At 35.3% G+C, this 139,400-nt stretch overlaps 14 protein-coding genes and 1 non-coding gene across 23 annotated transcripts; 9 read left to right on the top strand and 6 right to left on the bottom strand.

Annotated features, from left to right (window-relative positions):
- Positions 1-3,633: 3,633 nt before the first annotated feature.
- On the top strand, positions 3,634-6,520 carry LOC119636639 (N-alpha-acetyltransferase 35, NatC auxiliary subunit homolog). Of its 2 annotated transcripts, none has more exons than XM_038032129.1 (7): positions 3,634-3,730; positions 3,841-4,240; positions 4,315-4,867; positions 4,954-5,135; positions 5,201-5,739; positions 5,794-6,295; positions 6,356-6,520. In XM_038032129.1, exons 1-7 carry the CDS (start codon positions 3,720-3,722, stop codon positions 6,494-6,496), a joined length of 2,328 nt encoding a protein of 775 aa, XP_037888057.1. In that variant the 5' UTR covers positions 3,634-3,719; the 3' UTR covers positions 6,497-6,520. The 2 variants fall into 2 exon arrangements, with proteins under 2 accessions (XP_037888057.1, XP_037888056.1); XM_038032128.1 differs by having other exon boundaries at positions 4,315-4,888; positions 6,356-6,517.
- Positions 6,521-6,540: 20 nt separating this feature from the next.
- LOC119636285 (programmed cell death protein 2) lies at positions 6,541-8,987 on the bottom strand. Its single transcript, XM_038031587.1, has 6 exons — positions 8,884-8,987; positions 8,457-8,739; positions 8,298-8,392; positions 8,155-8,239; positions 7,065-7,507; positions 6,541-6,823 (listed from the first exon to the last, which is right to left on the bottom strand). The coding sequence occupies exons 2-6, from the start codon at positions 8,640-8,642 to the stop codon at positions 6,541-6,543; spliced, it is 1,092 nt and encodes a 363-aa protein (XP_037887515.1). The 5' UTR covers positions 8,643-8,739; positions 8,884-8,987.
- Positions 8,988-9,484: 497 nt separating this feature from the next.
- LOC119636433 (protein tamozhennic) lies at positions 9,485-14,037 on the top strand. The gene is made up of 6 exons (XM_038031764.1): positions 9,485-9,970; positions 10,472-10,660; positions 10,744-10,943; positions 11,007-11,274; positions 11,338-12,434; positions 12,490-14,037. The coding sequence occupies exons 2-6, from the start codon at positions 10,537-10,539 to the stop codon at positions 13,393-13,395; spliced, it is 2,595 nt and encodes an 864-aa protein (XP_037887692.1). The 5' UTR covers positions 9,485-9,970; positions 10,472-10,536; the 3' UTR covers positions 13,396-14,037.
- A 3,218-nt stretch (positions 14,038-17,255) lies between these two features.
- LOC119636434 (SET and MYND domain-containing protein 4) lies at positions 17,256-19,771 on the bottom strand. Its single transcript, XM_038031765.1, has 7 exons — positions 19,357-19,771; positions 19,090-19,285; positions 18,666-19,019; positions 18,360-18,602; positions 17,934-18,269; positions 17,540-17,879; positions 17,256-17,450 (listed from the first exon to the last, which is right to left on the bottom strand). Exons 1-7 carry the CDS (start codon positions 19,670-19,672, stop codon positions 17,256-17,258), a joined length of 1,980 nt encoding a protein of 659 aa, XP_037887693.1. The 5' UTR covers positions 19,673-19,771.
- Positions 19,772-20,208: 437 nt separating this feature from the next.
- Trnat-ugu lies at positions 20,209-20,280 on the bottom strand. Its single transcript has one exon. It is a non-coding gene; the product is annotated as a tRNA-Thr (tRNA).
- An 11,874-nt stretch (positions 20,281-32,154) lies between these two features.
- On the top strand, positions 32,155-65,284 carry LOC119636808. The gene is made up of 6 exons (XM_038032447.1): positions 32,155-32,732; positions 52,546-52,643; positions 63,063-63,460; positions 63,516-63,659; positions 63,726-64,607; positions 64,665-65,284. Exons 2-6 carry the CDS (start codon positions 52,566-52,568, stop codon positions 65,074-65,076), a joined length of 1,914 nt encoding a protein of 637 aa, XP_037888375.1. The 5' UTR covers positions 32,155-32,732; positions 52,546-52,565; the 3' UTR covers positions 65,077-65,284.
- Positions 59,003-61,669, top strand: LOC119636809 (persulfide dioxygenase ETHE1, mitochondrial). Its single transcript, XM_038032448.1, has 7 exons — positions 59,003-59,149; positions 59,209-59,392; positions 59,582-59,792; positions 59,867-60,011; positions 60,908-61,274; positions 61,349-61,467; positions 61,553-61,669. Exons 3-7 carry the CDS (start codon positions 59,604-59,606, stop codon positions 61,606-61,608), a joined length of 876 nt encoding a protein of 291 aa, XP_037888376.1. The 5' UTR covers positions 59,003-59,149; positions 59,209-59,392; positions 59,582-59,603; the 3' UTR covers positions 61,609-61,669.
- Positions 65,285-67,886: 2,602 nt separating the features above from the next.
- On the top strand, positions 67,887-83,643 carry LOC119636810 (extracellular superoxide dismutase [Cu-Zn]). 4 transcript variants are annotated; one of them, XM_038032449.1, is made up of 5 exons: positions 67,887-68,434; positions 73,908-73,985; positions 74,048-74,272; positions 74,347-74,597; positions 76,861-77,068. In XM_038032449.1, the coding sequence occupies exons 2-5, from the start codon at positions 73,914-73,916 to the stop codon at positions 77,051-77,053; spliced, it is 741 nt and encodes a 246-aa protein (XP_037888377.1). In that variant the 5' UTR covers positions 67,887-68,434; positions 73,908-73,913; the 3' UTR covers positions 77,054-77,068. The 4 variants fall into 4 exon arrangements, with proteins under 4 accessions (XP_037888377.1, XP_037888378.1, XP_037888379.1 ...); XM_038032450.1 differs by lacking the exon at positions 76,861-77,068 and adding an exon at positions 77,135-77,255 and having other exon boundaries at positions 67,894-68,434; XM_038032451.1 differs by lacking the exon at positions 76,861-77,068 and adding an exon at positions 83,555-83,643 and having other exon boundaries at positions 67,901-68,434.
- LOC119636812 (leukocyte surface antigen CD53) lies at positions 80,176-85,615 on the top strand. Its single transcript, XM_038032453.1, has 5 exons — positions 80,176-80,266; positions 83,555-83,743; positions 84,868-85,185; positions 85,243-85,415; positions 85,550-85,615. The coding sequence occupies exons 1-4, from the start codon at positions 80,204-80,206 to the stop codon at positions 85,390-85,392; spliced, it is 720 nt and encodes a 239-aa protein (XP_037888381.1). The 5' UTR covers positions 80,176-80,203; the 3' UTR covers positions 85,393-85,415; positions 85,550-85,615.
- A 683-nt stretch (positions 85,616-86,298) lies between these two features.
- Positions 86,299-86,820, top strand: LOC119636709 (39S ribosomal protein L42, mitochondrial). Its single transcript, XM_038032270.1, has one exon. It carries the CDS (start codon positions 86,358-86,360, stop codon positions 86,733-86,735), a length of 378 nt encoding a protein of 125 aa, XP_037888198.1. The 5' UTR covers positions 86,299-86,357; the 3' UTR covers positions 86,736-86,820.
- A 991-nt stretch (positions 86,821-87,811) lies between these two features.
- On the bottom strand, positions 87,812-98,136 carry LOC119636207 (protein dopey-1 homolog). Of its 2 annotated transcripts, none has more exons than XM_038031439.1 (12): positions 97,888-98,136; positions 97,312-97,589; positions 96,959-97,140; positions 95,942-96,896; positions 95,571-95,884; positions 95,204-95,513; positions 94,214-95,141; positions 94,047-94,155; positions 89,191-93,986; positions 88,935-89,130; positions 88,521-88,872; positions 87,812-88,447 (listed from the first exon to the last, which is right to left on the bottom strand). In XM_038031439.1, exons 2-12 carry the CDS (start codon positions 97,462-97,464, stop codon positions 88,226-88,228), a joined length of 8,517 nt encoding a protein of 2,838 aa, XP_037887367.1. In that variant the 5' UTR covers positions 97,465-97,589; positions 97,888-98,136; the 3' UTR covers positions 87,812-88,225. The 2 variants fall into 2 exon arrangements, with proteins under 2 accessions (XP_037887367.1, XP_037887368.1); XM_038031440.1 differs by having other exon boundaries at positions 95,204-95,510.
- A 5,119-nt stretch (positions 98,137-103,255) lies between these two features.
- LOC119636378 lies at positions 103,256-105,115 on the bottom strand. 2 transcript variants are annotated; one of them, XM_038031693.1, is made up of 4 exons: positions 104,885-104,976; positions 104,662-104,790; positions 103,976-104,597; positions 103,256-103,904 (listed from the first exon to the last, which is right to left on the bottom strand). In XM_038031693.1, the coding sequence occupies exons 2-4, from the start codon at positions 104,754-104,756 to the stop codon at positions 103,737-103,739; spliced, it is 885 nt and encodes a 294-aa protein (XP_037887621.1). In that variant the 5' UTR covers positions 104,757-104,790; positions 104,885-104,976; the 3' UTR covers positions 103,256-103,736. The 2 variants fall into 2 exon arrangements, with proteins under 2 accessions (XP_037887621.1, XP_037887620.1); XM_038031692.1 differs by having other exon boundaries at positions 103,258-103,904; positions 103,976-104,790; positions 104,885-105,115.
- A 1,556-nt stretch (positions 105,116-106,671) lies between these two features.
- LOC119636610 (nodal modulator 1) lies at positions 106,672-110,974 on the bottom strand. The gene is made up of 7 exons (XM_038032083.1): positions 110,829-110,974; positions 110,001-110,544; positions 109,687-109,941; positions 108,994-109,630; positions 108,756-108,934; positions 107,745-108,691; positions 106,672-107,689 (listed from the first exon to the last, which is right to left on the bottom strand). Exons 1-7 carry the CDS (start codon positions 110,972-110,974, stop codon positions 106,801-106,803), a joined length of 3,597 nt encoding a protein of 1,198 aa, XP_037888011.1. The 3' UTR covers positions 106,672-106,800.
- Positions 110,975-119,260: 8,286 nt separating this feature from the next.
- On the top strand, positions 119,261-128,408 carry LOC119636190 (protein eiger). The gene is made up of 7 exons (XM_038031410.1): positions 119,261-120,131; positions 122,438-122,605; positions 126,523-126,887; positions 127,293-127,397; positions 127,486-127,586; positions 127,660-127,770; positions 127,832-128,408. Exons 1-7 carry the CDS (start codon positions 119,946-119,948, stop codon positions 128,200-128,202), a joined length of 1,407 nt encoding a protein of 468 aa, XP_037887338.1. The 5' UTR covers positions 119,261-119,945; the 3' UTR covers positions 128,203-128,408.
- Positions 128,409-130,980: 2,572 nt separating this feature from the next.
- LOC119636189 lies at positions 130,981-138,859 on the top strand. Of its 3 annotated transcripts, none has more exons than XM_038031407.1 (8): positions 130,981-131,081; positions 134,037-134,329; positions 134,753-134,977; positions 136,411-137,374; positions 137,436-137,605; positions 137,680-138,119; positions 138,188-138,286; positions 138,369-138,859. In XM_038031407.1, exons 2-8 carry the CDS (start codon positions 134,110-134,112, stop codon positions 138,564-138,566), a joined length of 2,316 nt encoding a protein of 771 aa, XP_037887335.1. In that variant the 5' UTR covers positions 130,981-131,081; positions 134,037-134,109; the 3' UTR covers positions 138,567-138,859. The 3 variants fall into 3 exon arrangements, with proteins under 3 accessions (XP_037887335.1, XP_037887336.1, XP_037887334.1); XM_038031408.1 differs by having other exon boundaries at positions 130,986-131,081; positions 134,104-134,329; XM_038031406.1 differs by lacking the exon at positions 130,981-131,081 and having other exon boundaries at positions 131,924-134,329.
- Positions 138,860-139,400: the final 541 nt, after the last annotated feature.

Here is a 139,400-nt window from a genome sequence, read left to right as displayed (position 1 = left end):
GGTGTTCTTTTAATTTTGATTTATTTCAGCTGCCAAAATTATTTTTAAGAATACTTGAAAGAATTTATTTTTTATAGCGAACTCGAGGAAAAGGGTTCACTAAATTTTATAATCTAATCTCTGAATTAGATAAATGAAACTTTTCATAACAAAATTCGAAAGTGAACACAATATCCCGAGTTTAATTTAATTCGGCTGCATTGCTTTGATTTAGAAAAGCGAACTTTCGAGATTTTATCGTTCATAGAAACAGCAATTAAGAGTGAACCTCACTTCAAGCATTTGCCTCTATTCTACTCGACAATTTAATTGCGGCTCTAACAGGCAGTGGTGGTGGCGGTAGTGGCGGTAGTGGTGGTGGCTATGGAAGTTTCGCCCCAAATCGAATATAATATTTGTATTTGCTCTTGTTTTTTCTGGCTTTTTCTACTCTACATTCGATTTTTCTCCTCTAAGGACAATATTTGTCTTCAAGTTACAATCTGTAATTTTTAGGGAAATGTGTGTTACATTTTGAAGCATGTTTGTAAAGTGTTTTTTTTTTTTTAATATCTACACATATACATACACCTAAATTTATTTAGATTTCAGGCCCAAGATTTCGAAATTGATTTTCTTATATAATTATCTAAAAAAAAAATAGTTTGTGGAAAATTACAAATAGGTTTTTTAATGGCAGGCATAAATTTTACCAAATTTAAATAATAAAAAAAAAATAAATAATTTTTTTATGCTAGTCTTTTAATAATAGCAATCAATAGTATACTGTATACGCAGACCGTTATTCGCATCGCGGCGTATCGAAACTGTGTTTTTAACGCAAAGTTTTTATTTTCCTATTTTAACTTAAATATCCTATAAATTATGTCGAACATAATTTAAACTTAAAAATAACATTAAACAAAAAACTACGTACGATCTTGTGTCGAGACATTATTCGCGCTATATCGAAATCAAGTCACAAGATACGTTCAAATAAAGCAATGCAATGCCAAGTCTTAAGGTGTAAAATTTTATGATGAACCTCCTATGATGGAAGATTGTTCCATATATATGTATATACAAATGAAAATGTAAGCTAACCTCAAGTTTTTATAAGAGAAAGAAATATGAAATCGAAGTTATGGTCAAATACAAAAATTAAAAATATGTTCAATAAATAAAAATGGCGATCACCATCACGATCACAATAATGTTTATTAAAAATTCCAACCAATCTATCTCCCATTCTCGAAATTGTTCGAAACTCCCCTCAGTAACGATAAAATAAATATAAAAGACAAAAAACTATTGAAAAAACACATGTCTTCTCACATTTTGAAATCATATTGCATCAAAATGCGCATTTCTACCTTGTGGCAAAAGGGAATGAAAATTTGCTCGATACCCGCCTATAAAGTCAGCTTCGTTAAGCAGAGCTTGTATTGAGCGGAGCTTAAAAACAGGCCAGGATTAATGGAAGAGCAAGTGTACGATTGAAAGAGTAAATATACATACAATCAGCCAATCGACTTTACAAATATTGAGTTTACGTGATTTGTCCCCCGGCACTCAATAGTACGTCAGATCACTCAAGGCGTCACTCAATAAGTACGTAAGATCGCTAACAAAACAATAACTTTTAGGCAAAATTTCAGTTTATTCGTTAACATAATTTCCTTCAAGGGCAATACATTCGTTCCATCGCTTTTCTAACATTTCTATGCCTTTCTTATAGAAGGATTTGTCCAATCCTTGAAAGTACGCCTCAGTAGCGGCGATAACTTCTTCATTGGAGCCACACCTTCTCCCGGCGAGCATTTTTTTGAGATTCGCGAACAAATAATAGTTGCTAGGAGCTAAATCTGGAGAATACGATGGATGCGGAAGCAATTCGAAGTGCATCTCGTGCAATTTTTTCAGAATTGGGGTCGACTTATGATACGGTGCATCGTCTTGGTGAAAGAGCACTTTTTTCTTCCTCATTTGGGGACGTTTTTTTGCAATTTCGTCGTTCAAACGCACTACTAACGCTATGTAATATTCGCTATTAATGCTTTCCCGCTTATCAATGTAATCGGCGAATATTATACCATGAGCGTCCCAAAATACGGACGCCATAACCTTCCCAGTAGACTTCTGTGTTTTTGGTCGCTTTTGACGGCTTTCGTCGGTCACTGAAGTATAGTGATGAATCCATGTCTCATCCATTGTCACATATCGCATGATAAAGTCCTCTTTATTTCGCCTAAGCAGTTCCAAACAACGTTTTGAATCAGTAACACGTTGCTGCTTTTGATCTGTTGTCAGCAAACGGGGCACCCACTTCGAACAGAGCTTTTTCATGGACAAATGTTCATGCAAAATAGTGAACACACTGCCTTCTGATATCTTCAAGGCGTCAGCTATTTCGCGCAGCTTCACTTTCCGATCTTCCAAAACTATTTTACGAACCTTTTTTACGTTTTCCGGAACAACTGCCGATTTTGGGCGACCAGAGCGTTTTGCATCATCGGTGTTGGTACGACCGCGTTTAAATCCAGCATACCAATCAATAATAGTTGATTTCGCTGGTGCAGAGTCTCCATAACGCTTATCGAGCCACTGTTTGGCTTCAACAGTGTTTTTCCCCATCAGAAAGCAATGCTTAATTAACACGCGAAATTCGGATTTTTCCATTGCTTTGAAAGGTACAATAACAGCGTTTTAGCGTCGCTAAAACAAGTGCCACCTGTACACTAATTGTGTGAGAAGAGTATCAGGAAATTTTAACACGTATCCTTCGAATGTTGGTACTATCCAGAAATCATATGAGTCTGTCAACAGTGTTACCACACATGTGACCGAAGACTTATTGAATGATGTATTGTATCTTTAAGACCTGGGACTTATTGAGTGATGCGTTGTATTCCATTCCTGATATCGTTAAAGTGTCAACTATGTCTCACACAATTTCACACTTTTATCTTCCAAACGATTTTGTGTACTTTCTTTATGTTTTCTGGAGCAACTGCCGAATCATGGCGACTAGAGCGTCCAGCAACATTCCCGTTTCACCGCCTTGTTGGAGCGGAGCCTAAATAACACCCGCCAAGCTATTCTTTTCCTTTATTTCTTCGCTTGGAAGGTATTTTTTTGCCGTTGAAAGACAACGCTTTATCTATACCTGAGATTCAAATTTTTCGTTGTTTTAAAAAGTACAAAAGGGTCGGTCGTCAATAAAACAGCTGCAATTTTTTCTTCATTATTTTCTTCAACTCAGAAAGTCATCGACGGACCCAATTGATTGACCGCGGAAAGTGTAATAATTTCAAAATGAATAAGACGTTTTTTGCCTGAAGCTGTAATAGTCCTAATGGTCCTAATGTCTTGAAATTTCGCCACACTTTGTCTAAATCTCACATGGATTTCGTCAATAGCGACGACATAAATTTGTGCTCCTAAGAACAGTCGATCACAATTGAATTCAAACATTATAAACATTCTGAAAACTCTATACAGACTTACTGTACAACAACATCATTTCGTTTGGTTACAAACGGAATGAAGACATTAAATCACAGGCGTATGTGTAGCAAATGCAACGAAAAATTCACCAGAACTTGAAACTTTGAAACCCTGTCCGCACACCGAGTCAGCTGATTGCTATTAATTCGAAATTTTTTGGAAATTAAACTGCAGAAAGAAAAAAAAAATTGAAAATAGAAAGACTTGTACATGAAGAAAATCGCTATTTGGGAATGCATTCGGTGTAAGCACATATGTGATTACTTTTATCACACTAGAATATTAATTAGAGTATATAGTACCCGTTTAGGCAAAATAAAATATCTTTGTGCTATTTTTTCCTTTCTCTTAAAGAATTAATGAACTGGGTTTTCAAGCGGCGGCAGCCGCGGCAGCTGCTGCGGCTGTGACGTCGAATATGCACTTTGCTGCAGCTGCCGATTCGATTGAATCAGAAAATTTAGATCAGCGGCCGTTCTCGATAGAAGATTGCGGTTTTATGGATCCTGAAATGCAGCATACAATGCGAACAATAGATGATGCCAATGAATATCCCAAGTTCGGTTGGGTTGATATAACTTCTGAGTTTATGTCGGCGTGCTCGGAATTAAATTTAGGTGAATTGGCCCAAGACATGTTATTTGGTCTATTTGAGGCTATGTCAGCAATTGAAATGATGGATCCGAAAATGGACGTGGGAATGGGCTATAATCGCAACGATACGAAACCGCATACCTTTGAAACGGCAGTTGACGTAACTTATATATATATATATCTGTTCCAATAAGATGACTAGTAAAGAATTTGCTTTCTTTTTTCTGCGTTAAGGCTGGCGTTTTAAAGCTAAACAATCTCTCCTATGAGGATCTGATTGGTATCTTTGACGCGTTGTTTGCTTGTATGGTTTCTTGGCTGGAGGGTAATTCCATGGATCAAGTGCTATTCACATGTTTGTATTTACACGCGCCAGCTAAAATTGAAGACAAAGCATTGCGGTCCTTTTGCCACGCGGTACGCCATTTAATAATACACATTAAAAATATTATTATCTCAAGTAGCGTTAACGAAGAAGAGGACTTTCAATTATATGGTAATTCATCGCTGTTGGCCAACGAAGAGTCGCCGTCAGCGTCGTCAATTGGCGGACTGTTAAAAGAAAGTGAAGACGAATTGGTTAGACATAGCAAATCATCGAATCAGCCCGAAGATATAATGGCCGTTGTACATCGTTTACGTTTTATGCGTCATTTCTATCAGTCGTTGTATTTATTTGACTATGCCATGACTAATTCCGTCGATGAAGGCAATATCAATGAGATTTATAAACATTTGAATGCTTCCTTAGAGCTAATACCGCAAATCAAAAAAACCATTGAAAAAGGTACACAACCTATATCGGGCTGTAAGTAAGATAAAGAGAAAATAACCAAAGAAAGGAGAAATACGATGATTGTTTCCATATTTAAGCCGATTGTCCTAATCCAATGGGCTTCTCGCCGCGCATTCATGATCGCAGTCAGCCGCCCACGTTTCCTCGTAGTGTTAAAATGCGTGATCGCCCCTCCAGCCTAATGTTCCTAGAGGAGTTAGTGCAGCGTTTGAAATATTCATGTAAAATTATACGTATGCGTGATTACTATACTGCTTTGGTAAGCTTCTAATAATTCGGAAGCCATATTTTGTTTCTGGCGTAAATTTTTTCACGTTTTTTCAGAACTTTTTTATAGAATTCAGTCGTAAGTCGGGCCACTGCATATTATCCCGTAGCATTCTACAGGGTTTGTTCATTTCGAATAGACGTCTGATTTTTGGATCGATGCAAATTAAAGATTTTCTTTGGGATTCGGTGCGCGCTTTCAATAATCCACCTGTAATGAATCCAAAAAATGCTCTAGCTGCTGACCGTGACATTCAAGTGATGCTGGATAATTTTTTTAAATACTGCTCGAGTACTTTTACTCAATTTATACGAATTTGCGGCTTCAATCGGGCGCGTCAACGCGATAAACTGGCCCGTTTCATAGAAAGTTTTGACAGCATTCAAGTAGAGGCTGCTAGGCTCGACTCACAACTAAGTTTAATGTCCAGTGAAAAAGCGGCTGAGGGCAACGGGGCAGCCGCTACAACACTAAAGCATAGTGCGCAATTTGCTACTTGGGTTTTATATAATTGCTTTCGATCGATGATGTTATATTTGATGTCCGGTTTTGAATTGGAATTGTATGCGGTCCATGAATTTTTATATATATATTGGTAAATACTGCGTGTAACAAAATCGCTGAAATTTTATAAACTCTGAATTTGCAGGTATCCCTATGAGCTTTTGATTGGCTTCATTGTTTCTGCTTTAACTCGTACTGAGAATAATTTGTTGGTTCAAGAAGAATACGCCGATCATCAGAGCAAACTTCAGGCTGGGTCCAATAGCGGCGGTGGGTCGAGTAAAAATCGCCCAAAGAATAAACCAAAGAAGAATAAAAAGCAACAAAAACCTTATCGACAGGAGATTGTCTATTATCATGCTATGCTTAGCATGTGTGGCGGATTTTATAAGGCGATAGGTGCTTTAACCAAAGACGGTCGCATACGACAACCTATGCCAAAATTTGACAATGAAGAGATACGTTTTAATCGCCGTTTCGCTCCGTTTGCAAATCTCACCAGCCCTCCGCCGGTAGGCTATGAAGAATTTAAAACCTTTCGCGAGCATATGATGAGACCTCCATCATCAGAGATATACTCAATAGCAGCTAAACACTTCAATCAGGCCCGCAATGCTTTGGAATCAATACAAAATCCTGAACAAGAGGTTAAATTACAATATTCATAAGAAAAAATTCTTTTTTAAAATTCTTTCTCATTCCGCCAGATTCTCGATATGTTGCAAGTGGCTAAAATTAATTATGTCGTAATGAACGTTTTAGCTAAAGGGCACCAAAAGGATTTGAAACGTCAACCCGATTTTGATTTTAGTAAACATCGTCATTTTCCTATAATTAAACTTAATTAAAATAATAATAATATCCATAAATGTTTATATATATAATAGAAAATTTATTTGTTCACATTGGAACTGTGATGATTTGAACCGCAAGCAATATCAGCAATTATATCCTGTTTTATAACGAACTCTTCAGCATATCCCACAGGCAAAGGGCAACTTCTCGAACAGGTATATATGGCTAGCGTCCCCCAATCAATGCCGTCATCATTGAGATAGTTCAATAGTTGCGGCATAATTTGAAATTCAAACTTTCTCTCCCCACCGCAATACTCGCAAAGCGGTATTTCTTTCAATTGGGAAGCCACAGTTTTTTGTACATCAGTTATCCACAACCTGTAAAAATGGGAGACGTTGACGCAAACGATACAATTGATTTGGCATGAATATGAAAAATAGCTAGGTTTGGCATGAAAATGGAAAGAAAAATATTCCTAAACTTAAAATACATTGCAGCTGATTTTGGCTTAGCTTGACTTTTCAGTCAGCGATATCAACCGTTGACTCCACAAGTAGTTACAAAAATTATATAAAATAAAAAAATTTTTTGTAAATGAGATTAGGTGGTTGCACTTACGGTAAGCCATTACGTTTATAACGTATGATTTGTTCCGGTTCTTTATTACATTCCTTACGAAATTTAAAGAAGAATTTGTCGTCCATTAGCTCACTATTAGCTGCATATTTTTCCAAATCAGAATCGGGCAGGTTCTGAAATGTTAATGTTTTACAGGACTTTGACAGTTCTTCGATTGCTTTAGAAAATTTCTGCTCTTCGACAGCATGTGGCTCGGTTATGTCTTCCTCATCGTTCATAGAATCCTTTACGATCTCCCATTCATCGAATTCAACAATTGATAGCCTATCACAAGATTCGATTCCCCCGATTTTTGAGCAGACTGGTTTGTGCAGATCACGGTGCACGAAAGAACAGTAGTAGCCCTCACAGTAGTCACATTTAACTGACGATTTGCAGCCGCAAGCCAAACATAATTTATGTTCCTTAGGTAATATCGCCGGCTATGGGTATAAACATATATACAAATAAATAAAGTATAACAAGAAATAGTCGACGGATTGGTGTCTTTATAGAAGCAACAGGTCTACCGAAAATCTGTTTTTAGACTAAATCCTAATTACCGAATATCCTCCGAAACCTGTTATTGAGTTGAAAAGAGATTTTCCGCAATCGTACCCAGAAAAAGATCTTACTCAAACATAGACTTGACACTACCGTCATCGGTTAAATACGATCGCCCGGAGCATGGCTTATCGGGAAGATTGATACCACTTATTGGAAAAGTCTCGAACCATTTTCTGCACATTCCATCAGAAACTACACCTTCACCGAATACTTGCATAAATTTCTTCAATTTCCCTTGTTGGATTGCGTACAAAATATAATGGCGCAAAAGACCATTATCAGTAGCCACAGATCATGACCGCATCACACTTAATATTGACGCGAACTTCTTCGTTTTGATTCTTTTTCTAGGTTAGTATGTATACATGTAATGATAAAAAGAAAGAGCCAAATATGTGTGAAATGAATGTGTGAATACCCGCATCTTGAAACTTGTTGTGGATGAAACTGGGAGAACTTTTCGGTAGACCTAATATATCCAAAACATACGTTAGTAAAAATAGGTGCTAAAGTTACTACTTACTAAAGGTTCTCCAGTTTCAAGAGGAGGTTCAGCAGCGTAAAACTCATTTTTTAAAGGCAACTGGCTACGTAAAACTGTTACTACACTATGGAAAATCAAGAAAATGTAAGGAAACACTTTTGTTTTTATTCGTTATCACTCACCTCGCATTATTACGCACATAGCATGTTTCACTGCGGCATATGAATACATACAGCATTCTATGGAAATTATAATCATCGTCGAAAGGTACGTACAGCTGGAATCGATTTTAATTGGCCAATGTAATTAAAACTCCACAGCAAGCTTTGCAATATCTTTACCTGTAGCAAAAATGCTTTCGGCTTTTCACATTTTTTGCAAATCATTTTTTCCTGAGCTGGCAAGTCATCTAAATGTAACCAAGCTGGTTTACCGCCAACCTTGTTAGGAAAATAACGATTCGATAACCAACCGCCATCAATCTTTTCCAAAAAGCCCAACTCTATTCCTATTTCATTGGCTTCCATTGCTTTCAATGAACTCAGTGAAGGTGTAAAAATAAAAAATGCTTAGCGTGGTGTGATAGATTTACCGAGGTGGCCGCGGAGGTGGTGACTCTGATTACTGAAAATGAGGCAACAACAATGGACGCTATGTTATATTAATCAGAGTTTATTTTTTTTGGCCGATTTCTCTTAAGGTTTCAAGCTTTAATTAGTTCATTATCTACTATATTTTAAGTATATTTTAAAGCTTAAAAAACAATACCTCTCTTGATTTCTTGAAATTCATATAAATTCACGAAAGATTCTATTTCCTCCCCTTCTCAGAGCAAAATTTTCTTTTTGTCTTTGACTGTATTTCTGAGAGTAAATTTATTTGTTGTACATTAAGGCAGCAACGACTATGGACAAGCATTTATATTTATTTACATTTTGTCGAGTGAACTCTCATTACCAATATAAAGTGAACTTCATTCATTTATAGCTATCAGCTTTTATATACATTGTAATAGTGTGCAAGTAAACTTGATGATATGTAATACGAAATAACGATAAATAACGATTTTGTATTCCGTTTTTGCTGAAAAAATTATATATATAAATTTTCAAGAAGATAGATAGCGTTCAGATATATTAACAAAGTATTTCGGTTCTGATTTCTAAACGAAACGTCTCTTAAATATTCACATTTTGTTCCTTTCCCATTGTTGTGTTATGCAGTGTTGATAAAACGCTTTGATATGTAGGTTTTTTATTTTCACGAAGATATCGATGCGATAGTGTTTGTGAAATTCTTCTAAAGTAAATATTAAAAGTAAAAAAAATTTACGCAAAAAACTGCAACGTAGGAAACTGATAAAAATAAAAATTATAAAAATATTTTTGGCAAAAAAATTAGTTGTTAAATTTGTAAAAATTTAGAAATAAGACACAAAATTGGTTATATACAGACGCACAGCAACAAAAAAATTCCTTGGCATTTTGTAGTAGAACGAAGTGAAAACACGGACAAGGAAATTTTTGATAAAGGAAGGAGAAAAGCAGATCAAAGGAATTTAACTTCGGAAATTATTATTTATTTGATAAACAATCACGAAATAATTAGCAAAAAAGGGGAATAACCTGATGATATAAAAACACCAGTTATATATTCTCGAATGTATCAAAGATTTAACGAAAACTATCGACTAAACTGCAAACACCGGCGCGGCAGCCCATTCATTCATTATTCATATCTTCTTGCTCAAAATATGAAGTGAACGCCGAGCTATTAATCATTTAATTTATACTTAAAAGAAATTAGCAAAAATCGAGGCGTTCAGCAGAGAGTGTCAAGTTTGTTTTCTTAGATGGTAAGCATTGGAAAATAATTACGGCACAAATATACTCTTAAAAGATTAGTTATGTAGTCAGTTTGAATAGATGCACAAATTGTCTACGTAAACATAATTTGCGGCAAATATTTATATCTATGGGATAAACTGAAAATAATAAATAGAGCGACCTGTACTGCTGTTTTTAGCGATGAGCCTAAATAAAATATTATGAGCACCCAACATCTCAACACATAAGTACGCGACTTGCTGACCATTTGAATCATTGCCAACAATTAGCATTTAGTGTAGTATTTTAATAAAACTACTTTGCATTTAAGTACGTGTGTTGTAGCTCGCATAAAGTACACTGCAAATAAATGATGGAATTGGCGAAATAGAGTACAAAAAAAATAGTGAAAAACTAGTAGGTGAAGTACGTTTTGTCATAAAAGCCATTACGAAAGCATGAGAACATAACCGATTATACCTTTATAACTTGGGGCGATTTAATTGAGATTATGTTATTGACAATTCCAGATTTAAATCCGAAGAATATTATATACGATTTGCCATAAAAATAAAGATCGAGCTTTAGGAGGAAAATGTCAGATTTCGTATCCCGTGACCGAATAAGTAATCTTTGGGAAGAAATACTTAACAGACATTGGAGATATTTGGATGCAGAGGAAAATGTAGAAAAACTGGAACAACGTATTAAAATCGAAGGTAAGAGAGCTAGGCTGTTATTATTTTCCTTTACAATATTTTAAAAATTGCTGCAATATCGAATCTGTCTCCCCCTTTTTTAGATTGTTTTTATAGTTTCCTAAATATTGTTGAGCCTGATCGCAAATTTTTTTTACCCGAAACTTCAACTGTGCTGAGAAATTCGATTCGTGATCTTCCGAAATTCTCTATAGACAAAGCGCTCTCAGCATTTGAAGCTATTAGTCAGTATGCAAATAATTTATATACAAAACCGTGGCGAAAAGAGTTCCGTATTTTGAAGGTATTCTACGAACATGCAAGAAAAAAAAAGTAATATTTAACGATAGCAATGATGTTATTTCAGATGTATTCGGGATTTTTTCAACATGTAATTCACTCATGTCTCTTAGATGTTGAAAAATTATTCGAAGCTATGGGTTACAGTCGCGTTTCAGATGATTTGCTGATTTTAGATGGGCCAATATGTCCTGACCAAGTGGCAAATGTTTCACGTGACGCTATGGCTGCCTATGTAGAGCTTCAGATTCTTAAACAAATCTTAGGAGGTCTTAATGATTTGGGGTTAAGTTGCAGCTGGTTAGAAATTTATCGCTATCGCGAAAGTCATGTGTGTGAGTATCGAAATCTTTTCAAAATTTAAAATAAATTTCTAATAAATATATCTTTGTTCATAGGTAACGTCGCGGAGGCAATTGAGAATTTATCTTATTATCGCAATGAGGATAATTTGCCAGTTGATAATTACAGCTATATAAAACTAAAAAAATCTTCCGCAAAGCCTTCACCAATTGCTACACGACTGCGTAATCGTGGAGGGGCTTTTGCGCCTCATTTAGCAGGTGATCCTAGGCGGGTTGGACCAAACATCCATATTAATTGTTATCCCTATCCTTGCATTAACCAAAATCCAGCCACAATGTACAACAATTTACCTTGTCGTCCGTCGCTGGACATACAAAGCCCTCATACGTCTCATTATAGCGAACCCAACGCCTTAGCTACTTTGCCTCAGCATAATTCACTCGTGAATTCACTTGGCACTTGCCAAAGCGCCGTATATTATCCATATCCGCCCTCTACAAGTTTCTACGATTCGCCATATGAGTACTTGGGTTCGCCAGTCGACAACGGCTTTGCATATGCTACCGTATCACAAGCCGGATACAATGGATATAATGTTTCTGGCAATCGTTATCCTTTACCATACAATATTTCCAATCAGTTCGATAATTGTAATGCGGTTGAGCCAAATTACGCTACCATAAGGGAGAATCGTTCTCATCCGCCAGCATCAAAGGGACATTACGATTGTTCAAATAACCCAACCGCCACATGTTATACTTCGGTAAATTCCTCTGCTACAACACACAATGGTCATCACATTAGTGCTAATAATTTACAACGTCAAAGTTCTTATCCTCCAGATCAGTTGATTGATTTTGATGAAAAGAATGATCAATTCATTAATAAGCAAAATTACGCCCATCAGACCAATGATGCCATGTACGGTAAGGATCGTGTGACTGATATTAGACGTTTGGCCTGCCGGGATTTTCAAATCGGTGATGGTTACGTTCAAAATAATGCTGACTTTTCCTCTATCAATCAGCAATGCGGTCATGCTTTCCGTCAAGGAAAGTTACAGAACGATGACACATATATATACGCTTTGCCAACACCGAAGGAGAATCGCACCCCTAGGAACAACTTGACGGCCAATGATGCAAATAATCGTGAAGATAGCTACCAAATGAGAAAGAATCCAAAGCATGTAAGTGTTAAACAAATTTATTGGTATTGTTACTCATCTTTTTTTATATACAAAGGAGTGTTTTGAGTCAGATTCTACTATGAGAAGGCTTTCTCCACATAGCGGCTCTACTTCAGAACGTGACATGTCCGATTTATGCAGTGACTCAACTCGTGATGAAGCTACTAACAATGCTTGTGGCCAAGAAGGTGGAGACGAGAGAAAGCATTCCTCTCCTACCCAGTTATCCAAAAACCAGGACGGTTTTGGTTCTTTCGAATCATGGCATAATGTGTTTCAGAATTTGCAACCAAATGGTCATTCGAGAGACGCTGGCGATGGGGATGATATGTTAATGCAAAGTTTAGATTTGGATTCTCTTAATTTGGCCAACGATTCATCGACTAATACCGCCAGCACTGAAAGAAGGCGTTCTCAATACAATAGTAGCACCAATGAAAGTAAACCCATACGTTTAGCTATACAAAACGGCGATAAGGCGCGCACTCTAGAAAAGACCCATAAAACTGCGGGCAAAAAACAGGAACCTGAAACAGCGTATAAGTCAACAACTAACGACAATAAAAAAATTAAATCTGCCTTAAAGCAACCAAATAAACAAGAACATCAGGCGAACAGTAAAAATGGAAAGGTCACAACAACCACTTCAGCGGCGGCAAATAAGAAATCTAACAAATCATTTGCAGACAATAAAAGTAACGAATTGAAAAAGAATGGGAACAATAATCAGGCAACAGCCAATCAAAATCGTAAACCAATAATAATGGAGACGAAACAACAAACACCTTGTACCACTGCACCTATAACGCAAGTAATTGTTACCAGTCCACAAGAGTGGAATTGTCCGTTTTGCACGTTTCTTAATCTTAATAGTGGAAATATTTGCGAAATTTGTTTCAAAACTAAAGATTTTCATCAGGACGCCAACGTAGTGGCTCATAATGCACCAACTTGCGTTTAAAGAAATAAATAAATTAAACCGAGTGAAAATTATTATTTTTTTTTCTCTGAAAATTGAATTGTGTTACAAATAAGTTGTGTCGCTGTATCTAATCTAACCTTATGCTTCATTTTTATATGTATTTAAAAGTACCTGTGAAAGAATTGCTTCACAATTTTTTGATTTCCCGCCAAAACTATATTAAACATTAGTTAAAATAGTGAATAAATGGTTTCTTGAGTAATAATTTAAGCGAGAATGTGCCGCGCAAACAACGCACGTGCATTTCCGAGCCCAACTGACTTACATGAACAGTGATCTGGGTAAATATATCGTCATTTTGATTGTAGAAATTTTCTTAAAAGAAAAATTAAAATAAAACAAAAGGACGCAGATTTTTAAAACAAACATACACGTATACAAGTTAATAAAGAAGGCGACATGGAAATTGTGTGATAAACGACGAACGACGCCGATTGGAATCTAATAACAACATTTAAATCACTTTATAGGAAAGCAAAAGAAAAAAAAAATGCGAGTACTTTCCTCCTATAAAAGCATCGGATAAATTACCTCTCAAACAAATAATTGTATGTAAAAGAAAATGAACTAACTAATATTGATATATAAATATTTATGTATAAAAAATGTTTGTGAAAAAGATTTCTTGCCTTTCTTTTCTGTCGGTTTTTTTTTTTTTTTTAATTTCCCTTGAGATATCTCCATGCTTTGTTTTTGGCTAAATATACCGTTTATTGTGTTTAGAAAAATTTTATTAAAATGTATTTTTTTTTTTTTTTGTTGAGTTATTACAATTGCATTGATTTAAAGTAGGAATTTTTTCAATTTTATTCCTCATATAGTCAAGGCTTTCGAGTAAACGATTAAATAATTTTTGGAAAACATGTAACTAAAGTGAATACTCTATAGAGTATGAGAATCTTCGTCACTTGCACAACAAAATATGATTGGATTTTCAAAAGTTTCCAATTGCTTTTATTTTCACAAAAAAAAAATTTTTTTCCATGAAAAGAAGAAGAAAATTTATCGTAAAGAACTCTTTCAAAACGATGTCATATAAGAAAATTTTAGAAGAGATATGGGTAAAGCGTTCCTATGTAAAGCGCTTTATACATGTATTTGTGTATATACTCCACTCGAAAGCAGACGTACGTATCTATGTACATAGAATGAGAAGGTGTTTATATGTATATATAGATGATATATAGAGAGATGTGTATCCATACATAGGTGTATAAAAAAATATATATAAACACATAAACACATACATACATGTGCGTACAGCAGGCTAACGCAACTTTTCACAATTTCAGAGACAAGAGCAGTATAAAGAATAGTGGTTAGCATTAAGAGCATCACTCTAAATCTCACAGCAGAATATGGTGTTGGGCTTAAGCCTTTTCATAATCATTTTCTTTGTTTTTCGTTCCTATTGCAGCGGTATAAATGCCCTTTGTGGCATATATAATTTTTAATATAATAAATCGCGTCTCCTTGCACTTCTTTGCAATTTCGGTTCCAATGTTTGCTTTCCTCACTCCTGACCGGCTTAACATAGTACTCACGTTTTTGACATTTTAACATAGATTGGACGTTTTTAACATGGATGGCACGTTAATGCTATTAGTGAATTAATTGCATTCAGCATATGATTTCAGAGAACATTTTTCTTCTTCTTCTTTATGGGCTTTTTTGAAAGAAAAGAATAACCTAATAGAAATGTAATAAGTTTCAAGAATTAATTACATAAACATTAATTTAGGAAATTAATTATCTCATTAAACATTAATCATCGATCAGGTGTGTTTCCCAATTCCTAGATGATTGCGCATTAAAAGCAAATCCAGGAATTGATTAAGAAAAATTCGTTTAATTAAGCTTTTGATAGTGAAAAGAAAGAATTTTTTACTAAAAATAATTTTTTCTCAGCCAGCTCTGTTTTTCAAAAGAAATGACAGACAAGCAGACAAGCTTACGAAAGTTTAACTTTATGGGCGATGCTGTAGTACCTTTATGAAAACGGAAAAAATAGGCCGCGTCTACCTAATTTTAAAATGCTTCATAAGTTAATTTTTTCGAAATCTTTCGAAGGCTTTGCTCAGTGTCGAATTCGGTATGCACTTAAGCATCTTCGTCTGTTCGTCTCTCCATCTGTCGGTTTGTCCAAGTGTGCGGTATCTATGGTAAACATCTTTCCGTTCGCAGAAATGAAAATATCGCCTACAAAATTGCAATATACGTTGAAAGCGACCCAAACCGGTCAAAGAGCAGAAGTTTCCACTGGATCTAATAAAACCCAATAATACTAGAAACCTAAATGTACTTGACACGTTTTGGAGAATGTCCCGTTTGCAATGGATGGACGGACGGACGTGACTTTTACGAATCGGCTATTCGTGACGCATAAAGTGTATTTATACAGTTTCCGCTTGAAGTATTTCTCAAGTCTTAAAAGCCAATCAAGTCGTGAGTGTAATTGAAATTCATTACAGTAGCGTTTTGTTTCCACTGCGATGCATTGGGAATGCATTTCAATAATAATTACAGCAAGTATTACATTATATTCAATTCATTTAATGAGGAAATTGCGGAAAGGAAGAAAATGAAGAGTAAGCGTTTAGTGTTTTGAAGAAATTTTTATTTCAACGATTCTAAAGCTCTTGTGCGCTTTCGCATAAATTGAAATGAATTGAGAAAAAGATTCACTTGCTGCGAGAAACAGACCCCTCTTTAAAGGGGCCTTACCCTTACAAAGACAGATTATTCCTATATGAAGGTAGTTTCCGGTATGATTCGAAGGCGTCTTTTATTTTCTTAATTGCACCAAAAAAGTTACTTAAAAGGAAGCAACTGTAATGAATGAAAGATAAAAAAAAATTTATTATAACGAAATTGTATTATAATAAGTAAATAGATAGAAGACAGAAAAATCAGTTTAGGATCACTCATTACTAGCGAGTAATGGTTCTTCTTTATTTTTAATCCATAAGTAAAGTAAGTGTAAAGCAGAGAACGTGTGGTTGTTAATTTTACACAAGTGTAAGTGAAAGTAATTTTTTTTGAAAAAGTATAAAGAAAATGTTATTACGTATAATAAAAAAAAAAGTATTATTTTAAAGAGCAAAGTACACCAAAAAGTACATCTATAATTACTAAGATGTTAGTTAAAAAAAAAAAGAAAAGAAAGAAAGAAAGAAAAAAAAAACATTAAACAATGTGGAAGAGAAAAATGTGCTTTAAATATTTTATAAATCCACATATGTGGTAACCAATAATAAATCATGTTTGATTAAAACAATAAAGTTTTGTATGTTCGCTTAACAGCGAATGTTATGATTATCTATATATCGATCGGCGAAAAATGATGATAAAATTTTATGAGATTTTTCCGTTCATTTGTAAGTTCCAGAAATAAGTATCAGAAAGTGAAGTAAATGAAAGGCAAGCTAAGATTTATGGTCTATAGTATAGCTTATCATGTTCGTCTGTTCGTCCGTGGGTACTTTGCCTGTTCCCTCCTGGATTGGATGATTAGGTTAGATCTCTAAGTGAAAGTGCTATGAATTTAATATCTCCGCCTTCCTCACTGGTATTCATAATTTAATAATTTGCGAATAATTTGTGAAAGTATTTTTCAGATAGACTTTGATCAAAATTTTGAAAATATCCTACATATATATATATACAATATATATTGCATTTTCCTCAATTTTTCCCTTATCATAGGTTAGAGACGCGAGAATAGAAAAGCGTAATAATTGAAGGCGCGGTAATTGAAAGAAAGAATATTTAAAAAATTATTTTTATTTATTTATTTATTTATTTTTTTTGTATTAACATTGTCGTTTAGTAAAAAGTTGTTAATTTAAATTGTAGAAATTACCAAAGTGTAAGAGGCAATCTTTAAGATATTGTTGGCATTGACAGAAATCTGGAAAAGGCGGGGCGAGCACTTCATGCATGATCTTCAATAAATCGATAAATTTGTTTAGAGCCTTTGAGTATTCGCCAGCTTCGTAGTAATGTTTGGCCGTGCGTGTCATTGATTCTGTGTCCTGGAAAAGAGAGAAAAAAGAGAACAAAAACCCGGTCTTTCAAGTCTTGAAATCCTAAGAAAAAGATTAAAAGCTTTATCGTATAGCACCTGCATCACTTTCAGGCCCTTGAATATGTTGGTCATTTCACCGCACGTTACACATTTAACCATAAAATCATTGCAAGCGGATGATATCTCAATTATTGCATTACATTTATTCGGAGCATCGCAACGAAAACGTATAACGTCCGTCGGTAGCATGTCAAACGTGGGCCAATTCTCCAGGCAGGCATCACAAGAACAATCAAACCGGTACAGATCTCTGAGTTTTGTTTGCCTTTCTTCTCGCATTTCTTGCGTGTAAATTGGTCCGTAATTTTCGGAAATTGGTAAACCGGCTTCAATTGGTTTCACGGTATTTATGTGTATTGTGGTACCGCGGAAATATCTGAGAAGAAAAATTTGTAGTTTTTACGAGTATTCCGGAAAAGATTATACCAACCTGACTACGCCCGGATCGCAAGAGTGATTAAAAAGTGCCAAGGTCGGGTAAAGAGCGCCGCCAATAAAAGCAGTTCTCTCGCTTCCGTCTCTTTCCGATTTATGCAATTCAGCCACTTCGTGAGTATTGAATTGTAAAAATTGTAATGTACGCAGGAGCAAAGATGTAATCGTTACAAAATCTTCCGATTGGCATTGCTCATCCAGGTAACCCGACTCTTGTAGACATTTGCTAAGAAAGCGAGCCATCAGAGCATGTTGAAACCAATTGGAGGCGGTACGTGTACTTTCATGGCGAACTAAGTGAGCAACGCGAAGGTAATTGGTTTTGGGAAGTCTGTTTTAATAATTTCACAAAAAACAGGAAAACCTTTCTTAGAAGAAATGATCCAAAAAAAAAAGTACTTTTTCAATATTCTTTACTGACTTTAGGATCTCCTCTAGAGAAAGCTTTTGATCAATATTTTTCGCAATCTTAAGCAAGTTATCCTTGTCTTGGCTAGCCAAGATCCTTAATGCCATGTGACAATTGATTGAAGCTCCTGATTGCCAAATCGTTGGCAATAAACCGCATTCATATTTGTGATAAGACTTGGCAGCTCGGCTCAAGCATTTTTCCGAGCAATAAATGACATCAGCGCACGAGGGACATGTCACGGGTATGGGAGAGCTACAAATTGCCGAAAAAAATTACCCAAAAAATCCCTTTGTAGGACATAAGTGTTTTCAATACCGTATAAAGCAATGTTCGCAATGAGTTTTAGAGAATTTTTCCAGTAGCACAGCCACAAAAGGCCTTTCTATTAGAATCTCCTCGGCTACTTTTATATCGGTCGCCGCTTTAGCGAAGCGTCCTTCGTTTGCGTTTTCATCGAATTTCACTGCCGGACTTAATAATTCTTTTTCATCTCGAATAGCCAAGGAAGGCACAGACTCAGCAGTGAAACCGTTTTTCTTTTGATATTCCGCCTGTTTGGCAGTTTGCGGATCCTTTTCTAGCATTTTCATCATCGTCATCGCATCCAAATTCATTTTGGATCGTCTACCTTCATCCAACGTAGCGTCATCCATTGCGGTTAAAAATTTTCTAGAGCGAAAACCTACACATCAGCCCCATACAATCTTTATCAAAAGCATGCAAAGAAATGGAAACTTACTTGAAATAAGTTATGCTATTTGGATAATTTCTTTTGGCCAGGAAACATTTGGCTTGACGTTCATACAGCTTGTAGAGCATATCCTTCGGGTAGCCGTAATCAAGTGAACGTTTGACATCAATTAATGCTTCATCATATTTGTCCAGGTGATACAAAGCAGCCGACCGATTTGCCAATATAATGGATTTTTCGAGAACTTTTTCAAAAGATTTGATTTAAATTTATTTGTTCTAACGATTAGCCAGATGTAGCCATTGCACCGCCTACCTTTGTCTGCCGGCAAAGCTATGTAGCTTTTGCTATAGAGGATCATAGCTTCCAGCCATTGTTTTGCTTTAAAGGCCATGTTGCCTTTTTCTTTGAAATCAGCTGCCACGTCAGCGTTTTTGCCTTCATACGATCGTCGCACGTTAAGTGCGTGATCGTGTTCTTGCAGGCCCGATAAACGATTCAAATATCCGATACGTTCCAAATCATTATTACAATGTTTGATGTTTTCAACTTCAAGATCAAAGTCTTTTAAAGTATTTTTCAAATTCAAATAATAGGCCGTAAAGAATCCATCATTTCTATTTAAACTCATTTTTGTTGCTTTCTTTTTTTTCTTCTCTCTTCTTTTTTCCTTTCAGTTAACTTATGCAAGCGCAAATGAACTTTTCAGCAAAAGAACATTAGGTAGACTGCGAGGCGGTTAGAAAAAAAAAAAACTATTTTAAAATGCGCTAAACGAGCGAAGGCATAGAGACATCGAGATGGAGGAGTAATTAATTGCCGATACATGTTTCTATCGAAACGTGCAAAGAGAGCTGTTTCTCTTCAAATTATTTATAGCTGGGTATACGGGACGTTAAGCAAAGCAACATTCTTCAGAGATGCTTTCGATTAAATCATTTAATGTTTGTTTTAGATAAAATCAGGAAAAAAAAAAATACTGGCCAGGGCGCTCATCAATTTCTACTCAATTGTTTGATTACGTTTTGTGGGGGGATTAATGCAAGCAAGGAAATGGAAGAATAAGCTAGAGCTTAATATAAAAATTATTTTAAATTCTTGAAGAGTTGAGAGGTAGTTTAAGCAAAAAAAAATAAAAAAGAGAACCAGTTGTACTGGAATCCCGTGTGCCTCCTGTGAGGATTGAACTCACGACCCCTGGTTTACAAGACCAGTGCTCTACCACTGAGCTAAAGAGGCTTTTTGGCATTTGTTGCACAAACAATAACCTAAGCACATCGCGTCCCCAGCTAACAGATTGGTTTCGCTTTGTATAAAAATTCATTGTCAGTTTTCATCTTTTATTATTATTATTATTATTATTATTTTAATTTCAGACTAATGAATTGAATTCTTAGACTAAAAAAGAAGACATTGAGCACTAGCAACACAGGCTATCGGCTCTTCATCTTTTAATTTTTCCTCTTTCACATACCATTAACTGCCTAATTAGTAATTTCCAGCAATATAATGTCATTTGGCGTAAGTGGGCCGTAAGAAATGCATAGTCAGTATACGAGTGCACAGGGTCTAGATTAGATGCCTAATTACGGCGTTGTTTGTAAATTTTTTGCACAATATCGCAGATTCTATTGCATTTTTTTTATACTCCCCTCGACCGATTTAGAGTCATTTCCTAAGATGCTGCCTGACTGTCCGCCTACCTGATGTCTGTCCATGTATTCTTGCCATCAAATAGCTACTATTTCGAATAACATATATTTCGACTGAATGCTTAGAATTGGATTTTCGCAATGTCCCCGCTGTTGCCAAGTGTAGATGCTTCCTTGTGGCCTCAATTTTCTCTAGCCTTGGAAATCATCTTCCTTCTATCCATACTTTAGTGATTCGCTAGCTGAGCACTTACATTTCTTATGAACTTAAACTGAGTAGACTTTAGTCTCGTATTTTTTGTAACGCGGAAAAGCACATTGCTGAGTTCCTATGCTCCTACGTCGCTCTGTACTTCTGTCGTAATGAAGACTAAAACTTGAAAGTTTTATTTAGAAGGATCGGCTTAGATCGATGTATATGTTTTTAGGTATGTATGCACATATACGCCCAGAAGAAGAAATATATCATATATATATATATGTTAAAAAGACGAAATATATACATGTCGGGAAGGACTCTGAAATGAGAGTTCTTGATGGCTACAAACATGTCTTTCATTTATCAAGTGGTTACTTGAGAGAGATTTGCATGTCATTGAAAATCGTTTTTGGTAAGGAGGCAAATTTTCACTTCAATAGCTTTGTTAATGAGCAAAATCGGACACCACCACAAATTCAAAAGTCGTTTATCGTCAGCAATATGTCCGCATTCAATGAGTAACGATTTGTTGCGGTTTATGGTGCGAATGTCATCATTGTGCCGTCACTCGTTTTTGAAAATATTGAAGGGCAAACGGTTACAGTCAATTATGGGCGATATCGTGCCGCGCTAAAAAAGAAAGAAAGTAATAAAGTGGTGACTTTGCTGGCAGCGGCATGTTTACTTGCGTTTGACACTTCGCCACATTTACATAATTGCGGATAGACATGAACTTGGACATGGAAAACAGATTCTAATGATGGTGGATTAGAAACGTGACTGTACTCGGTGACCTTTTCAAGTGGGTACCCCATAGTGTGTCGCTCACGTACGCTCAATTTCCCATCAATAATTTAGTAGAAATTTTTGAAACAAACGCACAAACAATATGTGACGTAGATAAGATATGCATTGAATTGAACGCATTGAACGCATTGAATGCATTCATTCATTACCTTGTTATTGTACATTGCAGCAGACATAATATCTTTAGGGATGTTAAGTTAATGGGGAGATGAACGCACGAACATGTAAATAATAATAAATAACAATATTGTTTATTTAGGGTGAAGGACGACGGCGAATGCAGATCGCAGCGAGATTAGAAATCTGAGTGTATTGTTGTGGTAAGCGAAAATAACGGGGTGGTAGCGCGATGTGCGGCTACACTGTGGATTAAACAGAACACAATTCGGACCTGTTAAACATCATCGGCCGGATGAATGAGGTGCTCATAAATTTATTAACTTTAATATCTTATGTTACTTTCGTTGTCTTTTGTTGTTTGTTGCTGCTTTCTTTTCCTATTTTGCTTTTTTTCTACATTTCCTTTTTTAAAAAACACACACGCTGAACATACGCTCTCGCGTTCGCTGCTCATTAAATATATGAAATTGCTTTCCTATTATTACGAATTGTAACAAAACTTAAGGGTGACTACGCGCTATTATAACTGATAATCGTTAAAGTAAAGTAAAAGCATTTTTTTTTTTTTTTTAAATGCGTCAAAAAGAGGATGACAGCTGTGTTCGGTTGGCCTATCTACTGCTCGATTTTTAATGAGTTTGCTGTCAGTTTTCTTTTTATATTTTTTGTAACAAGTTATGTTTGATTTCATTTTTTTTTTTAATCTAAATGTTGAAATATGTTCGTCCTCTTAAGTAACATAAGTTTTCAATCAAAATTGATTTATTAGATTATATTATGCGGCATAAAAAAAGAAGGGGTAGGAATTTCTAACAAATGATTAATAGTTCAGGATGGATGATGGCTCATAAGCATATTGCGTCTGTGTTAGAACATTGATTTAACTGGGGAGGGAGTGATATGTTTTTAATATAAACAGCATTAGTTCGGCTTATGTATGTTTAAATTTCGTTAGAAAACGACTGAGAAAATATTGTTATTATTATTATCATTATGAATAGTTAATAAACCGACTTTTTAACACACTTATGTCCAAGTAGTCACCGCCTACAGTCTATTTAAGATACATAACGGTTTCTTCTTCTTCTTCTTCTTCTTCCTGCACCTACAAAAAAAAGGCAGAGAAATAATTGACTTTGCAACGCTTACCTTCACAGTCTGTAAGGGATATATACTGCCATGTGGACGTAAAAAGCACGAGCACACTTTATCCTAAGGACATTATAAAATGGATTTTAGCGAGATTTGTAAACAACAAATAAGAAAATTATATTAAGCAGTAACTCTATCTTTTACACTCGCTACCGTTGTCTGTCATGACTAAAAAAAAAAGGAAACAACTAAATTTCCGTACTCTATGACATCTCGTGGGCGTGGATGATTTTTCGATTTTCGCAAAATGAAAACGGAAATTTATATCGTGTGTTTATGGGTCGTGGTTTATGGGCTAAAAATCTAAAAAGGCTGAATGTACCCAATCGGTGAAAGAATACGCTCTTATTACAATATAATGGCGAGTCCATTTTTTTCCAGTGCTTTGCCAAATTTGAAGCAAATGTTTCTGCTGTTGCGAGCAATTAAAAAACAGGTGGACAAACGACACGGCCAAACATTTGTAGAATCAATCGGTTTTGACACTAGTCAGTAACATGTAGACTTCACATAGCCCCTGAAGCTTGTTTCTGGGTGCTGCTAGCAAACGTTTTGATAAAGGAATGAAATTTCGATATTCTGTAATATTGAGTAGACGAGGCGCATTTCTCATATTCCCATTCGCGGGCACCCATAGAATAAAAACACCAACTTTTGTCGTAGTAACTGTTGTTGCGTATAAGTAAGCGGTTCAGGTAATGTTGCAATGTGGTCGTGTCCTTTGACCGTTTTGGCTCAGTTTCAATACTATCAAGGGCTTCGAACCTTTGCGCCAAATTTGAAACCCTTGGTGAGCTTTTTGCTTATCAAAGACATTACACAGACAGACGGACGGACGTCCTTAAATCGGTTTACAATTTGATTTTGATCAAGAATGTATGTAATTTATGGGGCCTCTGAAGCGGCCTTCTGGATATCCTAAACCTTTTCATAAAATGAACATATCCCCCATTCCTCGGTGGACGGGTATAAAAATGAGAAAAATCCTCTTTCATTTTAAAATACTTGTATTTTAAGTTATGCTAAAAAACTTTTAAAACGTTTGAGTAATTAGAACACACACACACAACAAAATGTCCTAAAATAAAAACAAGTTAAAATCGTCGCTAAATATCCGCGGCTTGTGCATTCGACGAGCTTCTGACAAGTCTCCTTAGACAGGTAATATTTGTGATTAGGAAGCTTTGTTTGATTCATCTTCATTTTAACAGCACGCCATAAACATTCAATGGAATTAAAATCGGGACTGCGTATTGGCCATTTCGATAAACCTGCGATGCGAAATCCAATCATAACCCTTGCCGGACGATTTGCATAACAATTCTCTTATCTTAAAAAGACTAAGTGCTGTAAATTTTTCAGAAAATCAAATACTTTTTCTTGGTTTAAATCGCCCTTGCTTGATATTTCTAAAAAATTGTTTTTTTTAATTTATTTTTCATAATATTTTTTGATTTTATGGTATCAGAAACGACGAGCGGGGAAAATAATTATTTGCTTTTCCCGTCGGTAATGAGATTAGATAGCCTTTATATCTGTTAATTGCGTTGAATACGAATGCTACTCGATTCGTCGACTCGATAATCGAGAAATGTAATTGGCAAAGGCAAAAATTAAGATAGCGTGTAAAAAGCCGAATATTTAATGTGTCACTGATACTTCACTAGCTGTATATTTCTGGCTAGCAACGGTAAGAGGGATCATTGTAAAGTGTAAACGGACTTCGTCGGTGTATTATCAGTCCGCCCGTTTGAGTATTTGTTTTTATGCAAACTCTGGATTGTCGCGTGGCTCGAAGTTAGATGGTTACAATCTAGTGTAAGGCGGCTGTGTTAGTGGTTTTTTTTTTGAGGTAAATTTCATTCATTCTTTCTAGTCATTGCTCTATCACTCGTCTAGTCCTTGCTCCATATCGCGTTTATTTCTAAAGTTTCGTCGCTTTTACGAGCGCCAACAAGAAAGCACGTGTGAAAGGACCTACATGGAATTTTATGCATTTCACAAATATATTTACATATATATTTCTATATTAATCAACTGGGTATATTACCGCATTTTATAATTGCTTTTCTCGCAGGCTTAGTGAGAGATCGGTTTGATTGTTGTCGTACATTAGTAGAGCAAGCTAGAGTGTTAGATAAAAGATTTCTTTTCTGCTTCTAAGGCTTTTACATGGATGATTTCGTTAGACATCTTAAATGCAGCGCATATTTTAGATTCGATTTAAGCTATTAAGTTTCCTGTTAACCCTAACCCTTCCGTCAATCAAATAAGACATTAACATTACATTCACATAGACCAGATGTTGTTTTTGGATGAACATGAGTTTAATTTCAAAAGAAATTAAATTGTCCCAAATCTTTAGCGGTATTAACAATAAAGTCAACCGTTACCCCCCCTCTGCTGACGTAAAGAAGTTAAGAAAGAATAATGATGGGATACAATACCAATTTATCTGATCATTTGTTCACGTTCATCACATATGACATTTTTTTAATCAAACACACCCAACGTTGTTGTTAGAAAGTTCACTGTTGAAGCGTGCATTATAATCAAAAATACATTTCGGGCATTGGGAATACCAAAGTGAAAAAAAAGGCAGCTGGATTTAGGTGAATAGGGTATAATAAAAAAACATAAACACATTATTAATAGTATATGTATGCGTGCGCGTGCGCGTGTGCGTATGACTGTATCTATCATTCAAGCCAGGCATGCGCCTTTTCTTTTACTTTTTTTTTCACCAGTAAAGTCATCGAATTAAATTGTGTTTGACTTTAGTTCTTAATTAATTACGTTGTGTTGGTTTTTATATTCCGCACCCAAGGATAAAGGGCATGTTCATTTTGTCAAAACGCTTGCAACATCGAAAACGGAATCTTGGATACCACATAAGGTATATATATATTCTTGATGAGCATCAAATTCTAAACCGATTTAAGCCCGGTTGGTATTGAAATTGAGCCGAATCGGTCAAAGGACACCACCACAGTACTAAATAACACGAGACACGAGATACTATAGAATATTGAAATTTTACTCTTTAATCGAAACGTTTGCAGTGCGCAGAGAAATAAGGTTCAGAGCCCATATAAACTCTGCATATTATTGATCAGTATCAAATCTGAATCTTTCGAGAAATGTTTGCAAGTCCCCCTGCCTACCTGATGCTTAATTGCAGCGGTAAACGTGCCCATGACCGTAAAAGTAGAGACATCTGCTTCAAACTGGGGCAAATGGGTGAAAGGACCCGCCATTGTGCTGTACCGCGGGAGAGTTTTTCTACCGATTGAGGCTTTCTAGGGCTTCTGGATTTTTTCCCCATAAAAATTATAACGGATACACGATATATGTTTCCACTTTTATTTTACAAAAATAGAAAAAATGCCTGAGTACTCTTCCTTTTTTAGCGTTTCTTTGAATAATGGTGATGGGTATAAAAGATTCGGTCGCGACCGAGTATAATCTTTCTATTTGCTAATCATCGTTTCATTACCTACCACAAAACTAAGAAAATTTGCCAAAAATGATTAACAATTGTTTTGTTTGCTGTTTTACTTGTTTTTTGTTTTTTTCTGTACCGCACAACAACAACAATAATAATAATAATAATAACAACAACAACAACAATATTAATTCAGTAATCATTGAAGAAAAAAGGTGTAACAGGAAATTGTCGGATGTCGCAATTAGTCTATAGTATGCAATAGCATTAATTATTTGCGTATTGTGTGTCAATGAGTGCGGTATTCAGTGCGTTCTGATTATGTTATTATTATTATTATTATTATTAAAAACTAGAAGACTGAGAGAGAGACCCAAATGAATGCATGTGGTAGAGTATATCTATATATGGCATTAGACACTGAGATAATTGCATAGCATTAAGAGAAATATATATTGCATAAGGAAATCAAGTGAGGCACCCTTAAATTCCAATTTCATTGCTCGCTGCATCAGGTCTCTGCTATAGTCATAATCTAAATGGATTTTTAAAACCACACCTTCGCGCTTGTTGCGTCTCAACGGATATTTGAAAAAATTGAAAAAAAAGCAAGCAAGCAGAGAAAGGGTTAAATGCCATTTAATTAATTGGCTTATCGGCAGGAAATCTTCAAAACAAACGGATAACGGCATTAATTCTTTGCTTAGACAATGAACTCGGTATAAACGCTAGGGTGGTGTAAAATTTCAAGTGTTCTTTCTGTTTATTCCTCTTCATTTTATTACATTTTTCAGTGCGATTCACGCGGCATGGAAGCACACGCATTACAAATAATTTCTAAGAAAATGACTGGTGAGTGATCGCTCTTTGCTCGCATTCACATCGAAACAGATAACCTTCATGTAATTCTAAACCACAGGATATGAATTTCAAATTTATTTTCTTAAGAAAATTTGATCTCAAAAATAAATCAAACTTTGAAGGCAAATAATTAATTGAAAAGTATGTATATATAAGCGTCGAAGCTTATCTTGAATAGCCGCTATATCAAAGAGTTTTATATCCATTAGATGCTTATCAGTAAGTCGTTTAAAACAGTTTCCCTTGCAATTTCAGATCGGTAGCTGTTACGTCATACACTCCATCAAGGTACGATAATAGTCTACTTGTTGGAAGTTCGGAAGGAGAAATGACTGACTTTGGAAGTTGCTTGGGTTCATTCGTCCAATGCAAATTTGGCAAAGTCCAGGGGCCGGGTTAAGGTTCGCAATACCGAGTACGCTCCGTCTTGTGAACTCAGGACTCGTTGTGACGAGTGGGGAGTTTACGTAAAGTGCGCATTTTTATAACCCACAACTCACTTGTTGTACATGTGAATGCGTTAAGTTTATGCGGATACCTGCAACACACAGACGAAGGACTTGAGATACATCCAAGTTTTATAATAGCGATCGGTTCAGAATTACTCTCTGACTTGATCTAAGCATGTCTGTCCGTCCTTCGGTCTTGTTTTCGTGTGTTCACCCTCTAGGCCGGATGAAATTTGATACACTCCAAAACGTTTTGACCCAAGCGCGAACGCTATTGAATATGGTTCGGATCGAATCGCTTTTTCGATCACTTCCTATGTAAGGCTTTATTTCGAAAAGTCGTTATATGAATAAATGGAATCTATAGTGTTTTCATGTTCGCACGCGGCTCTGTACGGACTGTAGTATTTTCACTCGTTCTTATTACTTTCGATCGTCAAATTGCTGTCGAGTAACATACTTAAATTTGCGGACGAATTTACTCTGTATCGAGAAACATAAACCGGCCCCAGATTTTTCTTTTAGATAATCTTCAACAAACTTCAAGAGATATAAAGAATGCACATAGCGGAACAATCCCCTGCTTTAGTTACGTCTATCTCTAATCTTACTGCCATGTGCCAGCCATGAACTGACCTAAGTGCAATATATGTGGGACTTACGTCAATAAACACATTTTTTTTATCTTTTGAAGGTTGTTTTTTCATATAATTCGGCACCAAGTATGTTAAAATACTAATGGGGGCTTGGCCTTACAGAATCCTGCATACATTTATATAACGACTTTTAGGGTAAAATGCTATATGGTAAGTGGTTGAAAATGTGGTGCGATGCGAACTTTGTTCCATACCATTCGTCTTGAGGCTAAACCCCGCGAGTGTACAAGTTTCATCAAAATGTCATAAAAATTGCGATCTGTAGATTGAACAAAAGAAAGCGAGGCAGACAGACGGACAAGCTTGTATCGATTCGGAAAGTGATTTTCAACCGATCGGTTTAATAAGAAGTTGGTCTATCTCAAGTCGTTGTTGGTGTTGAATACGTATACACAAATTTAATATACCTTTGTACCACAAGTGATTTAGGGCTTATGTGTCACAGTTTATGTATATACTTACACAGCTTGTTTAAATAAACAAATGAAATGAAACGGTAAATAAAGACGATAACAGTTTAATTATTCCCAGGATTCGGTAATGTTGTGTGATGTGAAATAGAGACGACGGCAAAGAAAGAAACAGTAAAGAAAGCGGTACCACAAATTGGAAAAGTTCATAAGCAAGAAGATTTGAATGGGGTACAGCAGATAGAAGCAGAGGAACGTTGTAACCCGTTTTCCCATGAGCGACATACATAGAGAGTTTTCAGTCCTACCTTCAGTGGCTAGTTACCTTAAGCGCAAGAAACTTAGTTCTGGATTCCCTTATATGCTTTCTCTATGGCTACAGCCATAGAGTTAGTTCATCATTAAATTAATAGCGCAACAAACTTAACTCCCGTTCGTAGCCTTTTCTACAGAGCTTTTGCTACTTTATTGCTCAATTAATTACACAAGTTATACGCGCAAACTGCTTCCATTGGACGGAGAGTAACATGAGAGGGTAACATGTCCTCAATATGCATAGTGAAACTGTGTTCCGGATAGTGCAAGGCCAAATTTCGCTGAACTGTATAAGAGAATGTTCAAATCCTCTCAGTGAGGGATTTTGAAACAAACTTCGTACCCTTTAGTTTTTCTCGCTTAAAATTAAAGTCATCTTGGTCAGAAAATCTTTTCAGTTATGGCCGTCATCATGAAAGTGATGTAAATACATGAAGATCCTGTAGAGACAAGTCATTCTTCTGCCTTAGAGCACCTTGTGCTGTTCAATTTTAAATCTGCTCTGCCCATCTATTCTGGAAGGGCTTTGCAACTTGTATGGGCTACAATTTCGTCGTGATGAAATTTCACCTGATCATGTCTTTTGATACATTGCGCACGTTTTGGGTTTAATGACTACCTACGGGTCGTCGTTCACCGTGTCTTACGCGCCAAAGCCAAAGTAAAATTGCAATGTGTCCTCTGAAATAAATAATGAAGACAATGATATCCCATATCGTTCGCAAGCCATCGTCTGATCCGCCTTTGAATGCTAACTTTTCCTGTTACTGCGTAGCATAAACAAACAAACTCTTTAGCAATGCTCTTCTGCGGAAAGGTAAACTTTCCCAAAGATGGCGTTTCCTTCGCACATTGCGCAGTGTTTGGAAAGCTCATGGGGCACGACGTTGTATACATTTAGGGAATACAGGCTTGATTGTCTGCCAACAGATTTAGGTTAGTTCTTTGACATGGAGAAGTCGTGTTACGATAGCAGTTGCTCTTCTTCGGAAGATCCGCTTACTCTTATTGGATTCGGTGGTGAAAGCAAGCAAGGCGAGGAATTTGACAATTGACAGATCGCTCTGTGTGTTTAACGTCTGCACCTGGCTTTATGCCTTAATCAGACGGGTTGCCTACAACCATAGGCACTTAATTGAGTTGAGTGATCACCCCCCTGGGGAAGAGCCAATCCTTTAATAAGGGGGCCTTTCCTTTTTATTAATAGGCCAAAGGGAAGGCCATCCGTCAATTCCTTTTTTGTATCATTAACTCTTCTCTTGAGAAAAATTTTTATTCCGTTACGACTTTATGAACAAAGTCCATCACACACCCGCAGGCATACGTGGCTTTGTGAAGCGAGCCTCCAGACCCCCGTGGTTCCTAGTTTATTTTGCAAAGCCTTTGGCATACTTTGGGCGGTTGTAAAAACAACCGCACTTGCATTCGGATTCTCCATACATCCTAGTAGCCAACACCAAGAACTACTTTTCTTCGAGATATATAGGTCTCGGGTATTGCATTCTTCTACGTACTTAATACCATTCAGAAATTTCCTAGGTAGTAACTAGCTATTGAGTAAAGAGTTCATCTTCCAGCCAACCCCTCCACCGTCTCTCAGAAACTCGTTGCCGAGTTAGTAGCCCAAAACCTTAAACCCTTCTTAGCCGGCCGAAGCCGTTGCCCGGGGGTCACCACTGGGAGGTGAGGGTTTCGGCCGTCTATGCTCCCCATTAAAGCATAGTTTATCTCCCCTTTGACAATTGACAATTGATTTGGGAACAATTTCCTCCTAAATTTTCAGATTAGATCCTGAATGTTGTGCCTGTTGCACGATATGTCTAACTATGAAAGCGGAGCTTGCCCGTAGATGCCTCTAGCAGCACATGTAGATGACACTCGTGTCTGAAGTTGTGCTTTTTTTCAGCTTGGACATCCAATAGCATTAAATAATCTTAGTTCCAACACCTATTGCAAGGCCAATCTATTCTTTCAGGTAATGAAAATATCAAATAGCTGCCGGATTAAAGTAAGTCTTGGAAACGTTTGGTAAATGTTTTTGCGAAATATTGTGTTAAGTATCTATTTATCACATACAAAGTGTGTTGAAAATTTCGTATTCATTTTTTGGCCTGAGTAAGTAAATCGTGTTTAATTTCTACTATTTTGGCGAACTGAAGAATTAGTTAATGAATCTGTGCACTCAATTTCATGGTAAACTTCAAATTATGATACAATGGCAAAATAAATAGCTGGCGTAACGGATAGCGTGTCAAATTGCACTGATGCACTTTCATGCATACGCATATATATCCAGTCGATTGGGAAAATTTGCATATTTCCTCTGTTCGTGAGCTGTTAAAGGGGCAGAAAAAAGCCTAAGAGCAAGAGGACACTTATTCTGTTTGTATCATTCGGAAAGTTTGTAAAGAGGCATAAAATTTGAGGTTCTATCTAAGCCTTGTCTTTTGCCTTTTGCCATATTATATGGCTGGGCCCTCTTGGAATAACAAAATAATAATAAAGAATAATAAAGAATTTTACACACTTCCCTTTTTTGAAAATGCAATAACCAAGTGAAACAAATCTCATGAAAACGGGTTGAATGCGAAAAGTTTAACTGAAACGCCGACAACATTCGAAATGTAAACAAATAATAAGAGAGAGAGAAAAAAAAAAACACAAAAATAAATAACAAAAATATACAATTATCTGATGAACAAATAAAAAAACAACGACAACAACAACAACAATAACGACAAAGAAAGATTAGAAACATTAGGCTTGTTTGTTCACACCGTAAACTCTTCTCATGTAGTCATTCAACGACGGAAAACCGCCACCCCAAAGATTCATTATTAACATGTGAACACAAAACACTATTAATCTTCTGCTCTCTGCGGTATAACGTGTGCATACGCTATATGCTATACGCCGCTACGTTCACAAGCGATAGGAAAACACAAAATAACAATTTTCAAAGAGCTCTTCAGTACGATTTCGTTTGTCAACGGGCGATGTTGCGCATGTGAGCGCCACGCAAATTCATTTAATATAAAAGAATTGATTAACATGCGCGCATGCGTACAGTTTATGTAATAGTTTTGACGTTAATTTGATTTCAATGAAATCATATATCATTTCTTTAATATTATTATTTTAAAAGAATGTGTTTTAAAGTTTATAATTAAAAAAAAAAAAAAAAAAAATTCTGGCAGAGCGGAGCTTAGTAGTCAAATGTGTTATTGTTATGGCCGAGTAGAAGACAAGTATAATATTTTTCAGTTTTAAATATCTATACAATTGTCTAAAAATAATTTCATTCGTAAACGTTAATAAACAAAAGCTAAGATTTTACTTATTACATAAGTCAATCAATTGCTTTTTAATTTTGAAAAGTAAATGCTGTGCATGTGCGAGAGAAAAAGAATTTGTTTTTATATAAACTTGGACATTAATGAATTAATGAATCAATCGGTATTTTCACAATACAACGAATGTGTTTAGAATCTCTTATAAATTAAAAAAAAAAAAAAATTTTTTTTTTTTTTTTTGTTAATTTGCATTTACGGCGTCAGGAGATTGATTAACAATTAAAGTAAACTGAACTTGGATTTAAAAGTATTTGTAATTTTGCTCCAAAACGGTAAGTTTCAATGATATTGTGTAAAAAAAAAAAATAAAAAAAAATAATAAATTCTAAAAGGAATTATAAGGTAATGCATAATGAGGAATGTGTTACGAATTTTCATTCGGTTGAAGGGTAAAAAACTTGTTACCTAAAGCATACAGCAAGGCGCGGGCGCACATGTCAGGTTGGTTGGAGCCTCTTACTATTTTCATATTTGTCGTGTGCACCGCAGGACAAAGTTCTTCACTGTAGGAAACAATTATCGTCTCTTTTTGGGTACATTAAACATGGAAATGGTTTTAAGAGATGCACGTAGCCAAGTAGTTAACTCATTTGCATCATTTGATAGACTAATGCGCAAACAGGAACACCAAGAACGGACTACTGCCGCTTATTAATTGAGCGGATCAGTTTTTCCAAGCAAACCGTGCAATTAGAGCAGTGATGCAAATCACTCAGTGCGGTAAACCATTTTTTAATTACTTTCGGTGTGTGGTCACTCGCTAAAGTGAATCCTCGATCGGTAAAAGCACAACATTTATCGATCAGGCACACATGTGCAGGGCTGCGGTCTTCCCTATCTGTATCTCCCCGCTGCTAGCTGAATTGCCAGTTACGCCTGCTCTTCGTTCGTTGAAGAGAATTAAGAACCAGTTATGTCGACGGCATGCACTACGCACTGAGGTGCCTTAACATTTTAGTCTTTCTCCTGTTACCTCGACGGAAGGCAGTAATTTTGCTTCATAGGTTCGCAATGATATCGTTATCATCCCTTCGATGGTTTCATCTCCGTTTCAATGCCATGGTTTCCTAAAAGCGATTTACAATCAATAAACTTACAAAAACTAGTTCGCATATGAATTTATTATATTTTCAACTCTTTCACTTCTGCTTCACCTTCTTGCTGCGTTTCTATTTCTTATTGTCGAAGGAATTTTTTCCCAAGAAATTTAACAACGTGACAGCGTGACAACGTGTAACGATATAAATTAATTGAAATACTTGAAAAGACCGAAACTTGAAAGGAATACAAAGCAAACGTTATGACATAACCTAAAAAAAAAAAAACCAAAACCAACAATTAAGACGTTCTATACCTTTGGGTATAGAATTGTATTGTGATATATGGGCAGTCCGTACCACGAACTGATAGGCGCATTGTACCTTTATTTACAGTATGTGGTATAGCAAGGGAGAAACTTAATTCGGCCTAAAAGGAATTTTTTACGCTTAGTTATAGTCTGCGATGAAACATATAAATAACATTTATCTTGTTCATATAATCTTCCTTCACCTCTATCCTTGAATATTTTCTGTTCGAAAGTCCCTGTCCTGCTGCATCTCTTATAGACGGAATGCCACGTTTTACACATTACGTGTTTGTAAAGTGACGGAGAGAACGGCAACAAAAGTTATAATTCTTCACTGGCGCTTTTTTAAATAATTTTAAATAAATTAGAAATCAAGCGGCCATACATTAGGCTGCATGTTCCCAACAGAAGTTCACTTGACACACAAGCATTCTTTTAGCTTCGTTAGGGGGAATAGCTCGAATATTCTAGGACGACATTTTTTCATTTAATGAATTTTCTCCATACAGATGCCAAGAAGGTTCAAAGCATCTGCTAAGTTAAAAAAAAATTCTTTTCTGGAAAATGTACAGTGATGTTTCCTCATAAACTGTATTTGTACGCAATTTTTTCCACAGTCTCTATTAACATCCGGAACAGTAGGCGAATATGTAAGAGTCGCGACCAGCAAGTCAGTTTTCGCGAGTTCAAGTGCGGTAGAGTTTACTTTGGATGTCGCTGTAGGAAGTGCTCAATTGATTGGGCCCGCACTCACTAAGATCTGGCCACCACCTGCCCATCACTTTTCTTTCTGCCTCTTTCAGACCGGCGAAAAAAAAGATATATACTCAGATAAAAAATAAGTACAAACACGGGAAACGCGGCGTACCATTAAATATCCTACGACACCGTTCTTAATACGTAGTAATGTAGTTATTCATGTACCGACTTCCCAAGGTAAGCATTTGTATTGGAAGTGATAGCATTCATGTTTGGGTCAAGACAATTTCATCAAAATATCTTAAAATAGAGGCCAATGGGTTCACCATAAGAAAAGAAGGTGGACAGAAGGACTGACAAGCGCAGATCGATTCAGAAAGTTGACTCTGAGTGGCTCGGCATAATGAAAACTTGGTCTATCTCAAGTTCTTCTGGACGTCGCATATAAATACTTATATTTAAAACCATAAATACAAATACAAGTACAAGGGTATAATGAGTCCAATGTGTCCAAAAAGTAAGACCAATTGGATTTTTTCTTTTTAAATCTGTTTATTATTTCAAATCTGATCCACCAGAGTGGCCGCAGGCAAAGAATCTCGACTAGCAACTCAATTGTCAGTCGTGGGCTCAAATCTCAAGTGCGGTACAGTTTCTAATAAAGCCGATAGATAGTCTTAGACGCTAGTGACTTTAGTCTTAGAATTTACTTCTCTGGCTAAATTAATACTAACATAATAAAATAATAATAATATTTCAAATCTGTCTCGTCGCCTTCAAAAGTAAACCCTTCAAACTGATATAACAATGCCTTTTAAGAGCTTGGCTCGGCGCAAGGAATTCATCGAAGAAAACTGTTAACATCACATTGACGTGGTTTTTGCGGTCTTGGCTCATCTTTTGCACGATATTTGCTCGGTTGAGCCTATGTGTAGATCTGAATCTCATCTCCCGCAATAATGTGCTTCACCACTAATTGATTGTCGGAAATCATCTCCTCACCCACATTATAAAAATAAAAAAAATGCACTTATGATGTGGAATTTGATGCAAATGTCTGTCAATAGTGCTATCAATTTAGAAAAGAAAGGAATATTTTTAATATCCGATAAAGACGCGCCAGTCCAACTTGAATATTGGTCTTACTTTTTTATCATAGCATTAGAAGAGAACTTGTTTGTAATCATTATAATTTATTTATAAGAAGAAGAAGAAGAAGAAGAAGACAAAAAAAGAAAGTGCTCATCCTACTTCCATAGTTCTCGAAATTATTTCTTTACATTTTTAATGGTTAAAAATTTTGTTTTTGAGGTTTTTCAACTAATGCCGCCTATGCTTTTCAATGCGAATTATGATCACCACGAAGCGTGCATGTTCTCTACGCTTCACTTTTCTCTTCCGTAAATTCTTTTGTATTCGCGAACGAACGAACGAACGAACGAACGAACGACTGTTCATTAAAACAAAAGTGAATTAGAAAAATAATCGTTTCAAATTTTTCAATAACCTATTTTTAGAGCTTCTTCTTCTTCTTCTTCTTCTTGATATGAATTATTAATTTTATAATAGAATGAATATTTGATATTTTCAATAGTTTCTACATTTTCTTTTTTTAATTCTTTATTATTATTATAATATGTCTTTGTTATTTAGATATAAATTATATTAAAAGAAATTTATATGCGATTTCTCCTCAATGCACATAAGCTATTTTGGAAGAAGTAAATGTATGCAAAAGACGTAAAGACGTATTTATTGGAAGAAAAAAAATAAAGAAACCTGTTGTCGAATTCATTCAGATTAAATCATTTTTAACGGATATGTCAATTTCGAAATATGACAACAGCCGACTGGAGTATAGCAGATTTAATGCACATGGAATTCTCTCTTAAGTCAAATTATGACTTTTGTTGTTTTCGCCGTTCTGTTGTGCAGTTGAAAGCCTTCAAATTATGTTTATTTTATTGAATTTGGTTGTGGAGGCACACACACATACACACACACACATAAGAGACAAAAACACTTTCGCTTCATTTAATAAAATTAGACCAAACCTTAATAGGCGTTGGACGTTCGCAACAAAATTTAATTAATGAATAAAAATAAAAAAAAAAAATAAACAAAAAATTGGAAAACATTTTCTGTTTTTTTTTTGTCTGTTTTTTTTTCTTGCAGCCAAGCTTGCAGCCAAGCTTACAACTGCTTATAAACACAAGTTACATAAGATCGTTTTGTAAGTGAAACTAAGCAATTATTACTTAGTCGATTAAATAAATAGCTTCAATTACTTTTTTTTCTCGCTAATAATAATAATAAATTGAATATTCACACAATCTTTGTATTTTATTAATCGATCAAAAGATTTTATGTAAATTTTATTTAGTTTCAAAACATTGAATGGAGAAGAAATAGCGATCCATTAAAATTTCCGAGCTTCGATTTAAATGATTTCTGTAATAGATCTTTACATTAAAAGCGAAAGCGATAGTTTAAATTTAGTGTATAGATGTTTTGAAAAGAAAGTCTTGCAGTGAAACGTTAACGAATTGTATGAAAGAAAGTTTTCCAAAAAAGGGTTTGTTAAAAGAATTTCTTCCCAGCCATGCTTTTTTATACGATTATGCGTGTAAGAGCTTGGGAGGCTTAAGATTTTCGCATGCGTGGAATTCGTGGAATGTGTAGACATCACACACTCTTCTGCATTATGATATGAAAATGACTCTGTGAAGAGAATTCTTTCTTTCTCTGTTTTGTTCGTTACTCTACTACAAGTTCACTGCAAAAAAAATTTCTTTATATCATTTATTTGCCACTTATTGTGACTGTCTATGCGTTATGTAAATAAATCTACAAAGTATGGACTTGAAGGCTGCCGGATAACTTGGATCGTATGCTAGCGTGTAATGAAAATTCTTTTGCACTTGAGATTTGAACCCGCTACCTTTGACTTGCCAGCCGCGATCATTTGTGTGCTCCGCTACCCGTGCGGTTTGTATAATTCGTTTATCACTTTTTAGTGCTCATCCTACTTTTACTTTATTACAACTTGTATGGTACTCTTTAATCTTAATTATTTGATACCCACACACACATATTAAGGGGAAAAGCGCTATAACTTCGTAGCGTCCCCAATATATGATATAGAAAGCGCTCTCGCTTATTCACTTGGCGTATTCTACGCCCCTAGCCCTCGTATTTCATACCTTTATTAGGGGCATGTTCTCAGCTACTTCGTAACATCCGTCGTTATTAAGGTAGAAAGACGAGACTTTTCCGTGTCCTCTGTTCTACTCTCCTAGTCCTTTTATTTTAGGCGTGGGTGCTACTTCACAATTACAATATTTTGTCCGCCCGTGCCGCTGTTTGTGGAATGATGTGTATATTATAGCGCACCTTCGCCCAGCTAAACATTAAACGGTTGTTTTAATGAACACAATATAACAAATCAGAGTTTTGCTACTGACCCCTGCAAAGCTAGTGACTTAGCTTGATAACGCAAACGCTCTGCATGCTATGATAATAAGTCTTAACGTAAGCAATGGATTATAACTGAAGAGAGCGCTTTTGTAAAGGAAAATAATTCTTTTTGCAAATACTAGATTTTAGTTGAAATAATAATCGCATTCATAAGCAGGTCTTTAAGATCGAAATTATGTGTTCCTTATAACCCTACTAATATCTCATTGTCTCCTTGTCTGCCTTGTGCTTGGAAGCAGCATTAGCAACTGATCAGGTAAGGATCGCGACTACCAAGTCAGTGTTCGCGGGCTCGAATCTCAAAACGCGGTAGAGTTTTCTTTGGTCGTGGCTATAATGGATGCTCAGTGGGTGAAGGCATAAGACTGCGGCCACAACCCTTCTATCTTACATAAATAGGGAACATTCCCTGAGTGGTCGATCACGTCGAAATAATAATAAGAAGAAGAAGCATCATAGCGTGTGGAAAGAATTTTCTCGAACGCATATTATCATCATTTTTCCTCGTAACATGAAAGCAAGCATTGAACCGAGTAACGGCAAAGAATCTGAGCATAATCTCTTACTCAGTAAATTCAAAGTTGTCCTGGTTGTGCAGATCCTGTTTTTGTATGTTGTGGGATTTTTAAATGAAAACAAACATGATAAAAAACTTGCTATAAGTTTTGTGTTTGAATAATGTTTTGTGTTTGCACAAAACTTTTACAGACCGATTCGCTTGAAGTTATTAGATTTAGTATATGCTTAGTATATTTAAAAAAAACGAAAAACGTTCAAGTGTAAAAGTGAAAAATTTGTATTTATTCGGTTTTCTGCAAAATTTTTTAATCAAGGTCTTACATAAATAATGAAATTAAATGCATACACATATCACACAATTAACTGTAGTTTCTAAAAATTTGTAGTAAAATAAATTTTCGTATATTTGTTTTTTATTTTACTTTTTTTTTGCGTTTTTATTAGTGAACTTTCGTTTCTCTGGCCAGCATAAAGCAATCATTATGCCAAAGTTAATTATTTTCCTAAAGGTTTATCATTCTTTATCTAAACATTTATCGCTTTTCAAAAACAAGTAGATTTTTAGATTGACTTTTTAATTTTGTTTGCCTAAGTGTTTATAAAAAAAAACTTGACTTGACTGAACAGTAACGAAAAAACAAAAAAAGGGTGCAACAAACATCCATTCCTATACCGGTGCGCATTTTTACACGTGTAAACATATATTATACAACTAAGTATGCATACATATGTACACCTGTTTTTATATTACTCGCACAAAGATGGGGGGCATGTTCACCGTGTTAACATATTTGCAAAACATCGAGAACGGAGCTTTGAACATCACATAAGGTGTACATGTTCTTGAACAACTTCAAATTGTGAGTTGATGTAGACATGTCTGTCTGTCTGTCTGTCTGTCCGTTCGATCGCGTAACACATTCTCTTAGCCGCACAAATAAAACTATCGACTTCAAATTTGGCCGAAACATTTGCAAGTTCTTGGACGCAGATTGGTCTTGAAAATGGGACAAATCGGTCGAAGAATACGGCCACAGCCCCACGCAACCTGAGAACGTTTGTGCTTTTCAAAGGAGATCAAAAGCTATAGCAGATAAATGTACAAAGGTATGAACGCAATATTCTTTAGGTGACGCTGTAGTATCCGTACGAAAAATTGACCACGCCTACGCAATATTATAGTATGTCAACATTTATTTTCTTTTGAATATCTTTATAAAGAAGCGCAGAAGCAAAACCCCATAAAGTGTTTGAGTCCCTTGGCCAGTTTCAAATTCGGAATGCACCTAAGCAGATCCGTCTATTCGTCAGTCGATCTGTCCCTTTATCAAACCGGGTTGTATCTGTAGTAAACACTCTCCGGTTTTTAGTAGTGACCTAAACTTGTCAAATGACACAACCTGGCTACACAACGAAAATTGAGAACACCTTTGCTTGCTGCGGTTTTTGTTCACTACGCAGAGACAACAACAAAAAGCTTGATATAAATTTCCACTTTTATTCTGAAAATAGAAAAAATCCTCCCCCCGTCATCCAATATTACAGTGTGTGAAATTTTAGTTTCTTTCCTTTCTTTAAAATCTTTTCTACAATCGCGGTGAGGGGTATAAAAGACTCGATCACGACCGAATATAATTTCCTTAGTTGTTATTCTGTAACTTAACATTTTTCTTTGCATTACGATGACGATATCAACTCTTCACACAACATTGCATTTTTATATGGTTTCAATCATATGATAAATTTATCATCAATTTATGATTAAGCAAAAATGTTTTTCTCTCTCATTCCTCTTGCACACGGAAGGTATCATATTCAAGTATAAGATTTATGTGGCAGTGTTGTGCGGTTTGTGGGCGTTTAATTGATACATAGGAATATGAATAAATATCAGCTAAAAGTTTTTAGGCTCACCGTCTTCGAACACCGCACAAATATAATCGACACTGCACTGTTTTGCTTGTTCTTTGCTCGTCAAAGGGGGGCATATTAAGTTAATTACTTCTTGAAATTCCGCTCGTAGTTTACATGCGATATATAAGAGGGGTTCCATATGTTGATTAGTACTTTTTCATTAGTAAAAATAATTTTTTTTTGTTTTTCGCTGACGAATTTCGTTGGACATAATTGTTCGCGTCGAACTCTACTCATTAAGACTTTGCTTATGAAGCCATAGGGTTACTTGTAGCTCCGCAAACTTGTCAGATGAATATTTGGACAATTTTTCGTGGAAACTTATTTCCTGTGATGTAACTTCTTTATATTAATAGCAAACAAAGTTACAGGGTTGAAAGACCACGATCGCACCTCGAGTGTCAAACGGAATCTTTGTCTTTTGTTTCGAAAGTGGCGCAACACTCTGTTATCCCGGTAATGGATGTAACGAATTTTAGCCCCGATGTGACGACGGTATGGATGAAACAACATTGATCCCTTGTGGGACAAGTTAGCCAAACGTTCAAGTAAATTGATGAAAAAGAACGTGTGATCGAATACAGTTAGACTCTTTAGATATCTTTAAAGCCAAGTGAAAGCAAAATGTGTTCAAGTCCTCTGCAAACCTTTCAAGATCTTAACAGTTGCGTTTGAAATGAGGTTCAAATCGCTGATTGTCTTTTTTCCTGGGTAAACTTATCGAATAAAATCCGGTAACGAAGAAGTTGTGATCAATCACAAAAGTTGGCTTTTAGTTTTAAAGTCTTGCTGCCAGTGTATGCGTACCTAAAACAACAACAAAAAACCAACAGACGGTCCGTCCACCCAATGCGTAAAGTTCACAAGAGAAGAAAACATCAAACAGCAAAAATTTTTATCAAATTTCGTAGAAACGCCTTCAAGAAGATTGCTTTTGAAAACTTCAATTTGTCAATGGTTAACGGTGAATAAATTACAGACGTATGAGTCACAAATGAATGAAATATTCGATGAATGAACGATAAATAGCATAGTGATGTTTGATACATATCCGGTAACTTGAAACAAAATTTGCAAAATACGTAAAGAGATGATCCTATCATGCATCGAATTTAACATAGATTTATAATATTTTAGTGCTTTTTATTTACTAAACTTCTGTTATGTACGAGTGTGCCATATATTATATTTTTGAGTAAAAGCAGTTGTCTTTTTTTCTTGCTTAACGTAATGCTATTATTCTCTAATATTCGAATAACGTTCGTGCCGTTGTGCACAGCGTAGACTTTATTTATTATTCATAAAATCCGAGACTTACTGACAAAAAATTATTTACAAATTTTAAAAGTAATTTATTTACAGAAACTTGATATTTAGCAAATCACAATATGCTGGGATTCTGTCGAACTATCGACAAGAATGATCGATTTTTCGAGGGGAGAAGAGAAACTCAAACCCGCACTTATTATCCACGGCATGCTCTTACATGACGTTAAAGTGACTACTTGGTAGCTTTTTGGGGTGGGTCCTCATTTGTTTGAAAAGAGCTAAAAACATGACAGCCGGGCAGGGCCCACTATTGAACAAAAATTTACATGGGCAGACACCGGATGGACAGACAGGCTTGGATCAATTCACAATCATTTTCCGAATTGACAGATGGGATTATCTTAAGCTTTCTGTATGCTACTCCACCACAAGTGGTATGGAGTGTAATGAATATCCGTCAACATGCATGAAAAGCACTACAGGTCAATGTTAAAAAATTTTTCATGGGTTAAATCGGAATATATTGATCTAAACAACAAGTGATTCAACAAGAGCGCCCATCATGGTGCACCGCACGCCGATCAATCGATTTATTATATAAGAAATTTGGTAATGAAATAATGTCAAGATATTCCGATATCGGACGATGTCTAAAGAAGCTGTGATTTAACACCTTTTGACTACTATTTCTGATCTGCAGCAATAAATCGGACTTTGTTCATACATGAGAAACAGTGCACGCGCTATTGATGAAATTAAGCTGAATTTATTGCACGAGGCGCTCGAAACTCGGATTGAAGAGAGGACTCGGTGGTCTGCGTTAACATTTACATAAAGTTCAGGTTAACCATAGAACTTAATTGCATCGAACGTATTTTCAGTGAAGAAAAGGAAGAAAAAACTTTCACTTTGCCTCAACAGGGTCACTGTTGTTTTCTTTTTAAGGGAATCGTGTTACTTTCGTTGGTAAAACCCCTCCAACATCCAACTCTGCTACTCGTAGGTAACGTTTTAACCGTTTGGCATTTGGCGCATAGTTGTCGCCCAAACATTTTGTACTTTTTCATTCATATTTTCCGTATACTTGCTCAGGCAGAAAATTTCCTCCCGCGAACATCTTCACAAGACAAACCTCTTCCTTTCACTTTTACTTATTCGAGTTTATTTCCTATAACGGAAGTTTTTAGATCTATTTCAGTTTTCATTAATGGAACTCTAATAGAATATCAAAGTTCTTGTAATGTGTTTAGTGAGATAATGAAAAGAATCCAAATTTTATGCGGTCTCTGTCTTTGTTGTTATTTCCTTTGCTTAAGTAGGTCAGCTTTGCATTTACTACTAAGTAACTAACTGTATTTAGTTTATGGGTAAACTTTTATGATTTAAAAGGTTTTATGTATTTTGTGGTAGCAGCAAGAAAAGCTGAAATGTTTTTATTACTTTTTCATTTTGTTTTCTTTTTCACTTGTAATTATTTCGTGTAACGTTTTACTGTAATTCGTGTTATATTACAATGGCCAATGTCAAGAGTGAACTTCGCTCTAGCTTCGCTATGAATGTCATTCGGTTCAATCAGAGGTCAAAAGTTCATTGTTTAGACAAAACGCAATTGCTTTATAATGCGCCTTCGTATGTTTCTTTTTGTAAAAATAATTCAAATAATTGTTCATTCTAGAGAGCGTTTATCCGGTTTGATGTGTTTATTTTTATTTTTACATACTATGTTATATATATATATATATATATATATATATATATATGCGCACATATGCTTGCATATGCAGGTTTGAAAACACTGCGGTCATAGTACGAGCAAAATTATATGGATAAGTATCTAAATTATATTTTCATAGGTAAGAAGTTTTTATTTACCTTGAAACAAATTTTAAGGTTAATAACGGAGAGAAACGCGTACACTTGTATCCACACGGCAAGTATATCCGATTTGTCAAATGTTTGTAACGTATAGATTATTATCGTCAGATATATCGACAATATACTTACATATGCATACACACACTTGATCAGAGTGAAAAGATATGTTTGTCTGTCCGGCTATTGTAATCGCGTTCAGAGTCTAACAATTGTGTGTAGAAAATGAAATGCATTCTCTTCAATCTATTTATATGCTATTGTGTACATACATATCCCATCACTCAATAAGTCTCTGACGTGACACATACTACTTTGCGAGTTACATATGATTTAATGTCGCTAAACTTTTTTTTCTCACTATCGGTTGGCCTCCGACTTGTCTCTACGGCGTAGTAATGCATCCATGGTTCATCCATTATCACTTACTGCATGGAAAATCCGTCTTTACTTCGCCTTAATAGCTCCAATACACGCTTTGAATCAGTCTCACGTTGTTGTCTTCGGTCAAAAAAGGGGTAAACGCGATACCCACTTCCGACAGAGGTTCATGTTAAACAGTGGACGGACTCTTTTTCGTTTCAATTTTCAACGTATCTCTTGTATACGTAAAAAAGGACAGACGGACGGACGGACAGACGCTTACATTGCTTAAGGCAGTTAAGGCATGTGGTCTGTCATGAGCACTTGTAAAGGTTACGAACGTGAGAATTAAATTAGTATACCATCGCCCGCCGATTGCAAGTGTAAAGTGCAAAAATAGTAATTATTTAACCGCAGTTTTCATACACGTGTAAACATATGTAATTGTTTAAGTATTTCCACAATATCTCAATGCTATTCATAATAATTGTTATAAATAATTAATACATGAATGAATACATATATGACACGCCGTTAATTAATAGTTGCCTATGTATATCCTACATAAGGGGGAATTAAAATTCATTTTATGGTTCAGTTGAAATTATAAAAGTCGACCTTAATTGTCGTAATAACTTGCTGCGGCCGGGAAAGCAGCCTTTGTCTCTCTATATCGTCAAATATATATGTTAAGTAAATCTAAACTTAATTAATAAGAAGAAGATCTTTAAAGAAACACGATTACAATTTTTAATCATTTAAAGCGATGGATGGGTAACTAAGTGACAACGATTATTGTCATGTGCATGCGCAAGAAAGTGCATAAATGAAATCCCTTCTCTCTAACTAATTTTACTTGCAACATACATACAACACATGCACAAATATAATAATGTATAAATAACAACATGTATAGCATGTTTTTAAACTTGACAAATGACTTTTCTTGAAAAGAGAAAAAAAAAAAATTGCAAAATAAAGAAAAACTTGTTAGTTACGTTGTTATTATTATTATTATTACAAGAATAAATCATCAGAGCATAACTTGTCATGTTTTATGTACCGCAACAAATAAGACACATAAATAAATGTTAGGAAAACCCTTATGAACTAATTTTCAACAATAATCAGTCAGTCAGTCCTGTGTCTGTGTGTGTGTGTGTGTGGTAAGCCATACGTACTTACTTACTTGTTTGAATATATATATATATATATATAAATGTATATAGGTGTGCATGCCACATATCTAACCGCAAAACATTTGATGCTTATTTTCCCAGCTTGTTTCCCATCCTATCTGGTTTATTCTGTAGACTTTTCAGTTCTTTTTATTGCAAAACTTAATCTTGTATTAATGTGTTTTTGCATTTAAAACTAAATGGAATAAAGTCAATTGTGTCATCATCAGCACCATTAATATTCACAGTTAATTTTCATACAGAACAAGTATCTCTCTCGTTCTCCTAATACCGGATAGGTTTGTTGTTTAACTAGGTGTGTATTATGCTTTTAGATCAGAATTATCATTTTCATCTTCTTCTTTCCTTATTATTACGTTTTTCTTTTCTTTTCTCATTCATTTGTTGCATCTTCACGAAGTAAATGTGGGAAGAAATGCAAAAAGATGGAGAATCCGTTTTGCCTTTTTATTCGATTCTCATTAATGTGATTAAGATCAGGCATGATTGCCTCAAATGAATATATTCAACCTCTTACTTAAGCATTATTCTTAAAATTTATGGATTAAGTTAAGTTTTTTTGACTAAGCCATCTTGGACTTTTGCAAAGAAGTATTTTATTATTCTGCATATTCTTCCTAGACAATACGTTCGGTTTATCATATGCAGAAATGCATCGACTATCGGCATTTTTGATCAGGGTGAACAGTGGTTGCGATTCGTCAACCAACCCTTAGATTCTTGTGCTGACTATTAATGAAACTCTGAAACTAGCAAAAATGCATTTTCGTAAACACATTCCCGATTAGCTGAGGCATCAAAAAATCTTGGAAATAGAAAATTAGGCATTTTGCCTATCGCCTTTATCATGGCTATCGAATTAATGTTTAAAATTAAAATTTTATTAAAATTATTTACCATTTATTCTAGAATAGAATTCATTGCTTAAACGAAATTTTTCCCTTCAAATATTTCGCGCTTCTCCCTAAGAGCTCTCAAGCAACTGAAACTGAAAGTGTTACCTGATTTTCATTGTAATAAAGTTTTGTTGAATAAGCCCGCAATTCTCCAGAGTCATAAAAATGCAGTGGGGTTTTTGAATGTTCCGACTCGCCCTCTTTTCTTAAGGGCCTGCCTGGTTTTGAGTTACCATTCAAAGACAGCAACAACCTCATACCAAACTTTTATTGTTTTGGCACTGACTCCTTTGAATCGGCCTCCGCTGTCGTCTTGATGAACTGCACTACCTTTAGTTTTTCTTGGAAATGCTTTTAAATGAACTTGAACTCTTCCTAGTTAGTATAGTGCTTCCCACCTATTGTAGAAGACTCGAAGTCAATAAAAATCCTGAAATACAAAATAAGGCCCACCATTAAATGCGTTATATCACCGTATAGTTACTTACATAACGACTTTTGAAAATAATGTGTTGTATGGGAAGTTGTTGAAGAAGTCGGCCCATCTGAACCATTTTGTCTCCTCTTCGTTCGTCTTTCGACCAGAGCAGTTGAGTGTAGCCAATTTCATCAAAATATGTCAAAAGTTGCGACGTGTGTGTTGAACACAAGAAGCCAAGACGGACAGACAAGTTTAGAATCGCGTTCCGCCTCGATCGGCACAATAAAAGGTGGGTCTCTTTGGTTTTTGCACACATCCACACATACTTAATGTAGCCTTCTACTACAAGTAGTGTAGGGTATAAATAATACGAAATAGCGGACAGAATACACCGATAAAAATACAGTAATACAAATCTTGGTTGGGGTCAAAAGCTTGCCAAGCACTTATGCTATTCAAAGGTGAACATAATTCGTTTAGTTGCAAGTATTTACAAAGAAAAAAAAAATGTTGAAAAAATTATCCCCAATGGATCGTTCATCGAAATCATATATGAGTAGCAGTTCACCAATTATTACGATTTGCATAAGTCCACGAAAATCTTTGTTACAAGAACTGTACACTTTTGCATTCATTAAGTATTTAGAAAGGTGGTTACATTTTTATAGTGTCCAAGGAAAATGAGCATGTGATTGCAGCAAACACGTAAAGGTGGGAATATTTAGTTAAATTATCTTCTTGAAATAATTTGTGTTAATTTAATGGCGAAAAAAAAAAAAACAAAATCTGGTTTCGAACAACAACAGGTTTTCTATCGCATAACTTCAATGACACAATTAGAAAGAGACAACGCACTACTAAAACGCACTAAAATATATGGTGATAGAGGTAAATGATCATTAATTAAATATTGTTTGCTGATAATTAAAATATTTGAACTCGTTTGGACGACCCAAACAAACAATTTCACAAACAAACGAATTTCGAGCGGCGCATAAAAAGAAAGATAAATGAAAACATTGACACACATATATATTTCCTGAAGGAAATTTTTGATATATCAAACACCACCGATCCGAATCAATTGCCTTGAAAGTTTTAAAAGGCCCTGCAGCTTCGAGTAGACCTGACTCGCGACCAAATTTCATCTATAAGCCGCGATGTATTGAATTTTTCTTTCGAGCTTTCATTTTTTGACCCCCAGAGTTGATTTGGCAAACGGTTTACATCCATATCCAATTTTTATCAGGCTCCTTGATTGAAAAATTCATGGGCGAAATTTCGCATTTCAAAGAGAAGCTAAAGAGTGGCGGCTAGAAAGATGCGTATAAATCGCATCACGCTTTCGTTTTAATCAAACATGCGGACACTTTACGCAAGGGCACTTGAAAAATATCTGTGGATAGTTTACACATATGGATTCTTTACGGATCGATGCAAACGTTTTAGATATGTTACATTCGAGTACTTAAGAAGTGCCTGCAGGGCACGGTGGAGATACAAATTTTTGTAGAGACTTTACGACTGGACGCTTAACAAAATTTCTGTCGATAATTTGCATATGTGTAAAAATCTCTGCAAGTGCTTTGCATAGGAATACTTAACAAATTTCTGGGGATGCTTTACATAGGTGTTAAAATCTCTGCAAGTGCTTTGCATAGGGATACTTAAGAAACGTCTACAGATACTTCATGTAGAGGTACAAATTTCTGGAGATACTTTGCATATATATACAAATTTCTGTGCACACTGCACATGTGGATACGATGGAAAATTCTGTAGATACATTACATATATACAGTACATCTCCATAAATATTTTTCCACACATATTTTTCTGTAGATACTTTGTACATTTCTGCAGATAATTTATCAATTTTCGGGAAGGTGGCTTAAACGCTTCATTCCACTCTGCTTAAATATAACCAACATCCGCCTCAAGCAATCGGATAATGCTAAATGGGGAGAGACCACCAGTCACCACCAGATCAGTAGCCGCTATTATTTTCTGCAAAGATTTTCAATGACCAGTGGGATATTTCGACACTGCCTGCAGCTATATTCTCAGTTCAAATGGTAATCATGGTAATGGTCACTTAATCGCAACTCCATAGTAGTTTTTATTATATAGAAATCTTCTTGAAAGGGAACAGACTTCTCTTTGTGGAACTCTTCGTTTATAAACATCAGAAGAACACTGTTACGCTTAGCTTAGCTTAGATGGGAATATTTGAATACCTTTTCTTTGTTTATTTGTCGGTAAAGTATACAATGCGATAAAATACGATATAAAGACGGAGGGACGGAAATGACTACAGTTAATACTGTAATTAAACAAATCTTAAGACAATGCACAATTGAGATGAGATCTTCGGTACTTATTTTTGTGCTTTGCAAGCATTAAGTTAATTTAATATACCTCGTGAGATGTGTGTGGAGCGTAGCAGAAACATGTAAACAAAAACCCAAACATATTAATAAAGTTAATAAAATTGATCGGTAATATATATGCACTTAGAATTAAGTAGTCAAGCAAAACCAATAGAGCAATAGTGGCAAACGCATATATTTGTACATTGATTGTATGGCAAATAAATATACATGTGTACATATGGCGATATAGCCATGCATGCATAGGCAGATAGCTAGCTAAGTTTGCGCGCATACAGTTTATGTGTAAATGCATTTATCAACTCCTTGGTTATGGTTCAGTGGCTTAGAACGATCAATGTACTACAATGCAAGCAATATATATTATATACGCAAGCGATAGATATGCATGCATATACGTGGATGTGTGCGCGCGCGTGTGTGTGTGTGTGTGTACATATATTGCGTGTATGAAGACGTTTTTTTTTTTTTTTAGAAAAACTATTTATTTCTTCTTTTCTTTTATTTATTTATTTTTTATTTTTTTTTATTTTTTTATTTTTTTTTTTTTTTGCATTAAAGTAAAGGTATAACAAATTTACCTTTTCTATATATATGTAATTATAGTTTTGGGTTTTTTTTTTCTTCTTTTTTTTGGTATTGTTTTTACGGTGCAATAGTAAAAGGAAGGTGACGGTGATGGGAATAAGTAAATAGACTTTCTTTTAAAGGGTTTGGTTAAAGGCACTTTTTTTTTTCTTGTAGTCTTCTTTTGTTTAGTTAATTAATGTGAGAATATTTCCTAAAGTTTTTCTTTCTTTTTTTTTATAACTTTCTTGCTTACAAAGTATGGTTTCAAAAGTGGAAGAGGAACAGAAAAACACCAACATCTTATCCAAAACTATTTCGAATTACATAATACACATGCATACATACAAGCATGCGAAAATAATGTTCTTTCAAATACAGTTGTTTTAGTTGCCTATAATTTGGAACACTTGAGATAACCTGAACGGTAATTTGTCTTCGTAAGGTTCAAAGCGTTGAAGGGGTGAATTAAACTTTAAAATATGTAAATACACTTGAATTAAAAAAATGTTAATAAGAATGACGGATAAGTCAATAGGGCGAGGGAGGGTTTACCTGCTATTGTTTTGTTCTTGCTTTAATGCAAAAATGTATTTCTTTGATTTCAAGAAATTACAATAATAACAATGAGTGAAAACACTATAATTAGACACACAGCTAAATGCTTTACATTGGTTCGCTTAAAAAAGTTATTCATCTAACGAATTTTCAAAATGGTAGATTTTATGGGAAATGGTCGAAAAAGTGATCCGCTCCGAAACATTTTCACAAGCAGTTGTTCTAAAGCAGGTCGTCTATCCAATTTCGCCAAAACATCTCGAAATTATCGAATGCCTCGGCTTATAGGTTGAACACAAATAAACAAGACGAGCTGACGGACGTCAGCTACAGATACACGGACAGAAGGCCGTAGATCGATTCAGGAAGGGATTCTGAATCGATTGGCGTAATAAAAGGTGGATGTAACTCACGTGCGTGCGGCGTAAATATGTGCTTGTACCACAAGTGCTTTAGAGCATAACAATGAAAAGGTCTTAGGTGAGAGGGAAACTGTTGTAATGCATGTCTAATAATTTTGCTTTTAAAATTTTTTTGAAATAAACCAACGCAGCTTAAATGACTTCCCTGCGAAAGGCTATAAGCCTTATGTCTCATTACAGATATTGGCTTCACAATCCAAGAAAAAAGTACCGAGAACCACCTGATGCGTAGTCGAGTAGACAAGAGTCGCGACTACCAAGTCGTGATTTGCGAATTCAAATCTCATCGCGGTGGGCCAGTGCTCAGTTAGTAAATGCACCTTTAGCAATTGTCTCCGCATCCACTAGAATGCCGCAACTTCGATTCTTTTTCCCTTCCCCTACTATTCTCGGGCAAAAACTCGTTATTCGTACAAGGGACATTCTCCAAGTGACTGGTTGATATAATATAAAAAAAAAGAAAATTGCAAAAAAAGTTTCGCATTTAGCAGAAGGTGTTGCTCTCCGCGTCTTAATACCCAAACCATAACACTTTTCCCCTCACTGAAAGCAAGTTTTGTTGCGACTCGCACAACAAAAATAGTTGGCTGACTGTCTTGTTACGTGCTCTGGCACGGCTCTGAATGTTACCAGGTTATAAAAAAGCAGAAAGGATGAACGTCCAGCAACTCCATAACTTGTTAATAGTTGTCAAGAAGAAAAGATTACCAACGACGCCCTCGAAAAGTAAGCTCCCTTTTCATTATAGTAAAAATAATGGGTGCAGAGATAAATTTGAATTTAATTAGGAAAAACATTTACCAACTTCATTAACAGAGCTCTGCAGCAGTGATGTAAAATGTGAGATGTTGTGTGGACACTTCGCGAATGTATATAAAAATGGTTTACAAAAAAGTTACACAAATTCAAATTCTGCTTTTTGGAGCTATTTTTACCAAATTACCTTATAAAAGTAAGCTCTAAACCGTGACAGAATTACAGCTTAAACATAACTGTACTTCAATGCAGGTGTACCACATGGCTCCGCTCTTTCTCCATGTGTCTTCTTGATGCTCATCAACGATCTTCTATACCTGACAATTTTCTGTTCAATTTATTCAGCACTTCGTGTCACTCATTCTCTCTCACTAGAAGGCCTAGTAATACCGAAATACGCAATAAACGCGTTAAGTTGAGACCCTACAAAAATATGGTGGTGTCAATGTATAGGAATCGGTATCCCTTAATGTTCAGGACATGAGTATACAAAATGACGTTCGTTGAACAGAACTTATCAGGTTTCCTAAAGCAGTGCAAGAAATTCTTCACTGCCACCGATGTCCGTAGCATTCACACCGCCTTTATGTTCCCAATATTATTAGAACATGAACCGCATGTAAGCGCGGAATCCCCCAAAATCTCACTTGTGCACGCGCGGCCGCATACAGCGAAAAGTTCAGGGGCTCAGATGTGACGGAAGTTTGTCCGAAACCCTCGATACCCTCGAGCTTGGTGTAATGTGAACTGTGTGGCCCTGTGAATCCATTCTACAGAGATAAAAGGGTTTGGTTCACCAACCAAGTCCTTTGCCAGGAGTGCAAAGATTTCTCAGTATTTCCGTCATCTTGGCTTGAAATTGCCTATCGCAGGACGCGCTGCCGCGACTGCAATTCTGTTCTGCACTTATACCCTCTCCCTCTGGAAGTCTGGTATCTGGTATCTAATAGCAGTGGTCTTCTTAAATGAACCGTACACACGGGCTACTCCCTCTCTCCATCCTTCTGTTCTTATAACCTTTTTTACTCGCACGTACAGGTCACTTCCCCTAATTGACTAGTCAACACAGAAACAAAAAAAATCGCAAAGTTGGGCAATTCGTAGCCATCTGTCATAATAATTGCAATGGCGAGAAAAAGCCTTAATTCCTGCAAAAGTATTTGTAAACCAGCAAATGCTGCCACTTTCCTCTTCAGAAATGACCAAAAAGGCGGCAAACACCAAAAACCAATTTACGTCCTACGTGTAGTGCAATGCATTAAAAAATGTTTTTTTTTTGTCTCTAATATAAGTTGAAAGAAAGGTTTTTCAAAAGACGTCAGAACTTCTCTTTCAACTTCTTAAACTTAATTAAAAATGTTTTGCAGACTGCTTTTAAATGATTAAACATTTCTTTATTGCTTTTGTATTTTCAGTTTAATAGAGTTGTACTACTATGGATACCGGAAGCGTGATCAGTGAACCCATATCTCCGGCACATCGTGCATTCGCTAAACAAAAATCGGCTTCCATGGTAAGTGCCAAAAGCATAACAAACAGGCACGAAGCAATGTTTTTCTTTCTTTCTTCCTTTGCTCAATTTACGTCTATCATGAAATACTTATTACATTTTTTGTAGTTTATGTTTCAACATTATTATTATTCATCACAGTCATCAAACTAATCGCTTCGCTTCACATGTTAAAAATTAATTCAAGAAACTTGTAAAATATTTATAGGCTGTTTAGAGCGAATTGTGAACTCCTCTCACTTAATGTACGTGAAATGAAGTGTTCACCTTGTTTAGACTAGAGAGGAGAAATAAGCGAGCCGACATGGCAGACGGACATAACTGAATCGAGAACAATCATTTATTTTTACACCTGGCTTGAAAAACTTGTACTTCTTCCTGCGCTATTGAATGAAGGGGGCGGGATGATGGTTTCTAAATTAATGATTGTAGATCAGATGGGGACGCTATGTTTAAAATTCCAAATCATTCAAACTGCTCGCACATAACAATGTCACAAATGGCTTGTATATGTCTTCGCAAGTGGAACTTGTTCTGGCTCCCGTAGCGAGAGGAAAATTGAAATTGACCCTTACACGAGGAAAGTTGTCCACCCACCCCTGTTCTAGATGATAGTTACAAAGCGAATTCCTTTGTTTTTTCTCACTCGCGGTATGTCGCCGATACGTTTGGAAGAGAGAAAGGCGTAGAAAGCGTGTCCCATCGGTAGGTGTTCACAGCCAGACCAGCCAATATGGTTACGAACAAGTGCTGTCGAATGGCACTGAGATTAAGATTTGAACCCGCGAATACCGACTTGATAGTTGCGACTCTTATCCACTCGGCTATGCAGTAAATATAGATCATTGGTACTGGTACCTATTACCAATACATTTTCCTTTTCAAGAAAACCAAGACTAATTTCCTAGAGGATTGATTTAAATGTCACTCTTTCCAAAAAAGACCGACCTCGCTTATTGGTGCTCTAGTCAAACAAGATTTCGCTATCGATCCGAAGTAGCAACCTAAGGCTGAAATTCGGAAAGAAATTGAGTTTTTCTCTTAGTTTTTTATTCCTTCGGTGACGACTTTGTGCGCAACATGCAGACAGGAATTTAAAAGAAATATTGAACCACGTGGAACATTTTACTTCCGATCTATTTGTAATTGGATGGCGAACATGCCAGTAAGTAAACCAATTGGACTAAACTTGAGTGTGAGCCTAGCCGACCTATGGGAATATCTTCAGGAGATCAAAACCTACAGACGAAAATATGAAGAAACTGTCGGTGCTTCTTCAAAATTATCTTAGTCTATATTTTATTATGAGCTTACAAGAAGGCAGACTTTTTTAGCCATAGGTTTTTAATCTATCAAGGATGGATTCGGGCCCGATTTCAGTTTCTTATCCCCTTTTTGTGATTACGTAGATTTGGCGCAAAAATAGGACTAAAACAATCAATTGGTGGACATTTGGTGGACAGACAGAAAAAATTGCTTAGTTTTAAATATTTTTATATTTGTTTTTTCATACAAGTAAAGGTTGCTAACCATTTATGGAGAAATATCTGCCGTATAACCCTTTTTCTTAAGATTGAAAATTAGAAAGCATCACAATGACGTGGTCCGCAGCTATGGAGATATTGCTAAGGCAGTTATCGCCTATGATTGGACTGCCTACTAAGGTGATGACAGCCTCACTTTTAAATTTCCTTTACTTATTCTGAAGTTGTGCTTCTTTGTCAGACAGAAAATTGGTATAAAAAGCATGCTTCTAAGGTGACTTGCTAGAGCAAAAATTAATCTTTCCCTCTTAGTGAATGCACGCGGATAAACACATACGCACGCACACACATAAATCGAAAATGTTAATTCAATTTTTTTATCTTTTTTGAGTTACAAGCGATTTGATTAACTTAATGCATTTTTTTTTTTTTTTATTAAACTAAAATCTTAAATTTCATTTGAAATTGAATAGGAATGCACTGAATTGTATTTGTTCAAGACCACGTAATTACGAGGGAGTAAAACATAGCAATTGCTTCGCCAATTGTCTGCATAAACTATATGCTTTTGTAGATTTCAGAAGTTGCTATTGTTGTTGTGTTTTTTAATGGTTCAGCAATTACTTTCGCTGCAAAATAAATTTTTGTACTCAGAAACTATCAGAAAATGGCCTTGTATTAAATTGCTCGGTCCGCCTGTTTGCTCTTGGAATGTTCGCGGTCACGAAAATTGATCTCGAATCATCTCGATTAGCCACATCTGTCTGTCTGTCCGTCTTCTCTTGAAGCGCTAAATGTTTCATAAAATTGAAATAGAATAAAGCTTGGAATACAAAGTCTTAGCCGCTGATAATAGACGGAATTGAAAGAGAACGCATTCTCTCCATCAATAAGCAAAAACCTCCAACTGGGATTTTCAGCAAGCAACATATACACAGATATTCCCAACTAACGCACGAGTACAAAAATGATCGTAACGAACCAATTAACACGTCTATAATGAGATAGTTTACTAAGGGAATCAAATATTTCAGTTCACAAAAATACTGCCCATCGCCTCACTGATACGGCTGCAGTCAAAGCTGGACGCTTACCACAGCATGTTCGCTTTCACTCCTTGTATATACGAAAGTCCGCTAAGATGTACACACATACACATTTTAAGGGAATTTAAAAGTATGGCCGTCACCACCTTTGCAGATGGATAGTGTATAACAGCTTCACAGCATTCGCTGGCAATAGTTGCTTTAGCTTTAGCAATATCCCTGTTAACTATATATATATATATATATATATATATATACCACTCAGGTGAATTTCACGTGCAGAATATACATACGCACATGTTGGATGCATAAGTTATACAGATGGTGTGTATGCATGCATTCCTGTATGTGGGTACGCGCATATCGTACATACATAAGTACGTCCCGTAGACGTGGTCCGTAAGATCAGATTCCTTCCTTTTGCGCTATGTTAATGCAGTTCTCGCAACTAAACTTCTAAAAGCAGAATCGAAAATGATTGCTTAGCATTTCAGCTTCGGCTGAAGTTCAAAAATTGGGCTTCAAATTGATGCGTACGTCGGCAGTCATATGAAAGGTATCACATATTCGCTCTGACACGAGCAATACTTTCTTATTTTTTTGTTGTTTTATTTTTTTTTTTTTAATAATTTCTTTTAAACGCCCAAAGTGCTGTTTAATTATTTCATAGAAAAAAATATTTTAAAATACTCCGCATATTTAAACAAAAAAAAAAAAATATATACATATATATATAAATAAAAAAAACAGTCATACAATGCATGTTCATAGTATTTATGTTTTGATTGTTGTCTGCAAACAATACAAAATTTTATTTAATTCCCCTATTAAGGGTTCACAGCGAGTTCAATTCACAATAGCTATCGTTGTTGTTGCTTTATAGCGAAGTTGTTTGTTTAGTCATTTTTTCGTTATTTATTTTTAATTATGCGCATGCTTGCCTTATGTGGAGAAAAAATAGTCACGTTTCCTTAAAATATTTGTATTTATCTTAGGATCTCTCGCTCTCTCTCTCCCTGTGCCTCTCTCTTACTCTCTCTCTCTCTCTTTCCATAATAATGATGTTAATATTAATTATTCAGTTTATGTTATGACCTTTTCACAAGCGCTTTTTTTCCTCCTGATCATTGCAAAAGGTTCTAAAGAAGTGTTTAAAAGCTTGCAACACCAGCCGTCACACTAGTAATCAATAGTAAGCTATTTGACAAATTCGAAGGGCGCCCTCTTCTGGCTTGCGAAAGAAATATCTAATCGACTACTAAAGTTTCGATCTTGCTCTTACTTGTCCATTTGTTTGGGCAAAAATGAAAAAACTGAAAATAACCGCAGGCGTGATTTTTCGAAGTGCAAAATATTAAAAATCTTGGAGTAATTAATCTCTTTAGTAAAGTAAAGCTTAGAGAAGAGCTTTAGAAGTACTTAGTCAAGTCGTTAGGCGCTACCAATTCATCGCAAAGAAATAAGTTTTAGGTGGGCAGGTTAGCGGATAAATTGCACTGTGTTCACACAAATCTGATGTGTGTCAGTCCGTCATTCCGCTTGCCCACCCGTTCAAGTATTTTTGTGTTCAGAGCTTTTTCGATGCAATTTGGCACACTGACGTGCTCTGACACACGAAGGAACGCCATTCGGGTCGATTTACTTATTCAACTACTCCGCATATAACGTTTTATTTGGTAAAGAAAATTTGGTCTCGTGTGAATAGGAGCCGAAGGATATTGTATTAAACTTTTCGTTAAGTGGAATGCAATCCTGAAGACATCAAAAGAAGAGATTCTTTATCATCATCTGTAAGTACGAGCATGTGATTCTGTGTAGTTAAGAACATCACTCATATGTTATTTGTGCGCTGTTCTGCACGGGAATGCTCGAATATCTTTTAAAAAGCCGCTTGAATTATCTTGAGGATCTTCTCATATATCCATATTTTCCACGGGCTTGTTATCATTTACATCGATTAACGCTAGAGTACTTATTTGCTTAAATTGCAGTTTGGATTTTGGCGACATCAAGAAATGCATCCATTTTTAAATTGTGTCAAAATATGAAACGTTCCCCTCTCGAAGTACAATTCCGTTGCCAAAAAAATTGTGCAAAATTTTTGGGAAATTATGGGCGATGCTTTGAATACGATACACGTCTACATTATGGAAAACAATGTGGGAGTGCTTTGAGAAAAATTTGGTTTCCATTCCAATCGGCATTCTCTACACACATTTTCAAACGAAGTTCTTTCACGAACAAGTGTGTATACTACCAGTTGGCCACGCTTCAACATTAAATATCCTACTCCACACTACAGGTCTTCATGTAACGAATTTTGAAAATTGGATATTATATGGGAAGTGGGCGGAAGAACCGTCCGATCGGGACCATTTTCACCAGCATTTGGCCCTGAGGCAAAACCCGTTGATGTATCAAATTTCATCAAAATATCTCACAAATGGCGACCTGCAGGCTGATCGCAAAAATATCTGCCAGACAGACGGACGCACAAACAAGGCTATACCGATTTAGAGAGTGATTCTAAATCGATCGGTATAATGAAAGACAGTTGTATACATTTACACCAACTCAATATACCTTTGTATCAGAGGTGGTATAGCGTACAATAAGTTTTTTTTGTGCTATAATTAAAAAAACGCGTTTTACATAATTTTCCTAGAAAAGTTTATTGACTTAAATTTTATGAGGATGATCGCGTGGTATTTTTCAAAGAAAGCTCTCAGTAAATAAATTCGGTTGGAATAAAAAAAAAAAATAATCTAAAGAAGGCTTAATTAATCGTCTTAGGCAGAATCTTTGATATCTCCTATATCGGTTAGAATTCGAAAAGATTTTATTAAATGTGTCAGCTGGTAGATCGAGCCGTTCACGACAGGGCACTAGCTTTCTGAAACTGGTCTTAGAACGCTGATTTTACAAAATATTTATGGCGCGTTTTAAGTCCAATCTTTTGTTTATGTTTCCACGGCGTTTCACACAAAAATTTTTGTTTCCAATAATAATTTATTCTTCTTTTATGTAGCGGACGTAATTGATGGGGGGATTGTGCTCGATTTAAAATCTGCTCCATGACCATGAATTACGAATTTGTATGACAGATTTTAGCCATGGATTTTCAGTTTCCAGGCTGCAAGCGTTTTAACAGCAGATAGGCGGAAGGACATACTTATTATTACACAGAATGCAACGCTGATCGAGAGTGTGGTAGAATCCTATTCTTCGCTCGCGGATAGGAAAACATGCTGAACAATTGCAATAATAATCTGTGCAAATAGACATCAATATGTATACATATGTATTGTCGTTATTGTATCTATATATCATTGCCTATACATACCGTCCTCATATATGTAGATATGACAAATATCATCGTGACATCGTATCTACATATTCCATCAACTATCGATGACGATGATATGTGTATATATACGATGATATATATAAAAATGACGACGATGATATATATATCATCGTCTTGCATAAATATATATGTATATATACAATGCATGGAGTCTGTGTAGACTTTCATTATTTTTGTTACGATACAAACGATAGGATGAGTTGAGCATATCTAGAATTAGCACTTTTGCATTTGTAATTGTAAACAAATTTCGGCTCGTATGAGAGTAATTAAATGAGCGAGCCATACGAGCTCTCATACGAGCTATAATATCTTCGGCATAGAAATAATAAGAAATAAAAGCTTTTGCAAAATAAACACAACCTGAGAGCAAAGAGAAAACAGCTTTTGTTTGCAATGCAAGACGAATGCATTCTCTCTCATATTTTATACCAAAGTGAGCTGATGAACTACTTAATGTAAACATATTCGCTGAAATCAATTTGTTGAAATTGATTGTTTTTTTTTTGCAAGCGTTGAACAGCTGTTTAAGGCCACATAGTTAAAAGAAAAACAAAACATATTTCATTTACTAAGAGATGATAAATAACAAAAGGAAAAGTTATAGAAAAAGTAAGTATTGAAAAAATTAATAATAAAAATTCTTTATTTAGCGAAATTATTTTTTGCAGATCACCGCAATTATACCAAGAAACATTATCTCTGTAATAAATTTAGTGACTGATAATAACGCCTAATCACAGATAATCATTCAAAAAAAAAAAAAAAAAAAAGAAAGAAAAATTACTGAAGAACATTTCAAATGAATAATCATTAATTGACTGCATTGCATTGAGTTGTTATTTGGTCTTCCGTGTAAGTATTGCATATTAAAATGGAAACGTTAGCGTCAGGAGACAAATGTACAAACACTAAAACAATAATATATATGAGTAAATCACAAAACGTAACCATAACTTGAATGAAAACAATTTTTCTCATTTTCAATGCTCAATCAAGTGTTTTCATTGTAATAAAATATATTTTCTTTTTATCCGAGCGCAGAACGATAAAACGAAACATCATCATGAATTCGGTAGCATTTAGTTTATTGTCGTCTCTAAGGCGCTCAGTATTATTGCAAGTTAAACGGTCAGATATTAAGATACGGAAAATTTCTTGCTTAGCAGCCCAGCAAAGACTTTCTCATAGCAATAGCAACAACATGGATATGTTACCTCGTATTAGTTTTACCACAGATTTCTTTTTTCGTCAGGTAAGAAATTTATTCATTAATTATTTTAAGAATATTTAAAAAAAAAAAAATTACTTATAAAATTTTGTTAATAGCTTTTTGATTTAGAGAGCAGTACCTACACATATCTGCTGGCCGATCTCAATACGCACGAAGCAGTTATAATTGATCCCGTGTTGGAGCAAGCAAAACGCGATGCTCAACTTGTTAAGGAATTGGGTTTGAAACTAAAATATGCAAGTAAGTTACGCGAAATAATGAAAGCATTAGCGTGTATGCGACAACCGCAAAAACAAGCGTTCTTTGGATCCAATTCGCGAAGTCCCGGTTTCAGAGAAGTAGTTCATTACAATGATAAAGCGTATTTGTTTTAGCTTAAAACTAACGTTTGATTAAAAAAAAATTCCTTAAGAGTTATACACGAAAGTTCGTAAAGATTGGTTCAAAGTGAAAGTGAGTCAATATATTGATTACCAAGCAAACATTAGAGCAATATTTAATTTACTTAACATTAAAAATAAATATGCAAAATATCGCATTAAATCAAATTAATTAAAATACATAGGAAAGTATGCATAAATTATAGTAAGTAGTGTTGCAATCAACCGTTGATAAACTTCCCAAGGCTTACTTTTTATCGACAAGAAATCTGACGTGTAGACCTATGAAGTCCAGAAATGCAGTTTTTCGCTGGCTTTTGTCGAACAATATAAAACGTGTAAGCCCTTTTAGATATAAAAACTTTTGTAAAACAAAAAAGAAACGCGTGCTCGTAGAAATGGCCCTATCCCTCTCAGTTTCTGTAAAGTTCATCCTTGGCAATTAATTTAATATAGCCGGTACTGCAAGTGGCATTAAAGAGCCTGTACCTTAATTTTAAACGACATAGATTTAGCTCACCGTCGAAGTAAAGGTCTCATTACATCTTAGATACTCCTTTAGTGAGAAACGGTCTATAAACGGTCTTCAAAAAAAAAAAAAAAAAAAAAAACCGTCACAATCAATAATTGACTAAACTGAGCTGAGCCGTCTAGATTAAGAGAATAGCGTGGAAAAGTCAATTACCAGTGATATGTTCGAATTTATTTCTGTTTCAGTTAATACTCGAAATTCTATTAATTTTTGTTTTTGCTTAGTGAACACGCATATGCATGCTGATCATATAACTGGTACGGGTTGGTTAAAACAGTTGTTACCCGGCTGCATATCGGTTATATCAAAAGCTAGCGGCGCGAAAGCCGATAAACATTTGAACGAGGGAGATAGTGTTGTCTTTGGTCGTCATAAAATTGACACCCTAGCAACACCAGGCCATACCAATGGTTGCATGACTTATGTTATACATGAACAGGGCTGCGTTTTTACAGGGGACACTTTGCTAATACGCGGTTGCGGTCGTACTGATTTTCAAGAGGGCAATGCGCGTAGCCTTTATGAAAACGTACATAATAAAATCTTCACTTTAGGAACGAATTATCGCATCTATCCAGCACACGATTACAAGTAAGTAAATGCGGAAGAATAGCAAAGAAAGCAAAGGATATGGAAAAATCTCTTAATCGAAATTTTCTTTCAAGAGGCCAAGTGGAAAGTACCGTATGGGAAGAGAAAAACTATAATCCACGTTTAACTAAAAGCCTGGAAGAATTTGTTGCACTTATGGATAATTTGAACCTGCCTTATCCCAAAAAAATTGGTAAAACCTAACTTAGGAAATAATTTTTCATTACTTGCGATTCATTCATTGCTTCCGAACATTCATTGAACATATTTATTTACAGATCAATCTTTGCCGGCGAACCGTGAGTGTGGTATCCATGATATTCCACAAAATTAAGAATAAATAGCTTTCCGTCCTATTTAAAAAACACTTTTTGATAATATTTACAAAATATTTAAAAATAAAAACTATTCAAACACTGCATGTTGTTGTTTGTATTTTATTATTCTGCCACTTTTGACCAGCAGAAAGTAACATTTTTTATTTATTTATTTATTCACTAATATACGAAACTCAGCTAAAATAAATTAACAGCCGAATTCCATTGACTCTTAACAGTAAATCTTAAACTAAATATTATTAAAAACTAATACAAAGTATATAAGGAGAGGTAAAGGAAAAAAAAAAAAAGAGAAAAGGTGTGTACATAACTAACACAAAGGCACCACGGCCAGTGTAGGTCCAAGTGGGTCCCAATCTAAATTCCTAAGGGCAAACAGCAAGAATTGCTCTTGAACGGATTCAATTGAATTCACATAACACCTATAGGACGGCGACTACGCAACCGAAGCATGCTCAAGTATCGTCGGCAATCGTCGGCTGTCGCATTTTGTAGCCATTTCTGTAATCTTTTTTAAGTTGAGTAAGCGCAGTTATTGTTTTCAGAGAGTAATCTTAAGAATGTTCATGCCTTTATATAAGTTACGCTATCCGCTTGCCTGCCATCTCCGAGAAAAACTCTTGACGATAATCGTCGCCTTTTCAAATATTTACAAAACTCTTTACAAAAGGCTTTCTTCATATTATTAACTCGAGCGGTACTGTATGAGAATCTTGTCAACTGCAGTTGAATCTTCAATAATAATAATAATAATAATCTTCAAAAATAAGCACATGTATAGACTTTTTGTAACGAAAGGATCCCTAAACTCTCTTGACCGTCTCTTAATCAAACCTAGCGCAGACTTAGCTTTATTTAAATATAACTCAATGTGCAAATTAAAACGTAATCTTTGGTCGAAGAGAACTCTTAAATTGATGAACGCATCTACGTTTTTCAACTTGTGTGAATCAATGAGATACTCAGCATTGAATGGCTTCCTCCTTGAGAAAGAAAGCTTCTTGCTTCAATCATCTAATCAAAGTTAGACACTTTTGTGTAACTGAATAATATATTATATATATAACGGATAAACCCTCGTGTCATTGTAAAGCTGGCTAGTTCGGCCGTAATACGGAGGCTTGTCTTTATATGCAACAAACACTCCACAAAGGCTTACATTCATGAAATACTCATAGAAAAACCTTTATGGAGACAGAAGGACAGCCAACACCTTCCTGTCAGTCGGGCCGATATTGTGCCCTAGGCTGCATCCTGCCCTATCTAAGTTCCCTTGCAGCTAGTAATTTTGTGTGGAAGATCCCACGAAAATGAACTTGAAATACTTTGACCATTAGAATAATCCTTTTCACTTGATTGGCTTTTTCATTAAAAATATTTTAGCCGCTATTTTAAACCTCTTATGGCTGCAAATTAAACCAGTATTTTTTTACGTATATTTTCTTTACAGACTTTTCTGAATCCGAAATGTACTGCCAAATATAGTGTTTATCATGCCAATGCTGAGAATAAACCTTTTAAACAAACTGAGCTAATTGCTATATCGCAAAACGCTACCACTGGTAGACGGCGCAAGGGCGCTTCACTGTGCGGTACGCTTACCACGCGATCGAATCGCAGCGAATCTAAGGAATTACGTTCAGCTTTGCAAGACAGAGAATCGGTTATACAAAACTTGCGTATACAATTATGCCTTAGTAAATTGCCTCGCCCGACGGGACCACCCATAGACGAGGCCGAGAAACCGGCCGCTGAACAGAAATTGCAAAAATTGAAAATTGAAACTGAGAATAAAAAAATCAAAATACGAAATTTGAAAAGCGCTCTAGAAAGACTCGACATCACGGAGTGAGTTCGCTTTACAAAACTGTACCATATTCCAATAATTTGTAATTTCTTGCAGTAATATCGATGTACGCATACGACAAGCCGAATTGGAATATGCCTTGGGCCGTGAAGAGTTGCAATTATTATCGATTGTTGAGGAAGTACGCGCTTTACAGGCCAGACTAGAGAAATCGAAACTGGAGCCTCATAGTCTCTACAGGTAAGCCATGAGAGATTGAGAAAATTTCATCTAATTTCGTATTTTTGTACTGATCTTGTTCAACAGTAAACTGTCTTCCGGTGTCGCTTTAAGCTTACATGCTGTCCAAGCAAGTACCGGACGCTGGTCCGTTCAAGAAATACCCGAAGCGTCAGGGGCTTTTTATATCGAATGGGCCTTAGATGGCGATGGTCTCTACAAAGGTGATCGCATCCTTGAGATAAATGGCAAACTGGTCACTTGTAAAACCAAAGAAGATTTACAAAAGCTAGTCGGCATTACCGGTAAAAGTCAAATGGTAGTGTTGCGTAAAAAGCCTGCCCCAATACCGCAAAAGCAACTTGATCAAGAGAAGGAAAACAATACCCGCTTGCAACACAGAATCTCGTATCTGGAAGAACAGGTGAAAGAGTTGCAAACAGCCAAACAAGAACATGATCAACAACTCCAACAGCATCAGCATCACAGCCAACAACAAAATAATCAAATTAATTGTGCAACAAGCGGTCATGTTACCAGCATAAGTATATCTTCACCATGCACGACACCGCCGTCTGATAAGCCTCTGATTTTTCAAAGAGGCAATTACATAACCACTTTAGTGGGGGGTAAGCCTATCGAATTGTTAGGCGATGAGCCAACAGAACAAGAGACCAAACAAATTGTGTTAAGTAAAAGTAAATCAACTGCGCATATAACTAAAACTATAATTCGAGAGAATAGTCGACACGATTTAAACCTACTAATGGCGACTAAATCAGGATTAACGGCTTCGCGAATGTCTTTGCATAATGAAAGAACAACTTACGGGACGCAATCCGAAAATAAGCGGGAAAGCAAAGATAAACAAAGAGAACGTTCCGACAAGTCGTTAAGTCATCCTCTAAAGGCTCAAGGCCAAATGCAAATGTTGGCACGCAGTGTTGAGCAGTTAAACCAACAGAACAGGTAATTGCATAATTATCTAGCCTTAGATCGATTAATGTTTTGTTTCTAAATTTGCAGACAATTGGAACGCCGACGCGATATGCGCCACAATGATATTCAAACGTTACGTACACGTTTACCGCCCACAGATATGCGAAGTGTTCAATCTTTGAATTTTGACAGTGATAATGATACGATTAAGACAAAAGCTCGTATCACTAACGGCGAAACTATATCGGAAATACGTGCGCATCGACCTACGCCACCCAAGAAACCTTTACGTCTTTCGTTGCAAAGGGCGCAAAGTCTACAGACTGTCGAGCTAACTGCCAATATGGATAGCGAGCGCAAACGCACTGCTATGAAACGATCTCACATCAACGACAAGTCTACAATGAATTTAAATAAAGCGGAGAGTTTACTCATCGAAAATTGTAAACCCGCTGCTCTGCACACAGCGTCTTTGGGACGTCAAAGGCATCAAATTTGAAAGAGTTCGCAGAGAAGAAAAAACAATAAAATCTCTTTTTTCTAAAAAACGTAAAGAGAACATTTATTTGTACTTCGGAGAGACTGATAAGCAAGCGAATCGAAAGTAAGAGGCAATTAAAAAACCATCCGAGATATAAACTAGAGGCAATTTTTATAAAATAATTTTTATATATGTTTAGTTTAAACCGTTAAATAGATATACATACATAGATCAAGCAAATAACGCATAAATAAAAACTAAAAAACCCTTCTTTTTTTTTTAACACAATAAGAAAAAATTGCCAAAACTATTTTAGAAGAATCCAATGTGAAGAGATCTTAAGCTATATTACATTAAGAGATGCTTTATACGGATAATAAGGGCTTACATATGAAATCGAAAAATTGAAATAAATATATGGGCAGACAAAATAAAGAAAAAAACCCTTTCAGTTATATTTGGAAGATGACAACACTTTTCGATATTTTCATATAGTTTCGTGAACAAGTCACAACTTATTTGATTTTTTTGTAAATTCTTACGTTAAAGTGCAATTATTTGAATTATTTTTGTGATAAAAGTAAGTTTTCCTACGTTTGTCTAGTGTTGTTTTCTGGTGATCAACCTACAAGTCGCAATTTTTAACATATTTCAATGAAAGCCGGCCGAGTACTGATGTGCTTTGACTCAACGACGGACGCTATTGGAAATGGCTTCGATTGGTTCACTTTTTCAACTAGTCCCGTCATAATTTGTTATATGAATAACTCTTAAGGAAATGGTGTAAAGTATTTAATAGTAAGCCATGTCCCCCTATAATCCTTTTTTTTTACTTATTATAATCCAACTCACTTGCAGTAGAGGAAATATGACGTTTGTGGAGTTGCACACAACACCCGGAAAGACTCTAGGTACCCGCACGTTTTCTTATAGCGATCGATTCAGAATCACTTCCTACAGCTTGTCCGTCTGTCTGTCCGTTTGCCCACTGTTCATGTATTCCTGCACACTGGCATGTTCTACCCCAAGGACGAACGCTATTGAAAATAGATCACATCGGTTCACTTTCTCGACCACTCTCCGTATAACCCCTTATTCTGAAAAAGCTTTATATGGAAACCCGGCTTTATACCCAATTTTCAAAATTATTCGAAAAAGGCCGCTGAGCAATAGCATTTTCGACATTCCAAATTGGTATTAAAAGTTTGGGTCACCTTGCGTAATTTTTTGCACTCCCTTTCACATAACCTTTCCCTAAAACCTTACGTTCAATATTCCATAGCGGAAATTCGTTCATAATAGTAAACTGACAAGGAAATCAATCTTATCGAATTTAGACCACGTAAGCCAATTTTGTGGCTGCCACCGCATATAAGGACACTCAGGAAATGTGAACCCGTGTACGCCAAAAAGGACTAATTGTTTACTTTCAATGATAAAAAAATTGTTCGTGGCAGTTACTCGATAGAAAAATTAAGTGGGGTACATGTAAACCACATGTACCCTGGACCACATTACATATAAGATTTCTCATAAATAAAGAAATACTTTCAGAAAAAGGCTTAATTTCTAATATTTAACGATGAAAATTGGTCAAGAGTAGCAATTGACCACAAAAATAGCAAGAGGGAATTTGGATCACATAGGTCCCTTTTTTGGAGCTTAATACCTATAGAGAGAGACAGAGGCGAGGGAAGGTCTACGAAAACTGAAAAATGATCACATTTTTGTGATATTTTGCGCATCCTCCCCCATATGGGGGCTTTCATGAAAGATAAAGGGAGAGACCTTGGCTGAAAATAATATGTCCTTTTTGGAACATTATTATCAAAACGAGCGAGTGGTGTCGAATGGTAAATTCAAACTGCCGAACTTTAGTTTTGATTGAAAAACATTGCTATACCCTACACCACTCACGATGCAAGCGCATATTAATTTGTACGGATGCATGCAATAGATAGGAGCACTTGAGATATTATATCTATCGGTTCAGAATCACTTTCTGAATCAATCTAAGCTTGTCGGTCCGTCTTGATTATTTGTATTCAACCTAAAGGTAGCAATTTTTGAAAAATTCGGATTAAATTTGGTGTTCTGACGTGCTTTAATCCAACAAAGAATGGTACTTAAAAAGGATTCAGATCGGATGTGTAATTTTGAACGGTCGTTACATGCACACCGGGAGTGGAATTTCCTTGTATTTTTTCTAAACTCAACTTTGAATGAAAAAAGTTTGTTTTACTTACGTAAGTGTTTGGTGTTTGATGATAAAAGAAGAAGAACCATTTTTACGTTTGGTTTAGATTTCCGATAATTTAGTTTTAATTAAAAAAAATTATTTGATAATGATTTTTCCGTATATCGTACACAAGCGGATAAATAAAAATAATATTTTTAGTTTTCCTGCACACGCTACGCGCGAATTCAATGCATTACAATTGTGTGCATAATTGCGGATAAATTCGGATAATATGGATAAAGTTTATTCATGGCAATATTGCTTAAATATCAGAATATGGTTAGAAGTTAGATAATGTATATTTTACAATGTATCCAGTTACTTTTTATTTCTCTCTCTTTTTCTCTCTTTCTCTCTCTTTCTCTTTCTCTCTCTCTTTCTCCCTGTCTTTCTCTTTCTCTCTTGGTCTCAAAGTTTTGCTTTAGAACTACCAAAACTTTTATCTATATCTGCCAGAGCTTAGGCCAGACGATTTTAATTTGAGAATAACGTGAGGCGAGGCGGATAACAAACAAATAATTGTGTCGCACAGAACCAAGTGCAATAATTATACATATCTGACACCCCTGCGTACGTGAATTATAAAAAAGCAAAAGTTGTTTATCAATTTCAACTATTGAAACGTGTTTTCTCATCATTTTTTTACGCTTAGAAATGTTGTTTGTCCCATACTAAGTTTTCTTATATCAAGTACTGCCACAAGTTTGTAGCTCGTAATGCATAGCGAAAAGTAGAAAGAACTCAATATGAAACCAAAAGGTTACAAAAAAAAAAAAAAAGAAGCAAAACTTATGGTGATCACGCTCTGCGATAAAACTTAACAACAACATTAAGTATCTCGCGAAACGAGTGTTTTCTTTTTTTTTTTGTTAACGAAAATCAACAAAATCATATAAAATAAGAGCTTTTCTAGTTGAAAATTCACTTTCGTTTGAAAAACAGTCGCGCATTAACACAATTGATCTGTGGAAACGTTTCATTGTCAGGCGAGGAGAGACCGCAATAGTTGCATTTCAAAGCTTGAAGTAAACACTTGATACAATTGAGAATTATCTGTATTTTCTCGTGTGTGTGTGTGTGTGTGTGTATTAAATAGTAAATTTAAAATTACATTTAAATTCATTGAACACGCATAAGGTAAGCAAACAATTGATCCACTCCGATGCTGATTTGAGAAATAACAAACAATAATAACAATAACAATAATAATAATAATAATAATAATATTAATAATGACAACAGCAAAAAACATCAAGCAACACAATCAAAACAAACTACAGATATTTATAAAGTGTTTGCTTTTTTTTTTTTTTTAAGTTTTCTAGAGTAAGTCAATTAATGTACGTGAGGTGCTCTGTTCAATATATTATATAAAACCTTGAATATATTTCCTTCCTTCCGTCCTCCATTCCCTTACTCCTACTACACTCAAACTTGTTTTTAAGACTTGAGTTCGATTAGCATGTGGCACCATTGAAGTGTTAGTGCATTAGCGTTATTTTGCAATTGTTCAAAAAAAACAACAAAAAAAAAAAAGAGTACAACCGGCTTGTATTCTCATAAATTAATATCCAAAAAGTTTTGAAAAAGATTATTATTAAACCAGTTGCAGTTGAGTTAATAAATCTTAAATAGCAAATATGCTACAAAAAAGGTCAATAAATAATACAAAATGACAAACGCGTGTTGCATATTAACGGTTGTTAACTGGTTGTCCTGTTTTTTTTGTTTTTTGGCATTCATTTCATACTATTTCTCCCTATCGGCTTACTGATGATTGATAACGTTATTACGTAATTTGCTGTTATGTTATAATCGCTAAAAACAGCCAAATTTCACCCTGAGATTATTTTCCTATTTGAAGGTAAATCTTCTTCGACATTTAATCGGTTAAGTATCTGCTTTAGCCTCACTCCCAAAGCTCTTGCGTCTAATCATTCTTGTAAGGAGTTATATGAGCTGACTTTCTAAGCTACGAAGAATTATGTTTTGCAACAGAAAAGATGACAAAAACTTCAAAGATTGCAAGAATAAAAAGGAATTTAAATCTGTTATGCTTAGGTGACCTTGACAAGGACTTACCAGGACAATATATATTAAATATTTTCGGTTTATGTGCCCATCACATTTCTCGTTGTTTTCTTTTTATTGCCGATTAATTTCCCGGAAAGAAGATCTTTCGAAATAGTTGGTCAGTAGTAATTCCCGAACTGTTTAGATTAACGTGAATCTTTTCTGCAATCAGCTTACAGTAGAGGAAGATTTTCATGGAAAATACTTTCGAAATTTTAATGTTGACATTTTTCAACCCATTTAGGAAGCCGTGAACAGTTACTAAAACGTCTCGAAGTAGTTGACTTTTCGATTTTCATGGTTAGAGAATTGTATGCTTCTTGCGGCTTGAAATTTAAGATCATCGAATGGACTTCGCTTAGGATTTGAAATATTTCTTTATTTGATTAACCTTTCTAGGGATAGCCCGTACACATGTAGGTCCGATGGGTGATAGATAGAGGAAAGGAAACATATAGAAAAGTGGACAGCTTATTACAAATAGTCTATGCAGAAAGCTAGCAGTGCAGTTAACGAGCGACAACTCGTGACAGAGGGTTTCCCAGTATACGGAAACTCCAGGGCGAACGAATAAGAACGCCGAGAAAGCGGAGTAATCTCATCAAAGCAAGTGCAAGTTAATCTTAGTCAGGTGTGGGCGTGTAAACGGTACTGATATCGAATTTAGTAAAGTATTTCTTTCATGAAAAATCTGTTCTTAAATGTGCCGCGAATTACACAGGCATTGATTGAACTGTATCGGGTGGCGACATTCTTCTTCGTAGAGGTCTATTTCAAAATAAAAATTAATTTCATTTCTAGATTTCGTATTCATATCTATCCACTGCAGAAGTCTGGTCCAAACCATTTTCAATAGAGTACGTCGTTGGACCAAAACACTCCAGTATACGACATCTTATTAAAATATGTCAAAAATTGCCAGCTGTAGCATGAACAAACGGACGGACAAGCAAGTTTAGGTCAGAATTATTTTCTAAATCGATCGCTATGCTGAAAGGTGGGTCTGTGTCAAGTCTTTCTGGGTGTTGCACACATCCTCAAAAACTTAATATACCTGTGTACCACATTTGTGTATAAAATGAGACGTCGCTTACAAAGTTTGTATTACACGTTGCCATATGTAATGTACGTATGTAATAGATGAACAGTGGGAGCGGCAAAATATTAGTTAAACAGTATCTGCCATTTCCCAGTTTCATGTGAAGGTGATCAAAATTCCATAAATGACTTATGAATGCATTATTAAAAGTGTAAAGATTTTACGGGTCGATACATTCTTGAATATCAAGGCATAAGACTGGAGCATGTCTATTGTATTTCACCGTTTTAGAAATAAATTTACAAATGGCGAGTAATCCGATTTCAATCGCTTTCTTCCAAAGCAGAGGAAGTCGTCAAATGTTACACAAAAATTTTAAAGTCGAATAAATTTTGTTCCCTAATTATAATATGTTCAGACCGTTCGAAATAAAACGTGTTCCATACTCGGCAGTCGAGAAGGTTTCTTGCGTAATCCAAGTAAAGTTTTTGGTTTTTGTTAAGGAAAATTTCTTACATTATGACATAACGAATGTATTCGAAAAATTCAGTTACATCGATTTATTTAACGCTGTTAGCTCTTGCGGAATGGGCAAAAAGTGTGAAGGACATTCGGTTACCGCTACCTTAACGCTGTTTATTTGTTCCAATATAAGATTTGGAAATCCAGTGTGACCCTGTGTAACTTTCGTTTATGAAGCAACAAATAAAGGTTAAATAAAAAATATGCCAGTTCATTAACTACAAATGAAAGCCATACATAGAACAACTGAAAATGTGTCATAAGGTTATAATACATTTGCGCCACATCTCGTTTAAGTAGACTCAAACTAATTTCCCATTTTTGATTTGCGGTTATATCACAACACTCGCCCAATTGAATTTAGCTTTGAATGCAATAAAAAGTTCTTTTCGTTTCGTCGTCATACACATGCACAACTGACCATTTGGAACTTTTCTCTTCTGCTGTTAAATCACAGCATATCGGTGACGTTAATTTAAACACAAGCACGTTCAGGGGGACGATTTAATTGAAAAAGGTATAAGATAACGTCACTGTTCATCATTGAATTATGTTTTAGTAATGTTTTGTGGAAGGTAGACAATTCATTGTATTTATGTACATATAAACACATACGATAATCAAGCCACGAAGACGCAATTAATCAATTAACTAATTAATTGTGTTTATGAAAATTTTGTAGAGTAAAGCTGCCGAGCAGCCGCGCGGGCTCAAATTCCACTACGAGAGAGATCATACTCTCATAACGATTGATGTGCGGCTGCCATTCTAGTGAAATGTTCGATTGAAGAAAACACGATATTTATCGCTCGGCGATATGCCTCGCTAGTTGCAGCCGCACACTATCCCTGCTTCCTTTGCTTCTTTCTCCACAATCGCGACAATGTTCATGCTCGTATAAAGTGCATCTTATAAGTAAAAACAATATTATAGGCCATCCTACAGTTATTCGTATAGGAACTGTCGAAAATAGGACAGTACCATGAAAAGTAGTTTAAAAAGTGATCCGAGTCGAAACATTTTCAACAGCGTTCGCTCCTGAGTTAAAACAAGTCAGTTTACCACAAAAAAATAAGACAGACAGACGGACAGACAATCCTGGTCTGAGACTCGCTTGCCAGAAGGTCGTCTTACAGAAAAATGTAATTCCATAAGAATCGATTGCGGATAAAATGTTTTCTGAAATATGATTATATATCGCCGATCCGAGGTCATAAAGCTTTACAAAAATTTCGAGAGGAGAAGACGTTACGTTGGATATTGCAGATTTAACGACAGTTTAAGTCTCTAACATTTTACTTAATATCAATTAGGGAGATTGCACTTAACGCCATCTGCTTGTGCCTGTTCTGGTCTATTTCTTTGTCTTTCTTCACCAGTTTTAGTTGTTTTTGAAGCCTGAATTCTAAATCAAGGGCGGCTTTAAATTATGTTTTTTGTTGCGATTCTTTTCCTTGCTAGTTCATCTGTGCTTTATGTCAGTTATACTGTGGGCACGACCATGCGCTTCCTTTTCATTTTAGTCTAGTGTCGTGGTTAGCTTATCCCACATCTCATTCGAAATAAGGTCATCTAAATCCTTGCTGAGCTGGGCGGATCTTATTATTAAAATTTTCAAAAAAGCTTATCAGATGACCTCAGGTACGGTGAGAGGGAAACGAAGCGACTTACGAGGGACAAGCCACTAAATTTCTAATGATTACGACAACACGTGTTAATCTGTAGCCCCCCGTGTATTTTGAGATTGATTTATTAATTTAAGACACATACCTCCAGGACAATGTTTGCCAACTTGTGCGCAATTCAGCAACAACGGATCGACAAATACATGACTAGGCAGACAAGCGCACGGATGAACGAATGGTTCAAATGGCGAACGGACTGGCAGACTATCGAAATGACAGGCAAGCGGAATTACGGACAGATTGATGTGGCTAAACGAAGTAAAATTGTTATGTCATGTAGTTGTCAAAAACTTAATCCGTAGGTACTAGATTGAGATGCAAGAGGAAAATGAAGAAAGAAGCGAAAACCGCCGGTTAACAGACGGTAGCGCGCACGTGCTTTAAGTACATTGAACTTAATTAAAGCAGACAGTCTGTCACAATTATGTCATGCAGTTGTTGTGCGGAAGCGCATGCAAACATGGCCCTATATTGATTTATAAGATTGTAAAAAATATTATTTACTTGTTTTAATCACTTTACTTAATTCACGCAATTTTAACCGAATATTTACTTTTCTTCATTTCATATAAAAACGGTTGTCATGAAATATAATTAAATTTTGAAAAAACATAAATAAATAAAAGCGGTTTAGAACAAAGAAGAACCTTTGATTAAGTGGCCTTGTAGTGAATTTCGAACATACTTCAGCAAATGTGTAGGAGCGTGCAAAAAATTGCTTATACATATATACATATTTCATATTAGTCGGGATCCAGAGTCCATTCCGATATTATTTCAAAATTATTGTAAATTATTTTGGAGGTAGACACACACCCCTTATTTTTAAAGTCAATTGTCCTCTCAAACGTGGTAAAGGCATACACTCACCTGCCTCGATTCGGCGCCAACCATCTTTCCTCGTTTCCTTGTCACCTTCGTTTCGTGTACTGCATGAATAAGGCACGCACACAATGCCCACAATGATTGGCCCAGGTTAAAAGAAAACGGGAAAGGAAAGGAATCTTCAATATGCAAGCAAAGGCGGAGGTGACTATCTGCTCTTTCTCGGTCACAATTCCAAGTCGTGCACGATTAATAAAGTATCGCTGAGCGTTACGGTTAACGTAAGTAAGTTAATGTGCTTGTATGTATTCGGCAATGGTAACGACGGGCAGCCTGACTATATTTAAGAGAGCAAATGTTTATTGAAAGCAATCTTTATAAAATCTTCACGGCATAAAGACGGTCGCATCATTTATCGCGCTTTCTTGCTCTTTGCTAATCAGATTTTCTGTTTTATTTTTTTAAGGATAAGATGTATACAATCCCATCATCAACAATTGCAATTTTACTGCTCTTCGTAGGATTAGCCGGCTGCTATGCTGAGGTTGGTTATCATTTAAAAAAAAAAAATAAATAAATAAATGATTGAATAATTTTTATATGCAGAAAAACTCGAAAATTGAAGCCGTTGCGTTTATGACTGGACCTGCGAAGAACAATGTTATACCCACGGGAAATGTTACCTTCACACAAAATGCTTGCGGCGAAAATGTTCATGTACGAGTTTATCTCACCGGCATCGCGCCCGGTAAGCATGGTTTTCACGTGCATGAAAAAGGCGATTTAACTAATGGCTGTACAAGTTTGGGCGCTCATTATAATCCGGAAAAGGTAAATAAAGATAAAAATAGAAATAATAATAAAAATAATATGTTTGTTCAAATATTTTTAAATTTTCATAAAAGCTGACGCATGGCGGCCGCACTGATGAGATACGACATGTCGGTGATTTGGGCAATTTAGAGGCCAATGAGAACGGTGTTGTCGACACCACTTTTACCGATCACCTGATCAGTTTAACTGGTCCACGTACAGTTATCGGTCGCGGTTTGGTCCTGCACGAGATGGTCGATGATTTGGGCAAAACGACTCATCCCGAATCGAAAAAGACGGGTAATTCGGGAGGACGTGTGACTTGCGGTGTCATCGGTATAAAGTAAATATCGAGATATGTATGGCTTAGAAAAAAAAAAACAACCGCTACTTAATAATTAACCACAAAACAAAATAAAAGAAAAATTAAGCGAAAGCGAGTAAAGGTGTTACCAGATATTTTCAAAAATTAGAAAAAAAAACAAGAAACCAAATATACTCGATTCTTAACTTAAATCAGAGAACATTATACACTAACTCTTGAACGTGTTCAGTTTAGCTTAATAAGGACAAAAAAAAAAAAAAAACATGGCCGCTTAATAAGAATTAATAAATGAATATCTTGACGCTGTGACCCGAAGGTAGATGAAAACTAATTTTATGTGCATTCAAGTATTAATTAGATGTTATGTACGAATTTTGATATAAAGGATGTCCCAAAGTCTTGCGCCAGATTCGCATTTGCCACCATTTGGGCGATAAAGTGTTCGCAGAGTTTGATTGCGGGCAGTTTGGAGTTAGTGGAAATGAAGAGAGCAACGCGTTCTCATTATTGAACAATATTTGAAAAATAATGAAAAATAATGACGGTTGACGATGCTCGATATTGGGCTATGATTGGAGGGATATGAAGGACAGGTGGTTTTAACAAGAGGATTCCATAAGATATTCCCCGAAACAATTCCATTCCATTAGGGCATGAAATATTCTCGGATTCTTTGCATATATGACAGCAAAGCCGTTTCGGCCATTTGCCCGATATGCTATACCGCACATAATCCTTTCCTATATGCATATTATGATTCAATAAGGAAATTACAATTATTCAAATCTTGCGTAAACTGTGTGACATCCTATACAAAAATCGTAATTCATAGCAGGCAGAAAACCACGTCCCATAGAAAGGAAATAATTATTGAAATGGTTCGTCTGAGTTGGCACCAGTTTGATTGATGGTACCTTTTAGCACTTCTAACCAAAGGGTATCTTATGGTTAATTGAATCCAGTGAAACCAACTGGCAAAGTGCGATAATTTCGTTTGCCTTTTATGGAACGTCAGTTTCATGGCTTATGTGTCACAAAGACCTTTGCCTATCGTAATGTTTAAGTCACCCAGACTGCTTACTGACAAGCAAACTCAGTTAAACAAACTCAGTTATGCAACATTTGTGGTTACGAGAATAATATCAGAGAAATGTGATAATGTTTTTCTTCTTCTTCTTAATAATTTTAATATGATATTGGCTTTTAAAAAATACTCGAAAAATGGTACTCGAACTAATTTTTTGTTCAACACTGTAGAGCACACAGAAGAAGAAGACAATATTTGAATTTTTATATTTTTGGATAAATTTGGAGAAATTTTTTGAAAATATCTGATACACCTAAGTATAATGTAAGCCAAATTATTATGAATATATGTATGTAAGTACACTTTACTGAATTATCTGATATTTGAGAACACACGGTGTCTGCCCGGAGTAATGTCAACAAAATTTGGTCTTAGTGTTAACAACCAATATGTGTTTTATAATTATTTTGTTTTTTTAACATTAATTTTATGTTTATTTATTTTTGTGTGCTTTTCATGTCTTGTCTTTTCGTGTTTTTTGATTTTTAAAGTAAACAATAATAATTCTTTTCAAATTGTAATTAAATATCGATAATAAATAATAGACCTACCGGAAAGTTCTGTCCACTCTGTCCACTTGACAACACGTTTCAACACGTATGCGGGCAATCATCATTTGACGCATATTTAGCTCTCGCTTCTTATCGCCGAATACATACGCACACTCGCTTAGCAAATGACCTAAAACGAAGATGATTCATATTCGTATCACTTGGTTAACTAACTAACTAACTAGTTAGTGTTGTTCATATTAGTACATATTAGGTGAGGCGCGATCGTGTGACAAGCGCATGACACATTTGTGGTCCGCAATAGTCGTCGAGAAGCGCGGCTAACAATCTCAACGCGGCAGAGTGTACTTTGTTCGTGGCCATGGTGTGTGTTCAAAGGCATAACACTTACCCACTAGGCTGCAGCCAACCCTCTGTATCGTTCTTTGCTCGACGACAGTTGAACATATTCGAAAACTATGGTTCTAAGAATGAACAGAACTTTCCGATAGACCTAATATATGGCTAAGTTTTATTTGTGAAGAAGATTTAAGACAGCTTTTTAAGCAAATTTATGCTTTTATCACGCAATCTGTGCTGCAAGCCCAGTATTTTAAAAAATGAAAAATCATTGGCGACTTCGATTATATTTGTCTTTATTCGTGCTAACCGTTAAATTTTAACTTTATTGTTCTATTTGCAGTATTCATGCCCTATCATCATTAGCATCCTCGACATCTTGTCCGCCATCTAAAAATACCCAACCTACATTTTATGTGCCTAACGAGCAACCTCACGATCATGTTGTTATACCACTTTTAACTACCGGTTATCACTATTCATCACCATATACTGCATACCATCACACCGTCTATCCTTATTACAGTTTCTATTAAAATGCGTTCTTAACCTTTTTGCTTATGCGTAGCGTGTGCTGATTGTTTTGATATGTTTTGAAAAAAATTCTTCTTTTACAGCGACGTGGATGCTGAGTGGCCATGCATGGCTGGTAGCTCTGCTATAATCAATTTAAGTTTAACAGTTTTACTGGGCGTTTTGGGGATCGTGTTATTGAAGATTTAAAATTTTATTTTTTGAAATTTTGTTTTGTTTGTAAGAAAAAAGAAACAAAAAAACAATTTATAGAATCGTATTAAAATTTTGTAAGATAGAAGTAATAAAATTTAAACAGTGAGTAATTAATGTGTAATTAAACGACAGTTGAAGTCGGCATATAAAAATTTGCAAACATATTGTAGGCGTGACAAATCTATTAATACCGTAAAATATTTGTGATAAGAGTATGTAGATTTGTGCATATGTATGCGACATTCAAAACAATCTTTATTATAACCATTCAGAGCGTCCGTCTCTCTGTCCATGTCCATATGTAGTACACTTACACATTTTGGCACAAGGGCGAGCATATTCATGCCTTATTTTGAAAAGTTGTTATATGTAAAACTAGGTGCGTTTCTTAGGTCTCGACAAAGTTTGGTGCAAAGTAGCTCGTGCACAATTTGAAATAGAATGTGACTATTATTGAATCCCCTAGCCAAGTAAGCGTTCTTGCCAAAAGTCGAATGACCTTTATAGGTCAACACATTCCATTTGTTTTTTAACACCCTACACCAGATGGTGTACAAAGATATATTAAGTTTGTGCGGATGTACGGAACACCTAAATGGACTTGGGAGAGACCTTCTATTTTATTCAATCGATCGATCCAAAAAGCGATAAGCTTGTCTGTCCGTCTTTTACTCTTGTGTTCCACGTACAACCCTCAATTTTCAAGATATTTTGATAAAAGTTGGCTCACGAACTTGTTTCCGTCCAAGGATGAACGCCACGTTTTGCGAAGCAGTTATATGAATAACTGTAGGATGGTGGCGGATGCTTAACGTAGGTTTATGGTCCACTATAGTGCTTAGACAGGTAGTCCAGAAAAGGCGTTTAACATCCAAGGTCAATAGGTAAGACATAATAAACTCTTTAATAAAAAGAGAAACTGTATGGGATACGTGTTATACTCCATGAACAACACGCAAAAACCACAGAAAACAAAGATATTCACTGTTTCTGTCACGTAGGCGTGTAGGCGTGTGTTCTTTGAAAAATTTGGGTTATTTTTAAATTCTTTTGCGATATCCTCGTTTTTGCGAATGGAGAAGTATCTACCACAGATATTACACATGTTTATGTGCATTCCAAATTTGAAACTTGGCAAGAACTTACATACTTTAGGGGGTTTTTGAAGCTTGCTTTGAAGATACTGAAAAAAATAAATAAATATTGATACGCTGTAATATTGGGTAGGCGTGATCAATTTCTTCCATACAGCATCGCCCACAGTACGCTCGCTCAAGTTTTTGTAAATTGATCTGCTGTAGTAGTTTATGACTAATGACCAAAAAATTATTTTTTATTTCTCTTAAAAAGCAGAGGTGTTCCAGCGTGTAGTAGCAGTGTGGACGCGTCCTTCGAACGATTTGGACTTTGTTCAATAGCGGTCTGCGTGCAAGAACATCCAATGTTTCTGCCAAATTTGAAGTCAATAGCTTAATTTTTGCGGCCAAGAGAAGGTTAACAACAGTCATTATACAGACGGACAGACGGAAATGCTTAAATAGATTCAGAATTTGAAGAATGTATATACTTTGCGGGCTCCGCGGAAACCATCTTCTGGGCGATACAAGCATTTTGACAAAATGAATGCACACCCCGTCCGTGGGTGTTGGGTACAGCAACTAATTTGAGTCAATATCTATAAAGATATGTAATCCGTGTGCTAATTAGATACCTCATACCAAATCGTAGATGTGACATCGGTCAACCACACTTATTTATAGGTGTAACAAGTAGAAGAAATCTCTTGAGAGCTGCATCTATCAAAGTTTACAAAGCCAAACACAAAATTATTACTTAAAACTTTTCTTATTTGAATTTTCTATTATTTATTATTCTCTTGCTTCTCTTACTTACACTTACTTATAAGTGTGTCGAAATGCATGAGTCGTGATACGTTTTTACTATAGTTAGTGCATATACAAATTTGTATAAATTTTTTATATAATAATTTAAAAAAATTGAAAAATGGAAAAAACCTGTATGATGCAAAGTTTGTTAACCCTTTTTACAATTATTTATTTTTCGCCCTCAACTACCTATCACATATAGGTCATCGACTTTAATAAAACGTTAGCATGCAATTTTACTAACCGCCAACTGTATAACTGTATAACGCTCAATATACAGCAAAACAAAACAAAAGTGAAATTATTTACCAAACCTCCATTGAGCTGGAGAGCGATACCCTAAGAAATAAATTAATTCCTGTATAAAGTCCTTCACTCCTTTTCCACTACCAGCAACTTTCTCTCAAACTGCCCTGATTTTCCTACGGCTCTACTTCGTTTATTCGCAAGCAAGAAATTATGTCCAGGAAGTGAAAGTGAAATGTGAAAGAAAATGTAATTATTTTATACTAACAATTTCTAGTTGTCCTTATATTAGGTCACCTCGTTAAACGATATAAAGAATTTTCAAGCAAAGCCACTTTAACATATTCATCGTCTTTTACCAAGTTTTTGCTAATTGTAACCTAATTTTTTAGTTTGAAAGGCATTCAACAGTTTCGACAAGAATATCAACGATTTTCCTACAAAATTAGGTTAAAATAAAAGACGGGAGGGAATCTTACAGCTCGAAGGAGCTCAATTGAACAAAGAAACTAATGAAACGTCATAATGAGGATGGAATGAGTAAAGAGCCAGATTTTTTTTACTCATTCATTTATTCGCTTCGCCTAAACGCCCAACAATTTTTGTTGGTTACCATTTTGACCAAAACATTACAATTTTCGTCGTTAATAACAGTGCATGAATTTGGTCAGTTCTAAGACAACCGCCCTTTAGCGCGGACATCCATTTTGTGTTTTGGTTTGTTGTAAAAAAGATAAAATAAAAATCATAAACGAATCAGTAGCCTAAACGCGAAAATAATCACGTTTTTTATAAAGAAAATTTAAAATCGAAATAAAATATAAAATGCAGTCTTGTAGTACGGCGTTGGTTAAGTTCGTGTTATTCGTTTTTAATGTACTTTTTGCGGTAAGTAAATAATTGTAGGATGCACCATAATGCATCATTAAATGCCCTACACTATCCTACAGGCATTCATAAAACTATGTTTCGAAATAAGGCTTCATATGGGACACAATCCGTTAAGTCGTCCAATCCGAACCATTTTCAGTAGCGTTCATGCTAGGGCCGAGATAAGTCAGTGTACCAGATTTCGTCAAAATTTCGAAAAAATTGCAATACACAAAAAACAAAACGAACAGACGGACAAGCTTCGATCTATTCACAAGGTGATTCTGAATCGGTCGGTATAATAAATGGTGGATATATTTCAGGTTTTCCTGAGTGTTGCACACGTCCGCCCAAGCTTAATACATCCTTGAATCAAAAGTCGTGTGAGATATAAAAATGAAAAAAACAACAACTCCAACAGGATATCCGGCTATTCTAATATCTAATCTCTCCCTAACTATAAGCACAGCAGTAAGCTATGCCGATCAGTATTATCCGCTGAAAGCGTAATAAATTTTTAATGAGAATATTTTCCAATTTTCAATATTCAAGGAATTTTCAATTTTTTAATCCTTGTAAGCTCCTAATCTTTATCCTACTTTCGCCTTAAAATTTATTTGTTTAGTCTAAATAAGTAAGAAAATTATATTCGGCAACTATTGAATCTTTTGTGCCCGTCATCGTGATTCTAAAAAAAGAGAAAAGAACTGGTTGGGCGCGGCTGTTATTTTCTCTTTTCAAATTAAAAGTTTTTGTCGTATAGGCGACCGAACGTTGTGGGCGTGTTCTTCGAAAAGTTTAAAAGTTTGTAGGCGATATCTTCATTCTCACTAACGGGAGAAATTTTACCACAGTTGAGCAGACGGATGGATGAGAGACAAATAAACGAACTTTCAAGCTTTGTGCCAAACTTGAAATGCTTACCACAGTTATTTCACAGACAGATAGAGGGACACGCCTAAATCGATTCAGAATTTGATGCTGCTCGAGAATATATCAGAGATGCCACGTTCACATTGTGAGCGGACCTTTCATCCTTCTGTGCATAATAAATAATTCTAAAAATTTCTTTATATACGGGTAGTGTGCACTTTTATATCGACTTTTCCGATGCTTTCGAAAGCACATGCCACACATCGTATCATATCAGTAGAACAACCAACCAGGTTTCATCCCTTGCATCTATTCCTACGAGAATGAGTTAATTTTCTCGGCTTTTGTGGGATCAACAGAGACGCAAAAATGAAGAGAGAAAGCCAAAACTTGGCACAAACTGAACACACTGTGTTCAAAAATAGTTGTGATCTGCCTGCACACGCGTCTACAGTAAGAAAAATATCTTAATTTCACCTATAACTTCCGTTCAGATAAAAAAGTGTTATCCAGATATTGGTTAATAAAATCTGTATGTTCGATTTAACAGTTGGTCCGATTCTGACATGTCATATTCCATGCGAAATGCAAACGTAAGGGGTTGCAAAGTCGGCCTAAGTCAAGCTTAAGAAGCAACAAACAGCAGAAAAAGGCGTACACCACTGAAAAGTACACGAATGGATTGTCTTGCCTTTAGGGGTATGCTAAATGATCGCGCCACGATTAAGACAAAGATAATAACGCAGAGAGATTTTATTGTCTTAGAATTGTGTAATTGTGTGATTGTGACTTAACTTCTTAGCTGCAATTAAGGAAATAAAATACAAAGAATTTTAGATTTATTTACTTCGATAAAGTTTCGAAATTATAATTGTCATGCTTACACAACTACATCGACATTCACGATAATCACGATCTCTAGTAATGCTGATCTCAAATTTACTGATTTCGTTGAGCTTGCATTCACTATTTTCATACCCTATTTGTGGTGCAAGGATGTTATCGCGCGATCGTGCGAATGGAGACAACATCCAGAAAGATTTGAAATGGATGCATATTCTATTATACCGATTGATTCGGAATCATTTCCTGCATAGATCTAAACTGGTCGCAAAAAGTTGAGAGAGTTTGATAAAATTTGGTAAACCGATATGCTTCGGCCCAAGAATAAATGCTTTTGAAAATACACCCAATTCTCTTTTTACACGAAATTTGATAAAACACGTGTTAAAAAAGGAAAAATTCTCTTTCTACACGAATTATTTTCAATGTTCAATGAATTTTTCTATGAACTTTTTTAATGAATTTTTTTTTCCCTTCGATATTTCTACAAATCTTTCGATACTCATACCCCACAAATAAGCATCGCAACCCCAACTTATATTTTTCACAATTCACTTAGCTTTTGTCGATTGCGTGGGATTGCCCGAATTATGCGTAGAGTAAAAATGTTATGTACGTTTAACGCAATTCAGTTTAATTTTTGCAAAATATAATTTATTTTTTACAATGTATTTAATGAATTAAAAAGTGTAAGCACAAAATGAATTCGTAAGTGAACGCGAACAAGCATTTTTTAATATTCTTCATTGTACTTTTCGGTTGCGGTTTTAGGTCTGCAAGCGCTCAACCATTTTTTCCATTTAGCCAATATCTTTTTTTACACGAAGTTTTTGAGAACGCATCCATCACGTTACATGTAGTTCAGACCGCACCACTTTTCCATCATTTTTCGGTACAATTCTTTATTTTGTCATTATATGAATAAATGTATTAAGCGGCATGGTGCAGGGTATTTGATGGTATAGCGTTATCGCCTATGATATTTTTATCTGTTTAAATTGCACATGTTTCTCTTTGTGCACCATACGGCAAGAGATTGCCCTTGAGTTGTTAGCGAATATTTATGAAAACTGAGTTTGAGATATTTGCAAGAACTTTTTTTAAAAGAAGCTCATCCAAGAGCAACTTCTTATAAAACGCAATAACTGTGCGGACATTTTATTACAAATATTATGATAATAAATTTTTATGATTGGTCACCTATTTATATGTTTCTTGATAACATCATTGTTAAGGACAAATAATACAAATTAAACTCCTTCGCACAAAACTTGACTAATGCATAAATGCTTAAGAATGTGAATCAAGCAAACAATGACTTCATTTGAAATTACCTTAAGTTAAATTCATTAGGCGCACGCAGTCACTTCAAGGAAATAACTTTACATATCTTTGTTCATTTTTACGTGATTAAAGGAATTGATTAGGGTAGAAATATTCATTAAGCACGCTAGTACCTAACCAAGCAAACAACATACATACATTAATATGCGACATACCCAAGAATAATTTTATAAAAAAAAAATTGAGGTAGAAAAGTTTACCTCAGTTATTTGATGATGATTTGATCTTTCACTTCGCCTTTTGCAGATTTCCGGTCTCGCTATATTGATTACTGGTTCTGTGGTCTTATCTCAAATGAATGACTTTAATTATTTTCTGGACCAAAATGCTACCGGACCCCCTATTGTTTTAATTGTAACCGGTTTATTAATATTTGTTATAGCCTCGATTGGTTGCATTGGTGTTATACGAGAATCACCGAAACTTTTGTTAACGGTAAGTAACTTTTTTATTTTTTTCTTTTGCGCTCTGCTCGCAGCGGGAATAATAGTTTTAAACTTCACGATATCTAATAATAATGTAACGACATAATGGGTAACCGGAAATATAAAAAAAAAAATTCTTCTTTAAAATCCCATAAATCAATACATTCTTGGGGACGGAAGGAAATGGGAGAAAGACGTGGCACTGCCCGGCTTGTAAGGCAGCTACATGTTATGACTTTCCAGGCAGGCTAGCCCAATTTTTGCAAACTCATCAAAAATGTCCCGCCTGACATTGTCGACGGGGGAGAACCATGGCTTTATTGCTATTGCTGAATTCCAGATATTTAACTGTGTTAGTTGTTGACAGCAGAGAGCGTTATTAATCGCCTCGTTGGAGCAGTTAACGATAAACAATTCCCTCGAAATCTCACCAAACACGAAACAGCATTTTACCCAGTATCAATTCGGCCTTTGATTTGCAACTGTTCATCCATCTTGGACACAAATATGGAAAGTATAGCAACTTTCTTCGCCTGTTATTAGTTTCTTCAATAATAGGTCAATTTCGTTCAATTTCATGCGGTAGATAAAAATTCAGTCAACGAAATATCTTTTTTTGCGATTCCCAAACATCGAAGCTCTTCTTGCATCCAGCCTTATGAAAACATATCAAACCTGTCTTTTAATCAATACATTGTTTCTCAACTATATCCTAAGATGAAATGTACAGTTCGGTCTTCTTTGATTTTTTTTAAGAATTTCATCGTTAAGTGATAGACCGGAACACAATGCCTCTATAATGTCAAAATTTTCGGAGTGGAAACTAATAAACCATTTGAGAGCTGCTAATTTTGATAAAGCACCCTCACACTAGACCTAAGATTATTTTCGAAAGTCTGCGAAACGGAATCAACCTGATCGAAGTGATGCCACAACGTATAGCGATTTTAAATGAAAGATGGATTAAAAATATCACAGAGAAAATTATGCTGATTACGACGTCAACCCAGTGCCTATAGCAATTCACAGAGCGTTAAAATCTTAGGTTTATAAACACCACTGCTGGCATTCAAGATTGCAATCCTACTCTCAATTGAAAACTACTAATTGAATGTAACATTGTTTGGTTTACAGTTTGCTTTGCTATTGGGTATAGTATTCGTTATGGAATTGGCTGCTGGAATAGCCGCTTGCTTCTATAGAGCTGATATGAATAATCGATTGCGAAGCGCCTTAGAAGACTCAATGAGACAATCCGATAAAACCGATCTTGATGCTTGGAATCATATACAAAGTGAAATGATGTGTTGTGGAATTGATAACCCCTCCGATTGGCGTAGACTAAGCTTAAATAAGACTTTACCAGCCAGTTGCTGTCGTCCTCCATACATTGATGAAAAAGTAGGACACTGTTTCGACTCACTAGCTTTGGGTAAAGACAAATATTTCCAGGTATAATAATATATGTCAAATTGATATATTTCTTATAAATTTCCACTGGTCCTGCAGGATGGCTGTTTAAATAAATTAGAGATGCATATAAGTGGTAATGTGATGACATTAATGATAGTAGGCGTTTGCATTGCCTTCCTGCAAATACTAGGCATTATATTGGCTGTATATCTAGCTTCCACTGTACGATATGAACGTCAAAGATAAATTAGCGCAAATTCTCGGAAATGGTAATTATATTAAACTAAAAGTTTCGAAAACTTGGTTTAGATTGGATGTAAATTCCATCTTAATAAAAAAAATGAAAAAAATTTAATGTACATACTTCTCTTTCCTTCTGTTTCTTTTGTTAACTTTATTTTAGGTTTATTCTGCAGCAATTCGAAATTTAAAAGTATAATTTTAATGGCGTCATGCACGACAAAGACAACGTTCTGTATAATTTTTTCGAAGAAAACAACAAGCACTATAATGACTTCGCACTCCTTCAATGGCATTGGAAGAAAAGAAAAATGTTCTATAAATTGTTAAATTTAAATAGAAGTAAACAGTAGAACTCAAATTAAATTCGTACAAGTTTTGTTCGTAGTTGTTTTTATGTTCTTACTTTTATCGCTTAAGAATTCGTCTTTAATCGCATATAAATTCCAATAAATATTTCGAATAATTTCATTTCGATAAGCATTATAAATAAGTAAATAAAATATCCATTTATGAGTGAATACTCAACCACTTGTGCATCCTTTTTTAAGGCAAAATTCGTTTGAATGCCAATCTGATCCTTGCATCGTTTATAATTGAACAAATTTTTAAAAGAGAAAACAACGACTTATAAAAATTCTCATCCCTATGTGAGTTGCAGGCAGAAAACAATAAATTACTTACCTTAAGAAACGATCTCGGTCTTACTACACACTTATATAACTTTTTCGCGTAGTTAATCTCTACAAAAAATGTTTATCAGATATTTTCATAAACATTCAAAAAATGTCAAATTTTCACTGGAAAGATTTTCTATTTCAACAAATGCTGTCAAATTTCAATTATATTTGCGATACTAAGCAAATAATTTCATTTAGTCAAACGTTGGTCAAAAAAACACAGGGCTGTTAAAGCATATGTTTTCTTGAGCTGTATAAAAAAAAAAACTAAAAAACAACGGCTGTAGAAAGATGTTACATCTTAATATTTTACGCAAGTTTTCTGCAACTTCGCTTAAATCAGTAATTGATAAAAATGCTCTTGGTGGACGGAACTTAGTCGAAGCGGTTGCCATAACAAAAAATGGTAAAACTGCAGTAGCTTGGCATCCTGATCCTTCATACCCTTACGAGTACACAAAACCATTGCCAAATTTCATTGAAGAGGATACTTCTCGTATCGTAAAGGAAGAATCACTAAGAACAGCTATGAATGCTTTTAAGGAAAAAAGACCAGAAGTAGCCCGAGAAGAACTAATGAGATTAACACATACGACTAAGCATCGCTGGTTCCCAAGAGCACGTGATAAAAAAGCGAAGAAAACGCCTATGGATCGCCCCTACTTGTAAGCATAATGATACTTTATACATAGATTGATTTATAAAAAGATTTGAAAAATAAACGAGAAGATCTGAAATGACCTTTTAATAGACAAACTTGGTTTGTGAAATAAATGAGTGATGTTATCCACGTAGGATTAAGATTAAACCGGCTATATATTTTCTGTATATACCATTTTATTTCCTTCCACCAGCAAGACCGAAGGAATTTATAAACAACATTGTAGAGTCCGTGAAAATTTTTTGCAGTCTACTTTCGATGTCTGCTCCACAAGGTTTCGAATTTTTTAAAAATTGTCCGCCCTGTTAACAAATAAAATGTGCATTTTTACCGTGGGATATAATTTCAAGCGAGTTTCACAAAGGATAAAAAGAACTGAAAACATAATTGATTGAAATTTAATTAATATTGTCCTTATAAAGCCCGTCTATGTTGTTTGCAAATTTGACAGGAGGTGATCCCTTTAGAAGACCAACATCCATCCATAAAATGACAAGAAATATAAACAAAAAATGTTTACCCTCGCTTTAGTTTTGACTCCTATTCGCGGAGTACGCGTGAAAATGTCTGTCGCGGAAGTCTTTATTCTGCCCAATAGGAGGAAGCCAGCCTTCCAAGCATTTAAAATACGTTACGTTACGTTTCCGCACTTCGAGAGAAACTAAGACTCTTAAATGATGAATAAACCCACATCCGGCGACGGACTAATACCTAACTGAAAAGCGACAGTGTAGCCTGGCTTTCACCAAATAGTGCGCGCGAAGGTAGTATGTTAGCAGCTTCCAGACCGGTTCGTTTTTTTTTTTCAACCGGCAGTTTGTAACAGTTGCTTTTACATTTTTGATAGACCACCACAACAGCTTATCGAATCCCTTAAATAATTGTTTGTCAAATAATTTTGAATAACACATTTATTGGTTGGATGTACAATGATGCATATAATTGTTCTTGCTGTTCTTATTTTTTATACAGCAAATAAAATCTTAATAGTTGAATTCTTTTCATGTTTTCTTTAGACCATTTTTTAATATATATATATATATATATATATATAAATTACAATAATATATATATATAATTATAAGCTTAAAATTTAATGTTATGTATAATTACGCCTAGACAACGTATATATATATTTTTTTTATATTTTACTTATTGGCAATTTCTTCGCATTTGCTTCTGTTGCTAGTGGTAATTGAAAAAATTACTTTTTTTAGAGATAAAACGGGAGATTCGTCTCTTTTCGGGCAACAAATGTACAATTTGAAATTTTTTTAACGTTGGTAGTTACAATAGCGTTTATACTTGATCGGCGCATTGTTTTGCTTGAAAGTATTGGTGAACGGGAATTGAGTGAGGAGTGAGAATATGACTTCGATCTTTTTGAGACGCATTGTTCCATTGTTTGTTGATATAATAAAGCGTTCGACTTCACACCAGATATTCCTTTTGAGACTTGAATTAATGTAAAAGGTTGAATTGGTACTGGCTCTTCTTTTCACCTAGGTGTTGTGCTAGAGGCCATTTTTTCTAGAAAATCTCTCGATAATATCTCCTCAATTTCCGTTAGACATTGATTCAATTCATATTCGACATCAGCATAATTATGAGGATTTGGACATGTGACATTTAGGGTAGAAAAAAAACTATATAAATCTTGCAATGTCGCAATCTGTTGACAAGTTAACATCAAATGTTGACCACGTTTAACAGCCGAAGTCTATCGTTAGAAAGAGAGAAAGATATACTTGACTGTCGAAGGAATTCTATAATTGAATTTTGCGATAACTTACGGGTGAATGCACTGTATACTTCATATCCATGAAGCGAGCTATACGGCATATATGCGGCACATAGCCATTGGAGTTTACCACAGCGTTCACATCTTCTGCAGCTACATTGCCATTTGCAATACCATTTTTAAAGTTTTGTGAACTGTCGAATTCTGCGCCCACAAAAGCCCATCGATACATTTGAAAATGCGGTAATAAAGTGGCCGGTAAAACACAACCCATTTCTAATAGTTTAGAGGCTTCTAGCTGAACCGAACGCCAATGGTACACGTGTGACTGAGAAATCAGACCATTTGAAATAGTCGAAGAAGGCCAGGAACTATCGAGACCAGTAATGAGACGTAGCTGTTGACTAATGCAACGGAAGAATTCCTGTGAAAATGCGGACAACTTTGAATGCATATTTATTCTCACCTTAAATCCTCCCCTTCGCTTTTCAGTTCTTGCTCCATGGACAAGAATACTTGCACCATTTCGGCTATAATGATGGGCCATAAAGATGTAATGTGATCGGGTGACATACGTAACAATAGCACACGAAAGCACAGAAAGACGGCTGCTTGTACGCAAGGCACCATCGCTGATAACCGCAAACTGTTAGCCAGTTGTTCTGAAAAGAAATCGTGCTGCTCTTATTCATATATTGTATTTATACATCTCAACAGCTCACCTTGTATTTCAGGCATATATTTATGATACTGATCAAATTCACTGCAAAATATAACAAAAGCCAAACGTTTCAATAGCATCGAACGCTGCTCATACTCCTGCTCACGCGATGTGAATATGTTCAGACTGCCTGTCTGTGTCAATGATACACGACTCATGAGCTCGCGGAAAGTAGTGTTATCGTATGTCATTAGACTATCCATGATTTGTTTCCAAAATGGCAGACAGGAAATGTCCATTTGGAAGAAAGCATTATCGAGCAGCAAATCCATCATATCCTTACGCCAAGCTTTGCGTGTATATTGATAACCGCTCAATGAAGCCAATAAACTAGAGCAGGCATAAAATGAGGGCACGTTACGCGTGGTATGATTTTTTAAATATGGTGTGATATTATACAACAGGGTGGTTATAATGTTGACAACTTTGTCTTTCTCCTGAGAACCATAGGCCACATCTAGTAGATTAGCTAGATTGGCTGCTAAAACACTTTGAGCTTGCACAGAATATTGTTGTAAAATAGCACCGCCGCTATTGGTACCAGTTGTTGTTGAATCCGCTGAGATGTCTTCTTTCACGGCTAAATTTCTCCGCAACCATGTGGTTTGCTCTAAACAGGATCCAGCCACGTTAGACAGCGAATCTACTAAACGGGAGGTTACATCGTGCAGGTCACGTATATCCTTTTTATCTTGGAACGGCATTTGGGGGCAACGTTGTACAAATTCGCTAAGCAGCATTAGCAAAGTAAATTGAGCCGGTGGTGTCAAGGCAAGACCGTCTCTTAACAATATAAGTAAAGACGACCAGGAGTCACCAAGCTGAGGTGCAGGAGCAGATTTCATATAAAAATAAAACAGTTCCAAAGCGCTGACCTCAATTTTAAGATGCGCAGGTGGCCGGTGTATAGGAGGAGGAGATCGTACCACCTGATGGAGAGTTTGCACAAAAGAGTCCATTGGCATGACGCGTATACTAGACACCAAAGTGACTAAGCTCAATTGTTCGGGGCAAGCTTGCGGTATTGAATTTTTCTGATACTGTTGAGCAATACTTAGGTTACGAAATTCGTTGGCAAATTTTTTTCGATGCTGTTCTCCCCGTTCTTGCCAAGTTACGGCAATTGCAGCCAAAAAATTGGTACCGTGATGTAGCGAGATGGGAGAAAGGAACTCCATAAGTTGTTGTTTCACTTGTCTAATTGTCCCTAGTTCGCTATCCCAAACGGCCGCTACACTAGAAACAATACGTGGTAAATGTGATAGGACAGCATTGCGAGCCGCCATCAATTGGGGATTTTTCGGTGCTTGGCTATCTGTTTGATTAGTTATACCTGCCGATGCACTCGGCACACCCGGCAAAAGCGAATGAACAATACTATTAAACAATTGCCCCGTATTAGAGTGCTGTGAAGCTATGGAGCTGGTCTGTGGATAAGCCTGATTGAAGAGTTGCGATAACGTTGTTTGTTGCGTGTTATCCAAAAGACAATAGTGGCACAAGATGGTAATCGCCTCCAGTTGTGAGATTACATAGTCGGGAGGTAGACCCACCTGTTCGTTCAGTTTCATTTTGGTCAGATAATCGATGTTATTGCATAATTGATGAACAACACTGATCACAATATTTGTTAAGGAACCAAAATTGAAACAATTCAAAGAGGAAGTGACTAATTCCGTCCAGTTATGGTGCAATGACTGCAGGCGGTCATCTTGTAAGGCACTTAAAATGGCCGACAAGAACATTGGCTGCTGACTGATAACGCAATTCGGCAAATACTTGACTGTAGTTGAGGGCAAATCGTTGCCATTGAGACGTGTTGGAGAGACATTACCACCCTCATCTTTCTCATTAATATTACTCGCTGGCAATTCATTCTTTAGCAAAACCACTTCGTATTCCAACTTAATTACGACCATTAACAGACGTAATAATTGAAGTTGCAAAGCGTCAGCATGCAAATTATCGTCTCGAGGATTGTTAAAATTGATAATTTGCTCAGCTATTGTTGACCCTCGATAGCTATGGTCATAGATGTTAACTGAAGAATTTAAGCAATGCAAAATAACTTTTTGTAGCTTACAACGCGCCATCAGATCTGCTAAATAACAAGCCAAACCTTTACCCATGCCTTTTACGATTTCGATTAGTTCGCTGCAAATCAAGGTCAACAGTTCCACACTTTCCAATTGCACGCGGCAATTACCCAAAACATCGGCTCGATTAGGGGGCTCGCCTGCTGTGTCCTGAGAATCCATATGAAAGAAGCCGCGTGCATAAAATAGACAGACCAATAACAAAACCTCCAAATGCATGCAGCCACGATAGCTTTGAGCAAATTCTGACGAGGTAATGCTACCCGTAAAACCCTTGCCGGCTATACTTTTACGATGGCGGGTAAGCAATTGCTTTAAAGAGCCGCTTGACAAGGAAGTTGTTATGGACAAACAAAGAAATGTTCTCGTATCACAGGCTATAATGTTGCGTAACGTGTGAAAAGCATATAAGGTCTGTTTGGTATCATATACGTTTAGATAAACAAGCATATGACTTTGGTATAGCGGTATCGATTTTTCGGCGGCTAAACGCTGCGAACTATCATTAGACGTGCAACTTTTTGTTGACGATCGCTTACTATTTATATCCATTAGTTTTGATGTGGAGGCAGTTTGACGCAAAATTTCCAAATTCTGCTTACTTTTCTCAATGGTTTCCTGCGTGATTTCCCATTCCGCCGACTTTGTTTTACCACCTGTTGCCTGCGCATTTGAAGTTTCCAAGTTCAAACTACGCCTTTTTTCCTCTATATTTATTGTTTTCCAACTGACGGCAACGGAGGAGGTACTTGCTTGATTACCAATATTATTTTCCCCTTGGTCATTGAATTCATCCTGAGTTTCTTTGTTGTTTGCATTTTCTCCACCTATTGTTGTTATGCTATTATTGCTATCGGTGGATATCTTCGATATACAACTTATTCGTTTTTTATCGTTTTTATCAATCCCAGTTCTGGAGGGAGATTTTTTAGTTTTCGATTTTTTTGGTTTCTGAACTTTCTTTCGTATCTTCGGAGTGCGATCTTTTGATTTAGCCGAGCCGGCAGTGATGGCGACAGAAGAAGTCTCCGATATCTGATCTATCAAATCATGAACAAACGATTCCACTTGATGCTCCTCACTTTTTGTATCGAAGTATTCGTCAGCAACATGCGCAGCTGATTCCTCATCATCATCCTCTATTTCCAATATTTCGGTATTGTTGGAAGCCACACTTGATTCTCCAGGCGTTTTCTCACGTGTCAAATGATAAGTTTTACGATTCTTTGTGCGTTCATGTTGAGATAACAATTCAGTGACGCTTTCACAGTGCCCAACGTAACGTTTCATATTCAAAGTCCCACAGCCACTGTTAATACTGCTATCAAGAAGAGAGTTGAGAGCGGTAGAATCATCTTTTTCAGCACTAGTTTCACGATTTTCGGATTCAGAATCGAATATACTACTATCCGAATCATCGGTAAAGTCTTGATCGAAAACTCGTTCTTCCTCTGGATCTAGCTCGACTGCCTCCTCTTCATCTTCCATTTCCACATCTTCTATTTCTTGTTGGTCCCCCTCGTAAGGGTTTCGTTCGGTTAATTCTATATTATCGTCCTCCTGCTTTACTGAACATTTGCTTTCGGACTTTTCTTTCAAATCGACATCGTCATCAAAATCGAGAGAATTTTCCAAAGGATTAACGATTAAACCTATAGTTGCGGTGCTGGCAGTGTTCACGACGGCTTCTATTCCCATTTGTGAAGTCGTAGTACTGGCAGGCGCTTGATCGCTTACAAAGTTTGAAGTTTTATTTTTACTGCTTAAGGTTACACCAAAAATTTTCTTATGAAACGATCGCATGGGGCTACGTTTTTTACTATGAACGGTCGAATCGGTATGATAACGTATGTTACCGAATTCTGAGCTAATGGCATAGACATCTTGTTCTAGGGAAGTCTCTATGTCGGCTGTTGAAGAGTCACGTTTCAAATCCTTCTCCTCGTCTTCTCGATCGTTATTCCTCGCATGTAATCCCTTCTGCATAATGTGCACGTGCACGATACCTATCCGTTTAGTATTCTGATTTAATAGAATTTTGTATAAAGGTTTAATCAGCCGCGACAAATCCCCTCGCAACAAGGCTGCCTGTAGCCATTTTGTTACACAAGTGCGCACCGACATATAGGGCGGAAAAGCTAATGTGTCTAAAACTTTGAATTGTATTTTTTCAAAATCACGTGTTTGTTGTTTATCTCGACCTAGATGCCATAGCAATTCATACTTTCGAAAGCTTAACGATTCACTTTCATTCAAACGCTCTATGGTCGTCCTATGCATAAGGTAAGAAGGCGAGATGCACATCATTTGTAAATCAGAAGCGCGATCACGACTATAAAAATCCAAAGCAGTCGCATGTGAATTTTTATGGATACGTTGACGATTATTAGGATTTTGATAGTCCATCGCATCATAGGCAGCCGAAAAATGTTGATGCATTGCCTTCGCAAACATACGATTGTCAATGATACGTTCGACTAGCCCGCTCTCCAGACAATTATGCAACTGGTAAAGCAAAGCGCAGATTTGAGAAGCATCTATATTCGGCTCTCCTAAATAATTCCAAAGCGTAGATGTAAGTAACTGAAACACTCTTGTATGCCGTTCAATATAATGGACATGACCGAATTTTAAGAGCGGTAACATAACCACAAAAGTTACTCCAGGACTGGTGGTATGTTCTATTTGAGATTTAAGTAAACTGTGTAAAGAAACCATAATATTAACGCTTTTAAAGGTAGCTGTAAGAAATCTTCCAAACCTTATCAAATCGAAAAATGTAGTAATAGACGCTAATTGCAATTCTTTATCATTCGCAGTATAGCAAGCCATCAGGCATAAAACCTTTAACCAACTGGGCACATCCTTTTCTACAATACTTTTTATTGAAAAATCCAGTTCAAAGATTTTAGTTCGCACTTCACTTACCCACTTTATCCAATGTTATATTTTTATTGCAGTTTGGAAATGTTGACATTTCTACTAATAAATTTACAGCTAATTTTATAGCATTCCTTAAGGATTGGCTTAAATGCAATTCTAGTAAAGACTGTAGACGCGTTTTTGTATCCTCATCCAGTTCCATGTAGTTATCATCCGTTTCGTTGTTATCACTGCCATCGGTGCCTTCGCTATAAAGACCGTTCATTGAATCAATTCTCAAAGAACGATTTAACAGCGAATGCAACTGTCGTGAACGATTTACGACTAAAACCCGAAGGGTTTCAAAGAGATTATCAACATCAAACAAACGATGTGGATTTGTGTCCTCATAAACCTCTTCGTTCTTAAAAATATTCTCAACGTTAGGAATTTTTGTCATCTCATCGACGGTTTCTTGCCTATTCTTTTGTAACTTCGCCGAATTTTTTCTACCGCAAGTGTCGTTGTTAAGCGGTCTTATCTGCAATACTTTGTAACTGAGATAGACTTCAAAGAATATTTCGTATTGACGTATGCATTTCTCTAAAATGGAAAACCCAGTGGAATCTACCACATTGCTAGTGGAATTAGCAATACTTTCAAGTTTCCCTTGCTCACTAACGTCCTGATATTGAAATATTAAACCTTCTACGTGTGTCTTAGAGATATATTCCAAGGGAGCACTTTTTGGCTCGTCATCCTGATATTCGCCATCTGGAGTGTCTGTGATATTGGTATCAATTTTGGAATGTATGGGCATTTTTACATTGGTCTCACTATGTACTATCCGCAAATCTTGAGGTCGTGATTTCTTGGGACTCATACGCAAACGTGGTTGCTTGCTTTTGGCTTTCAATTTTTTTATACTAGACGGTGTATCTAGATCTGAAGACGACTGCCGATGATCTATTACTTGGCCGGTGTCAGGGCAAATCTGTGGAATCAATAGGGTATGAGAGAAGTGGAAAAGTATTATTATTATATATAACATAGTACCTCTTTATCCAACTCAGATAACTTAGAGTATGACTTAGCTTTCTTCTTTTTCGTGGGACTCTTGCGTTCTATATGTTGATTCGAATTAGAGCGTCTCACTATGTCTTCTTCTTTGGTCAAAGCCAATGGGGTTTGCAAATTATTATGATGAGCAAACTGATCCAACTTTGAATCAGATTTACTTTTCTCTAAATTATTAGCACCGTTCATTAGACTATGATGCAAAGCATGAGATTTTGTCGAAGACATCTTTTCATCACCTAGAGCTTTTGGCGTCTGCGTAGAACGTGGCATGAGCTTAATAGGACTTCTATACAAGAGGGAAAAAGTTCCCTTAAAACGCTCTTTACAGGAAATCAATACTTACGTTATCATCGGTTGTACCCGCGATACAATCTTCATGCACAGCTTAAGAGAAGCCGCGATTTCATCGTTTGTTAAGTTCTCCTGATGTATAGTGAGCATTTGCGTAATGGCTAGAAAAACTTTAGGTAAGTAAATCCGCGTTGTCTCGTTGTACATTTCCAAAGATATCGTTTCCAATAAAAATTCCGTTAAATAGCAAATTTCTGTTAAACTAGGATCACCAGAACCCACTGCACACTCATATTTCTGGTCCACATTTGCAGAGTATGCCGATGATTTTTTCTTTTTTGTGGTATTTGGCTCAAGATCAATAGTCTAGTGGAGAATTGATTGGAAAAGTGTACTTAAAAAAAGAATTGAGGACATATTTACCTTTTTGCAGGATTTTTCAAACATGCTCGTCATAAAACTCCATATATAAGCTGGATCAAAAGTGGCAAATAGTAAATTGGCCGATTTGATAACTTCAACGTTACCGCTAGTAAGAGACATGGTACGTATTATGTCGCACAGTACAAAATCCAATACGGAACTGCCTATTTCTGCTTTGTCGAGCAAAGAGACCATTATGCGATATGGTTTTAAATCCACCGGAGAACTTTCCAAACTAAACTTTAACGTATTTATTAAAGCCTTTATAACTATACTTTGCGAATACTTCCCAAAATAGGATTCAATTATAACTTCTTCCGTTGAATTATTTTCGGCGTCAGTCGACGGCAAGGAAGGCAAAGTCTCATTGGGGGAGTTCTTCGCAACTTCACTTCCCAATATCCATGAGTAAAGACGACGATTGAGGGACATATCACGTCTTAATATAGTATTTAAACCATTAGTGACCAATTTAACTAAATCGATCTCGGTTAATAACTTGGTATGCATTGGAAAACCCAAAAGTAGGAATTCTAAAGTATTACGTTGCACGAGAATTACTGTATCATTTAAGCAAGCGCATAATCCAGACATCATAACTTCACGATTATGACCCATTACAAATTTTTGATCTTGCATGCCTGAGCGTTTATTAAAATGCTCTAAAAGATAAGTAATGGCTGGCAAACGTACCGACGCGTTAGTGGCTACACATTCCCACAAAACGGTATAGAAATTTGTGGGATTAACCGCTGTACAAACTTGGGTAAGTAAAGAGCTGGTGCGTTCGAAATGATCCAAACCACTTTCATAACCGGGCAAAACACCGCTCAAAAAGCCACTTAATGCTGGTCGAAGTTTCTCACCTAACGGGACAAAGTAAGTCTCATAAATGCCCAAAAGAGTCGGGCGTACATTCATGGCAGCGTAGCCCAATAAAGGGAAAAGACCAGCGCTAAAAAACATCAACAAGTCATAAAACACTCATCATAATCGATATGCTTTAAAAATTTTTACCTATAAATGAATAATTCGGTAGCCAACCGCTCTGGACCTGTTTTGCTAAATATTACCGCATAGGTTTCTAGGGCCTTGAGATGTACCCCCGAAGGGAGTGCGGGATGCATGCATTGGGCTAAACGTTTCGATATTTTTATACGTCTAGGTATTATTTGGTATTGAGTATTACTTGATATTGCCTGAAAGTTAAGCAAAATCTCATTAACACATTCAACGTAAACAAAATTCTTCAATAATTTTTCTTTTTTTTTTGGCGCATATGAGTCACAAACAATGATAAGAATTTTTAACTTATTAAAAGAATTTATGAGTCATTTAGTAAATTTTGATATCCTTGAAGGCAAACCTACCTTGCTCAATTTGCCCAATGCTGATATTAAGTCAGCCCATTCACTCGAATATTCGAAGTTTTTTAAAGCCTTATCAATATTTGACATATATGTTCGATATCGAGCTTCGGTCATCAGTCTTTTCTCCTCCATCAACACGTCAGATGTCTCCATGATGGCTGATCGACTGATGCCGTTTACACAAAATAATATGTTATTGTTATTGTGATTGTCGTTTTTATTTTTAATCAAAAACCCTCGTTACTGGTTTTTTTTGTTGTTGTTGCATCTACTACAATCTATTGAAAAACAAAAAATGCATAACAATCAGAATACACAAATTCCAAAGCAACAGAACGCAAAAGCAATAACAAATATAAACAAATAAAAACATATGACTGTGTGAGTATATAACTGCTGAGATTGCTTTTCTGGTTCAACGTTGACAATTCGTGTAAGACGTAAGGAAAGGAGGCAATGGAAAAGGGGTTTTTTTTCTCCTTAATTATTAATTATGTGAATTCTCCGTTTATGATGTTCAGCCTTGAAACTTTAAAGCGTTATATTAAATTGGGAATTTTTTCACAACAAACCAACCATAGACGCTTAAAATTTCGAACTTTTTTTCGGATAAATGCTGTTAATCGACTGCAATTTTCGTCGCAATTGTAGAGTATCAATCATTATCATTATCAATATCGCTCCATATCAGCGTCATCATTTTTCTTTCACTTGAGAAATATATCTTCAATTTATGGATGTTTATAACCTTTATATTTTTCAAAATCTTCAACTTTTCACTTTGTGAACTAGGTTTAAAAACTTTTACGTTCTTTTCGATATTTGCTAATTTTTTATAATAAAAATATTGCAAATTTTTATTATGAAATAATTTTACATTTCCATTGTTTTTTTTCTCTTTTTTCACATTCGCACAATCTTACCAGATCTATTATATTGCTTATGATTCTTCCTCTTCTTCTCTTAAAATGTAATTCAATAGTAAATAACAGCACTAACAATCAATTAGTTGACTAAATAGGTGAAGTTAAAAACGAATAAGAGACCAGAAAGTGTATTGAAAAAGATTGCAAAAAGTAACGAAAACGACTGACTTCTATTTACATCGTAAAATTATTTATCCTATGCCTCTCTCTCTCTCTCTGTTGATACCAGTAGTTTTATATATTTTGAACTAAAAAGATTCATTCAATTATGGTAGAAAGATGAATGAATGATGTTAAATTACAGAAATGTATTCCTGACAATTGTTACTATGGTATTGTCATCGTTAAAATGGCTATAAGAAATTTCAAAACATTCTAGACTATTCTAGAATTTTCTAAAACATATTCAAGCAAAGCGTTGTGTACAAAAGATAATCTTAGCGAATACATCGGCAGCATTCTGTTCCGAAGGCACACAGTATACCTTAACTGGTCGCTTATTGTTTTGTGGACAGCTGGAGGCAAGGTTATGCCTGGTTTATCACAGTAAAGAGGAGTGAGAGAGTATATTAAGTTTAGTTAAATTAAAATTAATTATTTATTTATAAATTTATTAAGTGAAATTTTAAATTTATTTAAAATTAAAATGAATTTATTGAAGCTAAAAAATTTCATTAATAAACTAGGATTAGATACCCTATTATTTGGAATGTAAATAAATGCTTAAGGTAGTAATAGTTATAATCTTGAAACTTAAAAAATTTGGCGGTATTTTAGTCTATTTAGAGGAACCTGTTCTATAATCGATAGTCCACGATGTACCTTACTTAAATTAGTAATCAGTTTATATACCGTTGTTATTAAATATTTTATTAGAATAATAATACTTAAAATTTTTATAAAAAAATATATCAGATCAAGGTGTAGCTTATGTTTAAGAAGAAATGGGTTACAATAAAATTATTTATGTTGGATATAAAATTAAAATATTTTATTAAAATTGGATTTAATTGTAAAATTATAAAGATAAATAGTTTGAAATTAGCTCTAAAATATGCACATATCGCCCGTCACTCTTGTAAATTATAAGATAAGTCGTAACATAGTAGATGTACTGGAAAGTGTATCTAGAATGCAATTTAAAGCTTATTTAGTAAAGTATTTCATTTACATTGAAAAGATTTTTGTGCAAATCAATGGAGTGGGTGTCTTAATATACTTGACACTCATTTGTGATATGGAAAATGGGATAAAATATGTCAAATAAATATGCATTCAAATAAAATTAATGAATATACGAATAATAAGTAAATGAAATAAAGATAAATTATTCCTAAAACATAACTTTTTTAATTCTAAAATATTTCTTTATAGAATATTTGCATTTCCGAACATAAAAAATTTAGATTTTTTCAATGTGAAAGAAGTTGAATGATTTTATTGACGCCTTTTTTAAAGAAATAACTTCTGTCTAAAAGCTTGAGAAGCAGAGACGCATAACTAATGTTAGCATTTTAAAACTATAAATAGTATAAACAGCAGATAGAACGATAAATATGTTACTCAATGCATTAATCGAAAAATTTAATTGCATTGAAAAAACAATGAAAAAATGTCGCATGCGATTGAATTGATTTTAAGTTGCGTGTGTTTTGCCGACGGCTTTTGTTAATTTGGTCCGTTAGATAATGTTATTTTACAGAGTTGGACCTTTCTGGTCTGTTAAGTTGCGCGTTTAACATAGCTGATTGGCGTTAACATTTAAGTTGTTAGTTGGGCACTCAACCATTTATATATATTATAAGCGACTCTGTGCTTTGCCTATCAACAGGGAATTTAGCGAGGGCGTTGTTTAAAAATTATTACGGTTTAATTCTAAGCTAACTTGTAAAATAAGATAAATTAAGAATTTTTATAATCGCGAATTTTATCAGACTTTGTAGAATCGAAAGGCAGTTTACGTTACAATTTAATATTTTGTTTACTACCTTATATCTAAAGGAATACCAGATTTTGTCGAAAATATTGAAAGTACTTAGAGAAGTGGTTTACCTGAATGCTCGTCTTGCTTCTTTTACTTACTTAGGTGCTGGTAACCCGAACAAACATTTTTTTTAATATTTTCATGAATCTTAAATGATAATAAAATATAATATTATTTTTTATATTAATTATCGGAACAGTAAATATATTAATTTCCTTTCTGCGACAACCTTACGCGCACTTGAGATTTGAAGACACTCAGGCGGATAACTTGTAAAATTAAATAAGTTTAGTTCGCGTATTTTCCAAAACACTATATATACATCTAGAGGAGATGATAGAAGAGCAAAAGGGATCAACTCAAGGAAGAAGAATCGGAAACAATCAGGAAACCATCAAGACCATTAAAAAGAATAACAATTTATTTATATATATATATACATTTTTATACATATTAATAAAATATTTTAAATGTATAAATAAAGCTATTATATAAATAAAGCTATTTATTTCATTTATATTTAAACATAAATTACATAAATTAATACACAACTAAAAACAAAAAATAAAATTAAGGCAAAAAATAAAATTAAGGCGCAAAACATAACATTTTTAATTTTCATTTAACAATTTGAACAACAAAAAAACAAGACAACAACAAAACAAAACAAAAAAAAAATTGAAACTAAACTAAATACATATTCAAATTTGAAAATTAATTCAATAATTAAAAATAATTCAATTATCTTATCTTAATGTTATTAATTAAAAAATGAAAAATGAATATTAAGGCCAAAAGTAATTAATTGGCCGGCCTCCATGATCATAGTTGCTCGCTATAACTAATAATAGTAATGATAATGAGTGTTCTTTAACAAACAAACTTTTTCCTTGCATTTGAATATATCTTTTATTTTACATATATATAAACAGATCGGGTATTCGTTATTATGGACTATGGAATGCGTAGCTTTTATTCATTTTCATAGAAAGCTGTGCGTTTGTTGTTTACTTTCATATAGAGAAGTGTAGCTTTTTTTGTTTTCATTCATTTCACATTAAAATCACAAATTCATCATATTCTGATCAAATGTTATTTCAAAGTGAATCAAAGCACTACAAGTTTTGTAAAGACTCGCATAAGTTCTGCATTAATTTCGTAAGCAGCAATAATTTATTGATTATTGATAGATATATGTTTTTAAGACGGATTAATTTCCTATACTTGTGCACTGGCTTGTCAGCGAAGAAGAGGTGAACTATAGTAAACAAGCGAGAGGTTAGAAGATTTGCATTATAGTTACTCCAATACGAAAATTTTAGTTCATTGTAAACTATTCTCACCGGCCTCCGTGATCATAGTTGCTCGCTATAACTAATAATAGTAATGATAACAAAATGGTAGGCTTCGGTGAATGGAAATGTTGAAAGTTTTGGGATACAAATGACGACGTGGGGTTTTATAAAAAGAAGTATGGTGGCTAACTCTTTTTGCCATAATGTTTGCAACATCGACAAGGAAACTTCAGATATCCTATAAAGTATGCCTAATTCTGAATCGATTAAGTCATATCTGTACGTCCGCGAAGTGTCTGTTGATACTCCACCGGTCACAAAAACGAAGATGTCGACAACAAATGAAAGCATGGGACGCTAAAGATTCTGGAAAGAATGCTTATAATTACAATTGCTTTGTTCTAACGCCAAAAAACCGTTCCTGTATTATTTTGCGAACAATTCTAAAACATCAAGTTTCAACAATGACAGATCTCAACATGGCACCACAATTCTCGTCTGTTGAATTTGAAGCGCCTTAAAAAGGGAACTCCTTGAGTGTGCAAAAAAATCTATAAGTAAACTGTCAACGCGCCATCATATAAAAATTACTGAATAGTCTCGAATATTGGTGATTGATATCTATCGCGCGGTATTTGTCAAACAAACTTTCTCCGTTCTCTTGATGATTTCTTTAGCGGCTAAGAATGGAAGACTGCAATACTTTTTGTTCTCAGATTATTAGATTTATATGTCAACAATAGATCTCGTCTTGTCGCAATTAACCTATTGGGGAAGTTTTAAAACGTTCAGCGCAAATAAAATAGAGAAAGCCTTAAGAGTTCCTGTCAGCGTTTATATTCGTTAAATAGATGGAAAGTTCACTTATGTGATATGATATAAAAACTGTGCAGTTCAATTTGTTGTTTCATAATTAATTCTTATGTCGCTCGCTTTTTACGGTAGTGGCTTGGCGATTGTTTAAAGCATTCAAAATTTTATTTTGCTACAGGTACCTTTAGTAAGAACAAAATAAAAATTTTGAGAGAGAATTTTTCTGAGTTTTGGTTTGCTTTTATTAAAAAATATATGCGTTTTTCTCATTTTCAGACTTGAGTGTATTTATTTTGGTAATTTTCACATACACCCTGGTTGATTTTCCCCATTTTGATAGACTTTTACACTGGCTTTTGGCAATTTTGAGATACCTTTGAGATCAATTTTTTGCCATTCCACTAGTAACATCATTTTAAAAACAACTCTGCGATCAACATATGGTGGAGGGAAAAATGCGATAATTTGAATTGATTAAAAACAATAATAATAACAGAAAAAATTGAAAATGTCCAAGTAAAATAAATATATAAATAAATTGATATTTGTTGTCAGAAAATGTAAATACGCCCACGCACTCAAGCACACACACACATATACATTACATACATTAAGTGCTATTTTGATTAATTTTGAATAATTTTTTTAATATGATTTATTCAACATGTTTTATTTATTTTCTTTTATTACATTTAATGTACTTTTTGGCTTAATATTCGAGAGTAAATGAAACATTTAAATAATTATTATTTTCACTTATATATATTTTTCCTTTTATTCACATAATTGTTTACTAACGTTTACACACAACAGGTACGATTCTTTAAAATAGAAAATAAAAACGAAGACTACGTAAGAAAAAAATCATAAAATATGTCTTTAATTTGTTTACAATTTTTAAAATACATTTAGGACAATTTATCAATATTTTCTTGTTTTTGTTTTTTTTTTTTTTGTATAATTTTCGGTGCTAGTCACAATTCATGGTTTATTTACATTAAAATCCTAGCGATTTTTAGATGCCTATTTTCTCGGCTTGTTAAAAAAGAAGGCAACTAACTATCTACACATATATTGAACTAGGTACGTACACACCCACACACACAAACACACATACACAAAAGCGAGCAAATGAAACGTTACTCACTATTCAATTGCCTTTTTTTCCTTTTATTAAGATTTGCCTTTTGATTTACTTGTAGGCCTAATAAGATACTAATTTAAAATGTATTAACTGCATAATTGCTCCTGGCATATGGCGGAAGATTCTAAGGATGTCTTTTAATGCAATTTTTTTTTTTTAATTCACGACTTTACTACTGTCTCTGTATATGTGTTTTTTTTGAACACATCGTTTTAAATTCGTTTTATGAATTGACTTATATATAGTGAGGTGCGAGAGTTGGTTTACCTATCAGGAAACAGAGATTCATAACTGGGAGGCAAATCTTTTGGCGTTATTTGCTGTTCCTGCTGCGGTTGAGGATAATGATTATTTGAATTGTTATTAGCGGCATGAGAAGAGAAAACATCGTCGAAATTTGGAGGCATTGGCATTTCAATTATTGGAACATTCTAAAAAAAAAGTAGATAAACACGCATACTTGTATAATATCATAACATGATGAATATCAATTAAATCTTACGATTATTTGCTCGGTGCGCTGTTCTAAGGTTTGCTGTTGCGCGCGTTGCCTTTGACGTCCTGAAGCTTCATGGGCATGTTGCTGAACCGTTATGCAAATCCAATATTTCCAACAAATCCACACACAAAATCCAACACCTACCATGGTAAATATAAACGATGTGATGGCCGAGAGCGCCACATTTGTGGTGTCAACTTCCAATGAAGAAACTGCGTCATGAAAGCATGACACTTCATCGCGACAAGGATACATACAATTTGTGATGTTATCACGTACAAAATGCCTTGATATACAGGAATAAGTATCAGCGGAATCGCATAGGAAATCTCCAGTGTATTTGCATTGAGAATGAGCTGTTAAAACCATACGTAGTTCTAGAGGTTCAACAATCATATGTTCATTATCTATATGTATATTGACTGTAACCTCACGGTTCCGTTCATCAAATATTAAGCGGCCAGGTCCATCAATAGAAATATCGTTGCAGTAAGGTTCCGTCGGTGAACGATTTCCGTCACGAAATTGTATGTAATCTAAACATTTTCCGCTCCCGGGATCGCGCCGAAATTTTAAACGTGTTACCAATGTGTAAATACCGCGAGGAGGCGATTTCTTATAGTTACTGTGCACATGAAAACGGCAATCATAGCTTATTTTATTTGATGCGTGTATACCGGGATACGTACTATTCCATACTTGATGTATTATTGCAGCCGAGTTGCGATCGTCGCCTAATACCATGGAGGAACCGCCGCGTAAAGCCTTTTCCACTTTCAGCCATATTTTATCAGAGCATAAGTTATCCTGCAAGCGTACTGTACAACGAAGAAAATAATTTAATTTTCTTAGTCATCTAACGTTTCACCATAATTTTGTTTATTAATCTCTATCGCACATAAACACACATACCATTTATATAGCCACTGGTAAATTCCCAAAAACTGTTCAGCATTAGAATCCAAAAATAGTAGATAAAAGTAGTTTTACACATTTTACGGCATTCTAATGCGGATGACACAATTGCCCGCTTCGACTTTATTTATTTTATTTAACAAGAAATGAATAATTTATTATTATATCAGGACAAAGGAATGTTTTGGATTAAAATAGTGAAATGTGTACTTTAGCGATGATAATCGATTGAAGTTAGGGATAAAACTGTTTATCGATAGTTTCCTTCATCAAGTGATAAATGTTATCGTATATGTTAAACAATTCCATGTAAATTTTTACTTTTCTTTGCAAGTGGTATTGTGTACTTCGAGTAAGAAACAGAGAAATAAGGGGAATTACGGTCGTGTTACGGAGAAAAGGCACTGCGCATAACTGCCTCGGCGAGGGCCCGAGACGTAAAAACAAATAAATGAATTAATTAGAAAACAAGTTACATTGTTGCCTTCGGGCAAGGCCTCGATTAGATACCTTATACCACCTTTTCGTATTTATTTTTATGCACATGTATTTTTATGTGATGTGGAGAAAGGAGAATAAATATTTCCAATATTCACATTCTAGCAAGCGGCGAAAAATTGCCTTATCCGAATCAAAGTTTTCAAGCCAATTTAAAATGCCGAAGTACTATTACTAAGCGATTTTTGTCTAAAAATTCTAAAAATTGCTGTATAATTTCTTATAACAACTTATCGCAATAAGGCTTTATGTGGGCCAGTTCAAACCATTTTTAATAGCAGTCGTCCTTGGGGCAAAATATGGTAGTTTTAGTAACTTTGATCAAAATGCCAAAACTTACTGCGGCTTGTAGGTTAACCACAAAAAAGCAAGGCGGACGCACAAGCTTAGATCATATTGAGAATCATGAATCGATCAGTATAATAAGAGCTCTATTTCACATCCTTCTGGTTATCGTAAACATTCGCACAAACTTGATATACCCTTGATTAAGAATTTATTTTATGATAGCTAGACAAACAAGCGGATAAAACTTATCGATAGTTCTTTTGCAAAATGGAAAGTTATCGTAAAATTGATAATTAACGGTAATTATCTGCAGAATTAGAAGATCACGATTCCAAGCCAGAAGAAATCTCATGTATTATATAAATAAATAAATAAAATTAGCACCCTTGTCGTAATATGCAAACGTTTTCAAAGTCAAAATTTCTCTATAAAAGCATTTCACTGATCTGATAAAACTGATTAAACCTCAGCTTGGCATTATTATGAAAACAATCGCTAAAAGAAAATGTTTCCATTTAATAAAAATAATGATAATAAAAACTTATGTTTATGTCTATTGTTGATCATGTTGCCGCTTGCTTTCAGCAATCATTTAGTTCATAATGATGAGATGTCACGAGTTATGGCACGTAAAAAATATAGTTATTATTATTTGCGTAAGTATATGCTATACAAATTTCAATGATTGCTTGACTTTCGCTCTCATCGTGTTTTTAGATCATCATTGGCATTGGCTATCGATTGTCTATTGGATTAAAGTAAAGATTGTGATAGTGACATTTTTTCTCACCACTTGGCTACTTTGGGGTATTCGTTATCTGTTTGATTATCCTGCAAAGGAATGTTCGACTACAACTATGGTAAACCCAGCCTATCATTATGGGTAAAATTAATAATAATAAAAAAAAAGAAAAATGAATCGAATTTAATTTTCTACAATTTTCGGCTACGTGTTTGCACTGGTCTTTTAGTTTGAAAGCATAGCAGCGAGAGATGTATATTTGACTAAAAGGAACTACCATACTGGCAGTTACGTATTTATTAAAAAGTTTCTAAAACAGAGGGTACAACTAATAACTCTACCCGTTATATTTTACATCAAATATTGGTTAGTGTTCAAACTCAATTTAAATTTTTTTGGGCTTTTTCTTTTTCGTAGCATTTATCTGTTCGGCCATCAATTCGATTTCCTTCTGATTAATTGGTTCTATTTTGCGAGTATTATTTTTGCTTTGATGCTTTTGTTGTTGAGTGAAGTTTTCTATCAACGCACTGGCACGTGTCCATATGAAGTTTAGAAAAGCGATGGCAATATCCTGTTTGAAAAAAGCTATAGCCACCAGAGCCAATAGTATTAAAGCCGAAATCGAGTTTTGGTTGAGGTCGATGTCAATTGCGCGTAATTTTGGTTTAAAATGCAATTCTAAGTAAATCGTGCCTTTATCAGCTAAAAATTGTTTTGAAGGTAATGTATACGTATAAGTGGATTCGGAAAGTGTAGTTCTCAATTCTATTATATAAGTAGTTTTGTGATCCAAAGGTATTGGTGGAAGAAAAACCAGTATACCTGGACTATATGGTCCTTTAGGATTGAGTAGTGTTTCCATGCGTTGCGTATGAAGTGGGGTGTCGTAAGCACCTTTACGATAGAGGACTACGCGTAAGGTTTTATAGAAATCGTTTGAAGGAGCTGTTACATGACATACTACGTCCACGTTTCCCAGTGGAGAAATTCCTACAAAATTAACAGCACGAACGTCTTCATGAGCTATTTTAACAATACGTTTTGGAGGTATAGAGCGATGTACTTTCGTATCGAAATCTTTTATACGTATGGTGTATTCGCAGCCTGGTTGTAAACCACGTAACCGATATTGACCATTGGCATCCGTAGTAGCTTCTTCTTGATGATACATACAAGATTCACCAGCATTCGCCTGAACGTTCACCTGAGAAAAGGGCTCACCATTAAGCGAAACAACATTACCAAACACTGAATGAGCTACACGTTTACCGCTAAAAAACTAATTAAGTAGAAAAAGTGACATGGAATTAATTTATAAATTCTTACATCATTTCCATTTCAATGGTTTCTCCGTTCTTCAATTCAATCATTTTGGAATTTGGCTCAAATTTGAATTCCTTCATCATCGGTCTCAAAAAATATTGGGACGGAGCCAGCGAATGAAATACAATCTGTCCATTTTCTCCAGTTATTAGATTTTTACGATAGCTCTCGCCACCACTCATGGATATGAGAACGCCACTCAGTTGTTTCCCAGCCTCATCCTTAACATTTACAATGATTTCACATAACTTGTGCACCTTAAATGTGGCGGTAGAATGGTCATATTCGGAAAATACGTAAGACTCTTTTTCACCCTTTAAATCGTAATGTAAGTTTTGATGTATAGGGCCGAATTTAAATTCTCCTTTTTCTGTGGTTATGTACGTTTGTGTTTTCAATTCAGGATTTTGAGGGAAACTCAACGTTATTTTAGCATCCTTAATAGCGGGCATTACATTGCCTTGCAATATTAACCCACGTGAAGCTACAAAAGTAAAAGCCACATCAACGCAATCGTTGCCTCCTGTTAATTGCTTGAAAGGTGGTTCAAACAAAAGCACTTCACTGCGTGGTGTTATATATAGCACCTCTTCCGGTTTTAAATGTGTATCGTAACGATAACAAAACATCTCATCTACGATATGACCTTCATCCAAGGGCGTAACCCATTGTTTGCCTAAGCTTTGTGATTCTACATACAGTTGAAATTTTTCTGGTAAAGGTTTCGGTAATAGAAATCGTAAGCCCACTTTATGAGCGATGGCGTTGATTACTATAGAAGAGGGATCGGCGGTGCTAAAACTTAAAGGTAGGCTATCAGAATCGTAAAGGTGACATCCTTCCAGTTTGATATAATAAATGCCATATTTCTGAACACACAGCGCATTATGACCGGCCAATAATTTTAAAGTACTTGTGAAGTTGGGATTTGAGCTGTGAGAGTACGTCAACTAGGTAAGAGCAAAAAAAAAATAGAATGAAATGCTATTAATTAGTTTACAATATCGAAATCACCATAGCTCTATGACTGGATATAAAATCTACTTCATATCCATGTTGTTCGAAATCTGGTACCGCAGTCACCACCGAATTGACATTGATTAGAAGACGAGTGGAATTAAAACATAATTTGTAACGCGGTATGGTAACCTCATATGGCCCGGGTAACACATTCTTGAAGCTATAACGGCCATCTAAATGGACACAAAGGGAAATTTAAACAAATGAAAACTGTAGGCTTTGTCAACATTACCTTTAGCATTCACTGTAAGCTTTTGTCCATTTGCCTGGCCACTAGCATCTAAGTTATTTAAAGAAACTTCTGTTTCCAAGCAAACTGAGCGTGGAGCATCGTTCAGACATTTCAACATACCATGCACAGTTGCTCGCAATTGTGAAAAGGTAATGCCATCTAATGGTTGGTTTTTAACTTCAATATTTTGTTGCAATGGATAGAATTGGACACCATTTGCTTTATCTTCTTTAGAGATTTCAACTTCCACATTGAACTTGCCCGCTGGTAAAAAAGTACACCACACTCCAGACTCATTTGTATTGACTGTAGTGAAAAATCCTGATAGTGGCTCATTGATTGCTACGGTATATGAGCCCTTTGTTACTACGACACCACAAACTTCATATCCACTAGGCACAATAGGTGGTACTGAGAAAGTATTTAATTGCAACTGAATTTGTTGTGCAGGGAACTTCATGCGTGGTGCCTCCACTTGGATAGTGTAGGTTCCAGTAGATGGTATCTTGGCCAAAGTGAAAAAGCCCTTATTATCGGTAACAGTCACGTGTTGGCCGTTTAATTTGATAACAGCCTGCGATAAAGGAGAACCTCTGGCACCCCTTAAAACTTGACCTTCGACATTGAAACCGTCAATCTAGAAAGAGGGAAACTTGCTAAATGGAACTGTTTATAAATGATTACTAGTTTTACCTTAAATGCAGTTTTAATTTCTACATAGTCTTTGTTTACTTGGAATTCGTAGCATTTAGGCTCCCAATGTAGTTTCAAATTAGAATTTAGTTGCAGAGGCATTAGCAAATATTTGCCGGCCGCAACATTGCTAAATAAATAATCACCGCTAGAACTAACTTTGGCAAAAGTGAATGGCGTAGCTTCATATAAGTCGTTATCGTGTTGGGCTAAAGCACAAACGATTTGCTTAGGACATGCCGCCGGTTGTCTATCCTAGAAATAAGCAGATGATGTCACTTCAAACTTCCTACATAAGTTTAATCTTAACTTACTCCCTTTTCTTTGAACAAGACCATCATTAAATCCAAGTCGTTTGTAGCTTCAAAACGTCCGCTAACATCAAAACCTGATACAGTTAATGCATTGACGGGCAGCTCCGTGTTACCCTCTTTAACAACAACTATATGTTTGGCTTTTTCGAAATGCCATTTCGAACGAACGACTTCCAATTCATATTCGCCCGGTATTATGGGCGTGAACGAAAATACTCCATTAATATCGGTGACTGCGCTGCTATGCTCTTGGCGGCCATCTAATGAACGTAGCTGCACCTGAATGCCACGTGCTCCACTCGACCCTAAAATTACGCGTCCCGTTATACCGAAACCTTTGAATGCAAAGTTTATATCGTGTCCCAAGCTGCAAATGTCTGCTTTGCCATCAAAGGTAATTTTCACTTCCTTTGGTTCAAAACTCCATCCAGGAGGTGGACTAATACGTAATACGTAATCACCCTTATCGTATATAGGTAAAAAGTAGTAACCATTCGAAGGGGAGCAATCCGTTTTGTCCTTTAGTGCTCCATTTTTAGTGAGCCTGTTATTAAAAAAATAAAATTAAAATTTATCTACAGTTTAATGACATTTCGCTTTATTAAAATGAACTTTTCTTATAGCTCGACCTTACACTTATATTAGGTCTTTTTTAAAACGTCATTCTGACATGTACATAAAATGCAAATGAAAAAATTCTTTCGTCATAAAGGCGAAAATAGCGCCAAAGAGTTTATTTTACAATTCAAGCAAATTGAAGTTCAAGTTAATTGATTCGTAACTATTGTTTATTATAAAGCGATGATGATGCGGTTGTCTGTTACTTACAATTTCACTTCGACTTTAGAAAAATCTATTTCTGCATGACTTTTTATAAAACCGCCACAACCGATAACTTCATTCGTTTTCACATGCCGGATATACGTGAAAATTTTAATTAATAAAATGAAGAACAAATTCCAATTAAAATACATCCCACTTGCCGTTTTAGTTGCTTTAGTTGTTCAATTAGTATTTGAGATTAGATATGAAAAAAAAAGAAAATGTTGTGTGAAGTGTTGCCATATGCTTGTTTTATCGTTTTGTCATCAGCTGTTCATTACGATTGGCCAACTATCTTAAACATTTATAAACACTGACAAACACTTGCAAAATTAAGCAGAGTTAAAAATCAAAACCTTACTAAACCTTCTCAAACATTCCTAAATATTCATAAAAACTCATAAACAGTTGCAAAATTAGGATGATGGGCAAATGAAAATATATATATATATTTTTTTAATTTTAGCTCCCTTAAAATGGGATAAAGTGCAAGAGAAAAGGAAAGGTTCACATACGCCTGTAATAAAATGGAAGATAAAGTAGTTTGTATTCTTTATTGCTAATATTAACTGATTTTGATTATTATTTAATTTTTTCATATATATAGCGCTATATATATATATATATATATATATTCTTTGGCGGTGCTCTTAGCTTCGAATATGGAAATCAAACGAAGAACGTTATTAAAGTTGTCACAGGATTTCGAAGACGTATTAAATCATTATCATTATTCTCATTATTTTACCATTATTATTACCTAATTCTAATTATTGTTATTGTTGTTTTTTGATCATTATTATACACTTAATTCGCTTTCCTATCAGTATGCAAACTTTCAACCGAAATTTCGTGTACTTCCACATATTCAATCATACTAAAATTTTGCCTTTAATTGATGACAATATAATCTGGGGTAGTTCATTTTTTTATATATGCGAAATAGCGGTCGCGTAAGGGTCTATTAGATAAGAAGCTGTCAGTTGACACTTCGGATACTTTGACAGTTGCATTGCACAATGCAATGTGCATAATTTTTCTATGCATTCAACAAAGCAATCCCTATAAATTAGCCGATTATCCTTTTCTTATCAATTCCTTTAAAGTATTAAATATCCTTGTTCCACCAGTGGTGTGGGGTATAAAAAAACTTTCTTAGAAGTGAATCCATAAAAGCGTTTTATTTCTTTCCATCAAAAATCTTGGGATACTACAATTTGATTTACATTAGCTTACTCGAAGATTTTTTCTTAAGAAGGGACCCTTTTCATGTTTTTCATACACAACGTGCCGTGAAATGATGAGGGAAACGGTGAAAGAAAGTATATGATTCTACGGCCGAATCCATGTTTAATATCAAAAAATTTATTACAAATCCTTGATTTTTTGATAAAGGATCGATTTCTTTCACATTGGGCGCAGCCACATTTCCACTCAACCGCGAAGGAATATTAAAGCATTTGTGTTTGGAAATTCTTTTATGTGCACATAATCTCTGTCTAAAAGCTTTTTACTGATTGGGGGAATTTAGAAATCAGTAGCCAAAAGACACTGTTCTGTAACTTTCTTCCCAGTAGGTATGCATTTGACACAGGCGCTCTTCTCGTAGTTCTTTGGCAAAACCCCGAAAGTTGAAGGTAAAATTGTTGTATAGGTTATGAAGTTTTTTCAAAGACAGACTTAAAACATCTATTAAGAAAATAAAAAAAAAAAAAAATGAATTTTACTGATCGTTTTTTTACTTATCTTTACTCTAACGAACGGACGTAGCGAGGGTATACTTGTAACCTCCTAACTGACGCCTTTTACAAGGTCACAGTACACAGACAAGGACGAACACTTTTTTTTGACAGTCGTGAACGCAATAACAAGAAGATTTCACGGATGAAGTTACCAAATGTCTCTGTAGTCCATAACTCTGAACACTGGCTACAATGTATAAAAATTTTGCTAGTCTTTTATAAATTGGCTGTTGTAATATTTAAGATTAATGATATTTAAAAAGAAATGGAAATATTAATTAATCGTACCGATTTTTCTGTTATGCTTACATCTGTGTGTATCCCACGTATGATATAATTTCAAATAAGAATATCTTTTGATCTTCTTATATTTTTTTTGTTTATTTTGCCGGCATTTAATTAATACGCTTACATGAAAAAGTTCAAGGTCAATTGTAATTGGCTAGCGTTATCCATTCAAAAGCCTCAAACTTCGTTGCATATTGAAAATTTTTTAAGCTTTTACGTATTAAATCAGACAAATAAGAACATTATAGTCGGGCTAGGCCGACCATTAGATCACATCACATAACGCGATCCAAATTTGGCAAACTTAATTTACTTCCCAAAAATTTTATTATTCTTCAGTTTCGATCATAAAAATTCGAAATGAGACTTTTTCTCCTTATAAGGGTTTGCTTTTTACGATAATTTCTACATATGTTAGGGTCCAAAAGGAAGGCTTACGTTATCCGCCCATTTATGTGCTTAATTGGTACTTGGGACCAATTTTCATCAAAAAATATCCAAAATTGAACTCTTTTCTGAAGGGATTACTCATGAGGTTCGTGGGAAATTTTATATGGAGTGGTTACTTTTTATTATACTGGTCGATATGGAGTCAATTTTTGGTCTCAGATTGTCTGTCCGTCCATCGGTCTTTTTTTTAAATCTTTGAGATATTTTAATGAAATTTGGGTCACCGCTATGTGTATGTCTTATATAACATCTTATTTTGAGAGGTCATAATATGATTAAGTGTACTAGGCAAAGTGGTGTAGGGCTTTTCATAGTAACCCCGGTCCCACTGGAGTGTTTTACTTATTTCACATTAACAATTATCAGTAAGAAGAAAAGCTATATATTTGAAGATAGTTACGATATCAAAATTAATCCGTTTCACAAAATGTGCTGTTACACCACGACGTGAGTCACAGTCAGATAGTCAGAAAGGAATTCGTCTTCCAACCAAATATAAATATTCACAAAGAATAGCTTCTGCAAAGTGCGAATACCGTTTCGGGACAGTAATTTTTTTTGCCTTTTGAATATTTTTTTTAGTTTCATATGTTTAATGCATTTAATGTAATGCTGATTTTTCAACACGTCAGTCACGTTTCGTGCATTTTTCTTCATGCGCATTTTTGTTTCGTGGAAATGGATGTGCAAGATATGGGATTTCAACGTCCTGTTTTGGCATGGTTGCGCTAGGAATTTCCCGGGCGTGTTATTTCACGTTTCGGTGTTGTGTATTAGTCACCAAGCCCGTGTTATTTCAAAGTCATCGAAAATTACCTCGAAGGGAACCACTTCTGTAGGGATTCTCGTGGAGCAGATTTGAGTGTCCTTATATTGCACAGATGATAGCAATGCCTTAAAGAATATTTCGGCCCAATGTTTTGCTTTATTGAAGTTTTCTATTGGCAATGAGGAAAGATGACCACATACACCGTCGGGCCCGACACCGTGATCAGTCGCTTGAATACACTAATAACGAAAAAAGAGACAGACAGACAAGCTTAGATCGATTCAGAATTACCTTCGAATAAGAGGTGGGTCTACTTCAACAGCGTTACCTGCTAGGTGTTGCATACATCCGCACAAACTCAATATACCCTTGTACCACATTTGGTGTAAGGTATAATAAATATTCTTGTAAATCATAAAAACTAAATGTGCGTTGTTATATAAAGCGCCTCGACATGCACATTTATTTATATACACATCTATATGTACTGTAAACATCCTCTAAAGTCTTGTAGCACTACATATATGTTACCACTTAACACTTTAATTATCTTAAATTTAATTAAAAATGAACTTAAAGAAAATATTACGGCTTCTCCCTATATAAACATATCAACAATTTTGCAAGCAATGTAATCTCTAACAACATTCTACAGATTCACTTGCATCCTATGAACTCATCAATGATGAGAAACTTGTGAGAAATATTACCCACGAAAGGATAATATTTTTAATGCGACTAACACTTCTTAAAGCGCAGGTAGAGCGTCAGAATTGTTTAATTTGAGATTTTGCTGACTCTTGAGGAATATAAGTGTTTTGCGGCGCTTACAGATATCGTCTTAGGGAGCAGAAGCTTCGTCAAATAATTGTTAGTTACTACTGGGACACTAGATTAATGAAACATACTATTTTCGTTCCCCGTTTGAATGCTTTAGACAGTGTATGATCGATATCAGCTTAGGATTTCTTCTCCTGGTTCGATAGAAACCTCAGATCGATCTCAAAATCTATAAGTGTATCTCGAATCTATAAGTGTATCATGAATAAAATATTATTGTAAGATCCGAACTCCTCGCATCTTTTAAAAAATCTGAAAAACATTTGAAAATTGGATAGCAGGGCCGATTGAGTAAATAATTCGTGTGAAATTTGTAAAATTTAAAGCGAAATATCTAGGAATTGAAAATTAATGTAGAGAGCAATCGATTTTAAAAGCTTGGAATTCTTTATTGAAAGCAATCTTTGCGCAATAGTTGTTTGTGAAAACTATTGTCGACTTATGTGATGGGTGTGCAACATTCGTCATAAGACTATTCCTTCTTTTTATTATTTAATTCTATTTTTTATCTTTATACGTTTATATCTGAGATATATCAGGCAGGCAGGCATTAATCTTCAGCGACTGGATAATGTTTTCATTTTAAAATAAATAAACATATGTATGTACATGTGAACATTTATATGTACACACACATTCATATATACATATGTAAAAACTTAGATATATATATATATAATTATATATATAGAGAGAGAGAGAGAGAGAGAGAGAGAGGAAGAGAAAGAAGAGTACATGCTTAGAAGAGCTTTCGTGCATTACTTTTACGCAATGTACTTTAAAGTATTTACAAAGATATTCTTTTCTTTTTATTATTGAACAATTGAATTAATTTTCTTTCGTTCCATTTGGAACTTTATTGGTGATAGAATAGAAATACATAATATTAAAAAATAAGAAAATAATAGTCGGTCGTGACCGAATCTTTTACATCCATCACCGTTATCCTAAAAAAGATACCAAAAATTAGAGATTTTTTCAAAAGTTTTCGTGGCATAGGCGTACAGGCATTGTAGGCGTGTCCTTAGAAAAGTCCTTAGTTAAGTCATTCCAAATTTGCAAATGTCCCAGAATTCAGCCTGTCTCTGCGCGTTATAATTAAGTTTTGATACTCTTTAATATTAGGTGAGCGTGGTACCTTAGAAATCCGTGCAAAAAAAATCGTATAAGAATATACTTGCGGCATATGGTAAATATGGTGATATGTTCCACAACTTTAAAAAATCGGGTAAGCTCCATATATTTTTTCAAAAAACCGTGCAGAAAAAGAAATAACGAATTCCATTTTACACATCTATAAAACAAAAACTATTCATTTTTATTATAGAAAACGGATTAAAATTAGTGTACAGTGAAAATTCAGTTCATAAGTACATACAATATACGAAAATGTAACTTGAAATTAGGAATAAAAACCATTTTCGGAACTATTTATCATTGCTCGATGCGTGCCTATTTATTACGATCAGTAGGTGTGTGCGGTATGTCTAGCACAACTGTCAGGTATGATTCAAATGAAGAATATCATTCGCTATTAACTGCCAAGCCGCGGCAACGCAAGTCACTAATAACCATGTGGGCATAAATGGACCGACTTTTGATCACAGTATTTCCCCAAATGTGTTTTGTTGCCATATGCATAAGTCACTGTGAGACATTGTCAAAACTAAAATTAAGAACAAGTTTGTTTTCTTGGATTCGTGCTAGAACAGAAAATTCGTGTATTTTCTCTCCTAGATGAATCGTGTAAAAAAAACCGTATAAAAAGAGTGGGGATGTATAAGCCAACGAGCAGATCTTTACGTTTATATTAACTTAGAATTCCAAACCGGTCTTCAATATGCGCACGGCTAATAAGGTACCACAGAGCCTTACAACTAAGTTAGGTAAGTTTAGGTACTCGTTTATACTCGCTAAGGGCTAAGGGACGCGAAGCTTTTTTAAGTTATTGGCGTAATATCTACTTACCTAAGCGTAATGTCTTGTTCATGTTTTGCGGTTCTTTGGAATTGCCAAACAATTGATTCACGGAAGTGAAATCGACACAAAAATAATAAAACGAAGGAAATTAATTCAAGTATTCAACAATATTTATTTTTAAACGTACATATGTAAATATGATTTGAGGTTTTCTTCTATAAAAGTATTTCTTTCTTTCTAAAGGAAAACAATCTAGTTTTTTTTTTTTTTGTATATACAATTTTATGTCAAAAATATCGCTTCATTAAAGAAGTCAAGTAATGCTTTAAATATTTTTAATAAATTTGCAGAATAATAAAAAAATGCTAAACTGTGTATGTAAGTCGTAGTTGCTGTCTTATCTCATCAACATTTGTTCTTTATCACTGAAACGCTTAGATACAGATACAGATACATAATGAAACCATCATTAAAATGTCATAAGATTTCAAGTGATAGTAGTAGTCGAAATCAATCTGTGAAGCCACAAATTTTATATGGAAAAGAAAATTGAAAAAAAAAAAAAAAATCTTTAAGTTATATATATTTGAATTTGCATTTTCTAGAAAGCATTTCGATAGGCGATTGCTTCGATTTCATCTTGGAAACCCATTGCCCGTAATGTTGAAGATTTTAAGATAAAAAGCTATAAATAAGAATGATTTTATATTAATGGCCGTTGCCTTCTGACGCATTTACAGTTTTTGAGTTCTGAAGACAACTGCCAAGTAGTTTGATACGATATTTATGTCTCTAGTACGACTTGTATTAACATTACAGAGATTTTTTATCCATTTGGCAGTCAATGATCTATCACAGATCGGACGCCCTAACCTGGATTAGGATATGTGTAATGTGCGACAACCACCACCGATCTGATCGAAAGTACAGTTTATGTAATTTGCTGGAATTTCGAAGGTCCTTGATGAAATCCACGCCGTGAACTAACATCGACGGTCTTATCTTCTGATGGCGAGAAATCCCCAAGCTCGGGGAATTTTGCTCTTTCCCTCGATGCACAGAGACCTGAAAGTGTTTTTATTTCCGGTACTACGTTTGACAAGAAGTCCCGAATCAATGTCCGCGCGAATGGACCATTGCGGCAGTTTCGTGATGGCTGTGTTTGGCTAAATGGCGAAAAGAGCCTACTTCCTTGCTCAGTACAGAGTTGCATTGCAAGCGGGTGTATGATCCAAAGGAAAGCAGAGATTTCAGATGGCCTTCACTGTCATTGGAGCTAGGCACAGGCCCATATACGTGTCTCTATCTGGGTTTCACGGACTAATTGTCGTCGGGGACTGTTTAAGATCTACTAAGACAAGTAATTTTGCTATCGGGTAGGAGGTATGTTGCCTTACTTTCAAAGCCGGTTTCAGTCAAGGTTATGTTAATAGTTTAGTAGAAAGGTAATGCTGCAAGTCTTGATCCTTGGTTTACTTACGTTCAATGCGTTGATAATAATTTTTCTTCTTTTTTTTTTTTTACAAATGAATTAGCAACACTGACATACCCTGGCCTTTCAGTAATGGATATTAAAAAAATCAGTGCTTATGTTCAAAATGCTGACTAATCTAACATATATTGTGTAATGTTTGTGCGTAGAAGCAGTCTGCATAGATATAGAAAAATGAAAAATTTTCTTCTATTACTACAAATGCCGGTTCTCTCGCACATCGCACATCGCACATCGCACATTCACATTTGCTACCACCCATTATTAATGCATTTGTCTATCACTTGACGACGGTACCGCTGTAAACTAAATGGACAAAAATACTCGAGTATAATTAAGAAAACTTGGCGTAGGGTCGACAGCATATAAGCATTTCAACAATGTTGACCATAAAATCACCGGATAAGGGCTCTAAGACGGTATATATGCAGCAACCAACCAACACCAACAACAACAGGAATTAAATAAATAAAAACAGTTTATAAAAAAAATGTTCCCTTAACAATGCGGCATATAATTAAACAACAACAGTACGCATAACAAGAGTCATTTCAAAATGTTTCTGTATTTTGTTGTTTACGTTGTGTTTATATGTGAGAAAAAAAGAGGCAGAACGAACGAAGAGTTTGTGAAAACAAATCCAAAAAAAAAATATACATATATATCTTTAAGCTAAAATACTTTTATGCGTTCGTATGCATGTGCATGATGTGCATGGTATAGGAAGAATTTTGAGTACGAAAAGATTCTTTTTTATTCTTATTAGTCGTCGTAATTGTTGTTGCTCTTGCCCTCTCATTAAAATGATCTCGACTGATAGTCAATCCTAGTCAGTAGTGGCGGTGGTAATAGTATTAGTACAAGCTACAACAACACTACCAGCAGCAACACAAGCAGCAATGATCCCATCTAGTCGAGAAGGAAGAAAATTTCTGTTTTAGTCGCGTGCGAGACACAAGAACGAACAGACAAAACGTTTATCAGGCACCGCATTAGTGTCAGTTGTACATATCGTCAATATTCTTACTGTGTGGACCGATATTGTTTTTGGCACTTTAGGTTAAGTAAAAAAAATAAATAAAAAATAAAATAAATAAATAAACGAAAGTGAGAGAAAGATTGTAATGGACGGTCAATCGGTCGTTCGCGTGCATTACATTTTATCGTGATAATGGCCCAAAAGCACTACACACCTTTACATATCATATAAACAGCATCCCATAGTTACACATACATAAGCAGAAAGATGTCTAAATAATACGAAACTTTTATCGGGAAGATCGATCGATCATTATCACTTATTTTCTAATCAATGTTTGTTGTGTGAGAGTGAAAGCAAAGGCGAATAAAATAAAGAAATAAGAAAATAAATAATAATAAGAAATAACAAAAAGAAAGAAGGAAAACACACTAAACTTGTTTTAGGCTCTGCAAAGGCTTTGCAACATCGACATGCGATAAGTACCTATGGATCACGCTCTTGATTGCTTCTGCGAATGCGAAGCGATAAAAGAATATTAAATAAATTGATCAGCAATCAAATAAAGAATTCAAACAAAAAAAAATAAAGAAAAAGAAAAAAAATAAATAAAAATAAAAAAACCAAAAGGAAATAAATTAAAATGACTGTAGAGACTTTGAAACCATTCATAACACCTACAAGTGGTGTTGACAATTTTTCTTTGGCGAATCATAAAAGTAACGCCTGCTCATCGTCCATAACGCAACACACTCGTCGTTCTTACTTCCTGATAAATATTACAAGTGCTTTGGCAATTGTTTTGACTTTTGTACTCTTGGGTGTTACGGTAAGTGTATGTACGTATATGTTGCTTACATTCTTCTTACTCTTAAGGTTTTTCATTCAATGAATACGCGTGAATACGTGCGTATGCACAAGCGGCGCTGTGTATACAAATATGTAAATGAACGGAATAATCTTTTAATTTGAGTTTTTTTTTTTCTATCAACTTTTCCTATTTAAGCACTTGTTTAACAGATAATTGTATAGATCCAAAGATACTACTTACAAGTGAATTATCTAAAACTAATCTAAATATTGATTTAAGAAAAGAATTCGCGATGTCCTCCCAATAGATGGCTTTAACTTTCAGTTTATTTTGATAAGACAAACTGTATCAATCCGTACTGTAGCGCCTGTGTGAAAGGTGACAATCCACAGATAACCAAGAAATAAAAGCATTGTGACATTTATTAACTCAGTCAACTCGGTCGAAAGCAACTGCGTTTTGAATGTCAGAGAGAATCTGCCATATTTTGCGATATGACTTGGACCGACTTGATAACCCGTTGCGAACTTGTCAAACAATTTCTGATGTTTATAGTCAAAATGCCTTATCAAAATCAACGACAAGCAAATGGTGTGCTCGATGTGAAAGAAGTGCCGCCAAAGCGGACGAACTTTTTTCAAAAATTGGGACAAACCGGCGTATAATATTTTTATCTTCTGCGGTCGATCGGCCAGGAATAAGTTTTAAACCACTTACCTAAGAAGAGATACATTAGGGGTATCGCAACCGAATATGAACCGAATCTTCACCGGCGAATCGCTGGCAAAACGAAGTGTAATCCAATCATATTTGAAAAGATTGGTAACGGTGGTGCGGCACTGGATTCTACAAGAACGAAACGTGCAATAGCAAGCGTAAAGCGAGATTGTAGAGTATAATAAATCAAATTGACCTGCGAATGTCTGAGAAAGTCACAACATGACTCGAATAAACAAAACCTAAAGCAGATGTAATATCCAAGTCTTAAGTTTTGATGGCAAGGCCGCAACGCTCTGCGGTACTTTATTAACCGTGTACGTGTTCTAGACCAATTTGGAATTCTGAGCTTATATATCCTTCCGCTTTTTTTTTTTTTTTTTTTTTTTTTTTTAATATGACCAATCACTCAAGGGATGTCCTCTGTTCATGAAACGAGGAAAATCGCAGTCTTTAGTAGGCGTGTGTCTAAACGTCAAGTACAATGTCTTTACCGACTGAGCAATCATTGCACCTGCGGCCAAGAGTAAGCTCTAACGCAGTTGAAATTTGAATCCGCGAATAGTGAGTTGGTAGACGCGATTCTTATTTACTCGGCTGAAAGCAAATCATTTAATGTTCGAATATTAGTAAAGCTGAAGGGTGCATACGAAGTATTGATCCTAAAGACATGTTTATGAATAGACTCATTTCGACTAAGATGAAGAAAAGGAAGACGGTACGATAGCTAATTGTTTAAAGCGACCACGTTTGCTGCACGTTCTTAACAATTGGAATTCCCTGCGATAAGTCGCATTCCCATTAGAAGCGAATTACGAAAAACTCTTTGATATTAGGCAAGACCACATCTAGCCAGTTAAGCGAATCAGTTTCGTAACAGGACTAAAAAATACGCAAAACAATAATAAGACGCGACATCGCCTATTAAGTTACGTCAGTCACTTGAGGGTAAAGATGGAAGTCCTTCGACCGCCAAGTAGTCAGCCCATCGCTAAACAAGTGGCGAATATATCCGTTAGAATGACACTGCAATATTTGAAGTTGATACGTATGGCGTGATAGCTTGGCGTGGCTTGGGCGAACATTTTTTTTCTCCTGTTTTAACATTTCCAACAATTTGCGGGTTTTTTTTTTTTGTTTTTATGCCGAATACCGAAGGAAGGGATTACATTTATGTTGCCAACATGTTTGCTAAGCCCAGAAGGACTCTGCGGAGGCCATATAAAGTACAAATACTCTTCATCAAATAAGTCAAAATATGAGTCAATGCAAAGTTTGTCCGCCAGCCCTTTTGCTCATATTTTGTGGTATATTAGACATGCTCTTGACCACAACAGCGAAGACGTCGGCTGCAAAAACATTAAATATTGTTGCGTGCAGGTTAGTATTGCAAATAGGCAAACCTGGTTAAGCAATAAAGGACCTCTGCTTTCAAAACCAAATAAATGGGCATTTTGCTCGTTACTTGTGAACTGTAGCAGTATTTTAGTTTAAGTTAACGGTGGTGGGTACATAGGGTTCGATCAAAGGCGAGCATAATTCTCTTACTTATTACAGTTTTTATGAACTAAAAAAAAAAAAAATGTTTCTTTTCTTCGTCCCAACAGATCTGGCATTTAATACTTATAACGAATTTAAGATTCGCTAATGAAAATAACACGAACAGTATTAAAGAGCTTCAAAAGGAAGTCGTTACACTCAACAAGATCATTGAAAGTCTACAGAAACGATTGGGTATACCATATCTCGATGATTTAGATGATTTTGAAGAAGAGGTAAGTGGAATACACACAAATCTTCTTATATCGTAATGCACTTTATAACTATAAATCAATTTTAAGAATTATTAAAATAATGAAAAACAAAAAAAACAAAAAAGAAAGAAAGTCGGGAAAATATTTTTAGCTATGAACTCATAAATATATCTGATTCGCTTTATTAAATCATTTATAACTATACATACAGTGATGGAGTAAAAAGTGACCGTATCTTTTTTTCACGGGGCATACTATTGTAGACAGTTACAAACCTTATAATCGGGCAAAGCTGATCATCAAACGCCTCTTGTTCGTTCGCCTAAAACAATTCGTAATTTATTTTCCTGATAAAATGTCAAACGATTGTAAAATGGGAAAAGCTTCAAAAAATGCTCCCTTCCAATCTAAACTTTTCACGTTAAGCTAACAAGTTGACATTTTTGTCGTTAGCAGTTGGATGCGTACAGTTTTCAAGGTTTACCTTCTTCATCAGAGGCCGTCCTTGGGAAATATCTGTACAATCTTCCAACAACTGTCATATATTCCGGATATTTTGTGCAATTCCCTTTAACGCCTTCCATTTTTTCTTCTAACCAATTACGTCTGTTGTTTCTACACCGCCTCTAAGATAACTCTCTCCATTGCTTCTATGGGCTCTCTGGAAAGCGTATCGGCTACGTTTTTTGTTCCGGTACGGTTACGGTATTTTACGGAAAGGCGTACTATTGCAGCTCTAGCACCAATCGTTCAATTCACCCTGATGGGCTATGGGTCATTTTAATGGGAGATTATGTCTTTATAACGATAAATTTATTCACTTACCAAATTCGGTTTCATCAGTTTTTCAAAGTAAGCCGTTACAGGGGATTCGATTCAATGCATTTTACCTAGCGTTTGTCCTTGGGTCGTGATAATGTTACTATGCAAGATTTCACAATTTACGACTTGTAGTTTAAATACACAAACACATTGACAAATGTAGAAAAAATAGACAGACATGTTTAAGCTGATTTAGGAAAGATCAAGAGGACCAAATCGATCGATGTAAAAAAAGTGAGTCAGTCTTAAGCCCTTCTAGACGATACTAAACAACCGTGAGAACTTAATATTCCCTGTGCCTGCAAGTGCATATGCGGCGTAGAATGTAAGTCGTGCAGGCTATAAAAATAAATTACACGTAGATGATAATCTACAACTCTTATCGTAATTTATATATTATTAGAAATAGATTGATTAGCTTTCAAATATTCATCAAATACTCTTCGCACAAAGTTTTTTCAATTATTATTATTATTATTATTAATTTCGCCAGAGAAATAAATTCTAAGACTAAAGTCTTAGAAGCACTAGCATCTAAGGCTATCGGCTTTTTTTAAAAACTCTGCCGCACTTGAGATTCGAATCCACGACCACGATCTAGTCGAGATTCCTCGCCTTCGGCTACTCAGGCGGATTTTTTCAAATATGTATACGACATAAGGATTAAAATAATTTTTCATAAGTAAAACATGTCTTCAAAACCGAAATAGTTAGAGATTCTAAAAAGTTTTTCAAAATGCTAAAAGAAAAGAAAGGGAAGAGTTGCCTATGAAGACGTTAGGACGACAACCTTGTACGGATACGCCGTGTTTTGAGGGTTTGTGTTATTATATTATCCATAACGTGTGTGAACTGAGCTTTCTAAAAACTAGTAAGAAAGTAACTAACGCTTTGCGGAGAATTTCTAGAAGCCACGTACAAAATTTTTAAAACACTTCATTAACTGCGGCCGAACCGGCGAGTCGTTTACGTCCGATTTTATGTTAGACATTCCAATTGCTTTCCTAAATCTTTTTAGATCAATAGCTTAAATTTCGAACAATTTAGATAAACATTGCGTCAATGCATACCTTATTGTGCAACGCGCAAACTTCTTATATCTTTGGGCGCACAAATGTGGCAACATTATTGACAGACCCTTACGACTTGTTGGGCGTACCAAAGTTCAAACCAGACGTCTCAAAACTCCATGACATTTTGAAACTAGTTACAGTTACAGTTTCTTAATGAGGCTATTTTGTCTGGCTTTTTGATGGGAAAGAAAATCTCAAAGTCCGGTATTATTAAGTTGTCTAAGATAGCAGATAGGCTGAAGACGTCAACAGGCCGCCCATTCACACTTTTGACCACAAGGTGTTGATAAGTAAGAGACCGGTTTGGCATTGTTTAGACAAAATAAAAAGGATTCTTTCATGCGAGAAGTTTCAATAGATGAAAAATGAATTTATTACCACCACCGGATCGAAATCGGCTGTGAGCCGATTGGACATAATCGGCAAAAGAAACACAAAGCGCCGCTAAAGCGATGGTAACTTTGAACCCTATCGTTTGAAGGTTGCTGCTACAAAGAAGTCATATGTGTCTCTCAACAGTGTTGCCAAAATGTATGTCATCCCAAAGTTTTATTGAGTGCTTTGATAGATGCTTTCGCGAAAAGAGAGTTGTTTAATCGACTCAGATCCGAGCCGAGCTTTTCTGTAGAAAGTGGTTACATCAGATTCACTCGTCTGTTGGTAAGACTAAGAACTACCCAAAGGAGAATAAATATATATATTGAACGTGATACTATGATTTAACTTAGGCCTGGTCAATCTTTGCCTGTTTCCCTTATATACTGTTTTAAATTAGCTAGGATAGAGAGAGCTTCTCATTTAAAGGCCAGAAGTCGCGTTTGACCATCTTACAACCAAGCCTACAATGGTCAAAAAACTGTAGCCCGCACTCTACAAAAGACTTCATTTTAAAATTTGGTATAAAGTTTTGCAAAAGTTCAGCATGAAAATTGACCTCAATATCCAACTGACCCGGTACATGGTGTTTTTTGTATTCGCTAGCGAGATATAAGGTTATGACAGATTTTCCTTTCCGCTTGTGACACTCGGAAATACCTTGTAAGATACACGTTACGCATGTTCTTGATCAACGCAAGATATTGATTCGATTTAGTCATGTTTGTCTGTCTGCCTGTTTGTTTCACGAATATCCACTTAGTTGACGGTTTAAAAATGACCGTAGTTCTCTTCCAACAGCACAGGGTGATAGACCAAAACCTGGGCCGCACAGAAGATATTTACAGACGCAGACGTTAGTTTGAAGCACTGTACATAGTTGTGCTAAGAAAACAGACCAGATATGCCTACAATATTTGAAGACCTATAAGAAGTACTTACTTCAAATACTGTTTAAGACCAGTTAAGAAACTTTTGTAAATATCCTTCCAATCGACCAATTTGCATATCTGTGCTTAACAAAATATTGGCTTACGCTTCTAGGTATCAAAAATCCGCATCTAAGCGAGTAGAATTTTTCCATTTGCTTTGTTTGTGTGGGAGCCTTTTACGGAGGTACACGTAGTATAACTGAACGAAAAGTCATTACTATAATTATTTCGTCTTTTAATTAATTTAAATAATTTTCTGTTAATTAAAGTTCTGTTAAGGCCTAGATCTGTTAAGATTACTTCGGCTAAAATATTGTTTCGAGGCCAAAGTTTTTCATCTCACTGTATGTGCACACATTTACAATTATATACTTATTTATACATTTGCCGTTTGTTTGTATTCGCTTAATTAGGTTAAAATTGGCATAGAGGCGCCGTCATAGAAAAAAAAATATTTTCTTTTTTTAAAATAATAAATTTATAAAAATTTTTTGGCAATGCAAGCATATTTTGTTAATGATTTCCTCTCAAATTTATGATATATGTATATATTCATATACATATGTATACGTTTTTTATGCTTCAATTAAATGCAGGATGTTTGAGAAATTTGCAAGCAATTCTCGCAATTCAATATCCAAATATGTTAATCAATAAATTAATCAATAAATTACATACACTAATACCACCCCACCATTGTGCTCTAATCTTTATTTTTTTTTAATTGCTTTTTTAGTATAAAAATGTTGTTGGAGGTCTCTTTCCCGACAGTTACGATAAGTTTAAAGATAAAGATCTTGAGAAGGAGAACACAGAAAGTGAAGGAGAAGATTATGAAGAAGACATCGTTTTAGAAGAGGACGATCTCAATGATAATGATAATGATGGTAATGATGACGATGATGATACTGACGATGGTACTGATACGGATGAAGACGATGTTGATGACTATGAAAGTTATGATGATTTAATGGAGAAATTCCGCAATTATGAGAATGAGGAGAATAATAATAATGATAATAATGACTCGCGCATCGTTAATGACAATTTATATGATGATTTTGAGAAATATAAAGATTCCAAAAATAAAAATAAGCAAAGGTAAGTCAACTCAGCTTATGTAAATTTTAATGTTTAGATTAAAAAAAAATTGTTGTTTTTACACCCACCGCCGAAATATGAGAGGTATATTCGTTTTGTGAAAACGTTTGTAACATCCAGCAACAAGCTTCGAAGACTCTACAAAGTACATGTATTCTTGATCCACATCAAATTGTGAATTGATTTAAGCGTGTCCGTCGGTCCGTCTGCATAAACTCTCTTGCAAACATTCTTCTGGCCGCAAAAATGAACATATCGCCGCGCCCATCCAATCTCATAGAGTACGATAAGTTAATTCTTTTCCTTTTTTTAGTCTTTCTTGAGATAACGGCGATGGGAATAAAAGATTCGGTCATGAGCGAATATTAATGTTCTCACTTGTTTTTCTTTAACTCTTTCACATAGAGAAAGGAAACCGCGTGCTCTAATGCATGAAGATGCGCGACAACAAAGCGGAAGCGATGATTTGGTAGAAGATGTCATACCAAAGCAGAAAACCACTATAATAAGGTAAAGAGAGCTTTATTACTCTGTATACAAAAGAGAAAGGATTGCTTGTTAATTCGTTTCATTTCATTTCCGTTTTTATATGAAAAAGGCCGAGCAAATCTTTCATTAGCAATGGTAGGCATAATCACAAACATTCACCCATGCGTCATTACGGATCCCGAAGACGTAAGGTACCAACAGTTAAAAGTGGTAAATGTGTTGACCTTTATAATCATTTCTTAAACTTGATTCAAAAGACAAAAAAAATATTCGTTCCTTTCAGCGAAAAATTCAGCTTTAAGCTCAGCTAATACTTTGCTCATTAGTAAACCTGCTGCACATTTTCATTTAAATCGTAAAATCCCCGACGCTCATTCGTCCCTAAAAGTCAACTGTAGGTGTTTTCTATTTCCTTCTCTTTCTTCTTTATTTTTCTTCTTTTTTTTTTTCTTCAGCTTATGGAGGCGATATGTATATTGGACATACTAGCTGGACTAATGAAGTGAATATCGATCAATATTTTCATATCGAAAATGGTGTCTTGACTATTCGCGAATCGGGTATTTATTATGTTTATGCTCAAGTATGTTATAATAACACGCACGACCATAATGGTTTTGTTGTATTTCACGGCCAACGACCGTTTTTACAATGCCTTCAAACTGTACCCACTAATATGTCATTGAAAATTCATACCTGTCATACGAGCGGTTTAATATATTTAAAAACACATGAAAAATTACATTTAAGAGATTTTCATAGTGAACGTGATGCGGTTTTGAAGGATTCAAACAATAGAAGTTACTTTGGCTTAATGAAAATCTGAAAAAGAAAACAACAACAACAACAACAAAAGTGTAGCAATGATAAGCATTAGATATATTTATGCATTTTTTTAAATTATTATCGAATCATTATTTTCAACTGTCTTGTTAGCTGCATATACATATATATATATATATATGTATATATGTGTATGTATATATATATATTACGAAAAGAACAAAACCACACTCCCACGCATAACACGCGCTTACTCACACACACGATTCGTCTATTCAATGGCTCTTTATAATGTACATATAAAAAAAATAAAAACGTATAAACAAATAAAAAAAAAGAAGAAAATCATGACAATTGTTCTTTGCAACGTTTAATGCGGTTGTATTGTGGTTTTATTACTCGATTTTTAATTCTTTTATTTTTATTTTTTTTATCACTACCAGCATAGTACAGCACGTAACAGGTGTTTTTGTGTATGTGGGGTATATCATATATGAGAAGTTGAAAACTTCACCATGAGAGAGAAAGCTTCTCAATGAAGAGGTTATAAGAACTGAGTCCTAAACCGGCAGAGAGACAGATAGAGCGAGAGAGAGAGAGAGAGAGAGAGAGAGCCGGCGAAAAATCGTACACTCTGAGCAATTGCAGCATATACTCGTATGTCAACAAACCATAAATTCAATGTTACTGAGAATTCACAAAAATAGTTATAGACTGAAAAACAAACGCCAAACATCAAAGTAAAAGACATTAGCCAATATAAACTTTTATATTTGACAATAGAACTAACGATGTTTTGCTTATATCTATTTCTGCCAAAAGAAGTCAATTTGATTGCGAAATCCCCACAAAAGTCCATATAAGAAGTTAGAATTTGGCATATTTCTAACATATCTTCATCGATTACAAACGATTAAACGGTTAGAACGTAGTGGCGGTATGTCTACCTTGACGCCCACATCTTATTTTTATTTATTAGCAATTATAAAAGCATAGGCCATAAACATTAGCGTAAATCATGGCCTCACTCCATCACTGGCATTGTAATCGTCCATTGCTTTTATCAGAGGAAATGCATTTAAGGAGTCTTCAAAGGATCTCTAAGTCAAGAGCCAGCGCATTCGGGTATCGAACTGAAACGACCATAAACGAATGTTCAGCCGATATTAATTTAAAAAATTTCCTGCTTCACCTAGAAAATTATAGTCGTTCGATCAAGATTTTGAGCGCTTGTGATTGAAAAATTATGTAGAGATAGACTAGCAACCTAAGTTTTCGGTAGACTGAAAAAGAGAACGAGAGAATGAGAGAACTTTTTGATATTTTCGTCTACAGGTTTTGATCCAGCGAAGATATTTCCAAAAACTTATGAGCCAGATATTCATTAGGACCACCTTCATCTTCATCTCAAAGACAATAAAATTTTAATTCATATTTATTTCCACTTTCGCAATTCTTTTTTAAGGCGGAGGTTTTAATCGATCATGAAATTTTAACCTTTTATCTCCTTTTTTGCGGGATCAAAACGATACCTTTTCATAGAAATCGACAGCTAGACCAGGTGGAAGAAAGACTAAATTTTAAGGGCTTTTCATATAAGTAAAAGTCACCAAGAACGAACGTGGCTTGTTAAACTCTGTCTGCTTTTCAAGAGCGGATAAAAGACACGCTGGTAGGTAAGCGTCTACTATCTACAACTATTTTTTCAATTTCTGCAAGAATCGGCGATCTCAGAATATCCGAAATAACAGACCAATTGATCAATTGAAGACAGAGGAGAATAGATGAGAATTAGACAGACGGATGAACTAATTTGAACTTTTTGCCGCTGGTTCATAGAGGAATGGTAACTTTTGGTGAACGTGAACGATTTCTAACAGTGGATAGAAGAACAAGTTTCAGCTGCCTATCTGAATTTTGCATTGTAAGCAATCCAAGAACAAATAGAAACCAGGTAAGTAGGCGGACGGATGAAATCCGCATTTCAACTACATGCAGATAGACAGACAGACGGTCACATGACCATTGGTATGTTGTGAATTGTCTTTTGCCTCTTGCTCTTGCTCATCAGTAAACCTTAGCGTGTCCATAAGTGAAATATATACAAAGTTTCCAAGGTTTTAACACGAACTGCGAAGTGTTTTCCAATCGTAATTAAAAAACCTTCAGATTAGGTGAAGACGTACTTTGTATCACAAAGTGCTGCCAAATTGCCTAAGAACTTCGTTTGAAATGTAGCTGATATACAATGCGTGCGCTACGATATCTGATCCAATGTATCGAAGAAATACAGATTTTCGCTGTTCTTCTCGCCCAAAAGTTATTTGCGATAAAAGTGGACGACATAAGACGGTTGCTGATGTTTTCTTTATGGACAAAAAATTAAATTTTACTAAATAGGAAATATTTTAGTTGACAACTCCGCTTTACGCAACTAAATGCGCACGCATATTGATTTAGGAGAGTGCATAAGATTAGATAGCAAAAGCCTCTTAAAAGACTACCAGCCTAGGTTAGATGTAATAGAAAAACGGAAATAATGAGAGCAATTTATTTGCTAATAAATCAACTGTGTGAGCCCAAAAACGTTCATATAATAACTGACGTATGAGAATGGTCGTCGTGCTATCGCACGGGTCCTTCTTGAAAGCGGGGAAATCGGGAAATTTGCGAAAAACATACAAGTAGTATTTAAAACGTAAGCATTAACTGAGCAAAATTCAGACGACAATAAGTAGTCGTAAGGATAACAACGAATTGAAACAATACAGAGGAAGAGAGATAAGATAAGTGTATGCAAAGAAAATATATATAAATATATATGTATATATAAATATATATATACAATAATAATAGTAGTAATAATAAAAAGGGAAAAAAAACGAAAAAGAAAAAGTGCAAATACTATATAAACTATAACAGGTAAGTGAGAATTAATTCTATTTGCCTTCGCTTGAACATATGTACATTGATTTATATGCAAATTTTGTTCTTCTCCATACGTGAAATTTATGTTAATTACGAAAACTTATTTTATAACATTTAAAGTGCAAAATAAAAGGTTAAAGGTTGTCTGTCAAGTGTGTACCTGTGCATATGCATGACAGTTCGAAGATTACACTTTCACCTCCTCACTCTTCCCCTTTTTGATGCATTCTCTTTCTACGATGATAATTGTCATGTCATACACGTATGTGTGTCAGTGTAGTTTAATTTGCATTATAGCATACAGAGGACGATAAAAAGCATGTAAGATTGTTATGCGGTGGTGTAACTATGTCCAAGAATTCTTGCACAAAATTTTACTGAATGAAAACTTTTCTATACGGAATTTTTCATAGTAAACGCCCATTGTTCAGTAGTTAAAAAAGTGATGCAAAAAAAAAAAAAAATGTTCTTTTTACCTTTGATTAACGAAAGAATAAATCATAAATTTCGAGATAAATGTTTTTTGTTTGTATAAAAATGTTTTTGAAAATCTTTGTACACAAATTTTATATGAATGTCGACGTCACGTAAGAATTTTAGATGAATTTTATCGGATAACCTGTTGATAGAGTATATGTATGGATACATACAAAATTAATGAATGAATTTAAGTTTTTTTTTACCACCTTTGGAAAATTTATCTATACGTAGGTACGTATCATAAAGAAGACGCATTAAATAATATAAAATTTGGAAAGATTGCCCATAGTTAAAAAAAAAAAAAAAAAAAAAAAAAAAAAAAGTTTTATATTTTAAGTCGAGGCATAGAAATTCGTTGATTGTTTTATTTTCGGTTGCCCAAGTCTTGATGTCCAAAAGTTGAAACAATATATAATTTAAGATTGATCGTCCTTGTGATTACTGATTTGTATGTATCTATGTATATATATGTATATACGTATTGTTCCCTAAGTAGGTTTACTGAAAAGTGCAAGGACTTTTAAATTTCTTGTTTATCTCTTAATAATACCACGTCTTCAGAGCAAGTCATTAAATACATGTCTTATGAAAACATAAATGCGATAATATGTTTGAACGGAAGCGAGCAAATTCTTTACATGCCGCAGTTATTGGTAAAGCTTCTTAACCACAACCACCACAAGCCTGTAAAATATTATCGTTTCGGTCAAAGTGTTTTGTAATTTTGAAATGTAACGATTTCACAATCTTGGCTTCTTTTTAGAGCGTAATCACTTTCGATACAACTTTCACAAGTGGTGTAGTATGGCCAAAATCACTTTTGTCAAAGTTAACTGACCCTAATTTTGTCTATTAGAGAAAAGGCTGGGAATTTTTCTTTGACCTCTTGCATTGAAGTCCATTGAAGTTAGGCTACATCCCAAGTTACAAATTTCATAGCGATTTATTTTTTTTCATCGAATTTTTCGATTCGATCTTTCCAATCGAGCAAGTACGATGCTGCCGTAGCGATTCAAGAATGATTAGGCAAATAGGATGATTGAGGAAACGGCGCAAGTTGATCGTATGACCAAACGTGTTCGAAGAACCGAAGCAGTGTGAAAAAGAATATATTATTGAATTACAAACACCAAGTCGTTTGTCCATAATTGTGATAAATAGCTTCACGCGAACGATGCATAACGTTAAGGTTGTTAAACAAATCAAAGAGAGTGAAGTCGTTTTACTCTGAGTGATTCGTTTGAGATCGAGTTATGCCAGATCTGATTGTCATATTTCGCCAGCGTGGCCTATCAGCAATGCGCAAGGTAGCATATCACAAAAGCTTGCCCTAAGTGATTCGTTTAAAGCTGCGTTCTGAATTTTCGGTTTTTCCAAAAGATTAACTGAAGAGATAGGTTTAGCGACCCGTTTGCGATTTTTCGCAGCACAAAAATCAGGCGCTACCAACTGTTTGTAGAAATGTAACTACAATTTTTCATTCTCATTATCGGGACGTATTTTAGTTGCCTTCGCAGATTTACAAAGAGAATCTTATTGCTTTTAATGGAAATACTGACTTTAAGAGAGACGACTGCGGATCTTACCAAAACGAGAATTGATAATTGTTGCAGTTACATAAATTAATTTTTGCTATACCTTATGAGAAGTTGTGAAAAAAAGAAAATAATTCTCTTATATAAAAATTGAGGAATAACTTTCGTTCGAACTCACCTTAAAAGATTGATTTGAAAATTTGCTTATTGCATCTCTATTCTCTTCTCCAGTTAAGGCCAATAAATTTGTTATTCCCAAGCTTATGTAAAAATCACTTAATGGCTTACGAGGAACGTGATGCTTTTAATAAAAAATCTTCTTTTATTGAATTTCATTAAGTAACAGCAGAATAAGTTAAAAAACACAATTTGTCGTCGGTTAGACGATGTAATGATAAAACTTTGTCATGTAACGAACCTCCCCCTTGCAAATTTCGTTCAATCAATCAATAAAGAAAAAAAAAGGAAAAAAAAAAGTAAATAAATAAGTAAAATAGAAAAAATGAAAGCATGAAAAACTTCTCAATTACCGCAAGAAAGATTAAGAAAAAAAAAAATAAAAATAAATAAATAAGAGCGGATTATGTCAAAGCCGAACGTCATACATAGTAGAGAATTCCAAGTAAACTCATTTCATGCAAAGCCATAAAGCCATAAAGATGGCACGCAGCACTATGCGAGGAATGTTTGAATGCAAAAAAAAAAACGTTTTTATGGTTTTATATTGTTTTGCATAACATCAACTTTTACGAACTTTTAAAGAAAATTGAAATTTAAAAAAACGTGTGTCGTAAAGCTCTCCTTTTACACTCTAAGCCTTTGCTTTTACACTTTAATCCTTTGCGTTTCTCTTTGTTGTATGCTAATAAAGTTATGACTTTTTGTCTTCTTCTCTTCCTTTTCTACTTTGTATTACGTTTCGTTGCGCGCAAAGAATCATTAAATTAACAAACGTTTGTTTCGTTTTAATCGAGTTTTTCTTGTTCTTTTCCTGAGCTCAGTATAAAATGGGGGTCGAATATTTCACACTGTTGTGGCTCCAAATGCTGTGCATAATTGATGGTAGTTGGGCGCAACGTTCACCCTATTCCCTGCAGACGGCCGTTGATGAGCTGCATCGCCAGGAATATCCGTTGAATGCACCACCACCGCTGTCGCCACAGCAGCACAACTTTTATGGCAGTGCTTTGGGACCGGCTATTATTGAGCCGGACTATTGGGAAGATGGTAAGTAGTTTGCATTGCTATCCGCTTTGTCGTGTCGTGTTTTGCACAATTCCTCTTTGGTTAGTTCAAAAAACCTAAGTCCGTCCAGAGTTAAGTTGAAGGTTTGATTGACTTTGTTAATGTAACGTACACAGACAAAATTGCACTTGTTCGCTTTAAATGGCATCCGCCAAACATTTTTAATTCTCGCACACACACACACACACACATACACACAATCTATGCACGGCTTGTAAAACATTCTTTGCATGATTTTCAAATTTTTTCGCATTTTGTTGTTCGAAAGAACTCTTAGTTGTTCGATGGGCGTATGTGTAAGAAAGCTTACGTATTACGCTTTGTAAGCATACGTTTTGTATATGTAGAAACACAGAGAGAGAGAGATACCCTACACCATCACTTTCGTTTCCCACCCACTTACAGAGAATGCTGCCTACACTACTACAACAAACACTAACAAACAACGTAATAGATTAAATAAACAACTAGCAAAATATTTGGAACGTGAAAGCTATGAAGCCGACCATGGTGGCCTAACACTAGGACCATTCGGTGGCTATGAATTTGATGAAGATAGTAATAAATTATTACCACCCAGTCGTAATGACAAACGTTCGTCATTCTTTAGAGAACGTACTAATCTGAATGGTAAGTTGCAAGTTTTACATTTATAATTTTTTTTTTTTTTAAGACGCGAACAGGAAACTATCATAAAGTGGATTTTCAGTGGTAGTCCGCTTCTTCAGGAACTCGAGGACTAAGGAAAATTTCAATATTTCCAAAGCTTTGATTCATTCTAGAGCAGCGTCGATGCAGAAGGCACACATCCTGCCCCCCCTCCCCCCTCCCGCTGCAACGAGGCCAAATCCTTTCGGAAACAGAGCTAGTTAAGTTTAAGCCACGCACTTTGTACCTATTTAAGATATCGCTACTGCTATAGTTATACATTACTATAAGCATCCTTGGCGAAGCTGTCCTCCCAATTTTAATATGTATTGTAGGGGTATTTCGGCTTCTTCTCTAAAACAAAATCCGAGTCAGGCATTAGAGATGGGACCCGCTACTGTAAATTTTCACGCAATTCTAATTATTAATTGTGATTATCCGCACGAGTAGCCTAGTAGGGAAGAACCGCGACTGCCAAGTGAATCGCGATTTCCAAACTCAGTGCGGTAGAATTCATTTTAACGTAGCTATAGTGAATGCTCAGTTGGTAAAGGCAAAATATTTGTCGATTAAGCACACATTCACTAGGTTGCGCCCATAACCCCCATTCATTATTCACTTCTTCCTGACCGAGTAGCCCAGGGCACAAAATCAGCCCGGCTAGTGGGTATGTTACGTTTGACCGTCTGCCTTCATAAGGGTTTTAGCACGTGTATTTCTTTAAGTAGAACCGCCTATGGGGTGTCTGTGAGGTAAAGGCAAAAACCCCCCATTACCATCAACTAACTAGCTGTTGCATAGCACGTCCGTCTATCCATTTGCAGTCTCCGACCTTTCGACTTTTTTGGCTTACATAACTTTGTCTTGTTACACAAAATGTATATAATAATTATATTATATAAAAGTGACATCTAATGTGGGGACAAAAGGGAACATAAAGTACGATATCGCATCGCAAACATCTTACGTTACATAAAAGAAAATAGAATCCTTGATATTGGTATCAGTGAGCATTCGGTAAGCTTCCGCACCGGGTCGGTGTGTCAAGCCAGCGTTTGATGGCGACCATCTGGGAAAGTTTGCTGTATCCATTGTTATCAGGGTTTAACACAGCCATAATCTCGAGAAATGATGCAGATCTGAGGTGCATTGAGTGATTTAACATCGGCCGCAGCGAAGTAAGGTTTTAATGAGCTCGCAAAACCTCGGTCGGCCTTTTAAAATTGAAATTATTGTAAAAAAAATGAAAGATTTTAGGTGACAGATAAGCAGGCATCCAATATTTCGAATTAGATTTGTATTTTAACTTCTAAGGGAACTTTCAGTTACTTAGCGCATTGTTTTCAATCCAAATATACCTTTGGGTTTTTTTTCTAAAACGATACCTAATTATTTTTTGCTTTAATTGCTTGCAGATGATTCACCAACTTCCATATTTCGTGAGCGGGAACCTCAAACCTTGAATGTGCCACCCGAACACGCCGAGTTAACAGATCAATTTTTACGTGAAATCGAACGAGCCCAAGAGCACGAACGTCAGGATCGTTACAAAGATGCCCTACGTAATCTCTGGGAAAAATATCAACAGCAAGAAAATCAAATTGAAGGCGATTTATTTGAGGAGGACAAGAGAATGCGTATACCGCCCTATTACATGTTAATGCAAAGGAAACGTTCGTATCCGGTATTGCCATGGTTGCCATATTCAGCAGAACGTGCTAAAAGGTTTCCCGTAGCTAAGAGATCAACTAAACATGTCAGCGAGAGTTCAAATAAAGGTTTAAATAGTTTAGGCAAAACCGATGAAAACGTTGAAAAGGAATTGAGCGAATTATTCAGTTCAAGAGCCGAAGAGAAGCATAAACGTTCTATAGCGGAAGACAACGACAACCATATAAAAGGAACAAAGAATTCAGAGCCTTCCATGATTAATATGCGTTTGGAAATGGATGAAAACAAACAAAAGACTGAAAACGAAACTGCGAAGGAAGCGGAAGTTAAGGGCAATATAGCGACTGAACATCATCAGCATGCCGGTCATTCTCTCAAAAAGCATGAACATGGTAAACGCAGTAATCGTCCACGTTCCCCTGACAGTCATGAGGAAGAAAGTGCCGAAGAACAAGAAGAATCTGAAAATCAAGACGAGAGCGAAGGGGAGGATAACAATGAACATGAGCAGGTGCAGGAAACTGATGGCGAGCAGAACGAGCGTAAAAGAAAACGCGAATCAGCTACAAGAAAGCACGCGACAACTTTAACCAAATCCAGGAATGATGTGACGAGCATGCGTCAAAAAAAGTCGGTAGATTGGTCTAATTACTTCGGATTAGATCGCAAAAAGAAGGCAATGACTGCAGGCGATGGCAATAGCAACAAGTAAGCATGTTCTTCTCATAGCTTTTTCAGACATTGGTAAAATAATCAGTGATATCTTTAGCGGTGATATGAAGAAACGCAGTGTTATACAATTCGATACGATGGCAATTGAGGATAAGGACAGCAAAGGCAAACTTGATCCGGAGAAACTGGAAAACATGGATAAAAAGTTGCAATCGATCGAAGATTTCATCATAGGTGAGACCATTAAATATACGGGAGCTCATGAAGGTAATATATAGTGTGAAAGCATGAAATGAGAAATGAATGACACGAGTCAGGACCATTTAATGTACTTTCTATAGGCATTGATAATCCCGAAGAAATCCAACGAGTTAAGGATCGTGTTTTGTCACGTTTGGCTACAGCTTATAGTTTGGAAAAAATGCGACGAGCCTTACAAAAATTACGTCAATCAATGGATAGTGAAAACCATTTATTGCGTAATATTATAGATCCTCTCAATGATCAAGATGGCACCCGTAATTCTTTGGAATTAATTAAGAAGGAAAGGTCGAGTACTAAAGATGAAGATGAAGATTTCGGGGAAAAGTCAGAGAAGGAAACACAGGTGAAGAAGAAAATGAAGAAAAATAGCAACTATTCCCGCTATCCTGAACTGTCGAATGATTTTGAAGGCCCAGAACAGAGCCTAGCAGGGCCACGACGCCTTGAACCACTAAATGACGCCTATTTAGGCAACAAGAATTACATCTGGGGCTCAAATCAGTGCCCCATTATAGAGGTAAGGCTTTATAAGCACATAAAAAGAAAATGGAAATAAATATATTATTATGTTTGCCGTTGGATCAGGCCATAGCAGAACGGTGCCGCGGTGTTGACTTACTAAGCGGTGACTTAAATCAAGAGCTTTTGCCTTTGTGCGGTGTTCATCAGATTTGTTATTTATGCGTGAGTGATTTTTTGCAAGAGCGACTTTTCATATAACTTTCATAATTTTGGGTTTTCTTTTTCTTCCTCCTCCTATAAAAAGGGCACATCACACATAGCGTGCGACTATCAATATTTAGAAGAAGCTGACGATGTATGCGGTCCTCTGAACAAAGAATGCCAAGCAGCTGCACGTTCTGTTCTCATGATTTTACGCGGTACACCCGGCCCTCAGTTGGGCCCTCGCGAATGTGCTAAAAACTCTTGTCTTTACAATGCTATGCGAGAAATTGGTCTTTAAATTCTTGCACGCTTATTCAGAATATATAAACCTTTCCCCATCAATAGAAACAATAACCACGTGCATACACATACATATATATAGAAAAACACTCCCATCCCCGTAACATTTTCCTCAGTATGAAATAACAAATTCAGGTTTAAACACTAGACATATATACATAGATAGTGTAAGAGAAGACAAGTTCGACTTTTAAAGGTACGACTGTAGCAAATTTACCAAAAGATAGAGATTTTAATATTTGAGGGACGAAAAATATATGAATAAAATTTATATTAATATGTAAATTATAATATATATTATGTTGAATAAATTTTTCAAACATACATACGGAACATTTAATCATACAAACATATATGCATATATACACATACTACTCTTAATGTTATTACTATGGACTTATACATATTCATATATATATACACACATATATATATACGCAAGGTTATAATAATATTTGTGTGAACACAAAGTGTTTTATGAAAATTTAACGAAATTGCGTTTGAAATTTCCAATTCACACATTTGATTAATAATGCGATCATATTCATGTATAGATGTAATAATAAAAAAAATGGTTTAAAGACAGAATGAAAGATTTCATATGTGACCTATGCTAAAACTAAATCGTAAAGTTAGGCTTTAGCCTTCTTTGTTTAAATTATAACCAGTTCCCTTATTATTTTTCCGTTAGGAACTTTTGCTATGTACACTCATGCTTTAAAAAATCTGCCAAGCTTTCAAAGGCTTCGATTCTCTTGAGTATTGGCGTAAAGCAGGTAAGTTATGTAATCATAAGGTATGTACCTCCGTTGCAAAAGTTGTAGAGAGATGA

Source organism: Glossina fuscipes, unplaced genomic scaffold (assembly GCF_014805625.2).
Source record: "Glossina fuscipes isolate IAEA_lab_2018 unplaced genomic scaffold, Yale_Gfus_2 28, whole genome shotgun sequence".
Taxonomy (NCBI): Eukaryota; Metazoa; Arthropoda; class Insecta; order Diptera; family Glossinidae; genus Glossina; species Glossina fuscipes.
Note: the sequence above shows the minus strand (reverse complement) of the source record. Positions and strands in the feature narration are given on the sequence as shown.

Excerpts from the sequence above, each read along its gene's own strand:
- LOC119636610 (XM_038032083.1), bottom strand. The coding sequence starts at position 110,974 with ATGTATTTTAATTGGAATTTGTTCTTCATTTTATTAATTAAAATTTTC. Across the intron at positions 109,942-110,000 it reads TCTTGTTCAAAGAAAAGGGA|GATAGACAACCGGCGGCATG; the intron begins GTAAGTTAAGAT and ends GCTTATTTCTAG. Across the intron at positions 108,692-108,755 it reads TATCCAGTCATAGAGCTATG|TTGACGTACTCTCACAGCTC; the intron begins GTGATTTCGATA and ends GCTCTTACCTAG.
- LOC119636285 (XM_038031587.1), bottom strand. The coding sequence starts at position 8,642 with ATGGAAGCCAATGAAATAGGAATAGAGTTGGGCTTTTTGGAAAAGATT. Across the intron at positions 7,508-8,154 it reads TTGAAACTGGAGAACCTTTA|CCGGCGATATTACCTAAGGA; the intron begins GTAAGTAGTAAC and ends TTATACCCATAG. Across the intron at positions 6,824-7,064 it reads TATAAACGTAATGGCTTACC|GTTGTGGATAACTGATGTAC; the intron begins GTAAGTGCAACC and ends CCATTTTTACAG.
- LOC119636190 (XM_038031410.1), top strand. The coding sequence starts at position 119,946 with ATGACTGTAGAGACTTTGAAACCATTCATAACACCTACAAGTGGTGTT. Across the intron at positions 127,398-127,485 it reads CAGAAAACCACTATAATAAG|GCCGAGCAAATCTTTCATTA; the intron begins GTAAAGAGAGCT and ends TATATGAAAAAG. Across the intron at positions 127,587-127,659 it reads GGTACCAACAGTTAAAAGTG|CGAAAAATTCAGCTTTAAGC; the intron begins GTAAATGTGTTG and ends CGTTCCTTTCAG.
- LOC119636189 (XM_038031407.1), top strand. The coding sequence starts at position 134,110 with ATGGGGGTCGAATATTTCACACTGTTGTGGCTCCAAATGCTGTGCATA. Across the intron at positions 134,978-136,410 it reads AGAACGTACTAATCTGAATG|ATGATTCACCAACTTCCATA; the intron begins GTAAGTTGCAAG and ends AATTGCTTGCAG. Across the intron at positions 138,120-138,187 it reads ATCAGTGCCCCATTATAGAG|GCCATAGCAGAACGGTGCCG; the intron begins GTAAGGCTTTAT and ends CCGTTGGATCAG.
- LOC119636812 (XM_038032453.1), top strand. The coding sequence starts at position 80,204 with ATGCAGTCTTGTAGTACGGCGTTGGTTAAGTTCGTGTTATTCGTTTTT. Across the intron at positions 80,267-83,554 it reads TTTTTAATGTACTTTTTGCG|ATTTCCGGTCTCGCTATATT; the intron begins GTAAGTAAATAA and ends CGCCTTTTGCAG. Across the intron at positions 83,744-84,867 it reads CACCGAAACTTTTGTTAACG|TTTGCTTTGCTATTGGGTAT; the intron begins GTAAGTAACTTT and ends TTTGGTTTACAG.
- LOC119636433 (XM_038031764.1), top strand. The coding sequence starts at position 10,537 with ATGTCAGATTTCGTATCCCGTGACCGAATAAGTAATCTTTGGGAAGAA. Across the intron at positions 10,944-11,006 it reads AAGAGTTCCGTATTTTGAAG|ATGTATTCGGGATTTTTTCA; the intron begins GTATTCTACGAA and ends ATGTTATTTCAG. Across the intron at positions 11,275-11,337 it reads CTATCGCGAAAGTCATGTGT|GTAACGTCGCGGAGGCAATT; the intron begins GTGAGTATCGAA and ends CTTTGTTCATAG.
- LOC119636810 (XM_038032449.1), top strand. The coding sequence starts at position 73,914 with ATGTATACAATCCCATCATCAACAATTGCAATTTTACTGCTCTTCGTA. Across the intron at positions 74,273-74,346 it reads CTCATTATAATCCGGAAAAG|CTGACGCATGGCGGCCGCAC; the intron begins GTAAATAAAGAT and ends TTTTCATAAAAG. Across the intron at positions 74,598-76,860 it reads TGCGGTGTCATCGGTATAAA|TATTCATGCCCTATCATCAT; the intron begins GTAAATATCGAG and ends TTCTATTTGCAG.
- LOC119636809 (XM_038032448.1), top strand. The coding sequence starts at position 59,604 with ATGAATTCGGTAGCATTTAGTTTATTGTCGTCTCTAAGGCGCTCAGTA. Across the intron at positions 61,275-61,348 it reads TATCCAGCACACGATTACAA|AGGCCAAGTGGAAAGTACCG; the intron begins GTAAGTAAATGC and ends TTTTCTTTCAAG. Across the intron at positions 61,468-61,552 it reads GCCTTATCCCAAAAAAATTG|ATCAATCTTTGCCGGCGAAC; the intron begins GTAAAACCTAAC and ends ATTTATTTACAG.
- LOC119636207 (XM_038031439.1), bottom strand. The coding sequence starts at position 97,464 with ATGGAGACATCTGACGTGTTGATGGAGGAGAAAAGACTGATGACCGAA. Across the intron at positions 96,897-96,958 it reads ACCGAATTATTCATTTATAG|CGCTGGTCTTTTCCCTTTAT; the intron begins GTAAAAATTTTT and ends GATGTTTTTTAG. Across the intron at positions 94,156-94,213 it reads TATAACATTGGATAAAGTGG|AAAAGGATGTGCCCAGTTGG; the intron begins GTAAGTGAAGTG and ends AAAGTATTGTAG.
- LOC119636808 (XM_038032447.1), top strand. The coding sequence starts at position 52,566 with ATGGATACCGGAAGCGTGATCAGTGAACCCATATCTCCGGCACATCGT. Across the intron at positions 52,644-63,062 it reads AACAAAAATCGGCTTCCATG|ACTTTTCTGAATCCGAAATG; the intron begins GTAAGTGCCAAA and ends TTTTCTTTACAG. Across the intron at positions 63,461-63,515 it reads GAAAGACTCGACATCACGGA|TAATATCGATGTACGCATAC; the intron begins GTGAGTTCGCTT and ends AATTTCTTGCAG.
- LOC119636709 (XM_038032270.1), top strand. The coding sequence starts at position 86,358 with ATGTTACATCTTAATATTTTACGCAAGTTTTCTGCAACTTCGCTTAAA.
- LOC119636639 (XM_038032128.1), top strand. Across the intron at positions 4,241-4,314 it reads CCTTTGAAACGGCAGTTGAC|GCTGGCGTTTTAAAGCTAAA; the intron begins GTAACTTATATA and ends TTCTGCGTTAAG. Across the intron at positions 5,136-5,200 it reads GTGATTACTATACTGCTTTG|AACTTTTTTATAGAATTCAG; the intron begins GTAAGCTTCTAA and ends ACGTTTTTTCAG.
- LOC119636434 (XM_038031765.1), bottom strand. The coding sequence starts at position 19,672 with ATGAGTTTAAATAGAAATGATGGATTCTTTACGGCCTATTATTTGAAT. Across the intron at positions 19,286-19,356 it reads AGCTTTGCCGGCAGACAAAG|TTCTCGAAAAATCCATTATA; the intron begins GTAGGCGGTGCA and ends CTTTTGAAAAAG. Across the intron at positions 18,603-18,665 it reads TGCGAACATTGCTTTATACG|CTCTCCCATACCCGTGACAT; the intron begins GTATTGAAAACA and ends GGCAATTTGTAG.
- LOC119636378 (XM_038031692.1), bottom strand. The coding sequence starts at position 104,966 with ATGTGTAAAACTACTTTTATCTACTATTTTTGGATTCTAATGCTGAAC. Across the intron at positions 104,791-104,884 it reads TACCAGTGGCTATATAAATG|TACGCTTGCAGGATAACTTA; the intron begins GTATGTGTGTTT and ends TTCGTTGTACAG. Across the intron at positions 103,905-103,975 it reads AGCGCACCGAGCAAATAATC|AATGTTCCAATAATTGAAAT; the intron begins GTAAGATTTAAT and ends CTTTTTTTTTAG.